The 144,179-nt window shown below is 41.7% G+C and overlaps 2 protein-coding genes across 2 annotated transcripts in view; both read right to left on the bottom strand.

Moving 5' to 3' along the window:
- The window catches only part of pdcd4b (programmed cell death 4b), a 386,498-nt gene extending 360,517 nt beyond the window's left edge, over positions 1-25,981 (bottom strand). Inside the window, exon 1 of the mRNA XM_078565178.1 lies at positions 25,974-25,981. The gene's annotated coding sequence lies outside the window, so the exon portion shown is untranslated. The remainder of the gene's footprint in view (positions 1-25,973) is intronic.
- A 28,100-nt stretch (positions 25,982-54,081) lies between these two features.
- smc3 (structural maintenance of chromosomes 3) lies at positions 54,082-139,903 on the bottom strand. Its single transcript, XM_078565172.1, has 29 exons — positions 139,719-139,903; positions 129,281-129,356; positions 126,002-126,040; positions 124,855-124,922; positions 121,098-121,169; positions 116,424-116,503; positions 115,233-115,311; positions 112,107-112,224; positions 108,706-108,881; positions 106,009-106,089; positions 105,305-105,469; positions 103,642-103,763; positions 94,574-94,787; positions 89,791-89,894; positions 89,304-89,403; positions 88,323-88,483; positions 87,671-87,812; positions 87,058-87,208; positions 77,893-78,045; positions 75,459-75,610; positions 73,740-73,898; positions 72,955-73,062; positions 71,950-72,058; positions 68,263-68,510; positions 64,935-65,147; positions 62,535-62,705; positions 61,660-61,837; positions 59,495-59,601; positions 54,082-54,655 (listed from the first exon to the last, which is right to left on the bottom strand). Exons 1-29 carry the CDS (start codon positions 139,731-139,733, stop codon positions 54,584-54,586), a joined length of 3,633 nt encoding a protein of 1,210 aa, XP_078421298.1. The 5' UTR covers positions 139,734-139,903; the 3' UTR covers positions 54,082-54,583.
- Between the last annotated feature and the right edge of the window lie 4,276 nt (positions 139,904-144,179).

The following is a 144,179-nucleotide window of genomic DNA, read 5'->3' as shown; positions in this document are numbered from 1 at the left end:
AGCAAAAACAGGAAGGCAGATTATTATCTGAATGGCTATAAATTGAGAGAGGGGAATGTGCAACGAGACCTGGGTGTCCTTGTACACCAGTCACTGAAGGTAAGCATGCAGGTGCAGCAGGCGGTAAAGAAGGCAAATGGTATGTTGGCCTTCATAGCCAGAGGGTTCGAGTACAGTAACAGGGATGTCTTGCTGCAATTGTACAGAGCCTTGGTGAGACCACACCAGGAATATTGTGTACAGTTTTGGCCTCCTTATCTGAGGAAGGATGTCCTTGCTATAGAGGGAGTGCAGCGAAGGTTTACCCGACTGATTCCTGGGATGGCAGGACTGACATATGAGGAGAGATTGAGTTGGTTAGGATTATATTCACTGGAGTTCAGAAGAATGAGGGGGGATCTCATAGAAACCTATAAAATTCTAACATGACTAGACAGGGTAGATGCAGGAAGGATGTTGCTGGTGGTGGGGGAGTCCAGAACCAGGGGTCACAGTCTGAGGACACGGGGTAGACCATTTAGGGCTGAGCTGAGGAGAAATTTCTTCACCCAGAGAGTGGTGAATCTGTGGAATTCACTACCACAGAAAGTAGTTGAGACCAAAACATTGTATGTTTTCAAGAAAGCTGCCTCAGGGAGCTGAAGAATTTAAAAGCAATCAGTAAAGATTTTAAAATCCAGAAAAATATGTCCACACATCAGAATCGATCACCTGAACAAAAGATGATGAAAATTCTGTCCAAACATTTTAATTTTTTAAATTGAATAAGGGAAACCTAATCCCGCCCCTGGATGAGGTTTCGTCAAAAATGCAAAGTCCGCCTGGCAGATTCGCCCGTCCGCCAACTGTAAGGTTGGACGGACCACGAAAAATCGGGGACAATTGGAACTTTAATGGGCTTAATTTCCCTCTTAGTTGTCGGCGGGCCCACTTCCAACTTCCGCGCACACCCACCGACCAAAATATCGCGCAAGCGTGGGCTAATGTAGGGACGCTCGAGTCATCACGCGCTATTTTACACTCAGGTGTGTCGGTCACACACCCACATGCCAAACTAAAAATCCCGCCCAATGTTTCCAATGCTTTCTGAATGCAGCTCTGTGAAGCACCTTAAGATAGAAGTACGCTATATAAATGCAATTTGTTATTGTTTAATGTATTTGAACAAAAACGAACGAGAATCAAAAACTTTGCAAGTAATGGTTACCACAATGGCCAATTATAAGCTGCAACTTTCTAATATTATTTGTGCAAAGTTGGCAGCTCTGCTTAAATCACTGTTTTGCATCATGATGTACATCCAGGTATTTGAAAATAAAAATGGTGACATTCTCACTGGACATTTCATTGGCACATAATGCACAGTTTGTTCACAATGACAATCTTTGTAAAATCACAATAGTCTTTGGCACAGGAAGATTGGGGTGAGCAGGGATTTGGGTCAGTGGGTACTGGCGCTCAGTGAGAATAGGAATTGGGCAATGGGCGCAGCTTATAAGGGTGCCGATCTGTTTTTTACATCCTCTAAACATTTGTAGCTTTAGAAAGGAAGTTTTGTATATACAGGACATCGCAAAGCCCTTTACAGCCAATGGGGTATTTTTGAAGTGCACTGTTGTAATGTAGGAAACGTGGCAGCCAATTTGCACATAGCATGCTCCCCCAACTACAACCAGGTGATGGCCAGATAACCTGATTTCATCATGTTGGTTGAGGAATAAATAGTGGGCAATACGCTGGGGTGAACCCCCTTACTCTTCATCAAAATAATGCAATGGAACCTTTTACACCCACCTTAGGGGGTTTAACAACTGGTCCGAAACATACAAACATATGAATTAGGAGCAGGAGTGGGCCACTCAGCCCCTTGAGCCCTGCTCCCCCGTTCAATAAGATCATGGCTGATCTGATTGTGGCCTCGACTCCACTTTCCTGCCTACCCCCTGATAACCTTTCACCCCCTTGTTAGTCAAGAAGCTATCTACCCCTGCCTTAAAAATATTCATTGACTCTGCCTCCATTGCTCTCAAGGGAAGAGAGACCCAAAGATACATGACACTCTGAGAGAAAGAAGTTCTTCTCATCTCCATCTTAAATGGGAGACCCCGAATGTTTGAACTGTGTCCCCTCTCATGCTAGTCTCTCCCACAAGGGGAAACGTCCTTTCAGCATTGACCCTGTCAAGTCCCCTCAGGATCTTATATGTTTCGATAAGATCACCTCTCAACCTTCTGAGCTCCAATGGATACAGACCCAGACTGTTCAACCTTCCCTCATAAAATAACCTCCCCGTCCCCGGTATCCCAGCACCACTGGCAGTTCAGCACTCCCTCAGTGCTGCACTGGAATGTCAGTCTCGATTTTATGCTCAAGTCTTTGGAGTGGAATCCATAACTTTCTGATCCATGGGCTGCCCAGTGAGTCACAGATTGAATGAAAATGTCCGAGGTTTTATTTCATTCCTGTAGAACCTGAAGACCCGTGTAAATATGTGAAAGGTGGCAAGCAAACTGTTGATTATGTTGCAGATAATTTTCGCAGAATAAGTGCCAAAGTAGCTATTTTTAGAGAAACCAAAAAATCAAGCTAGAACTCACTGCTCAAGTCAAAAGTAATAGGTTCACATAACATTCCTTGGTCCCATTTTAACTAACCTGTTCATTTCAGCTAACTATTCTTAATCGAAGTTAATGCCTATCTATCTATCCCATGGGTTTGTATCTAATGCAGTGACCTTTTATAATGGGAGGCTGTTATTACACTCTGTTCGAACAGCACGTTTCTTAAAGGAATGCTAGCTGAAAATATAAGGAATCAGTGTAGCAAAACCAGAAGCCTTTCACAACAACTGTCAGGACAGTTTGCCAATTAACATAGTGATAATTGATATTTAGATCCTACTGGTCATTTGTCAAAATATTTTGGGCTGATGGGAACACACAGCTGGAATTAATTATTGTTACCAGACTCCGCATAATCCCATTAAAGCTGACCCAGTCTAGACTGGGGAGTGTTAAAACTTGCTTGTTTGATGTCACATTGCAGATTAAATGTTACAATTTTGAAGCATTTAGTTTAAAGTAATTTGAGTTACCCAAAGAGTGATGGGTGCTTTATTATAAGAGTGAAGGCATCATCCACACGTAAAATTCCATTTTTAACATACACGGACTACCCAGTAAAACTGCATGTTGTACTATAAAGTGACATAATGGGATAAAGTTTCTGTTAATTTGCACTAGTATTATCAGAGCAAAATAGGGGTAATAGGCTAAACCAATGCAAAAGATCAGGAAATTTTAAATGCAAGTTATGTCTAACATCAATGAGTTAACGTAATCTTTAACGCTGCTTTGAAGATCATTTCTCCCAAAGCTGGTGGAGTGCTGCATTGTTGAATGTCTTTTCAGATGAGTCACGAAACCAAGACCCCATTTTCCCTCTCGGGAAAAGTAAAAGATCCCATGGTGTTATTTTAAAGAAGAGCGGGGAATTGTCTCCAGTGTCTTACCAATACTCATCCCTCAATCAACAGTGAACTATTTCTATGGAAGGGTTCGATTTCAGGAAAGCTAGAGTCTAGAGCCAGATGTCAACGACCAATCTGATCAGAGAGCAATTTTAACGTAAGCTTGGTGAGGACAAAAGTAACCAAGACACCAGATCAAAATAATGCGTGTCTGTTTGAGGAGGTTTTTGAAATTGAGCTCGCTTTATTAGGTGTGTAAGCACTAGTAGGCATGTTTCAAAAAGTTTTGCATGTTAAAAAACATTTAATCTTCTAAGAAACTAGCCAGTGAACAAAACTAGCAAATGGTTCAATGTAGGTTTTTTGAAGTCACTTTCAGCAATTTAAAATCAGATTGAGAACTAGACACTTATTTTTATGATAAACCCATTTTCAGCCATTTTAATAAAACTGCCCCAGGTTACTGCTCTTAAATATATCAATGAATATATTTTAATGGAAAGAAAACAATAAACTGTTATGTTCTCTTACACTCTGCAATTGCTGGTTCATGGGAGGTTTCATGTTTGTGATTATGCAAAATAAGTTTGGGTGGAAATTTAAAGCATAACTTCACTTCAGAAACACAGCAATTTCAAGTGCAATTTGTACCCAGATGAGACCATAAGACGTAGGAGCAGAAGTAGTCCATTTGGCCCATCGAGTCTGCTCCGCCATTCAATGAGATCATGGCTGATCTGATTATCCTCAACTCCACTTTCCTGCCTTTTCCCCATAACCCTTGATTCCCTTACTGATTAAACATCTGTCTATCTCAGCCTTGAGTGTACTTATCAACCCAGCCTCTACAGCCCTCTGCGGTAAAGAATTCCACAGATTAACAACCCTCTGAGAGAAGAAATTCCTCCTCATCTCTGTCTTAAATGGGTGACCTCTTACTCTGAGATTGTGCTTCCCAGTTGTGCTCAAAGAGGAAACTGTACCCCAACTTTTTTGCAATTTGGCCTATTAAGCTCTCCAACTCATGTTCTTTTCTGCAGAGTCTGTGTGTATTCAGCTAACATCCCCCTGAGTAAAGCACTCCACATGCTCTGGCCGCTCTTCACTGACAAAAACAAAAAGCTAAAAGCTACTGCGGATGCTGGAATCCAAAACAAAAACAGAATTACCTCCACCGATGCTGCCAGACCTGCTGAGTTTTTCCAGGTAATTCTGTTTTTGTTTCTTCACTGACAAGCCTGTTTCTCAGCATGTGCTGCATAAAGTAAAATGGACACCAATGCATGCAGTATAAACCAAAAAGTATAATGCCCCCAGTTCTTGCAGAAGAAATGACAGCCAATTGGAACCAACTTTGATCAAGGATACACCAGCACCATGGGAAAGATTTGTCCCTGATTTTGAACACAGCAAAAAATTTCGTTTGAGGCAAAAAAATCCCCGGCGGCCACAACCTGGCACAAGTGCAGGGATGTATCCGCCAGGAATATCCCACAGTTGACCCTGGTGTTTTTCCCCGTCTCAGGGGAGGTTTCCTCATTGACATTCCAACAATGGTCACTCAGACACCTGCCTTCACCGTGGGTTGGAAAATTAGATCATTGCTGCAAGTTGCAGGGGGTTATACCTGATTAACCACACCCCTGGAAAGAAAACTAGTAGCTCAAGGGATAGTTTTCTAGTCTTGCAAACTCAAAGAAGATGTAATTTTGGAATATCACTCCTACATCACTAACTAGTTACTCTAAATAAATAGTATAAATGAGGCTACAGACTGCCACTAATTACAGTAAACCATTGGGAGAAAGGGAGGGGAAGGAAATCCTTATTATAATGTAACCTAATATTAATTAGTTTATTTACTTCAGGATTAATGTCATCATATCCAAATTAATGAGATGCTAACGTGATGTCCGTAAGAGCTGCTATTTATCTAATTCATGTGTTTAGCGTAAAAGCAGTGAAGCCAGAATGCAGAGAGCCCGTAAACTTCAGGGTCAGAACTTGCCCTTGGCAAATACTAAGATAGTAAGGGCAGTGAATGACTAGAATAGGCACATGGTCGCAGATGTCATAAATCAGGAACAAAATGACTGATATGCCCACAGAAATACTCAACAATGGTTGTAAAACGCTCCAGTCGTGGTGGCCTGCCAACAGGGGAATAACTATTGCTTGAAATAAAGTGCAAGGTCATGTTTAAAATGATAAGGATAAATCTGAGGCTAGTTGTTGTATTTGGGAGGTCAGTGCTTCACCTAAATTAAAGTCTTAATAAGAACAAGGTTATTAGCTGTAGTTCCGAGCAATCATTTCTCAGATTCAAGGTTCAGATATCTTTAGTAGCCAGTTCAATTCCTGAGACTATCAGTTCACTTTTAGTCTATCTTCTCAATCTTTTTTAGATCTCTTGCACCTGAACATTCTGCTCTTGAACATTTACATCCAACCCCTAACCACCCTGGCCTCATCAGCAAACCTTGACGGTTTTGCCTTTATTCTCATTTCATTGATATAAACTGTGAATAGCAAAGGTGCCCACACTTATCTTTGGGGCACCCCATGACATACCACTCCACCACAACTCTGTGTATGACCTCCCTCCATCTCCTTCGATGGAACAAGTTGTCAATCCACGACTCTCATTCCATAACTGATTGTCTACACAGCGCTGTATCGACTAATCCTAATCCTCGCCCTGTAAGTGTCTTATGATATGCTTCTTCACAAAGGCCTCAAACCGTTTACACATAAAAAAGGTCAAGGCTTATTTCTTTAAATATAGCTTATTGGTTGTCTCCTTTACAATCTTTGGTGCAATTCCTAATTCGATTGATTTGCAAATGGTCCTCACCAATGTGATTAATTTGGTCAGCCATTTCCTGAGGCACCCTTGGGTGCATGGGGTCCTATCCTCTTTCATTGCTTTCAATGTTTCCGACACTTCCCTATCAGTAATTACTGGCACCTTAAAATTTCCTCCTCATTTCCCAGAAAAGTAGACTTACTTACAAGCAGTGACTTATATGATCACTAATGCTCTACGAAATCTGGAAAAATAGCTTCACCTGCTATCCCCATTCATAACCAAATGTGACTAGCTAAAATCTGAATTCATCCAAACTGATTATTTCAGATTTATTGGCCAGAATTTAATGCCCATCCCAGGGGTGAGTTTGGAGAGGCAAGCTTCTCCAGCAAGACCTGGACAATATCCAGACTTAGGCTGACAAGTGGCAAGTAACAGTCACACTGCACAAGTGTCAGGAAATGACCAACTCCAACAAGAGAGAATCCAACCATTGCCCCTTGATGTTCAATGGCATTACCATTGCTGAACCCCCACTATCAACATCATGGGGGTTACCATTGACCAAAAACTGAACTGGACTAACCATATAAATACTGTGGCTACAAGAGCAGGTCAGAGGCTAGGAATCCTGTGGTGAATAACACACCTCCTGACTCCCCAAAGTCCGTCCACCATCTACAAGGCACAAGTCAGGAGTGTGATGGAATACTCCCCACTTGCCTGGATGTGCACAGCTCCAACAACACTCAAGAAGCTTGACACCATCCAGGACAAAGTAACCCACTTGATTGGCACCACATCCACAAACATTCACTCCCTCCACCACTGATGCACAGTAGCAGCAGTGTGTACCATCTACAAGATGCATTGCAGGAACTCACCAAGGCTTTTTCGACGCCACCTTCCAAACCCACGGCCACTACCATCTACAAGGACAAGGGCAGCAGATAGATGGGAATGCCACTCCCTGGAAGTTCCCCTCCAGGTCACTCATCATCCAGACTTGGAAATATATCGCCGTTTTTTCACTGTCACTGGGTCAAAATCCTGGAACTCCCTTCCTAACAGCACTGTGGGTGTACCTACACCACATGGACTGCAACAGTTCAAGAAGGCAGCTCACCACCACCTTCTCAGGGGCAACTAGGGATGGGCAACAAATGCTGGCCCAGCCAGCGAAGCCCACATCCTGTGAATGAATTAAAAAAGGTGGTGGTGGGGGGTGTGGAGGGCATTTAATCTGGCGGGAGGCTGGCACATGGGAACCCCACCGCCTTCCCGCCTTCTGCCATGATTATGTCCAGGGTGGAAAGCCTTCCCTCCTGCTGTCAATTAAGACCCTTAAGTGGGCAATTAATGCTCCACTGGCACTGTCTGCAATTTACAGTGGTTAGCCTCTGATTGGCCGGCAGCTCTTGAGGGGGGGTTGCAGAATTTCCACTCCTGGGGTCCTTGATCCCGAGGTGGTCCGCTACTCTCCACTTGAGTGCCTGTTCGGCATTTAATTTGGTGGGACTTCCATGTGATGTGGAACTCTCGCCAGCTCCCCATACCCTGTATTAAATACTGCTCAGTATTTATCTGTCAAGGGTCCACTCTGCAAAATTCAGGTTCTAAGCTGCATGAAGAAGCTAGCCCATCAAGGAAAAAGAAAAATATAAGAACAAGGACATAAATAAATTGCACCGAAGTCCAATTTCGACAGGTTTTATAACTGTTGGCTGATTCCTTCTAATGTATTGCTTCTTCTTCCCCTTTGATATATTTTTTATTGTTTAATGAGATGTGGGCGGTGCTGCCAAGGCCAGCATTTGTTGCCCATCCCTAATTGCCCTTGAACTGAGCTGCTTGCTAGGCCAATCAGAGGGCAGTTAAGAGTCAACCACGTTTTGTGGGTCTGGAGTCACATGTAGGCCAGACCAGGTAAGGATGGCAGATTTCCTTCTCTAAAAGGCATTAGTGAACCAGATGGGTTTTTACAACAATCGATGATTGTTGTCACGGTCGCCATCACTGAGACTAGCTTTGTATTCCAAATTCAATTTTTAACTTTTTTACTTTAATATATTCAAAGTAACATTGTAAATCCCGAAATTTTAAAGATCTTCATTCACTTACTAATTTATTAAAATAGAAAAGAATTGCTAGCAACAAACATTCAGTGCAGTTTTTAATTGTAAAAATAGATGACCAAGATTTCTTATCCATCTGATTACACATATAAAACATTCTTGTGTGCCCTCTCCAGCTCTGTAACCACCTCCTGCTCTACAATCTTCTGAGTTGTCTGCATTCCTCTAGTTCTGGTCTCTTGCACATCCCTCAATTTCCTTCAGCCCTTGATTGGCCGGTGTGTCTTCAGTCATTTAGGCCCCTACGCTCTGAAATTCCCTCCCTAGAACTCTCCACATCTCTACTTATTTTTTGCTCCTCCAGAACACTCTCTAAAACCTGTCTCATTGGCCAATAAAAACATTAAGAAATAAAAACTGGAGTAGGCCATTCAACCCCTCGAGCCTGCTCACCATTCAATAAGATCATGGCTGATCTGACTGTGGCCTTAATTTCACTTTCCTGCCTGCTCCCCCCCATAACCCTTTATAGATCCAAAATCTGTCTAACTCAGTCTTGAATATATCCAGTGACCCAACCTCCACTGCTCTCTGGGGAAGAGAATTCCAAACACTAACGCTCATCTGAGAGAAGAAATCCCTCCTCATCTCCGTCTTAAATGGGAAACACCTTATTTCAAAACAGTGCTTTTGGCAACAGTCTTTTCTAACCTCTCCTTATGCGGTTCAGTGTCAAATTTTGTCTAGTAATGCTCCTGTGAAGTGCCTTTAGAATGTTTTACTACAGTAAATGCAAGTTGTTGTTGCATTCTTTAAAAAAAACATTTACAGAATCCAGAATCATACTTCTTCCACACCTAGGGTACAGAAGAAATCAGTCCTCTTAAGTCTTTAAAGTTTGAACCAGAATTTCTTAGGAAAACCATTAAGGGCAAAGACCTTTCTCCCGTAATTGAGGTTTCTCTTGTCCAGCCACAATATTGTGGAGTACGATGGGACTTTCAAATTCATTACCATAAAACTTGTGACTCTTTTCCATTGCACATAAAATATTGACACAGGAAACCGTGTATTATTTATTCAACTAAACTAAAACCACAGGCATTCTTTTGTTGGTGGCAGAGGTAATATCCCCATTTTCATAACTACAGCTTGGAATAATCCATGACCATCATATTGTAAATGTTGCCGTCACTCCAACAGTTACTACTTTATCAGCCGGGATTTAATTTATCCAGCGATCGCCTATTTTCCAGAACTGTCAATAGATTTGACTGGATTTGGGTGTAGGATAATGGAATCTCAATGAAGGAAATACTTCATAAGGGCAGTGTGTCCCTGATTAATCAATAGGAAGGACGCCCCCTATGGGCTACACCAATAAGCAAGGGATGGTTTATAAATACTTTACTATAAAAACATATCTCCAGCCATTCGAAATATTTCATGAGGGAATGGTGTAAATTTGTAACAGGATTCAAACCTCCTGCACATGACCGTCAATATAATGCATTTTGAAGTTCTTCTAGATTAGTGATCAGCTGCCTAGGTTTTATCTGTCAATGGGACAAACTGCAAATGCAAACTTTACATTCATCTCTTATGTCACAAAGAGGAATGCCATTTGTCATGATAGGTCAGAGGAAATGCTGCTCTGTAAGAACATTATACCACGTATATACTGCCTATAATTCTATAATTCTGCTTTTAAAGTGGACCCAAGTGTTTTCTGGCCTGTCCCGGTATGTGCTACAGGCTTTTATTGCTGTAAATCGACACATCAGGAGATTAGTTCAAGGTGCTGTTAGGTTTTAGAGAAGGTCAACAAAACAATATTGTATGATAATTTGTCTACAACTATTCCCTGACCTACAGTGAAAAGTTGTGTAAGGTGCTGTCCCATAGATGTGATTCAAACTGGCTGCAGTGCCAATAGACACAGCAAAAGTTTAGATCTATAAAGTTTTGCATTTTGTTTCTGACTGTTACACTCCAGACATCCCAGATGTAAAATAATCTTTGAATGGCGAAGAGAAAGAAAGCTCCAAAGAAGAGCTATACAGACTTGAAACATTGAGATTTTCCAATCCTGCAGGACTGGGAATTCCCGCCCAAAGTCTTTTAGCTGGTCTGGGGGGAGGGGCAGAGGGGCGAGGGGGGAGGGGGAAGGGGAGGGGGTGGGAGGGTGGTAGGGAGGGGGGAGGGTGGGGGGGAGGAGGGGTGACGAGGGGGGAGGGGGAAGAGGAGGAGGGAGGAGGAGAGAGCAAGGGGGGTGGGGAGGAGGGGGAATGTGGGGAGGGAAGTGAGGGGGAGGGGGAGGAGGAGGAGGGGTGATGAGGGGGGCAGAGAGGGTACAGGAGGAGGGAGGAGGCGAGTGAAGGGGGGATGTAGGGTGGGGGGATGTAGGGTGGGGGGAGGAGGTGGAGGACAGGGGTGGGGGGCAAGATGAGGGGGAGGAGGGGGAGGGGACATTGGTTGCGTAAGGTGTCTCCTTGAACTTTAGTGGTGAGGTGGAGTGGGGGTTGGGGTGGCGGTGATGACATTAGTTGGGGTGTGGGGTGATGACATTGGCGGGGGCTGTTTGGGTGGGTTAGGGTGGGATGGTGACAGTGGCAAGGGGGGTGACTTAAAAGGCACCCAGGCATCCACAACGTCAGATCAAAGGCAGAGAGGTGTCGGCAAGGTCAGCCACCGGCCCAGCTCCGAAATTTAGTGCCGCCTCCTTGCACGTCCTCCCGGACCATGTCGAGTTGGGCAGGAATGTGCTGTACCTGCCCGATGGGAGGAGGAGGCCAAGCAGGGATACCAGCGCCACATGGGCACAGGTGGCCGATGCCGTCAGTGCCCAGGGGGTGCACAAGAGGTCGGCCACATGGTGCCAGGAGAGGATGAACGACCTTATTTGCTCCGCCAGGGTAAGTCTCATCAGGTGGTCGCATAAGCCATAAAGATTCCAATATGTCAGGGTCCAAGGTCCACTGGCACTGGCATCTCCTGCCTCACATCCACGCTGCACTGGATTTCCCACTGTGCCCCCCCCCCCACCCCACCCTCACCCTTCAGCAGACATGGGACACTGCATGGAGGGGGTGGGTAGGGGGGTGGGAAGCAGTTGAACCGGCTTAGGCACAGAGGGAACCAGCAACCTCCACAGGTCACATGCCTGTCTGAGCCTTCCCTTTGCATGTGGATTTGTTCAGCGCTCTGGAGGGAGCTGGTCCACAATCCTTCCATCCAATTCACACCAGTGATGATGTGCCACAAAAGTGGGATATTTTACGAGGGGAGGTTTGATAAATGACCCAATTTCCACCGCTCCGATCCTTCCACATGCTCGAACGTGTTCTGTTCTTTGTTCAGGAGAGGCTCCATCACAATCGCGGAGAACGTGGGGAGACGGGAGGGGAGGTGACCATTTTCCAGGTCTCTGATGGAATTCGAGGAGAGGGCATCTGAGCTCACAGGAGTGGAGCAGGACAGAGCCAGCGGTGATGGGGAGATCAGCCTCGGGTGTCCACCTGGTAAGGATTCATCCATTCAATGCAAACCTGAGGTAAGTGGCCAGCCCACTATTTCACCAACTGAGGTGAAAAGGCAGGAAGGAAGGGGGAGGGGTAATTCCTTTGGGGGGTGCCTAGTGCTCATCAGGGGAAACCCCCAAGATGTTATCCCCCGCCCCCCAACTTTATGCCCACCTTTCTCCCCGGTTTCTAAAACTCCCCATTCCTCCCTCCTCTCCCGTCCCCTCCTCCCTAAGGTCCCCAACCCTCCCCACCCAAAAAGCCCGACTTACCTTAGTCTGCCATCCATGACACTTCTTCCTGGGGTCTTCTGTAGCCCCAGCATTAGTCAGTACTTGCTTTTGGTTCTGCTGGGACTACTCACCTGCTGGCCAATCAGATTGGCTGGCAGCCCTCAAGGGCGGGACTTCCTTTCCTTGTGGGGCCAAAGTCCCACACTCAACTCATTAAGGTCGCTCCCGGTGTAATATCGTGTAATAGAGCAGCAGCACATTGTGATCCCAGTATAAACTTGCAGCTATATTAAGTGCAAATAAATATATAGTTTTTATTTATTCTTCAAATCCAAGCACCAGCCAAAACTTGCAATGAGTCCTATAATTTGCATTAGGAATCAAAATAAAAGGAAAGAAAGACAAGTGGGATGCACAAACCCATTGCTCCCTCTGTCAGTGACTATTATGGACATAAATCTCAGCCAGAGGTTATATTCTGTGAGGAGAGAAATGTGACAAAATGGTAAAGTGGGGAGATCCAAAAAAGAGAGATGGAAAAACAGCAATTTTTATGGGGGCGTATGTAAAAAAGTCAGAACTGTACTTTGCACATGACCAAGAACTTATAAAGAGTAATTTGTTCCTTTGCCAAAATCTGAAGTTTAGTCCCTGCTTGTCTCAAATGTTAATGATCCCGGCATCTGTAGTTTTTTCAGCAAAACAACAGGTGTTTGTGCTTCGGCAGTGAATAGAGTGATTAAATCTTTTTACCATTCTTTGGCTGGGTTTTTGTGCTATTTCCTGGAAAGTAATTACCTCTTCCAGCTACAGTTTTCTGTCAGCGCTTCAGGGCGAAGTTTTAAGCTTAGAAGTTTCCAACTTGCTTCGAAACAAAGAGTAAAATGTTTATCTGACTCCAAACCTTTTGATTTTATTGAACGATATGGAACTATTTTATTTAATCTAAATTCGCCATGAAATCCCATAAAGCCCAACTCTGTCCAAGGCTTTCTGGGGATACATCTTAGCACCTCTCCCATTTCTATGGAGGACACAGGGAAAAGCTTATCTAACGGAGCGCAGCTGAGGAAACTGAGTGCAAACTTGGAGTTTGGTGAGAGGGGGAGTTCAGTGAAGCGGGGGGAGGGGAAGGAAGTGTTTCTTTTTCTATTTTTCTCACCCTGTAGGAATTGGTTCTTGCTCTACTACAGGGGACAGAGCTGTTTGGTGAGAATCTGGTAAGTGGCTAAGGTCTATTCTACTCCTAAGGTTTAAAATAGTTTACAAATTGGTTGTAAAGCTAACAAAATATATAAGAAAGCAACGTAAATAAGTAAATAATATAATTAAGTAATTATTTAAAACACATTAAGGATGGCAGGACAGGTGACGTGTCAAGGCTGCAGCATGTGGGAGCTCCTGGATAACACTGTGATCCAGGGCAAACACGTCTACAGTAAGTGTTTGTGGCTTGAGGAACTTCAGCTCAGAGTCATTGAGCTGGAGGCTGAGCTGCAGACACTGCGACACATCAGGGAGGGGAAAAGTTACCTGGATGCTTTATACCAGGAGGCAGTCACTTAGGATAGGATCTTCTAATTTGGTCAGTGGTCAGGGACAGGAGGGTGTGACTGTAAGTGAGGCAGGTAAGGGGACCCAGAGTGCAGGAGTGCAGGAGTGTCAGCATCTGCAATTGTCCAACAGCTTTGAGGTTCTCTTAGTTTATTTGGATGAGAGTGGGGGCTGCAGAGTGGATAAGCAAACTGACCATGACACCATGGTACAGGCAGCCATTCTAGTGAAGGGAACAAAAATGAATGTAGTGTAGTAGGGGACAGTATAGTGAGGGGGATTGACACTGTTCTCTGCAGCAAAGAGTGAGAGTCCAGGTGGCTGTGTTGCCTGCCCAGCACCAGGGTTCAGGACATCTGCTCAAGGCTGCAGAGGAACTTGCAATGGGAAGAGGAGGATCTGGTTTTCATGGTCCATATAGGTACCAATGACATAAATAGAACTAGGGAAGAGGTTCTGCATAGAGAGAATGAGGAGCTCGGTACTAAATTGAAATTAATCCGTGGATTATTACCTGAGCTGCGTGCAAATTGGCTTAGGGTACATAAAAATTAGAGAGATGAACATGTGACTCAAAGATTGGTGTGGGAGAAGTGGGATCTGGTTCGTGGGGCACTGGTACCAGTGCTGGGGAAAGTGGGAGCTGTTACCATTAGGACAGTCTACACCTGAACCATGCGGGGACCAGTGTTCTTGTGAACCACATAACTAGGGAAGTAGGGAGGATTTTAAACTGAATAGTGGGGGCAAGGGATCAAATGTGGGAAAGATGTGATATATCAAAGAGTAAGAGACAAAGTAAGGGAGAAAAATGGTAATATGGGAAATGAGGGTCAGAGAATGACAGGAAGGGACAGAGAAAAAAAACCTAAGAATGCACCAAGAATCAAGACTAGATGTCACAAAGATAACAAAAAGATAAAACTAAAGGCTCTGTATCTGAATGCATGTAACATTCATAACAAAGTAATCAAATTGATAGCCCGTATTGAAGTAAATAAATATGATCTGATAGCCATTACAGAGACATGGCTGCAGGAAGACAAGGATTGGGTCCTGAATATTGAGGGGTCTATGACATTAAAGAAGAATAGGAAGCTAGGTAAAGGTGGAGGGGTAGCACTGTTAATCAAGGATGGCATTTGTGCAACAGTTAGAGATGACCTCGGTTCAGGAGATCAGGATGTAGAATCAGTTTGGGTGGAGCTGAGGAATAGCAGGGGAATGAAGTCACCAGTGGGAGTGGTCTACAAGCCCCCTGGTAGTAACCACAATGTAGGACAACGTATACAAGAAGAAATATTGGGTGCTGTGATAAAGAGACGACAATAATTATGGGTGAATTTAATCTACATATAAACTGGAAAAATCAGATTGGCAGTAGTAGCCTGGATGAGGAGTTCATAGAATGCTTCAAAATAGTTCCTTAGAGCAGCACATTCTGGAACCAACCAGAGAGCAGGTTTTATTAGACTTGGTATTATGTAATGTGACAGGATTGATTAATGACCTCAGGGTAAAGGCACCCTTAGGTAGCAGTGACCACAATATGATTGAATTTTATATCCAGTATGAAAGGGAGAAAAGTGTGTCTAAGACTAGTATTTTAAACTTAAATAAGGGCAACTGTGTGGGCATGAAAGCTGAGCTAGCTGAAGTTAACCGGGATACTAAGCTAGGAGGTAAATCAATAGAGAAACAGACATGTAAGGGGATTTTTCAGAATAAGTATATTCCTACTATTAAAAAAATTCTAAATAGAGGGCCCACCATCTGTGGTTAACTAAAGACATTAATGAAAGCATCAAACTTAAGGAAAAAAACATATCACTGCGCAAAGATGAGTGCTATGTCAGATGATTGGTCAGAATATAAAGAAAAGCAGATCATGACTAAAAGATTAATCAGGAGAAAGAAATTACAGTATGAGAGGAAGCTAGCTAGAAATGGAAAAACGGATAACAAGAGTTTCTACAGGTATTTAAACAGGAAAAGATGAGGTAAAGTGAGTGTTGATGCTCTAGGGAGTGAGAATGGGGAGTTAAGAGTAGATAATAAGGAATTGGTGGATGAAATGAACAAATATTTTGCTTCTGTTTTCACTATGGAAGATACAAAAAATATTCCAGTAATAGCTGTAAATCAGGAGATGGAAGGGAGCGAGGAACTTGGTGAAATTACAATCACTAGGGAAGCAGTACTGAGCAAACTGACGGAGCTGTGGGCTGACAAGTCTCCAGTCCTGGTGGACTTCATCCTCGGGTTTTAAAAGAGGTGGCTAATGAGGTAGTAAGTGCGTTTGTGCTGATTTTCCAAAATTCCATCAGACTGGAAAGTAGCAAATTTAATCCCTCTATTCAAGAAGGGAAGGAGGCAGAAAACAGGAAACTATAGAACAGTTAGCTTGACGCCTGTCATGGGGAAGGTGTTAGAGTCAATCATTAAAGAGGTTATAGCTGGACACTTAGAAAAACACAAGGTAATCTGGAAGAGTCAGCATGGTTTTATGAAAGGGAAATCATGTTTAACCAATTTATTGGAGTTCTTTGAAGGAATAACATGCGCTGTGGATAAAGGGGAACCTGTAGACGTGTTGTACTTAAATTTCCAGAAGGCATTTGATAAGGTGCCACATCAAAGGTTATTGCAGAAAATAAAAGCTCATGGTGCAGGGGGTAACATATTAGCCTAGACAGAGGATTGGCTGCCTGGCAGAAAACGGAGAGTATGCATAAATGAATCTTTGTCTGGTTCGCAGGATGTGAGTAGTGGGGGTCTGCGCTGGGGCCTCAAATTTATAATTTACATCATTGACTTAGATGAGGGGAGCGAAGGCATGGTGGGAAAGTATGTTGTGAAGAAGACACAAGGAATTCGCAGATGGATATAGATAAGTTGAGTGAGTGGGTAAAAATCTGGCAGATGGAGTATAATGTGGGAAAATGTGAAGTTGTTCACTTTGGCAGGAAGAATAAAAAAAGCGGAGTATTACTTAGACGGAGAGCTACTGCAGAATTTACAGGTGCAGAGGGATCTAGGTGTTCTCATGCATGAGTCACAAAAAGTTAGTATGCAGGTGCAGCATGTAATCAAGAGTGTTAATGGAATTCCTTTACTCCGAAAGGAATTGAATATAAAAGTAAGGATGTTATGCTTCAGTTATACAGGGCATTGGTGAGGTCACATCTCAAATACTGTGTGCAGTTTTGGTCTCCTTATTTAAGGAAGGATGTAAATGCGTTGAAGGCAGTTCAGAGGTGGTTTACCAGATTGTTACCTGGAATGAGTGGGTTGTCATATGAGGATAAGATGGACAGACTGGGCTTGTTTCCAATGGAGTTTAGAAGAGTGAGCGGTGATTTGATTGAAGTATGTATGATCCTGAGCGATCTTGATTAGACATGGAAAGGATGTTTCCTCTTGTTGATCAGTCCAGAACTAAGGGGCACTGTTTTAAAATTAGGGGTCGCCCTTATAAGACAGATATGAGGGGAATTTTTTTCTCTCAGAGGGTTGTGCGACTTTGAAACTCTCTGCCTCAGAAGGCGATGGAGACAGGGTCACTGAATATTTTTAAGGCAGAGGTAGGTAGATTCTTGTTAGGCAAGGGAATCAAAGGCTATCGGGATTAGATGGGAATGTAGAACTCGAAACACTAACAAATCAGCCATGATCTTATTGAATGGCAGAGCAGGCTCGAGGGGCCAAATGGCCTCCTCCTGCTCCTATTTCATATGCTCATATGTTCATATTCATTAGGGAGGTCTTCTTTCACCTATCCTCCCACTCTGCTCTTCACTACAACATGTTTTTGTCTTTTTCTATTTGATCAATGCTCCTCCAGAAATTTCTTCCTAAACTCCAAATATGTCTCTTTCTTGCCTCCTGTGTTCTGGCTGTATTTAAATCAAGACTCACCATGACACTTCACCCTTCCTCAGTTTTTACTGTTTAACCTCAAACATGCCCTTTTGTTTCGATTTAAAGTATTGTAACTGCATTATATTTGTATTGGGCTCTGGCACCACTTCTGGTTATAGTTTTTTTGCATCTACCCTTACTGTCCTAAGTTTAATATTTCTTTCTTAACAGCTTCAACCAATGAAAACTACTCTGTGTTCCTTATTTCTTATATACTGGACCTTGTTTGTCTTTTTTAGCTAACTTGGGGTGAAACTTTCTGTGCCCTCTGGCATCGGGCATGTCTGGCAGCATGAGCGGGCAATATGGCTAGAGGGCCAAAAACCAGTTTCACAGTGTCATGAAACAAGTTTGCAATCGTCTGCTCTGCCTGTCAATGGCTGTGTTTCCCACCAGTGCACACAGGAACCTCATTGTAACACGCCTGCATATCATTATAAAGCCCATCCCGCCGGAATCAACCCCCACACTGGACCATTCGAGCACACTGGCGTGATTTCACACTGATATGTTCCACAACAGCATCCATAAGGCCTGCATTTGGCAGGCTGCACTTCCAGAGGAGCTTGGAGGTGAGTGCACAATAACATTGCACAGCGCCTGCAAGGGTCGCCTATTGGACTTCAAGGTTGAGGCACGTTGTTGGGGTGGGAGGGAAGGGCTGCCCTGTGGCTGAGGTGAGTTGAGCCGGGGGAGGGGGGGGGGGGAAATACGGTGGGGTAGGGGGGAAGGGCTGCCCTGCAGTTGAGGTGAGTTGATCGGGGGTGGGAGGAGGGGAAGGGCTGCCCTGCGGCTGAGGCGAGTTGGGGGGATGTGCAAGGGCTGTGCTGCAGTTGATGTTGGTGCACAAGAACATGCGGGGTGGGGGGAGAGGGAAGTGGCCCTGACATTGGGGAAGGTCCTCCGCAGCTGAGACAGTTCAGATGATTGGAGTGGGGCCTCCAGCTTATCTGCCCACTCAGCAACACAGAGGCATGAAAGTGCCACCAAGTGCTCCAGAGCTTTTCACCCCTCGGGCACAGACTGTAAACTAATGAGTGTTTTAGTGAACTGCAGAACAGTTGGATGACTGGGCACATTGTACAATCTCCTCGCTAAATCTGGCCATGGAGCAGTCACCGGCGGAGGCCCCTTGCAATGTCATCGTTCCAGTTTGGACCAGTCTCTCCCATGGTTCAAGCTAACAGTGCAGCCTTGCAGTGTGGGTTAGGAGAATGCCTGTGCCTGAGCTGAGAGCACAGCCTGCAGTCCAGTGGGCAAAGCTGCTGCCAATCGGTCAGGGGGTGTGGGATGGAGGAGAGTTGGGTTTCGGGCAGCCATGCAATGCACTAAACTCTGGCCTTTAAGAGACCTTCAGACTAAACCAAGAGAGGTTTTTAGTACACCCATGCTAACGCATGTGTCTCTCTTTCATCCTGCAGGAGGAGTATATCAGGAGCATGGAGCCTGGTGAACTAGCTGTATGCCTTGTGGCGTACAGAGAGCAGAGACGAAGGAGATGAGAGCAATGGAGGCACCACACCATCAAGAGGAAGGGGTGGCTGGGGCCTACACACCGCTGAAGAGCCACTGAGAGCCATCGCTGGTCGGCATCTGGCCAAACCCAGGGTCTATAGACACCGCCTTTCATTCCTGCAGATGAGCGAGAACTAGTGTCACCAAAGACTGCGTGTGTCTAGGGAACTGGTCGGTCAGATCTGCCAGCTACTGCAGGATTTGGTGCCACAGGAACATGGAGGGCATTCATTGCCAGTGGCTGTGAAATTGACTGCAGCGCTCAGTTGTTATGCTAGTGGCTCCTCTCAGGGCTCCACAGATGGCCTTTGTTTTTTATTAATTCATGGGATGTGGGCTTCGCTGGCTGGGCCAGCATTTATTGCCCATCCCTAGCTGCCCTTGAGAAGGTGGTGGTCAGCTGCCTTCCTGAACCGCTGCAGTCCATGTGGTGTAGGTACACCCACAGTGCTGTTAGGGATGGAGTTCCAGGATTTTGACCCAGCGACAGTGAAGTAAAGGCCGATATATTTCCAAGTCAGGATGGTGAGTGACTTGGAGGGGAACTTCCAGGTGGTGGTGTTCCCATCTATCTGCTGCCCTTGTCCTTCTAGATGGTAATGGTTGTGGGTTTGGAAGGTGCTGTCGAAGGAGCCTTGGTGAATTCCTGCAGTGCATCTTGTAGATGATACACACTGCTGCTACTGAGCGTCGGTGGTGGAGGGAGTGAATGTTTATGGATGTGGTGCCAATCAAGTGGGCTGCTTTGTCCTGGACGGTGTCCAGCTTCTTGAGTGTTATGGGAGCTACACTCATCCAAGCAAGTGGGGAGTATTGCATCATACTCCTGACTTGTGCCTTGTAGATGGTGGACAGGCTTTGGGGAGTCAGGAGGTGGGTTACTAGTTGCACGATTCCTAGCCTCTGACCTGCTCTTGTAGCCACAGTATTTATATGGCTAGTCCAGTTCAGTTTATGGTCACTGGTAACCCCCATGCTGTTAATACTGGGGGATTCAGTGATGGTAATGCCATTAAACATCAAGGATCGATGGTGGATTCTCTATAGAATCCAAGGTATAGAACCAAGGTATAGAACCATGGTTAGGCCACACTTGGAATATTGCGTGCAATTCTGGTCACCACATTACCAGAAGGATATGGAGGCGTTGGAGAGGGTGCAGAGGAGGTTTACCAGGATGCTGCCTGGCCTGGAGGTTATTAGCTATGAGGAGAGGTTGGAGAAACTCGGATTGTTCTCACTAGAGTGACGGAGATTGAGGGGCGACTTGATAGAAGTTTACAAAATTATGAGTGGCATGGACAGAGTAGATAGTCAGAAGCTTTTTCCCAGGGTGGAAGAGTCAATTACTAGGGGACATAGATTTAAGGTGAGAGGAGAAAACTATAAAGGAGATGTGCGGGGCAAGTTTTTTACGCAGAGGGTAGTGAGTGTCTGGAATTCGCTGCCAGAGGAGATGGTGGAAGCAGGTACAATAGTGGTGTTTAAGAGGCAGCTTGACAAATACATGAATAGGATGAGAATAGAGGGATACGGACCCCGGAAGTGCAAAATGTTTTAGTTGACGGGCAATATGATCAGCGCAGGCTTGGAGGGCCGAAGGGCCTGGTCCTGTGCTGTACTTTTCTTTGTTCTTTGTTCTCTCCTGTTGGAGATGGTCATTGCCTGACACTTGTGTGGTGTGAATGTTACTTGCCACTTGTCAGTCCAAGCCTGGATATTGTCCAGGTCTTGCTGCATTTGGACATGGACTGCTTCAGTATCTGAGGAGTCACGAATGGTGCTGAACATTGTGCAATTATCAGCGAACATCCCCACTTCTGACCTTATGATGGAAGGAAGGTCATTGATGAAGCAGCTGAAGATGGTTGGGCTGAGGACACTACCCTGAGGAACTCCTGCGGTGATGTCCTGGAGCTGAGCTGACTGACCTCCAACATCTTCCTTTGTGCTAGGTATGACTCCAACCAGCGGAGGGTTTTCCCCCGATTCCCATTGACTTCAGTTTTGCTAGGGCTCCTTGATGCCACACTCCGTCAAATGCTGCCTTGATGTCAAGGGCAGTCACTCTCACCTCGCCTCAGGAATTCAGCTCTTTTGTCCATGTTTGAACCAAGGCTGTAATAAGGTCCGGAACTGAGTGGCCCTGGCAGAATCCAAACTAGGCGCCAGTGAGTGGGCAAATGCCGCTTGATAGCACTGTTGATGACCCCTTCCATTACTTTGCTGATGATCACAAGTAGACTGATGGGGCGGTAAATGGCCGGGTTGGATTTGTCCTACTTATTGTGTACAGGACATACCTGGGCAATTTTCCACATACTGGGTAGATGCCAGTGTTGTAGCTGTACTGGAACAGCTTTGTTAGGGGTGTGGCAAGTTCTGGAGCACAAGTCTTCAGAACTATTGTCGGAATATTATCAGAGCCTACAGCCTTTGCAGTATCCAGTGCCTTCAGCTGTTTCTTGATATCACGTGGAGTGAATGGAATTGGCTGAAGACTGGCATCTGTGATGCTGGGGACCTCCGGAGGAGGCCGAGATGGATCACCAATCGGCACTTCTGGCTGAAGATTGTAGCAAATGCTTTGTCCCGGACGGTGTCCAGCTTCTTGAGTGTTATGGGAGCTACACTCATCCAAGCAAGTGGGGAGTATTCCATCACACTCCTGACTTGTGCCTTGTAGATAGTGGACAGGCCAAAGCCAAAGGCAGTCAGGAGGGGAGAAGCCTTATCTTTTGCACTGATGCGCTGGGCTCCCCAATCGTTGAGGATGGGGATATTTGTGGAGCCTCCTGCTCCAGTGAGTTGTTTAATTGTCCACCACCATTCATGACTGGATGTGGCAAGACTGCAGAGCTTAGGTCTGATCCGTTGGTTGTGGGATCGCTTAGCTCTGTCTATCACTTGCTGCTTATGCTATTTGGCATGCAAGTAGTCCTGTTTTATAGCTTTACCAGGTTGACACCTCATTAGGTAAGCCTGGTGCTGCTCCTGGCATGCCCTCCTGTACTCTTCACTGAACCAGGGTTGATCCCCTGGCTTGATAGTAATGGTAGAGTGGGGATATGCTGGGACATGTGTATTCGAGTACAATTCTACTGCTACTGATGGCCTACAGCGCCTCATGGATTCCCAGTCTTGATTTGCTAAATCTGTTCGAAATCTATCCCATTTAGCGCGGTGGTAGTGCCACACAACACAATGGAGGGTATCCTCAATCTGAAGGTAGGACTTCATCTCCACAATGACTGTGTGCCGGTTACTCCTACCGATACTGTCATGGACAAATGTATCTGCGGCAAGCAGGTTGGTGAGGATGAGGTGAGTATGTTTTCCCCTCTTGTTGGTTCCCTCACCACCTGCCACAGGCCCAGTCTAGCAGCTACGTCCTTTAGGACTTGGCCAGCTCAGTCAGTAATGGCGCTACCGAGCCACTCTTGGTGATGGACATTGAAGTCCCCCACCCAGAGTACATTCTGCGCTCTTGTCACCCTCAGTGCTTCCTCCAAGTGGTATTCAACATGGAGGAGCACTGATTCATCAGCTGAGGGAGGGCACTACGTGGTAATCAGCAGGAGGTTTCTTACCCCTGTTTGACCTGATGCCATGTGACTTCATGGGGTCTGGAGTCGATGTTGAGGACTCCCAGGGCAACTCCCTCCTGACTGTATATCACTGTGCTGCCACCTCTGCTGGGTCTGTCCGGGGATGGTGATGGTGGTGTCTGGGATATTATCTGTAAGGTATGATTCTGTGAGTGTGACTATGTCAGGCTATCGCTTGACTAGTCTGAGGCAGCTCTCCCAATTTTGGCACAACAAAAACAGAAAAACCTGGAAAAACTCAGCAGGTCTGGCAACATCGGCGGATAAGAGCAAAGTTGACATTTCGAGTCCTCATGACCCTTCAACAGAACTAAGTAGAAATAGGAAAGGGGTGAAATATAAGCTGGTTTAAGGGGGGGTGTTGTTGGGACAAGCAGCCAGTGATAGGAGGAGATAACCAAAATATGTCACAGACAAAAGAACAAAGAGGTGTTGAAGGTGGTGATATTATCTAAAAGAATGTGCTAATTAAGAGTGGAGAGCAGGACAAGCAAGGTAGCTCTAGTGGGGGTGGGGTGAAATAAACGATGGATGGAATACATTTAAAAATAATGGAAATAGGTGGGAAAAGAAAAATCTATATAAATTATTGGAAAAAACAAAAGGGAGGGGGAAGAAACGGAAAGGGGGTGGGGATGGAGGAGGGAGTTCAGGATCTAAAGTTGTTGAACTCAATATTCAGTCCGGAAGGCTGTAAAGTGCCTAGTCGGAAGATGAGGTGCTGTTCCTCCAGTTTGTGTTGGGCTTCACTGGAACAATGCAGCAAGCCAAGGACAGACATGTGGGCAAGAGAGCAGGGTGGAGTGTTAAAATGGCAAGTGACAGGGAGGTCTGGGTAATGCTTGTGGACAGACCGAAGGTGGAGGGTGCGGGTGAGCGCTGTGACATGTCCTCTAGAGGTTTCTTCGGGCTTGCTCAGAGGCTCTGGGCCATGGACTCCATTGGTTGTTTCCCAGATGTGCCTGCGAAAGCAAGGGGATATAATTAGTGCATGGCAGTGGCCTGTAAAACAGGATACGTCACTCACAGCATGGTTGTCCAGTGGATGTTGCACTGCTGGACCCTCACTAGGTAGAACACCACCGACCTCACCATCAGCACAGGACCCGTCCAGATCCTTGCCGGCCAGCTGGATGGCTCCATTTTCAAAGTCTGTGAGAGCCTTGATGTCGGGCATTCCTCCACCAGTCTGTGACCTCTCCCTCGTGTTGTGTGCCTGCTTGTTCTGCATGAATACAGATGGAGAGAGTGTAAGCAGGATGCCTGCCAAGCCAGATGATAAGGATGCCTGGCATATGTGGGTGGTGAGTGGTCCTATGGACCAGATGAAGACAATGAAGGTGTGTGTGAGTGAGTGAATGGTGATGTCCCTTGAACCAACAGTGAGTGAGGGCCCTGTGGATGTGTGATGGGTTTGTGAGTGTGTGAGTTGAGAGTGATGAGAAGAGTGACTCACCCTGGTGGAATGGAGGAGACCATTCATCCTTTTTTGACACTGGGCGGCTGCTCTTTTGCAGGGTGTTGGCGCTGACCACCTCTGCCACTGTCTCCCAAGCTGGATTGTTGATGTTGCTGCCCATCCTGCAGCCAGAGCGGGGGTAGAGGGCAGCAGGGCGAGCCTCCACCAAAAGGCACTCGAGGGATGCGTCATTGAACCTGGGGGCTACAGTCTTTTTGTCTTTCGGGGCCATGTCATGTTTGCAGCAGTCGTGGGCTGGAAGCGCTGAGAGGTGTGCACGCGGCTTTAAATATGGCACCTGGCGTGATGAAGCAGCGAGGTGATGGCGTGGTGGGTGAATGAGAGTCCGCCCAGCCATCAAAATGGCGTGTTTCCCGGGAATGCATAATTAATGAGGCAGGATCGGGATGATACGGTGTGAAAAGCTGCCTGGTAAAAAGTTATTTTTCCTGCCTGAAACTGCACTTAGTGCAAATCTGGGATGATTCCGCCCTTGGTGTTTAGCTTCCCATTAACTGTGTCTTGCAAAAGGCCCTTGCCAAGTTGCACTGACTTCCTGTTCCCCCAAAGCTCCAACGTTTAAAAGCCTTGCCTTTTAGTTTTAAATCTTCCCTTGGTTACGCCTCAGCCTAACTCTGCCTCAGGTTCTATTTCGCCTCCTGCACCACCCAGTCCTCCAAAGCTGCCTTTTGTGCATTTCCCTCTCCTTTTGACCAATCATCACTATTCCAAAACTTGGAATAATTTAACTCTCTCCATGAAGGAACAGTCCAACTTCTGTTATATTGTTCCTTCAAAAATCTGGTACTACAGAACCAGTTCCTGAACGAGTACCTTTTTTTTAAGCACGTTTCTTTCTGGGGGTGGTGGTCATTTCAAATTTGGGTGATGGTATAAAACAGGCCAAATCGAATTAGCCACCCACTGAAGTCAATGGAAGGGTAGATCTTCTGACATTGGCCAAAAGTCAAAATTTCCCACAATGTGATTCCAGCTTCGTGATGTCACCTTTTCAAGGTTTTTATTTAGAGACAAAGTTTCTCTGAAAAAATGGAATGAGTTTTTTTTTTATTCGTTGAGTTTTTTTTTATTCGTTGATGGGCTGTGGGCATCACTGGCCAGGCCAGCATTTATTACCCATCCCTAGTTGCCCTAGTGCAGAGGGCATTTAAGAGTTAACTACATTGCTGTGGGTCTGGAGTCACAAGTAGGCCAGACTGGGTAAGGACAGCAGATTTCCTTCCCTAAAGGACACTAGGGAAACCGGTGGGTTTTCACAACAATTAGCAATAGTTTCATGGTCATCATCAGACTTTTAATTCCAGATTTTTATTGAATTCAGATTCCACCATCTGCCATGGCGGGATTTGAATCCCAGTCCTCAGGGCATTACCCTGGGTCCCTGGATTATGAGTCCAGTGACAATACCACAACACCATCACAGTGGCATAATTTCCTCTATGTTTGTTGGGCACTTTGGAGGTCACACATGCTCAACGGCTGAGATTTTGATCTTGCTGCCCTCTATCTTTAGATCCTTAAATGTACCATCAGATCTCTAATGCCTGGCTACCCCCTGCTGCGTCATTGGTGGCTATTTGATCAGACACTGTGCTCATGTCTTCCGGAATGCCCAGCCTAGCTCCCCTCAATTCACCAACTGCTTCCCAAAGGAAACCCTTCTTTTTTGGCCACGTCTCCAGATCCATCTCCCTATCCTGCTCAGCACCTCCTCATTCTCAAGTGCTTTGAGATGTCTCCCTGCACCTGAGAGACAGAATTTAATCCAGGGGACAGGGGACCACCCACTGGCTGGAGAGCTGGCGGGGGACAAGGGTTGCCTCCTTTGGAGAAGGACTGTCGTATAAAGTGCCAGCCAGACGCTTAAGCAATCTTCCCCAGATCAGGGACCCCGGAGGGAGAAATTCCGACCCCAAAGAGCTGCCTGCCAATCAGGGGCCAGCAGTTCCTCATAGCCATCGGCACTATCGAGGAGCGATGGTGGGTGCCAGCAATGCGCCCAGCAGAGGCCCAGGGTTAGCAACGGACCCCAGGCCAAAGGTGAGGGAGGGTGGAATGGGACTTGTGGGGAGAAGGTTTCTGGCTAGAGGTGGCAGGGGGGGTTTGAAGACAGGGCAGGGTTTTTAGTGGGCCCCTCCCCCACGATCAGGTACTGACAATGAGTTCACCCCCATTGGGTTCCCCTCTTGGCATATGCCGCACATGCCAATGGTTGAACTGTCTACGAGCCATCCTGCTCCAGACATAATCGGGCAGAGGCAGGAAGGAAAGGGGGCACCCACCTCTAGCCCAATTAAATGCCCCCCCCTCCAAAGTCACCCCAGGGGAGGGCATTAAATCCTGCCTGACGGGTGCAAGTCATTGCTGTTGTCTGGCTTAGTGTCTTGAGTAGCAGTGACATCACCAACAAATGCCATCAATACATATTTCTCATTAAGTTTCAGGTTGACACTTCCATTACATTCCACTTTACACATATCCACAGTATTGTCTAATCCATCAATAGCTTCAATCTGGACATATGATATATAGATGGTTATTGATAGTTGAATCAATACCAAATGAATGACATAAAATGTGTATCTTGGATAAACCGTATTGGTCAAAGATAACTTAGAATTTGTTCCATTTGATTTCAGTTGTGAGAAACTTAAGGACATAATTAACTTGGCAAAATATTTTGCAGTAGCAAACTGAGTCATCGCTTCCTCAGAAGTTGAAAATCTGAAGTGTTCCTGTAATGAGGGAGGTACAAATACAAGAAGGACCTGAATACCTGGGGGTGGTTTCCATGACAACAGTGGAGATGATGGGTGATTTGATAGAGGTGCTTAAAATTAAGAAGGAACAGGATAGGGAGTTTGGAAAAGACTGTTTTCAGCGATTGAAGAATCTTAAATAAGGAACATTGATAAAAGATTAAATATAAGAAATTTGGGACAGAGAAAAAGGAGATTTTTTTAAAACACAGACATGTTTGAGGCTACACAATGCATTAGCAGAGTTTGTGATTAAAACAGAAATCAGGTTTTCATTTAACTGTAGGTTATGTAGATGGTTAAAGGGCTGTGTGAACACGATGGGCTCTTGGGATTAGGACTACAGATCATGTGAAGGATAAACTCAACAGCATGTGTTATAATTTTCTTTTCATTTCCAAACAGATTCACAATTCTTCATAAATGTAATATAAAAGCAAAATACTGCAGATGCTGGAAATCTGAAACAAAAACGGAAAATGCTAGAAAAACTCAGCAGGTCTGGCAGCATCTGTGGAGAGAGAAACACAGTTAACGTTTCGAGTCCGTATGACTCTTCTTCAGAGCGGAGCCTTCTTCAGACCCTTCTTCACACTCAATTCTTCAAGCTTTTTGTCAATAATTACTGATGCATTTGTTATATTTTGGGCTTTATTCCAACACATTCTGACTCATGTTCGCAGCAAAAATGTTAGGTTCCATAAGCGGAACTAGGGAGTTTTCCTGAAAGGCATGACCTTTGCCCAATGGTCTGATTCCACCATGTTCTTGGGTAAGTGCCAATTAAGTACACAGAGTGGGTTCCCAGTGGTATCTCTGCTCTCCACAGAGGAAATCACCACAGAGGAAATCACATGGTGCTTCTGGCATTTTCATAGCACCTTTCATGACCTCAGGATGTCCCCAAACACTTTGCAGCTTCATACATTTGGCATCTAGTCACTGTTGTCACGTAGGAAAGGCAGCACTCTTTCTTCAGCACCCAAAATGGGCAGAGTGAACATTAAAGGGTGTTAAAGCCCTGGGTTGTGGTTCTAATTGAGCTCAGCCGCAGAAATAATGAATAATTAGAGGCTTTATGTTAGAGACAGGGCCAGACTGCCTGTCATTCAACACAAAAAATCCTTCCGCCTGTCTCCACTCCCTTCCTATTCATCTTTAACAACAAGAACTTGTATTTATACGTCTTCATTAAGGTAGTACAGGTACAGTCTCAAAACTGGCTCTCCAAAAACCTGAACTGTCCAAAAACTGGGCAATTTAATAATGCGCCATGCATCAATTTTAATTGAGTAAAATAAAAACTTACCTGGACAATTCGGCTAGGTGCTACATTGGTGCCGTGTGGCACCAGACTAGCTATCAGCTTTGCCGCTTCACGCACTGGCCTATTCCCGTGCTCTGGGCAACCCTTGACCCCATTCAACCCAACTTGCCCCAGATCCAAAATCCGGCAAGATCCAAAATCTGGCATGGGGCCAGTCCCAATTTTCAGACTCAGTGCTTGTAAAACATCCTAAGATGCTTTACAGGAGTTTGATCAGGCAAGGTTTGACAGCAAGACATAAAGAGATATTAGGACAAGTGACCAAAAACTTGGTCAGAGAGATAGGTTTTATGGGGTGACTTTAAAAAGGAGAGAGAGGTAGAGAGGCAGAGGCGTTTAAGTAGGGAATTCTAGAATTTAGGGTGTAGTCATCTGAAGGCACAGCCGTCAATGGTGGACTAATTAAAATGGGGGAATGCAGAGTTTTCAGAGAGTGGAGGTTTATGATAATGAAGGGCAAAGCTCTCCATCAGCGATGCAGAAGGAAAAAAGAAGAATCATACAGGATCCAAGTTCCACATTCATCTAAGTCTGAAAATAATTAAAGCAGAAGTGTGACCGTAAGTGTTGTCAATCAATCATGTCGAAAGACAAAAATCATACAGCCTGGTTTGACAAGTAATGGTTCACACATCACCCAGCGACACATCATAATTAATGTTTCTACCAAATATAATCAGCTGAACACCTAGGATAAACTTTTCGCATCCTGGTTCATCCACAGGTCAAAAGGCTTACCTGTTCTTACAGACCGCTGAGATTTGGGCTCTATCTTAAGGGCTTTTATCTTGGCTCTAGTTATTTGTACCCTGTGCATTTAAATTCACATATTAAACAAAACGTTCCTTGTTTGAGGGAAGACAGAGCTCTGCTTCCATAACAGAGTTCATCTGTTTTTAAAAGACCTCTAATTAAGTTCTCCATTCCATCAAGTCCCATCCTATTTTCCCCCACAGTGGACCTTGCAGCATGAGCATTTTATAGTTATAACTTATTCTGACCTCAGTGTTGCCTGGCAAAAACTTTGAAATACAGTAGATCCTCGAATTCCTCCAGGCGTGTTCCATACCCTATATCACTTGATTCTTTATTCTGAGAACCCCACCTACCAAACCGATTTAAAAGTGGCTGTAACCCTTTTGCCATTTCACTGATAAATCTGCATCTGGGTATCCCATCGCTTCTATTTTAGCATCTGCACCTATGGTCTAAGCAGTAATCTTGTTCGGATACAACATTTAATTATGGTCCTGTATCCAGTTTAAATTGTACTCATTCGTTTGAGTCACAGCTTTTCCTCCAACAACAAAAGTGAAATACTGCGGATGCTGGAAATCTAAAATAAAATATCACGTCTGCATAAACCCTCCTCAAACCATTTTCTTCCGTGCTATTATTTGTTTTTGTATGCTTTGGGACTCGCAACAGTTTGCATTTGTTATGATATTTAAGATGGAGGCACCCAGAGCAGGTGGGGAGCATCAACACACTGAGCAGTGAGACCTGAGAAGGAGACTCAAGTTGTTGGCATGAGGCAATGGTAATAGTTATTACAAGGCAGAGAGCAAAGGGAATGATTAGGGCCCAGTGTGCAAATATTTTGTTGCATGCACTGCTAATGACCTGCCTTAACCAGATGGTTCAAGCCATGGAGTGTCTGGGAGAATGTATTCATCAAGCCTGGTTGGTGCATTTTGCCATGTGAGGGATAGTTGTTACAGGGACATTTATGGATAAGTTTATTCAATTGCTTCCATGTGATCCATTATTTTAAACCTATGTATGATGTTATAAATTTATTTTTAGAAAGATATAATGGAGCAGGTAAGAAATTCTCCTAACAGTCACACGACACCAGAAATGCTTTTGGTGAACCTAATTGTTTTAAGCGCAAAAAAGGAACTGCACATTTAAAGGGCTGATAGAAATGGGAGCAGGATTTACCTGTGGGATCTAGTTGACATTGTACTGCAACCCTTCATTGCTATATTCCTTTAATACTTTTAATTGTACAGATACATGTGGATTTTTCAATAGATTCTATTGAACTTATTCATCTAAAACTATTGACTAAGTAGCAATGAGAGGATTTAATCTGTGAATCTAATGCTTCTGGTTACTGAGAGTTTTGATGATAACCTGCAGTCAATTCTACAAAAAAATTGTTTAAAAAACTCCCTTCGCTAGTATGAGAAAACGGGATATGTGGTAATAAATTTCCATTTTGTTCTAGTACTGTGACTTATTGGCATTCAACAGCAGGAGTTAATAATTCAGCCAGTTGAGAGACACACCAGCCTTCAACCAGAACTGTCACTAACATCTATGCAATGCTATAACTCAGCATTTCAAATTAATTTATTGATCATCAAGCAGAAAACCTCATTGTCCATTAGCATCTAAGCACAGGCACAATCTGCATTTGTATTTGGTGAAGTTCCTTGTATCCTCACAAAATATGATTATTGTCATATTACATCGGCCAGCAAATTTATTTTTGAATATTGGACTTGGAGTGAAGGCAACTGATGGGGGTGGGGGAGGGAGAGAGCCAGTAATGTGGTTTCTTACAAATTTGCGATTGGTTTAAAATAATTGGAGTGCTGCCAAACAAGTGATAGGTGATTTACGATGCTAAGAGTTATGAATTTATGAAAATTATATCTGGAGATGTTTCTCCAAGGTTCATGGTATGGTAACTCGTGTTAAGATGTGTGGCGACCCACCGTACGCAATACATATTTCGCCGCTTAACATTGTACAATCATTTTATCTACCATTGATAGTTTAACAATCCTTTTGACCAAGCTAGCAGCAGAGTCATAATGGGGAGAAGATTCACAATGAGGGTCGGTAGTCTCCAGACACTGAGTCGCATGCATACATTGAATCATTCCAACGGGACATGCCACTTTCAGCCAGCATAGGGCAGACTCTGGATGCGACACAGTATCTAAATAGCGTACTGCGTTTAAAGTTACAGCTAACACCTGTTGGAACACAAATTATCAAAAGGTCAATCAAATTGTTGTATAAGCACATATTGGCCTTCAAATTAAGCAGATGGGCCCTAAACCTGACACATTTCATTTGGTCTATTACCACTTATATAAATAGTGATACCTACTGGAAGATAAATTCACAGCCCTGATATTTTATTGCATTATATGGAGTGAACTGTGTCAAACAAAAGTGTAGCCTTTAATCTATCTCCACACTCCACTCCACGCTAATTATTTTATCTTAGTCACATTGGCCTGAACAAAGAGAGCATCAACACAGTATGGTACAGCAGATGCTTTAAAAATGCATCTGAAACATTGCAGGTGTAATGGACAAATTATTACTATTGGACTCAGACCGTGTTGGACTTCCAATCCAGTCTTAGGAAAGATTCGGACTCTAGAGACAAGTTAACTTTCAAGATTTATTTAATATAAACTGTACTTGATTACAAGGAAGCAAATGTGTTTACGTTATAGGTAAGTGTCAGAAAATCTTTTATTCCTTACCTATTATACTCACACAGAGGATATCCATTGGGTATCCAGAGGATCACCAATCCAGGGAGCTTATGATCAAAAGTAAGCACACAAAGATACATTGCATTCTATATTTATATTTTCATTGGATATGATGTAACTTTAGCATCATGTATTCCCCATCTATCGGAAACAATCCCCAGTTCTTATCCGAAAGTTTGTCTCCTGTTTATCTTAAATAACTCTGACTTGTCTGTTCCATTGTAGTAACACTACCTCCACCATACTTGAATGTTTTGATTTATACACTACTGAAGTCATGTGACGTAAGATTTTATTCTCTAACACCAGTTCCATTGGAGTACAGTTCATTACATCTACATTAGCTGCATTCGATTCTGCTTATCTTGCTCGAGCTTCTTGTTTTGGAGATGTCTCAGACATGAAGGTCAATCTCAATCTCCTTGACAACATAGAGGCTTGGTTGTGCACTCTTTCTCTTTCTATAAGTGCTCAATTTACCCGTCAGCTTCTGTACCTATGTCAGGCTGGTAACTTACTATAATACACACTGTCCTGCACATATCACCAGGAGAATGGCTGCAATTAATGCAGTCAACTGATCACACTGACTTAATGACTGGATTTCTACTGATGTTAATCCAGTTTCCTCACATCATCAGGTCCCATAAATCCACCTGGCCAATTTCTGTGATGATATCAACATTAATTCTTTAAAATTGGGTCATCTATCCCAGTGACCTGTGGGTTAAAGGTACCTCTCATTATTGCACTAAACCTTATAGACCACCACAAAGATCCCAGAGGCCGGAATTTTCCAGCCGCTCCCCCATGGCAGCATTTACTGGTCCCGCCGAAGTCAATGGGCTTTTAAATGACCAATCGCATCTGTCGCAGCAGCACTGGGGCCAGACAATCCCAGTCGATATCTTGGTCTGTGCTGAGCTATTGAACAGCAATTAAGGTGTTTTAATTGGCTTCAGTATCTTTAGGCTAGAGAAGGGAATAACATCTGCAACGGTTTCAGTCACTATTGTTGACTAAATTGTTTAAACTGATGCTTAATCATGGCTGAGTCACCAAGTTTTCCAACTGAACATTAAGAGCACTGAATACATCTTTTTCAGCACCCATTAACATTTCATACTCTTATCTCAATGCCATTCCCTTCCTTGGTCACTTAGTAAGATTGAAAAAAACAGTTTGCATCCTCTGTGTCCTGATTAATCTTTAAACGAGTTTCAAGTCCCATAGCCTACTCATCACAAGAATTTCACCTCCTCAAACTCACCAATCTCTATTCAAACACTAGAACCCATGCAATCTCATGGCATCAGGACAAACATGGGCAAGGAAACCTCCTGCTGATTTCCACCTACCACCATCCCTCAGCTGATGAATCAGTACCCCTCCATGTTGAAGTACTGTGTGTAGGAAGGGCACAGAATGTATTTTGGGCAGGGGATTTCAATGTCCATCACCAAGAACAGCTTATTGGTACCAACACTAACTGAGCTGACTGAGATCTGAAGAACACATATGCCAGGCTGGACGAGGGAAACAAGAAGAGGGAAAAACCTACTTGACCTCGTCCTCACCAATCTACCTGTCGCAGATGCAACCATCCATGACAGTATCGGTACACGTGACTGCTGCACTGTCCTTGTGGAGACAAAGTCCCATCTTTACTGTGAGGGCACCCTCCATCTTGTTGTATGGCACTATCATCACGTTAAATGAATTGGTTTGCATCTTCTGTGTCCTGATTGACCTTGGAGTGAATTAAACATCCCATAGCTTCATCCCAAGTACCACAGAATTTCATCTCCTCAACATCACCCATTTCTGCTACTAAGTCTTGACCCAATGTTTCAGAATAGATCTAGCAGCTCAAAACTGGGCATCAGTGCGGTGGAGCTGGTCATCAGTAACAACAGGATTGTATTCCATCACAACCTATAACCTCATCGTCCAGCACATCCCTCGCTCTACCATCTTTGTACAACCAGGCAATCAAATTGGTCCTCATCTGGAGTAGATGACTTCCGTGACCTCCTGGATGCTCCGATGAGCAGCATACTGGGATACATTGGCAATGTCTAACGCCCTAGCCACTTAAAATTTAAGGTGATGGTGATCTTGTCAGACGCTGACAGGGGCCTCCTCACTCCAGTGTGATGCAACCGGTTGGGTTGCAGAAGGTTCACAATTCAGTGGCCACCTTTGTGTTGAATCTTAGTCACCTCAGGCATTGTCCCTGGGTCAGGTGTAGGTCGGAGAAGTGTTCCTGGAAAACCCTTGTTCAGAGAGCGTTCTGTGGGGATATTTCCTCTTCAAAGAGCTTCCCCTCTCTGCAGCCTCTCCTCCATCTCATGGTTAGGTTGCAGATTAAGGCACTGCAACCACAGCTCCCATACTCTGGGCAGCGATTCCTGTTTCTTCCCTGATTTTCAGCACCAGCTTCCAAAAAACAGCTGTAAAAACACAGAACAGAATTTCCACAAACTCAGCCCAAGCAGAAGGAAGTCAATAGCATCTCATCTGCAAGTTGGTGCCTGTACCTTTAAGTAACATTGGTGCTGAGCCCCTCTTGCATGTTCTTTGAAGAATGACAAGTGAATGACAAGTGTTACATGAGCACAAAGATGAAGAGAGTCATGAATTCGGGTCATGAATCCCACTCTCCTCCCCATTAAGGCCAATTAGCACTGTTGAAAAGCTCATTAACAGCTTGTTAGGGGTTGAAGTTCAATTTTTTAAAGGGTCAGACACCTTACCCACACCTTCAGAAACAGATCATCTGAAGGGAGATGGGTAGACAATGAGGACCCAGTCATGTTGCCCCAGGGAATCACCTGGTCTCCATAAGAGGGTCAGCAGAGCAAAAGGGGATTTGACATTTGGTAAGGGGGGTGTCCTTGGTGTTACAAAGGTGGCAGAAAGAGTGGGCAATCAGCACCCAAGCACTGAACTGGGTCAGCATGCTCCTGGCTTCGCAGGGGTAGAAGAGAAAGGGGCAAGGCTGCCTGGAATAATTGGACAGCCATCTGCTCAGAAGGAAGGCTCCAGTTGGCAAAGGGGGCACAACTGTTAGATTTTGGGCTAAGTGGAGTTGAGGGACAACGCCCTTTGCAAGTAGGGATAAACCCCGGAAATCAGGAGGTTAGTGGAGAGGAAAGAAGTGCAGGGAGGCAATGAAGGGCAAACTAACAACACCGGATTGACCATTGAAGATGGGGCTACCTGGAGATGATGGAAACCAGTGCAGACTGCTGCTCTCCAGGAAGATGGTCACAGACATCTATTCCTTCATTGTGGAAGGTCTTGCACCTTGGAGCACTGGTCTCCATGCCCTGCCTGTGGCTGTCAAAGTCACTTGAATTTCTTCACTCTGGCTTCTTCCAAGGATCAGCTTAGTGGCATCTCAAAAACATGACTGCATCTCATTGGTCACTGATTCCATCTTTTCCAGAGCTGGACACACATTCATTTAACACAGACACAGTCTCACTAGGGCAGAGGACACTGACATTCATCCCCATCGCTGGATTTCCCCAGGTGTAGGGCATCATCGATTACACCCATGTGGCCATCAAGGCACTCAGAGCCGGCCAGTGAGATCCATCAGGAGGAAGGACTTTCACTCCCTCAATGTCCAACTGGTCTATGGCCACAACAAAAGCTTCCTCTATTTGTGTGCCTGCATTTCAGGCAGCTGCCATGACTCCTTCATTCTCCACCAGTCCAAGCTGCCTCAGGTCTTCAATTCATCACCCAAAGTATGTGGATGGATCCTAGGTGATGGATCCCTTGAAGAAATGGCTACTGACCCATCTAAAGGAGCCCCAGTGAGAGGCACTGAGGCAATGCAACCAGTGCCATCTGTTCAGCAGGACAACCATCGAGCAGCCCATTGGGCTTCTAAAGATATGCTTCTGGTGCCTGGGGCTGGTAGGGTGTTACCCTGCAATATTCTCCTACAAGGCTCTAGGTTATTGTGGTGGTTTGCTGCACTCTCACATAACAGGGCTGTCCAGAGAGACGCCGAGGCCCAGGAATGATAGAGCTTATCAGGGGAGGAGGAGGAGGAAGAGGAAATGGAAGGAGATGGCGTTGGATAGAGAGATGCCCCTGCTGCAGGGCGACAGGACCACCTCTTGCCACCCTCCAGGAAGTGGACCTTCCTCCTCTCCCTCATGGCCTCCAGCATTAGATCCAGTTGGGCAGCGATGAAGTGAGGGGCTGCCCTGCCCCAGGTGCCAGATCCCAAGCTCCCTTCTGGCATCTCACTTCCCTCTGTGCAATGTAAGGGCTTTGACACAAACTACAGGACAAGTCCAGCAGCCTCAATGATGACTGTCATGGGGTGTCTAAATGAGTTCCACACTTCATCTAACCCACTTACGTTTCCACCCCACTGGCTCAGTGAACAGGAAGCCCATCTCCATACCCATTAAGGGGTTCCTCCCTGTGAAAATCTGAACTTTAATTAGTTTCCCATCAAACGCTGGTTTCTGACCCAAAAACAGACCCAACTCATTTCCCATTCCCTGGCAAAAATTCAGCCCTTTAAGGTCAGCACCAGTTCAGAGACTTCTGGTGCACACAAGGGACACATACACAAGCTCCCCTCATGGATCATGCAGCACAATCCACAGGAAGGGCCTCTGGCTTCTGTGGTGACAACTTCAGCAGTGCTATGGGCCCAAATTTTATGCCCTGATGCTTTATTAAAAGAGGGAATAAAAAGAGAATACTGGTCCCAAAAAACCCTTTTCTCACAATTTATCAGGAGAAAAAAACAAAATTGGATATTAAAAGTATTCAGAATTGTTTTTATAACTAATTTAAAACAGGTTTTTACAGGAGAGTGGATTAATATTTCTGCCCTCAGTGCTGCAGTATATTCAAGCACTATTACACACTGTCAGGAAGAGGCTGGAAAGGGGCTTGAACCTCCAACTTCAGCTGTGGGGAGATGGAGGCCAGACACCTCCTCAAAAGAAGAGAAAGCCAGAGAGAGAGAGAGAGAGAGAGAGAAAGTTGCTCTCAATCTCTGCTCAGAAGAGACAATGGACTGCTGTTTCTGGCTTTGTTTCACCTTTCAGTATTTTACAGTTTTTTTTTTGACAAAACCTCAAGGAAGTTGTCCATCCTCTTTTTGTCATTGTACAAATTATCCATCTAGGATTGAGCAATCTGTCAACCCATTCACCCTGTACCTCATCACGCGGTGTCTATTAATAATCCAGAGTAATTGTACAATTCAAATGCCGTCAACAGGCAACCAAGACACACCAGCGCCCTCTGCAGTTAATGCCTGTAGACAATAAAAACATTCACTCCTGTTTTTCATAAATACTGGGAGGTTTTGTTTTGCTAATAACTAAATCCTGATAAAAATGTAATTAGTTATTCAGGAAAGTAACTGTTGATTTTCTGTTACTAAACACAGGTAAAAGCAATGTTTCATTAGACAGAGAATATGCTCTGTCAATAGTGTCACGAGGCTATGCCCCTTTATTTTTGAAAATGTAACTTATCAACTTTCAACTGACTGGAAATGTTGCCACCTGAACTGAAACAGAGCAAACTGTTTAAAATTGCAAGGCCACATTCCAAGGTGAAGGTGAGAAACAAACAAATCACCCTCAGGGGAGTGTGAAAAGAGAGGCGTTTCAGATAATCCAGGCACTCATCGAAACATGTAACTAATGTTATGACTCAACAGTTGGTAAAGGCTGTTACTTAAAATTCCAGAGGGAAAGTTTAAACAACTGTCATAACCTATATTTTCAATTGGTATGTTTTGAGTTGCAGCTCTAAACTCAGGAATAAGGCCACCAGTTCTCAAGAGGTTTTTATATCAAATTAAATGAGACATTTATTAATTTACAACAAGGTATTAAACACATACACATGGCTACAAATTACTACTATCGTAACTTTTTAACAAATTCACAAACTAATCTCCACTAAGACAACAGCAACCCATAGACTTAACCAGACACCTTACAAATTCAAAATGAGGTTCCTTTCAATTTGGTTCCTTTGCAGACAGTTGTAGGCTTACAGCTACTTTGATGTTACATGCCTCTGCTCTGCACTTACAAACTCCCCTCAGGTTATACCCAGCACTTCTCTTTGAATATAAGTTTTCATTGTATCACCAGGCTCTTTGAACTTCACCTCTTCTAACAATAAAACACCTTTCTTAGTACCAATTTTATTAGTAATATAAACGTATTGCTTGGTGTATCCTAGTTGGGTGCAAGATTTCACTCCCCTTCTTGAACCCTCTATTCAACAAAATGCAAATGTACTCTACTGTTTACATCTCAAAACTACTATATCTGAAAGCACCCAGATTAGCTAGTTTTAACCCAATTAAAACACACACAGACACACCCACAGGCTAAACCTTTATTTTAAAAAAAACTTCCAATAACATTATATACATTAATAGCTTCATGACACTGTTTAAGGAAAAGACATTAGAAATGAAATGTACTGGATATTGAAACAATGGCTGCCACAGACAGACACACCCAAAACCTCTTGGAAATGAGGGATGTATTTCAAGGCAAGGCTGCCCAGCCACAAGAGAGAGATTGCAAGTGACACAGGTGATGTCAAGAATGCCTTCAGCAGACTAAAGGCAGCTCTCCCCCTCTCTCCCTTTTGGGATAAGTGTGTTCAAGAAGCCAACTCTACCAGAAACCTACCAGTGAGCCGAGATCTCACAGTAATTGCAATATCTTCAACATCTGCCACACCCAAGAAACCAGCTAATCCAAATTGGCTGCAGCATTTAAAATCTACGCCTGAAGGACAATCAGAGGACAACCACCCATATATTCTTTTACCTTTTTTTATTGGACTCAAACTCGCTTTATTTCTGATACATGCATGTGTATGTGTGTTGTGTGTATGTGCGCACGTGAGTCCTCATGTGTGTGTGTGTGTATATGTCCGTGTGTGTGTCTGTACATGTGTGTGCGTGTGTGTCTGTGTGTGCATGTGTGTCTGCATGTGTGTGCGTGTGTGTCTGTATGTGTGTATGTGTGAGAGAGAACTCAAATGACTGCATGAGGGCCAAATGCTTGATATTGCGCTTTTATTATTTTTTCCCTCAGGTTTTGTGGTTAAATTTGCTCTTTCCTTGACTCAAGAAAACCTTGTTTGATTGGCTCCTTACTGTTCACAGCTTAAATAGTTAAATACATTCTGATTTGGAAAAGGCATATCCCTGTAAAAAAAGAAACTTAACCTTTGTTGTGACCAGCCAAGGATTGAATAGAGGGGAGATGGTTCACTCCTTCTCACCCGGTCACAACAATGAATTACAACACAGCAACTGAGCTGAGGGATTTGCATAATGTAAGCAATCATGAAAGGTAACTCAACTGGTTGTTTTTGACCCTCAGATGTTAAGATTAGATTACAGTCTTAAATTAATTTACAAGCCTCTAGAAATGCTTGTGTTTTTTAGATTACAGTGTAGTGTGGCTATCCTCAACAAATAACTGTGAAAGCAGATACTTTAAGTTATGGTGCCATTATAAAAAGGAACATGAATTATATAATGCTTTAATGTATCTCACACAACATCCCAAAGTGCTTTATAATGAATAACGTTTTATGCTTTTTCACTTTTAAATAAACAGAACATAAGAAACAGGAGCAGGATTAGACCATATGACCCATCGAGCCTGCCCCACCATTCAGAATGATCATGGCTGATCTTGGGCCCAGCACTGATCCTTGCAGCATCCACTGTATTCACTGCCTGCCAACTTGAAGAAGCCCCAGTTATGCCGACTTTATGCTTTCTATCTGTTAACCAATCCTCTATCCATGCTAATATATTGCCCATTGCCCAACTCTCAAGTTCTGCCTAACCTAAGGGGTGAGACCACCTCCTGGAACAAAGTGTCCAGGTAAATCTCCTCCTCCCTGATGCCTCAAAATGTCCACAACTCAGGCTCCAGCTCAGCAACTTTAAGCTGCACAAGCTGCAGATACTTCCTGCAGATACCTCCTGCAGATACCTCCCGCAGATACCTCCCGCAGATACCTCCTGCAGATATGGTTGTCCGGGATTGCAGTGCCTTCCACAGATTCTCACATGCTTCAGTCACAGCACACCACCAGTCCTGGCATTTCTGTCCAACCTTATTTATTTAATTAGTCAATTAGTTAATAATTTACGCAGCTAAAGTAATAGAAAGTTGCGCTCACTTAGTTTGGAGACAAAGGAAGAAAATTCATCAACTACTAGAGGATGAAAGAAAAATTGAAACAGGAGCACCTCTTTCCCCTCCGGCATTCCCAAGTGAACCAAATTCCCAACAACACACTGGCCGGGATTTTCTGTGCCAGCCGGTGTGTTCGTTGGTGTGAACAGACAATATGGCGCCATCGGTTTCACAGCGGCATGAAACCAGTTTGCGATCGTCCGCTCAGCTAGCCAATGGCGAGCTGCATTTCCCGCCATCAGACGTCGGGAACCTCATTGTAATACATCAGCAAATCATAATAAGGCCAGACCCCCGGACTCATCCCCCACCCCGCCACCCGACTGGATCGTCTGCCCACATCAGCAGGAAAACACGCCAACATGTTTCACAATAGCACATAAGCGACGTTCACCCGGTGAGCTGCACTTTGCTTGGGGCTTCAAGGTTTGTTTGCCTACCTTTCTTCGGTCAGGACTCTCAGTCATCAGCGCCAGGCTTCACAGACAGCACCACATCACCAGGGGGGCTCTGGAGTAGATCTCTACCTACCAGATCAGCCATATGTGGGTGGTTTTTCAATGGCTGCAGGACACATGTTGATCTGTGCAAGTGGCCTCAAGGTGGTGAGGGCTGAGGAGGCAGCCTCCAGAGGAGAAGGGGCCAGATAGACATGTGAGGCTGTGTGTGAGAGAATGGGTGGTGATGTCCCTTGAGCTGACAGTGAGCAAGATGCCAGTGAACGTCTGATGGGTTTGAGTGTGAGAGTTTAGAGTGATGAGATGGTTGCCATACCTTGGCGGCCTGGGTGGGTTCATTCATCCTCTGTCTGCATTGGATGGCCAATCTCTTATGTGCAGCATTGGCACTGATCACCACTGCCACCACCTGCCATGCTGGATTGGTGATGCCGCTGCCCAACCTGCGGCCTGAGCGGGGGTAGAGGGCATCATGGCAGGCCTCCAATGTGCCCAAATGGCATTCAAGCAAAGTGTCAATAAACCTGGGGGCTGCAGTCTTTTTCCCTCTCGTGGACATCTTCCCTGCAGTAGTTGTGGGCTGGAAGCCCTGAGATATGTGGGTGCAGCTGGACTTTAAATATAGCGCCCGATGTGATGAAGCAGCGAGGTGTTGGCATGGCGGGTGAATGAGAGCCTGCCCACCATAGGAACAGCGTGTTTCCCAGGAATGCATAAGTAATATGGCAGGTTTTAGGACGATACGGTGTGAAAGCCCATCATCGCAGCCGGCAGGCTGTTTCACCCGCCCACTATCACACTTAGTGCAAATCTGGGACGATTCTGCCCACTGTGTCTATGTCTCACTCTGTTGTAGTCTCTTCTCCGTGCATCCCCTCACACTGTCCAAAACAGTAAAATACCTTACTAAAATACACAACATCACAGATAATCAACTCTGGATTAACTCTGAGCCATTCACCAATTGACAAGTTAACCAGCTGTGAGATACACAATCAGTTCAGGGAAGAATATTGGCGAAGGCACAAAAACAACTCTTTGCACTTCTTTGAATAAGTCCCATGGAATCTTTAAATTCACTTTAACAGGCAGACATAAAGCCTCCGTTTCTTCTTCTTAGGCTGTCCCTCGGGGTCGAGGATGATTTGCTTCCACACTAAAAATGAGTTCTCAGGTGACTGAAGAGTCCAATGCGAGAGCCTCTGTTTAATGTCTCATCCAAAGGATTGCACCTTCAACACTGGAGTACTCCCTCTAGTCAATTAAATAGCAAGCTACAGCTCACAACGCTAAAGTTTATGATGGGAAAGTTATAATAAAAGAACGTGCAGAGAAACATAGAACCTTCCTGTCTTTGTAGAATATCAATGATTCTTATACTTGGCTTTGTATAGTATATTGCTCCATTGGATTAACATGTTCAACACTTAAGGACTTTCATTTTGTGTCCCAATACATTCTTATTGCTGAATAGCTCAGGGCTTTTCCATTAGCTGTTTCACCCTCCCCAGCTCTCAAACATGTCAGCACAACCTTGCACCTACACAACACGCATATGGCAACTACACTTTGGTATACACTGGTTTCAAAACAGACTACTGAGTGTTCACTCCCTGTTTCAACTAAGTTTTTCTGAGAGTGTGAGTGGAGTAAAGCTTCTTATTCTAAAATCAATTAGCCTGAAGTGGGTTTCTATTAGAATTAGCGGAAATAAAATAGAAAAGAAAGCAGCAGAAAGAGAGAAAGACGTGTGCCTGACTAGCACCCAGATTCTGTTTTAAGAATTACCAGTATTGTGGGTGGGCTCCCTGAATTTAAAAGGAAACTAAAATTCTTCTTTGGGATAACTGGTTTCATTGTAAATGGGTGCGAGCTTGCATCCACTTACAATCTGTGTGCATTATAGAACTTCAAATTCCCAAAATGCGTTTGCTGAATTCGAGTGCTGTATATGAGCTTTGGGCAGGTGGACCTGATGCGTGGAAGATCGTTCTGGTTGCTCGGTGTAGCAACATTGTAAATGCATTTAAAAACAACGACTATGTAATTGTGCAGCATATAGTGACCAGAAAAAGCTATCCTCATGAAGGGAGCAAAATACCATTCCCTCCCTCCCTCCCTCCCCTTGGGAAAGATGTGGAGCTTCTTCAGCCTCATCCAAACATATAGGCACATGTACAATAGCCTGATCCTTCAGGTAGAGGCTATATTTGTGAACTTTTCCATGGGTTCCATTTTTTAAAATGCTAGATGCTCAAACAAACACTCCAAATAGATGAATTAAAACATAAATTTTCATTAAAATACCAGTTTCAAAACTGGACTTCTGCCTTTTCAGTTGAATGCATTGGTGGTTAAGGCTAAGCTCTTACCAGCAAACAGGATCATCCATTGCCAGATCACAAGAAGTGTTCCTGCTTATAAGAAGAAAGTCTAATAAATAATCTAATTTGATTTTGTGACATGGGTTTAAAGCAGTAAGTAGCTTGGGCATGGTTTCCAAAAGCAAATTAGCACCCTATAAAATCAACGGCAACTACCCTGCACCGGAACCTGCATCGATCCTCACCACTGCTATTTAAAACCATGGAGAAATGATGGCATCATCTTTTTTAGCAGACTGATGAATCAATCTGTGAATCATTTCCCAATTACACGCAAGGAACATGATGCATTTCCAACTTATTAAACATCATTTGAAGTCCATAAACTTGTCTTGTGCCGAACTGCAAAGATACACGTGGCAGCTGCAGGCTGGATCGTGGAATGAGGTCTGTCATTTCCACCACTTAGCAGTCCCCCGATTCCACATTTCAAAGCATTTGAATATGCTGATGGAATAGCGGAATTGCCAACGCTGGTAATTCATTAAGTCCTGTATCTGGGCCTAAAAATCCCCACCCAGAAGGCCTGAGGTGAAGACAAAATTGGACAGGCCTGATCAGGCCTCTTTAGTATTATTTGGGCGAGCTAACAATGTTGGCGCTACCAGAGGGGGCTTGGTCATTACAAAAAGGATATATTTTTCTGCAAATTGCAGGAGGAGGCGGCCATCAGAAATACCATGAAGCCGGGGTGAGGGGGTGGGGGAGCAGAACTCCTGCTCCTCAGGAATGATTTTTCAAATGTATGAGAAACTTACCTGTTACTGAAGAATCCCAAGCTGGGCAAGCCAGCTCTTGCTCCACTCATCTCCACCCAATTTCCCAGAAAAGGAGCTTAAAACCGGGGTTAGGTCCCTCATTTGCATATGGAAGGGGCCTAACGGCCACGAGGGGCACCCTGAGAAATGGCCTGATCTAATATCAAGTCGGACATCTTTCGGGCATTCTTTGAGCTTGGGACATGGTCCCCGAAATTGTCCCTCACTGAGCCCTAGTATTCATTCATTTCAGCTGCAGCAGAGCTGGGTACAAAGAGATAACACTAAACCTTGACAAATCATCTGTTAGGCTGCAGTTAGGAGATTGTGTCTAACCTTGGGAACTCTAGGAAGAATATCAAAACCATAGAGAAGGTACAGATAATGAAGTAAGGTACTACCAGCCTTAAGAGGCTTTAACTATGATGGAAGACTAGAATTTTTTTATTCATTAGTGGTTTCTGAATACTGTAATATCTTCAGTCTCAGTTGAAATCATAGCTCTACAACAACAAACGCTTGAGGTTTCAATTTTGTGATATTTAAATTTCATTTAAAGTGTTTTCAAATTGTTAATTGTGCTTATATTATGCACAACGAAAGTTATGAGAACACCAATTAGGAGTTTTTCTCCTAAAATATGTGACTGCCTTTGTGAAATGTCTGAACAACTGGATTGTATACTTGGCCATAGTTGTAGCAACTTGTTTGCTTGTTATGAAACTGTCAGGTGAAACCATCATTTCAACCAGTAACGAAGTGGTCCAGTTTATTGATGCTCGAACTATGGAGGAACGCATGTTTGACTTCATTGAATCCCACAGCAGAGGAGGCCATTTGGTCCTTCGTGCTTGTACCAGCTCTTTGAAAGGGCTATCGAGTTTGTCCCTGCTCTCTTCCCGCAGCCATGTAATTTTTCTCCTTAAGTATTTATCCATCTCCCTTTAAAAACTATTACATCTGCTTCCAGCGCACCCATTCAGGCAGTGTATTCCAGGTTGTAATTCGCTGCATGAAAAAAAATCATTTCACTTCTGGCTTTTTCCAATTACACTTGAGGTAATTTTGTTATCTCAGTCAAATGATCACCAGAAGCAGAGGTTAAACACCGTTACACAAGCAGGGAGGGTGAGTCCGAGGGTGGAATCTGGTGAACTTAGTGCCTGCCGGACACAATGGGACCATTTTCTGCTCAGAATCCCGATGACCTAATTTGTGCACCTTGTTGTTGTTCTTTCCCAGGGCAACGTAATTATCATTGCGCCTTCAGGTTCCCCGGCCAATCAGGACAAGGTTGGATGACGTGCCTTGCAAAGCAATGACGCTTCTCGATTGAACAGATCCCCTCCCTTGCAGGACTCACATCGACAGTGGTGATTGCAGCATTCAGGTTACCAGTGGGAAGGAACAAAGACCAACAGAATGGATGGAAGACTTGGGAAGGTTGCTTACCCCACCCCCGGTTCTCAGGCTTACCCCTGGAGGCGGTGATTGATGCAGTAAAGGTATGAAGACAAGTCCTCTTCCCTGAGGATGACTTGAGGAAATTGGCTGGAGTCACAGAGGCTGCCCGCAGCAAAAGTTTGGAGTTGAGGACCTGAATCCAGTGCTGATAAAAGGTTTAATGACCTCATTCGGTCGCCAAGATGAAACTCTGAATTCTCACCTACCCAGCATTGGCCTGCACAGCACTCTGACTGAAACACCTGGAGGTTAGAGGGTGGCACCAATACAGGCCGTTGTTGATGGAGATGCAAGTCCTGATCACAGCATTAGGAATCACACTGCCACTCGGCACATAAATGTCACAGATGTTGAATCAGTGTCACTAATAGATTAAATTTTATGATCTTGATATGCGAACATGGAACCCAATTTCATCCACATTCAGCACTAAGTCATGTCTATCCTCTTTCCTAGGTGCATTGACGATGCCAACAAAGAGGATGAGGGAGGAGCCTGAGGAATCCTCAAAGGAGGGACAGCACTCAGAGTATACACCATTACACAACTCCTGTGCGCCCTCCACCCGTGCAGCTACACCCACTTTAATGGGTCCACAATCAGGGATAGATAGTATGGTACACGATGAGGAACACATCAGGAGCAGATGCTAGAGACAGGGACAGCAGTGGAGAGTTCCTGTTGGAGAAGGACACTTCAAACTCTACTCGGCTGGACAGATACCGAACCTCAGGGGTCTTAACTAAAAGTGTTCTTATGGACTAGCAATGGGAAATGTGTGCGCTTCTGTCAGAGGTAGTGTGCACTTTTGCATAGAAAATGGAGGAATCCATTTCTATCAAGGGTGCCTTTATGTCTTAGGCATTTTTAATGACAACCAGCTCCACTGAAAGTGGTCAACCTCATGTAGGACCAGATGTGGCAGACCACCAACTGTACTGGCTCACACCATGAGCTGCACATGAGCTACCAGTTTACACAACATCAATCAAAGCTGCACCTTGGTAGATTAATGCCACACTGACACACAGCCAAGTGCTCTCTCGTCTTGGCCCCAAGAGGGAAGATGGAGAAAGAGCTGATAACAGTGGGGACTGTTCTCAAGGCACCCACTTCTCAGTCCTTTCCCTCCCCACTCTCCCCCACCCCACTCCAATGGGGCCACTCACGCTACCTCTTGCACCAATGACTGAATATGACCCTGCATTGGCGCAGGTGGGGCAGTCTTTGGGGGCCCTCATAATCTCCAAAACTCAAAAGGCGTCCCTCAGTGGGTATCTCATGCTTCAGAGCAGGGGAACGAGCAGCCTGCCTCTAGCTCTGCTTAAGCCATGGGGGTAGCACTGCATGGAAGTAATAGAAAGTGTATAAATCAAGGATCTTGATTACATAAAGGGTTCACTTGAGAAGTTATAACATTGTGATTGTTCCATTGATGCTCATTTGAATAAAATAATTAATTTATGCAAACTACTCATTGTCATGCTCTCTACTTTGTTGGGAGCCCCATTGACCCTTTCCAGTGAATGCAATGAGCATCTCAATGGGGGAGGAAAGGCTATGTATGTGGTGGTTGGCTATCGAGAGGAGGTTTTGTGGTGATGGGCAGGGTTTGCACATGAGTCTTGATGGAAGCTTGCAGTACTGCAAACACACTTCTCAAGTAAAACGTGTCTGGATGAGGCTGCAGCCGGCTTCTGTCTACTGGACTCTATCTGCAGGCACAGCACATAAGGATGCCCCTCCTCTTCTGAGGATGCTAGGAGATCTCCACCTTCCTCTAGCTCCAGCTTCAGTCCTGTGCAGTGTTATGCTGTTCAGGGCAGAGCAGACCACTACAATCCTGGAGACCCTTGTAGGGGCTCATTGGAAGGGTGCCACCAGATCTGTCAAGATAGGGGAACCTTATTTTCAGAAAGCCTTTGGCCGGTTCTATTGTCACCCTGGTGGTGACATGGCTCCAGTCTAGGGTTCCTCACTGGGGTCATCATCCATGTGTTTGAGGACTCTGGGTCTATACTCGATGGAGTTTAGAAGGATGATGGGGGATCTGATTGAAACTTACAGAATACTGAAAGGCCTGGATAGAGTGGACGTGGGGAAGATGTTTCCATTAGTAGGAGAGACTAGGACCCGAGGGCACAGCCTCAGAGTAAAGGGAAGACCTTTTAGAAGAGAGATGAGGCGAAACTTCTTTAGCCAGAGAGTGGTGTATCTATGGTAAGGGGACCAAAGGTTACGGGGAGAAGGCGGGAGAATGGGGTTGAGAAACTTATCAGCCATGATTGAATGGTGGAGCAGACTCGATGGGCCGAATGGCCTAATTTCTGCTCCTATGTCTTATGGTCTTGACTGGGTATCTCTTGTCCTCTAGGAGCCAACCGCCAGGGCATCTGGTGGTGAGAACATCTGAGGAATTTGAGACTGCTGAAAGATGGAAGTGTCATGGCAGCTCCCTTGATATCTGACACAAACTTGCATTACCCCCTTGCAGTGATCACGGACCAGCTGAATGTGAAGAGAGGGGAAGCCCTTCTGGTTAACAAATACGCATGGTTGTTCAGAAGGCATTTTGATTGCCACAGGAGTACAGTCTATCACCCCAGGAGCCTGTGGAAGTCCTGCAAGGGACAGCTCCCTAGGAGTAACTAGCCTCATCCAAGCCAAAGTGAATATAATTGAAAGCCTACGCAAACCAGTCATCAGTGACCTGAGTGTTGTAGTGTGGGTTGCAGATTGTTAAATCCTACAGATGTCACCAGCAGATCCCTGGACGGGTGCAGACACAAAGTAATTGAGGCCTGTGGGTCACTGATAGCCATGGCCAACTTGCTTCTCTTGGGCTGCTTTCCAAAGGCTGCAGATGTCTGCAACTGCCTGTCACAAGAGCCTGAGCCTTGAAGTGCTATTGTTCAGAGACACCAAGGAAGCTGACCCTTGGCCTATAGCCTTGTGCTGAGGGTATCACCTCCTTCAAGGTGCTGCTGTACATCCATCCCTTTTGTTCTTTGTGGCTATAGAGAAGGCAGCAGCTGCTGCATCTGGAGTTTCTGCCCCTGACACCATGGCTGCTGAACTGGGCCAGCCAACTGCAGAATATGTAGCCACCATGTTACAGTCTCACAAACAATAAAGTGAGATTACCCTCAGTGCAATCCAAGGCACTTGATCATGGTTACACAAAGCTGTTATTCCTAACAAAGTCAATGAATTTAGGCAGAAAGAATTGTTCATGAGTGCTAACCTTTCACTTGGCTGACCACAGATTTGCTGGCTTCAGCCTTTATACTGTTGCTATCAGGTCAGTGGGTTCCTGCTCTGCACTCACCTTTTGCAACCCAGCAAAGTGCAGACACAGTGTGGAACCCATGCACTGACTGGGAAAGAAGGAATCAAGGGTTATGGATGCCTTTTTAATTGGTTCGATTGCTTCCCCACCAGACCCAAGGGGGTTCCTCTCTGGACTCAGAACCCGCTCCAGGGAAAGCCGGAAGAGGATGGAATGACATTGGGATCCAAACTCGTATTGATTTCAGGGGATTTAACTCTCCACATGCACCAAAACCAACCTCCACTTGGCTGAGGAAATTCCAGCCAGAGTGTGGGTCACCCTGAACTTTTCTGATAGACACTGGTTAAACTTAGCTGTTCATGTCCCAACTTCTCAATCAGTTATAAAGTGGGGTATGGGCATCTTTAGAGTGGATGAAAAATTAATTAAAAGTGGTCAAAATATTTTTTTTAATATCCCTACTGAGCCTGGCACTTTAACAATGATTATGCTGCAATCCCATTGAATCTTTGTATAAATTGTCATATGACTTCAATTCCCATTCAGAAGAGTTTAACTAAATGGAGAAATTTGTGAAGTGTATACTGAACATATAGCAGAAGGATTGGTTATTCAGTGCTTCGCATCTGTTCTGCTAGTCATTGAGGTCATGGCTGACCTGAACTTTAACTTAATTCACCCACTTTGGTTCCATATCCTTTTATCCTTGTCCAGCAAAAAACTTGCCAATCTCAGAATTAAAATTATAGATCAACTACTGCTTTTTGTGGGTCATTCCACACTTCTACTGCCCTTTGCATGAAGAAATGCTTTTAAACTTCGCTATGACACAAACAAAATTTAAGAATGAAATGATTTTCTTCAAAAACAGCCCAAATGTGATGAGTGAAAAGACACTATTAATATGGACAATCGAGCAATCCTTTAGCCGCCAGGTTAAACATATTGCTGTGCAAAGCACCAGGTCCCACAGATGAAGAAGGACCTGAGGTTTAGCTAAGCTAGCTTTCTCCTGCCAGGCCACCAGCTGATGTCCAAAGTTGGCCTCACACTTTCCATCAGCAGTCACTGGATAGCAATCAAGAGCAACTATGCTGCCTCATCTTGCTCGAATCTTGAGGCAGCACTGCTGCTCTCGATTACTATCCAGTGACAGCTGCTGGAAAGTGCACACGAATCTTGGCTGAGAATTGAGCCTGCATCCTTCACTATCATAAATGATAGCTCAAGTACATCACATTTCTACGGTCAACATCGATGAATCTACAAGATGGGTGAGATTGGAAAAATAAATAAGCAACACAGAGTATAAAATTATGGACATTATGGTAAACCTTAATCACTGATTAGGCCTCATCAAGGGCAGTGTGTTCAATTCTGGGTACCACATCTTAAGAAGGTTGTCAAGACCTTGGAGACAGGGCAGAGGTTGATCAGAATGGTACCAGGGATGAGGGACTTCAGTTATGTGAAGAAGTTGCAATTATTTTCCTTAGAGCAAAGACAATTAAGGGGAGATATAATAGGTGATCATTCCAGAGGGTTTTAACAGGGAAAAACTATTTCCATAAACAGGATAGTTGATAACCAAGACATAGATTTAATATCATTGACAAAAATCCTAGGTGGGGGGAAAGTGAGATTTTTTTTTAAAAACACAGCAAGTTGTTACTGCCTCAAAATGTGGTGGCAGCAGATTCAACGGTAGCTTCCAAGAGGGAATTGCAGATATACTTGAAAGTGAGAAAGTTGCAGGGCTATGGAGAAAGAGCAGGAGTGAGAAACTAATTGAATAGCCCTTTCAAAGTGCTGGGTCAAATGGCCTCATTCTCTGCTATACAACAAGTGAGAACATGATTTCAAACCTAAAAACCCCTGATGGCAATCCAAATTTAATTTGTACACCAACAGCAGGCATGCCCATATGGCATGAAAAAATGTTGGCAATTTTTCAGCAGTTCCAGACAACAACTTTCCAGACATGGTAGATCACATGCATTAAATTTGCTTTTTAAACAGTAGAGTACACAAACACTTGGCACAATTAGTAAATAAAAATCTGGTTCGTACAATTCCTTTTTTTTTTGCTGCTACTTTTTACGAACCCGAATTACAGGGGGGTACATGCACATTAAAAACTTGGATTTAGGAACCTACCCTGACCAAGGCGGCAAATAAGCTAACACCACTTGCATTTCCCAGCAACTTAACTGAAACAGAAAACACAAGAATCATGTAAGTCCATTCATGGAAACTTAGTATAATCAAAGGAAGAGTGAAGATGTGTTTGCTCAGGGAGGGGGAGAAAAATAGATGACTATTTATAAGGAAACTGAAAAACAGGGTTTTTGTAATAGTGATTGTATGGGGTGGAAGCCTTTCTGCTGCGAATTCTTCTTGCTGATTGCAGAGCTGGACACATTCTGACACTTAAACATTTGAAAGATTCTCGAAATAAAAATGTTCTCCTCTTTTTGGGCTTAAATATGATCCAACTTAAAAATAAAGAACTCGGGTGGCACATTTCATCTTTTTTAAGATGAGAAAGCTCACCCGTCCCATTAAACTCACGCTCCTATAGACACCTCAGCTCTTTTTCATGGGGCGTGGGTGTCGCTGGCTAGGCCAGCATTTTTATTGCCCATTCCCAATTGTCCTCAAAAGGTTCTAGGGTTTTAATCTCAGTAAAGTGACAGATTCATCAGTTGTCTGTATAGGCTTCTGAATCATCCACCGTTGCTAAAGAATTTTCCAGGGTCACTTTATGCCTCCACCATCTGCAACCATTTTCTTTGTTACACTGTTTACTGCATAAGGCAGGCAAACCACTTTCACAGCATACCTGCTACAAGAGGTGGGAATTGTATGAAGCTCAGGAAGAAGTACATTTGACGTTAGTTTTGCACAAGTCTTAATCTACTGTGTCAGGCTGTAACGAGATCATTTTTTTCCAATATTACTGTGGGATACTGTGAAGCAGGTTTATGGGGGCTGTGTGCAGGTTACGTGTGTGTGCGTGAGAGACCAATTTAATTAAACTGAAGAGTCAGACTGAAAGGTTTAAATCAAAGGGGTTAGGTGTAAAAGCAGGCATTTTGAAGTGGAGATGGACGAGCTAAGATGGGATCGCTGTAGATACAGCGTCAATAGGAATTTGCATCAGGAGATAGATAAGGAGTTGAATTTTTAGTTGTTAAATTTCAAAGACATGGCAGGAAGTTTAACAACTAGCAAAGATCATAAACAAATAAAGCAAAGTTAAGTTTATTTTTCCCAGAAGTAGTGGCCATAAGGACATGAAAGGTTTTAGGTTCTGGGAAAAGTAATATTCAAGAGACAGTGAAGAACAATGAGTTTAAAAGATAAAAGGGGAGAAAATATATTTAAGGAAAGATTGAAAGCTATATGAGGTGTGTGCCATGTGAGATCTTGAAGGGTGGGCTGTGCGGAGGCAGACCTGTGGAAAAGCAGCCTCTAGCCACCCCAGAGAAGTGCTTGCTTGTTCCAGAAAGCAAGATTTTGTTACAAGCCTTGGATTTCCAATTTAAAGTGAGAGGGAGAGAGAAGATTGTGAAATACCTCCCTTATAGCAACAGTGGGTGCCTTACTGTAATATTACTGGATGTTTTGTAGATTAAGAATCCATTGGGACTGTTGCCTGAAAGGGGTGTTTTTTTGAGTCTAGCTAAGTCGAAATATTTTGGGAAATGTTATAAGGCTAAATGTAACTGTAATCTTGTGTGTTTTCTTTTATTAATGTTTTAATATTTAAAATCTCCAAAAGTGGTAGTGGAATCTTTACTTCTGACTTCAGGTGACCATACCTTCTCGTAATAAAATACAAATTGCAAATCATTGTGATAGCCTGACCAAGTTTCCCTTTGGGGTTTGGTCAGGCCAGCAAATACCACCTGCCATATCATAACAAGGCTAAGATCAGCAAAAACATTGCTAGCAAGATATGCAACCTGAATTTGATGGATTCTCTTGATGTCAGCTACATTCAGCTACTGCTGGATTTTAGAGTGTCTACAACTCACGCAGCTGGCCTTTTTATACATCGAATGGACAATTTGTGTCTAACATATTCCCTATAATATTTTTTGCCCTGGTTCATATGACCTGTCTACTTTACGCTGAGATAACCCAATCTGGGTGAGGAAAAATGGGGGTATTGAAAAGAGACACTTACCTCCTGTACATGGTGGACATGGACAAGTACATTTAGTCCAATTTATCCACGTTGAGTGAAGACGACAAAGACAAATAAAGGAATATAGAATAATCTAGGGCTTCTACCAGTGTGGGTGTAGGATCATTTCAAGTTTAGGAGGTATTTTTACCTTGAAGGGCTTTTTCATTCTCCAAATATGATTGGAGTCCAACCTAGTTTGATAGGTTCTGTGAAGGAAAGTGGCTGAACATACATAAGGTTGCAATAGATAGCGTGGACTGTTCTAATTCAATGAAGGCTAAAACAGGCTCTAGCAGCTTGGCAGTCCATTTTATCCCTTGCCTGATTGAACGGGATGTACTATTTGCAGCCTATCTGCAACTGTCTGCTTTATTTCCCCATCAAAGTTGAAAGTGTCACCCATGGTTCCTACACCAAGTGCTGTTTTTGACTCTAAGGTCTGCACCAAAGGTTAAATTGAAGCCAACTACTTCACAATAAACTTAACTCAAGCAAATCAAATCCCACTGGGATAGATTGTAATTTGTGGAGAACACATCATTCAAAGAATGATAAGTCAAGATAGTCTATCTTTCATTTCATATCCTTAATATACCAAAGTAGTGCATGATTTAGGAAGGGGAGGCCCTGCATAAAAGACTGACAAACTGCCAAGATTAATGTTTCAGTGATATTGTGGTAAAAGTAATGGTAAGGATATCAGCATTCACCATTTTTAGTGTAAATCAGATAGCAACTTCCAGCGACCACATGTGAACGAAGGAATCAGGAAGTTGTTGTGCGAGTTGCCCTGCTCCTCATAGTTGCGCTATAATTATGAGAGACTCGGCACAGTAAGCACATGGAAGGGTGTGAAGTTGGGTGCCTGAGATTCACACTAAATTCACTGGAAAAAGTTAACGGCTCATCCATTCCAGTGTATATATATTTTTCACAGGATAAGAAGTCTTAATTACTGTCAAACCTTTCTAGGACTGAAAATTAGCTTTTACCAACTGTGGAATCTTAATCCAGAAGCTTTTAATTGTAGCTGGAGTTTTTTGAAATAAACATTCCTTTCCTATTTTTCCTTCTGTACTCTGAATCCCATATTTATTTTCCATTCTATTTTGCTTTCTGTGCCTGATGTCACCGAATTAAATATTCAAACTGTTACGTCCTAGTGCATATTCTGCATGCCTCATTAATGATTCTTCAATGTGATTTAGTTAAGGAGTTACAGTTTCTTGCCCTGTTCATACAGGTCCCAGACACCCCCACAGAGGGTGACACACAAAACTCCATAGAAGTCTGTGCGCAACAACAAGTATAATGAAGAGTTGGTGCTGTTTGCTCGTCATTCACTGTAAAATCTGGCCCATTATTGTGTGTTTCAGTTAAGCCTAAACATTCGTACACATGTGAAAAGTGCTCCATATGCTGCCTCACAGATGCTAGGAACAGAACTGCAGTACAATAGGGCCACTCAATCCAAACAAAAACTTAAAAGCACTTAAAATATTGCTCTAACATTTTATTGCAACTCTTTAAAACAATGAAACGTAACAGAGAGGAAATAATAAAATTACATTAAGAAAAGCTATTTATTGCAATGGCAATTACAAAGAGCATAAAAACAGCAACTAGGAACTTTACAAAACCACGAGCATGGTTCAGCGGTGTGTGTGAAAGATATCTGAAGCCGATTTTTTCTTAAAAAACACATAGCAAAGATATAACAGAAGCACAATTTACTGGGAGGAATATGTCTGCATTGGTCACTTCCTAAATGCCATGGATTCTGTAACCAAAATTATCTCAGCTTAACCTCAGAGGCAGGATTAAGAATAGCTCCAAAGTTGACCATATGAAATGCAGTCACCATCTAGAGTTTAGTATGATGAATATGTGCACTATTTGCATAATTCACATCTGCAGATAAAAAGTGTACAACTTAAGGTCAATCAACTGGAAGCCAAGTTCTCGCATTTAAATCAACTGGAAACCAAGTTCTCGCATTTTTATCCATGTGTAGTATCATCTTCCACAAAATCTTTAGCTTGTTCAGCTGTGATCACATCAATGTGACTGACCTGTTAAAAAAAAAGCATCAGCTTTACTCAAAGCAACTACAAAAAGTACAAGGTGTACATAAATCTGAACAGAGCGTTTGTACTATTAGCATTGTAACCGAAAGAAAACATTAAAAAAGGCAGACAAAATAATACCATGAAGGAAGTTCTACACAGACAGGCAAGTAAACCAAAAGAAATGTGCAATCCTTTAAATATTGTAGCAGTAAAGTTAATGTGCTGTAATGTGTTTTGTGGCTTTTCTGCTATTTTATGTACGTACCAAATATCTTCAAAACAAGATTTTTGATAATGCACAAATTTAATAATGGAAGGAGAGTACTTTATCATTCACATTAGGCACTAACAGACAACTCCTGAGGTGGTACCTTATTAATTCCAAATCTGACAAGTTACTTAGCAGTATAATTGATATATAAATTTAATTATCTTTAACTAATTAATGTTACAAATCAGGGAAAGATGAGAATGAATCATTCACATCTAGTGAAAACCCAGTTGATTGAGGCGATCTATTATTTCTTAAAAGCAGGCTACATGGATGTTCAGAGATTTCATTTTACAGAACCAACCCAATCATAAGATGTCAGGGCAGAATTAGGTCATTTGGCCCATCGAGTCTGCTCCGTCATTCAATGAGATCATGGCTGATTTGATAATCCTCAATTCCACTCTCCTGCCTTTTCCCCACAGCCCTCGATTCCCTTACTGATTAAAAATCTGTCTATCTCAGCTTTGAATATACTTAATGACCCAGCCTCTGCAGTAAAGAATTCCACAGACTGACTACCCTCACAGAAGAAATTCCTCCTCATCTCTACCTTAAATGGGCAGCCTCTTATTCTGAGATTATGCCTTCTGGTCCTAGGCTCTCCCATGAGGGGAAACAACCTTTCAACATCTACCCTGTCAAGCCCCCTAAGAATCTTATATGTTCCAATAAGGTCACCTCTCATTCTTCTAAACTCTAATGAGTACAGGTCTAACCTACTCAACCTCTCATTAAAAAGAACCCTCCATACCCGGGATCAACCTAGTGAACCTTCTCTGGACTGTCTCCAATGCCAGTATATCTTTCCTTAGATAAGGGGACCAAAACTGTCCACAGTATTCTAGGTGTGGCCTAACTAGTGCCTTGTATAGTTTTAGAAAGACTTCCCTATTTTTATACTCCATTCCCTTTGAAATAAAGGCCAACATTCCATTTGCCTTCCCTATTACCTGCTGAACTTGTATGTTAGCTTTTTGGGATTCATGCACGAGGACCCCCAAATCCCTCTGTGCTGCAGCCTTCTGCAGTCTTTCTCCATTTAAATAATATTCAGCTCCTCTATTCTTCCTGCCAAAATGCATAACCTTACATTTTCCCACATTATATTCCATCTGCCAAGTTTTTTGCCCACTCACTTAACCTGTCTATATCCCTCTGTAGACTCTGTGTCATCCTCACCACTTGCCTTCCCACCTATTTTGTCATCTGCAAACCTGGTGATAGTACATTCACTTCCCTCAACTAAGTCATTAATATATACTGTAAATAATTGTGGCCCCAGCACTGATCGCTGTGGCACTCCACTAGTTACAAGTTGCCATCCTGAAAATGCACCCCCTTCTTCCCAATTCTGTCTTCTATTAGCTAGCCGATCCTCTATCCATGTTAATATACTACCCCCAACACTGTGGGCTCTTATTAAGTAGCCTTTTGTGCAGTACCTTATCGAACGCCTTTTGGAAATCCAAATATATTACACCTACTGGTTCCCCTTTATCTATCCTGCTTGTTACCTCCTCAAAGAATTCTAATAAATTTGTCAGGCATGATTTCCCCTTCATGAAGCCATGCTGACTCTGCTTGATTACATTATGTATTTTTAAATGCTCTGCTATTACATCCTTTATAATAGACTCTAACATTTTCCCAATGACAGATGTAAAGCTAACTGGCCTATAGTGGCCTGTTTTTGTCTCCCTACCTTTCTGAATAAGGGTGTTACATTGAAAATTTTCCAACCCTCTGAGGCTTTTCCAGAATAAGGATTCTTAGAAGATTACTACCAGTGCATTCACTATCTCTGTAGCTACTTCCTTTAATATCCTAGGATGCAACCCATCAGGTCCAGGGGGCTTATTGGCCTTCAGCCCTATTAGTTTTCCTAGTAATTTTTCTCTAGTGATAGCTTTTGTATTTTCCCTCCCCCACTTTTGCCCCTTGATTATTTAGTATTTTTGGAATGCTATTAGTGTCTTCAGCTGTGAAGACTGATGCAAAGTATTTATTCAACTCCTCTGCCATTTCCTGGTTCCCCATTATTATTTCCCCAGCCTTATTCTCTGAGGGGCCAATGTTCACTTTGGCCTCTGTCTTCCTTTTTATATATTTAGAGAAGGTCTTACTGTCCATTTTTATATTACTTGCTAGTTTACCATCAAAGTTTATTTTCCCGCTCTATTTTTTTTTGGTCATTTCTTTTTGGTTTTTAAAACTTTCCCAATCCTCTGGCTTACCACTAATCTTTGCCACATTGTATGTTTTTTCTTTCAAATACAATCCTTAACTTCCTTGGTTAGTCACGGTTGGTTTATCCCCTTCCTAGAATCCTCCTTCCTCACTGGGATATATCTTTGTTGTGAGTCATGAACTATTTTCTTAAACGTCTGCCATTGTTCATCATCCGTCTTTTCTGCTAAACCCCTTTCCCAGTTAATTCCAGCCAACCCTGCCCTCATTCCTTTGTAATCACCCTTATTTAAGTTTAGCACAGTTGTTTCCGACGCAAGTTTCTCACTCTCAAACTGAATGCTAAATTCTACCATTTTATGGTCATTGTTTCATGGGGATCTTTTACTCCAAGATCATTTATTTAACCTCATTACACATTACCAGATCCAAAATAAGCCTGATCCCTGGTTGTATCCACAACATATTTTTCTAGGAAACTGTCCCAAATACACTCTCTGAATTCTTACTCGTGGCAACCTCTGCCAATTTGATTTTCCCATTCTACATAAAGATTAAAGTCACCCTTGATTAATGTACTGCCTTTTTTACATGCCTTCATTATCTCCTGAGTTATTCTCTGACCTACAGTATAGCTACTGTTAGGGTGCATATAGACTTCTCCCACCAGTGTCTTCTTCCTCTTGTTATTTCAGTAACAGCTCATTTTATGGAGATAACAAAATATGGCAAAGCAATTTTAATATTGACAATGTAGTCCTTTCATGGTCCAGTGCTTGATAGAGTCAGCTTAGCCATTTGTTACTGGGTCTCCAGTTCTAGAACATGTCAGTAACAGCATGGGTTGTACTGTGGCAAAAAGGGAAGCTTGCTACCCTAATGAAATACTAACATTCAATAGATTACGTTCCACAACAACCTCTAGCATCCAGCTGGATCATGAACTGACACTGGTGCAGCAGCTACAAAAGAATGCAGTGGGATAATGAGGGTTTGATACGGAGACAGAAAAGATGAGAACAAAGTTAACTCTGAATCACCATTTCAAGGCTGCTGCTCAATACAATAAATATTATTGTGGTTTTGAGCTGGTCAGGATAATCTTGTTTTAAAAAATGGGATAACAGTGTTTCATCACAATTCTCTGTTATCCTAAAAAGGGGAAGAAATTCTCCACCAACACACAATTTCAAACAAACAACAACACCAAGCTGCTAAAAGAGTAACTGGGTAATTTATTAAAATATTCCTTAATACAAAATCTCCTAAACTAAAAGAATATTTAATCCACTTAAAAACCGACTGGCATAAATTCAACAACCAGCACCATTTTTTATATTTCGGAAGACAAAATCAAATTCCAAATGCATTCTTATCCAAAATAAGCAGTAAATCAATTATGCAATGTATTCACCTTTCCATGCTACAATTAAATAATTTTCTTACAGGAATAAATGCAACATCCATATTGCAAAGAATAAAGATGATTTCTTTTTGCTGCAGGTACGAAAATAATTAACATAAAGGTTCTCTGTGTATGCAAATCTGGTAAACATGAAATTATGAACATTCAAATCAGAATGGCAGCGAGAGTGGTTGGCGGGATGGTGAAAGAGCACAGGTACGTGCAGCCTATGATATGTGATCCTACCCTAGCCCACGTGCTGAGCCTCTTTTCTTAAGAAGGCAATTCTTACACTGAATTAGGTGCAGGAGAAGGAATGTTAAAAGTGTTTCCTGGGGTGTAGTGCTTTAAGTTCCAACTCATTGTATTAGTCAGTAGCAGGATTGAGGTATGCAATTACTATTTACCATAAACTCCTGTTTAAAACTATCCTACTATTCAGCTGAGACCAAAGATTGCTGCTCCAGACAAAAAAAGGCAATGCATAGGAGTTGGACCGGCCTTTCTCAGGGAGCGGAACAAAGTTCCAGTCCATCTCCTTGACTAAAATATATACTCAGTGTGGAGGGACCATTAGAGACAAGGGTTTCTTATTCTTAAATTTAGCTGCTCAATATCATGGCTAGCATCCAATTCATATGGGGACTGGCAGACAAAAATCTATTGCAAAACTATGCTAATGTGAGCAAACTTTAGCTAATTATTAGCATGTAAATTGTCTGGATTAACTTGTCCTTGGAAGCCTTTCTCCTTTCAAGGAAGTAGCTGACTTCTTAGGGCCTCTTCCCACGCCCCTCAAAGGCACAATTTTGTTCCTGTCACTTTCTGGTGCACCTTATTAGTATGATCCAAAAGTACAAAAGTATTCCCACTTTAAAAGATTTTTTTTAAAAAAATTGACCAAACAGCTTTCTCAATAATCCAGAACGTAAAAATGAATAGATTATGCCATCCAATTCACATGGTGTGAAATTACCTTATTCCTGAACTTCACTCCATAAAACTTGTCTGCTGATTCAAGCAATTCTGGCCTGAATGTGGTGGTAATGAACTGGGCATGTGCAGAGAGTTCAGAAATCATATCTATCGGGTAAAACATGAAAAAAAATTACAAGTGAGGAAAAGATGAGCATGATTACACTTTATAAAAGCATCAAGTAACGAGTAAGACTACTACACATTATAAAATAAACTAACCCTTCATAGAGTGGACCTGACACAGTGTATCAGGGGTACCTCTTTCCAGCTGGGCTGAAGTATTTATTAACTCCAACACCTGGGCACAGTCACTGGGAGGCCATAATAGCAGTATGACTGCCAGATCGAGCAGATCAAACCAGATCGAGTCGATCAAATTTGAGGTAACAAGTTTGCAAGGTTTGGCTGTTAAGTGCCTGAAAAGCAAAGGAACCCATCTGTCTACTTTATCTAGCTTTCAATGTGACATGTGAAGCCACAAATGTACATCCAGGATCAGGGTCTTCACTAGTGGACCCGTAACAACCAAAAATCATCCACTGAATTGATAGAGGACTCCATCAAGTTATTTAAGTAGCACTTCTTTTGCCCAAATTCTCTCTCAAGCCACCCAACCTCCCCCACCAAATGCATTGGTTCCTGCTATGGAATCTTAGTTCCAGTAGTGGCGACACCCCTGACAGTTGAATACTTACTAAGTGGTCATTTTCTTGTGCAAACATGAAGCAAATACTGGCAGCCTAATCAACAAAAAACCAGTTCCACCTGCCCCCCCCCCGCCCAAACAGTATAAATTTCATCACATTTCCACTTCTTTTCAGCTCTAAAGAAGGGTTATACCGACTTGAAACATTAACTGTTTCTCTCTCCATAGATGCTGCTAGACCTGCTGAGTTTTTCTAGCATTTTCTGTTTTTGTTTCAGATTTCCAGCATTCACAGTATTTTGTTTTTATCAGAAATTAGGATGTTTGCTGCCTATAATTTTCTGTTCGTTTAAATGGTCAGATATACCATGGACAGTACACCTGTGTCTCACCCCCAATGGTCAAAGTTCATCATTAGGGTCAGGAAATTGTGAAACTGCCCATTATGGACCAGCTATAACAGTGTGTTTTGTTTCACCTGCCTCAGGGTTTTAAGTGCCTCAAAATCAAAATTAAAATGAAACCAACAGTTTCCCTCAAACATGAATCTTATCTCTGCATGGTTACTAACAAACTAATTTTTATTATGCTTTTCCTATCCAAAAAGTAATTAGATTTTCTTTTTTCAGAGTTGAAATCCAGGGCAGTTCGGACACTGTAACAACTCATTTCACTACTGTCATTAAAACCGCAATAACTTGCATTCATACTACACTCCAACACACAATATGAAATCATACTTCTGGCCTGATAAAAATTTGAACTGTAAAACACACTTTAGGCATTTAGAGTAGTTGGTTCAAGTTTTACCTGATCAGGTCATAAAATACACAGATCAAACCATTGGCATAACTGCTCAGTGCCAGAAAAAGATCAGCACCACAAAACAAGTAAACTCTTCAGCAACCCAGGTAAAAGGTTTCACGAAAAGTTATCAGCAAAAGTACAGGAGGAAAATTTTATTTCTCTCTCACAACACCCTTTCTGATCCAAAGCAACATTTACTGTAAGGCAAACATGACCTTGAGCATACAACAACATAGCGAATCTGAAAAATAGACTTTTCTATAGTTTGTACCTATGCCGCTTCATAGCCACAACAACTGAAGCAAGGCGACCTTATCTATGGTAATGTTTCCTTCCTCATTACTAGCTCAACCAACAATTTTAATGTAAGAATAACAGATTTTTGTTAAACAAAGATGGAGCAAAGACATGTGGGATAGAGTTACTAGACAGTCAGGATGACACTGAATGGCTCAAGGGACTGAATATTCTATAAAGTGACATCTTGCAACCTGTAAGCCATTTCTTTCAGTAGCCTCACCAAAACCTATCTGAGCACTGAGCAACATTAATGGGCAGCTCCACAACAGTCCAACTTAAAAACTCTCAGTTAGGTGTTAAATATTTCTTTCATTCCAGCTGCTGGATCAATAGACATACACATACTCAAAATACACACAAAGCATTCTTACTCTCAAAATCACAAAATATTTCTCTTTGGAAATGTTTACCTGAAACAGCTTTTCTGTGCTGAGCATCCAGTGCCTGGTCAATTTCATCAAAGAGGTAAAAGGGAGCTGGGTCACATTTCTGAATTGCAAAGATTAAAGCGAGTGCCACAAGGGATTTCTGACCCCCAGAAAGCTGTTGCATTTCTCTCATTTCTCCTTGTTTCCCTGTAAAAGACACCTGACAACAAGGGAAAGAGAGTTAAGGTACAGAACAGCAAACACTAGTAAAAGGATTGAAAAATCTGTCAAGCATACAGATACACAAGGAATTTACAAATAGTATATTTTGGGCAGCCTAATCTTACACTCTGGTAAGTTCAAATAATAAGCAAATCAGGGGGTGCACTGATTTAAATGTTAAACTTAAAGGTCTCATCACCAAAACAAAGCACTGTGTTGAAGGAGCTAACAACTTTTGAGACAACCCCAGAGGCCATCCTGATTAGGTAGGATCTAGAAAGATTAACCAGGTATCAGATGCTCAGAAATTGAACAAATGAGTGATATCTTGTAAATAATGAGAAATTATGCAAGTTTCCAGAGGATGATATGTTCTTATAAAGTCATGAATCTAATTTATGACAATCAGGTTGCGGATTTTTATCCCCCCAATCACAAGTGAACCTCAAATTAGCCTAACCTTTGATTTACAGCAAACTGATTATCAGATTTCTGGCATAGTTTTATGAATATCCCCAATATGGTTCATTTCTAATTTGTAAAACTGAATCACCACAGTGAAGAGAAACAATTTACAGAGGGACCTAACCACAATAAATTACTTAATTCTGAAAACTGAAAATTTCACTAAAAATAAACAACTGCAAGCATAGAAAAGGATTAAACTGCAGAATGCAATCAAGCCCATTACTTACCCGAATTCCAACTCCTGTGAATTGGTCAACAGATGGAACGCTGCTCTGAGATGCGCTACCTTCACCCTCATCCTGTGACTGGCTTCCTTCCACATCGCCTTTCTTCATAACCAGTGATGCTTTACCACCTGGCACTAACTTTGTGAATACCTCACTGAAATTCTTAGACACCTGGTCAGAGCAACATCATGATTCAGCACCCAAGAATATTTTATTGGGGAGAAAAGGTGTGATGCAAATCATACATTCTTCTTTTTCAAACTTATAGACACACAAAGTAAATGCATTAAGAACTGAAGTATACAGCATCATTAAGTTTCTCCTAGAGACTAGTGCACTGGAAAAAACTTGGGAGATACTAGATTAACTAATTTACTAAGTACAATTGAATTTGGCAAAACGTTGCAGCCTTAAAATCTAAAAGATGTGCAGCATTAACAAGAGATTACTGTATAGAATATCTTCAGTTGGAACTAAAAACAGCGTAACAGAGCGATAGAAACAGTTTGATTAATGCAATTGCACGTTCTACCATGGGATAAACATTAGGTGGGAGAGCTGGGAAAGTAAGAGCTTTCAGAAGTATCTACACCACATGGACTACAGTACTTCAAAATTGTTTTTAGACAAAAATAAGTGTCCGACTGACTATAAATGTTGGAAATTTACATGATCTAAATCATTCAATACATTGATAATTAATTTTGTCATTCAGCCATATTGAAAGTTTGCAGCTTTTTTAAATTTAATGGGGCATTCAAGCTTACAACCACAGACTAGTTTATAAAGATTTTGATCATCTTCAGAGCAAGTGAAAAGCACTCAAAATAATTAATATAACTATATAACTATAAATAATTAATATAATTATATAATTAATAAAATAAAATATAAATAAAAAAAAACACATATTCCAGTCCCCCACCCCCCATAGAGTGTGGAATCATTCAGGTAGATTCTTTAGGCATCAGGTATTTACTGGTGCCTTGCCTAAGTAGTATTATGCATGACTGAGTTTTGACAAGTAGCGCGAGTAGGTTATTCAAGCATGAGCAAATACAGCTGAGTCCAAGCTCGGCTCACCTCTTTTATTCATTCTCACTATGTGGGCATCACTGCCAAAGGACTGTTTTGGCTGTTTATCCTTAGCTGCCTTCGAAGGTGGAGGTGGGCTTTTTTTTGTGATTATTTATAGCAGTCTGGTACAACTGAGTGGCTTGCCAGACCATTCAGAACGCAGTTAAAGAGTCAACCACCTTGGTGTGGGTCTAGAGTTACATATAGGTCAGACTGGGTAAAGAACCAGTAGTGACATCAGTGAACCAGTTGTATTTTTACACCAACCCAACAGCTTCACAATCATTTTTACAAGTAGCAGCTTCTTCTCTCCAGGTTTTTAAAACTGAAATCAAATTCTCAAACTGCCATGGTTGGAATTGAACCTACTTTCCCTGGATTATTAGTGTAGGCCTCTGCATTTCAAGTCCAGTAACATTATCAATACACTCCAATACCACATATCCAGTGGATTACATTGAACAGTACTAGAAGGAATTTTAGCCAATTTTCCCCTTCCTAACCCAGGTCACCACAGCCAATTTACAGCACATCCACTGCTTCAGCCGAGATCAGCAAATGCCGCAGAGACAGAAAATCATGCCAGGGGTCTCAATGGCTAAGCCACTCACTGGACAAACTCACTGAGGCACTGGGAAGCTTGTTAGTTTTAAAAATAATTATATTTACAGGGCTACCCTGGAGTTTTATACTCATCCTTTTCATTCTGGAAACAATGGAGCAAATGCAAAGTTTAAGAGTTCAGGATTCAGCTTTTTCCCCACCCATTGATTTTAGAGTCAATTTGTTTAAAATTATCCTTCTTTGACTTCATTTATTTTCTATTTTTATTTGATGAAGAGAAACACGTGTTTCTACCTCTCAGAGTATCCCTTAGATCAGAGATTAGATCTGAAAACTTGTGATTTTAGCCAGAGTGAGCTGCAGAATTCTCCTCAAACCCTCGATGCACGCTCTTCATGCAAAGAACATTTCCACCATTGGGAACACCACATTGAAATGAAAAAATGAAAACTATCAGCAAGATTAGCAACTACTGTCATCATGAGTTATTTTCCCATAATTCTAAACTTTGCAGGGCATTAAAAAAATCTCCATACTTTTAAGTGGTCAGAAGTTGTGGCTGAGTTTTTACCCACTTCTACAAACCAGATAATTTTACACCAGAACCGATGAAAGGTCAGTCGACCAGTAGCATTAACCGTTTCTCTCCACAGATGCTGCCCGACCTGCTTATAGTTTTCTCAGCAATTTTTGTTTTTAATTCAGGATCCCAGCATCCCCAGTATTTAGCTTTCAAGTTAATTTTACACTTGATTTTACCTGTTTGAAGGTAAGCTGTATGGCTTCATACTTTCTCAACTCCAATACGTTCATAAGTTCCATGATGGATTTGTGGCCACGGTCGAGCTCCTCCTGGCGCTTCATAAGCTTCTCCTTCTGCTCGGAGAAATTCACAAACTGGTCCAAGGCTTTCTTGTTGACGTGGCTGTACTTTTTCAACTCCTGATTACACTGTTCCAACTTCCGGAACAGCTGTAAATGATAGGAAGCAAACAGAAAACATAAAGAAATTGTAGAAATATGTTTAGAAAAGGCAAAACAGCAAAAGTGATTTGATTGGTTCAAGATCAACTATGGATTACAAACTGTTGTCAAACTGAAAGCCTGCAATCTCAGTCACATTCACATGATAGACTGCTCTAAAGGTATATACAGGCACAAGAAGTTCTACATTACTATTTTTAACTGAAAGAAAATTAGAATGGATTTAGCTGTTTTCAAAAATCTTCCAGAATTCCAGATAAACCTGCTGTACTGCAGCTTTAGACAGTATGAACCATTCAACAGAATGAGTTCAGTTAAGTATTACCTGATCACTAATTCTGAAAGAAATTCTATCGAGATCCTTCCTGCCAAATTTTTGAGAACCAAAATGCAGAAAGGAGAATTATGAGTACACCATTCAAAGGTTACAAGGTTAGGCAAAGCAAAATCTAAGCAGTGTGTTGCCTGGAGAAATATTTTAACGGAATTATGACTAGGAATATTTGATAATTAGATAAGGTGCATGTAGAATGGACACTAACTGAAAATTATAAGTGATATAGTGCATACATGCATGTCAGCGCATATGCAAAACTTAGTTACCTTTAGGTTTGAGAAGTAGGGTTATCTTAGTTAAATTGCAATATTATTACACATAAAATTATTGCAGGTCACACATGTGCAATACACTGTAGATGCCTCAGCTGAACACATTTCATGTCATCTGAATAAAGTCAAGATTCTTCCAAACAGTTTTTAACTTAAGCGGCTATAAAACGGAAGTGCATTGTAGTCATTGGGTTTTTTGAAAGTGTTGCTTAAAGAAAAGCACACTTTAAAAAACAAGGTCTGAATTTCTTTTAAAATAAATCATTAAGATTTATACACCCCCTCCCCAAAAAAATTATGGAACGCCCACCGGATTCTTCTGAATTACAAGGATCACCAGAAAATAGAATTTGCAATATTTCAACTTATGAACAATAGCATCAATTGCCATCAGTATGATCACATTGTTTTGACCAATCTATATGACTACATAGCTGTTCTGAATTTTATCTTTATAGTAGCACTGAATTTTTGCTACTTTTAATAACATCACAACAGGCTAACATGCCTTCAAGCGATTCCTTTAGCCTATGTCATCTCAATTTATCAGCTTCAATGTTTAATTAATGCAGTGGACGGTTAATAAATCTTCATGGTGGATCCCCAAAAAAGCTAACATTTGCAAAAGAGAAAAAAAAATGAAATACAAGAACCTGGTGTAAAACCTTATATTCCTTAGATTCACATCCTCTCCTTCCTCTACTGGTTGATTACTTTGAATATTTTTGTTCAAGCATGCAGTGCTGATGGCATCATCAGGAAAACTAGCCAAGCAAATGTACAAGGGAACTAAATTAGCCTCAGCCAAGATGCAGTCATTTCTTCAGCAATAAGGTCATTTCAATTAGACATTAACTCAACTCCCTCACTGCCTGGCTCAGCAACGTCTCCAAACTTGCTCCTCTCAATGAAGTCATCAGCCCACACTACAAAAATAAATTAAGATAGTGCAGAAATAAAAGATTTAATCTACATACGTCACCTTGCTTCAAAGCTATACACTGCTAAGTACTCTGGGATGTTTCTGAGAGACACAATACGTCACTTCGCATATGCAAGTCTTCTAGTCAGGTTAAACTACAAGTCCCTGTAACCATTTTTTTTCACATTGAAAAAATGTAGAAAGGTGGCTTGAAATTGCCAGTTGCTTTTTTCAATCAGCGCAAATGTAGTTTTTAGTGCATGAGAAGCATTTATTATTGCAGTTAGAAAATGGCCAGGGGCATATCATAACAACACAAGTACAGCTGCATTATGGTATGATTTGCTATCAAGCCCAGGGAAGCTAGAACTGACAGGATTGCTGGCCAGTGGCAACACGCCATGACCCACCTGTTCTTCTCACATCAGCATGGACACAGAGCACCCCATCACCTATATTAGAATTGATGTTTGCCAAAAAAAAAAGAGGGAGGGGGTGGGGGGGGAGAGAGAGACAACAGAACAAAATCCTGCCCTAAACCATAGGCTCTCAACCCCCAACCATGCCCACCAACACCACCACAGCACCCTCCCAAGAATGTCAGGGCCAGCGAAATTCCCTCTTTGATCCAGAACAGCACAATTGACGTATGATATTTCATGTTGCAATATTCTACTAGAAAGTTCAGAGAATGATAAAAACAAATCATACTCAAACCCTAACGAAAAGCCACTATTAAGGAACTGCAGATTTACAAATAGAACAGTTCTGGTCTCCATTTCATAAAAAGGATATAGACACACTGTAGAAAGTGCAATAAAGATTTACACGGATGATACCTGAACGGAGAGATAATGCCAATCAGGAAAAACTGAACAGTCTGGGGTTCTTTTCTCTAGAAGAGAAGACTGACAGAGATCTTTAAGAATATTAAAGGGTAGACATAGAGAAGATGTCCCCACTTATAGGAGAGTAATAAATGTAAGATAGTCACTAGTGAAGGGAATAGGCAGTTTAGAAGAACTTCTTTACCCAAAGCATGGCTAGGATGTAGGACTTGCCATCTTGGGAAATAGTTGAGAGGAATAGCATAGATCATCTGTGTTGTAAATAAGAAACTATGAAACACAAACTATCCATGGGCTCACTCAACCTCTACAGGGTGCTCACTACTTTCTACTTAGCTTCAAGAAGATGAAGGCTCTCTTACTTCAAAGTTCCAATTTATAAAATTTGGTGAATCGGTTACCTCAGATTCCTATAAAGTTACATTCTGTCACTGCCATAACTTTTAGGCAAAATCCATTCTCTGACTCTAACCATTCAGCAACCCAAAGGCCTTCCATTACATAAAATTAACAGTACAGCAGGTGATGTTGAATAAACCAGAGCTCACCCACGTCTAGAATACTTCATAAACTTATCTAAACTTATTTTCAAAGATAAGAAATTAGGGATCTACTTTTATCAAATTCAACAACTTCCCTAGTTCCACAACAATACGAGATAAAAAATACTCAAGCAAGCTGTGACTTTGAGTATCTTTAAACAAAAGGAACAATTATCCATTACCTGTTTGAGACTCAATGTTTGGTATTTTTCAAAGGCCTCTTGTGGCAATGAGCCCAATTCTCTGATTTTCTTCATGCATTCCTCTTTCTTCTTAAGCAGCATACCCTGCCGATTTGTCATCTTCTCTAGCTCCTTGGTGTCATGGTTGATGGCTTCCATGTGATCTTTCTCCATGGTTTTCCAGCGGTCCATGCTTTTCTGCCGATCTTTGGTTTCTGCTTCTATTTTGTCTATCAAACTGTCCAGTTCTGTAATACACATGTTATTTTAGTACAGAAGATATTTTGGGAGATAGAAAAGAAGGAAAGACAACCGGACATAGCTTATCTAAAGGTGAATTCTTGAAACATCCAATCATCCTAATGCCATGTCTGCGTGAATATTAATGAATGAAATTTCCAACATCCAGTAAATTATCTTATATTTAGGCAACAAGATATCATAAACTGTACCTGATTACTAACAGCAGCTGCTACAGTCAGCTAGCTGTGCTCTCAAGTTCATTCAACTGCACTAAAAAAATTTGATCTGTGGTTTGTGTCGTTAGATGATCTCAGACAGCTGACACAAACAAAAGAGCTGTAATTCCTCTATGCCACCCGAAATACAATTCCGACATAACATCATTAGAAATAGGAGCAAAAGTAGGCCATATGACCTTCAAGCCTCCTCCATCGACAAAATAAGATCATGGTTGATCTTCAAGCTCAACTCCACTTTACTTTCTGATCCCCATATCCCTCAATTCCCTAAGAGTCCAAGAATCTATCGATCTCAGTCTTGAGGACCTAGTGGTAATATAGTACAGAATCCCAAAGGTTCACATCCCTCTGAGTGAAGAAATTTAACTCAGTGCTAAATGACCCCTTATATGCGGACATATGTCTCCACAGTTTTATATTCTGCATACAGGGAGAAAGCCTCCCTGTCAATTCCTCTCAGAATCTTATATGTTTCAATGAGATCATTTCTCATTCTTCTTAATGCCAGAGAATATAGATCTATTTTACTCAATCTCTCCTCATAAGACAACACTCATCCTAGGAATCATAGTGAACCCTTGTTGCACCCCCTATAAGGCAAGTATGGCTTCCTTAGGTACAGAGACCAAAGCTGCACAGTACTCCAGGTGTGGGCTCACCAAAGTCCCGTACAATGGTAGCAAAACCTCCTAGCTCCTGAATCCAATCCCCTTGCAATAAAGACCAACATACCACAAAGACACCCAAATCTCTCAAACACCAGCATTTAACAGTTTCTCACCATTTAAAAAAAAAACATTTTATTATTCTTCCTATCAAAGTGAATAACCTCACATTTTCACATATTACAATCCACCTACCACCTTTTTATCCAATCACCTAACCTATCTATATCCCTCTGAATACTCTACGTGTTATCCTCATAGCTTACTTTCCTACCTAACTTTGTATTGTCAACAAGTTTTGACACATTACACACAGTCACTTCATCTAAATCATTAATATACAGCAAATTGTTGATGCCCCAGCACTGATCCTTGCAGCACCCCTTTAGTAACAGCCTGCCAGCCTGAAAATGACCCATCAATTTTTACTCAATTTTCTGTCCTTTAACAAATCCTTTATCTATGCCAACACATTACCACCAAGCTCATGAGCCCTTATCTCATGCAACACCTTCTGTGTGGCACCTCATCAAATGCCTTTTGGAAATCTAAATATACTACTTTAACTGATTCCCCTTTACCTACCCAGCTTTTCATACCCTCAAAAAACACAACAGATTTATCAAATAAAATTTCCCTTTCATAAAACCAAGCTACCTAATCATATTCTGATTTCAGTGCCCTGTTACCTCTTCCTTAATAATGGTTTGCAGTATTTTCCCTACTGGCTGATGTCTGGCCAACTGCCCTGCGGTTTCCACTTTTTGCTCTCCCTCCTTTCTTGAATAGCAGTGTTATATTTGCAAGATCCAATCCAATGGAACTGTTCCAGAATCTCGGGAATTTTGGAAGGTCACAAGCAATGCATCCACTATTTGAGAACTCTAGGATGTAGGCCATTAGGTCCGGGGGATTTGTCAGCTTTTAGCCCCGTTAATTTCTCCAGTATCTTTACTAATAGCCATTACTTTTAAATTCCTCACTCTAAGGGCTGCACCATTTCAGTGTTGGTGCTCACTATTTCAGGTATATTTTTGTGCCTTCAACAGTAAAAGGCAAACTCAAAAATAGTTGTTTAACACCCTGCTCCTGATATTTATATAATTGACCACAGCTAGAAGTCAGGTGAGAGGGCTTCAACTGGTTTTGATGCCCTAATGGGCAAATCATCACCACTCACTGGGATCAACACAAAGAATGATTGCTTGGGTGAGATAGCCAAGGATGGTCAGCACTCTTGCACCTCAGCATAAGCCAGCATCTTCAGAGACTGAGAAAAATTAGGAGGAGGAAAACTTCACCAATTCAGCTGCTGCAGTTAGACGAAGGATCATTTTAAAGACTTGTAAAACAAAAAAAAAAAATACAACCATGGTCAGAATCTGCAGTTTTTTGTGGAAAAAAGGAACCTTCTTTGGACTGGTCTTTGAGTGAACAGTAAGAATTCAGTAATTTTTAGCTGAGCTGACCACTTATGACTTGGGATTCTCACTTTCGCTGCTTTACCAAACTTTCAGAAAATCTTAATATAGCAAAATGTTTCCTGTTCCAAGCAAAGTTATGAAGGGGCTGATTATTATATCCAGTGTTTATATATAGATCACATTTTTTACTAAGCCAAACAGTGCTCCATTAGAGACAAATAATTTTCCAATTATAAGCAAATTGTACAAATCCCTATTTGTATGCAACATAACTAATCCACAACTTAAAGTTTAGAAGCAATTTTACAGTCAGCAAACACACTGACCATGATACCGTACAGACTGATGGATCATAACTCAATTAAAAGATGCATCCCATTCACTTTATTCATACTTGTGCATTTAATCAAAATGTGTACAGAAGACACATTATGAAGTAACAACGATCAGTTCTTTGAATTATTATTAAAAGCAATTCTTCACAAAAATAGTAGTAAATATCTGGAACTCCCGCAGTTGAAGCTAGATCAACTGAAAATGTCAAAACTCCTTAAGAGATCCCCTTGATGTCCCAGCCAATACTTATCTCTCAACCAACACCACGAAAACAGATTATCCGGCCACGATCACATTGCAGTCTGTGGGACCTTGCTGTGATCAGATTGGCTGCCACATTTCCTGTATTACTCTTCAAAAGTGCTTCATTAATTAGAAAACACTTTGGGATGTCCTGAGATTATAAAAGGTGCTATGTGAATGCAAGTTGTTTCTTTCCTTAAAATTCATCCTTTTGACCAAGCTTTTGCCCATCCCTCTCTCTTTTTGGTTCTGTGCCATTTTTTTCCTTTACTAAAAGCATTATATAAATGTAACCATTAATTACTAATTCCACCTACCCTCATTCTCACAAAATCTGCTATGTTTATCTCAGAATTTTTGCATTTCAGTTGAATCCCTAAGATCTAATCTACTGCCCGATTCAACCCCATTTTTGAGAAGGCAAATTAAGGATGATTCCTCAATTAAAGCAATCAGATTCTGCTAGGCACGAAGGCTGCAATTTAAGCATTATATTAAAACAAATCAAAAAACATAGGAAATTAAAATAGCTCTAACCTTCTGCACGTGCTGTGGTCTCCCTCACACGCTTATTAATGTTCTCGAGTTCAGAAGTTGTAGCATTTAGAACGGTGTTGCCCTCAGTTTCTCTCAGGTCATTTAACTCCTAAGTAAAGGAAGCACACGAACAAATTCATTAAAGTGCAATACTCTTTCTGTTTGATTTACATTGGAAAGAAACATGGCAAATTCTAAAAAGATACAGCTGCTCATAGTACAAGGCAGCAAACCAAAACCAGGATCAAGCAATCCCAGTAAGGTGTTATAAAACTTTTATGTCACAGGGTAAAACTATTTACTCACCTCTAAAATTAAACAGTCAATCTAAGCTGCTACAGTGAAAATTTCTGATCCTCTTAAACGTGATTGCTAATTAGTGGTGAATTATGGGACATTGCATCACCCATTTGGAAATATCATTTCACTTAGAACTCTTCGAACCATTAGTGAGATGAGAATTTTGTCACATTAATCTAAACTGGATACAAACTAATGTACTCCACCTAAAACAACCACCCTCTAATTCACTGTGTCACCAATTCATCACATCAGTTTGATATACATTACTTTCATTATGCTCAGCGTTTTGAGCTTTATTCTGTATCAGTCATACCTAAACCTCAGCCAGATTAACATGCAGTGACATGTCATGGTACTAGCATATACTCTATGGCTTAATTCAAAAGCCAAAGGCTTGTATCATAGGCTGTGGATTACATCTGGTCAGGCAGTCAAAGAATCATTATTTTAGATCCAAATGTCAAATGGATTTAAATTGAAACACTGGCATTTGACATGCTGAAGTTAAGAGATCAGATCAACTAATTGGTGCACGGTACTTAGATTTGTCAAACTGATTAAAACTTACAAGAACCTTATTAGGTCCCTGGTCTAATCCTTTTCCAAACAATGTAAATTAACTGCATTATGTCATTTCAGAATTTGTTACTGTACAAATGTCTAGCATACATTGTAACCAATTAACCAAAACAGTTGTTTTACCTGCTCAACCTGGTCCAAGCGCTTTCTTAAATTTTCACTGAGATAAGTCTCCAGTCTGGTCATTATACCTTCCAACTTAATTCGTTCATTTAATAGCTGCCGGTTATCCTAAAGGAAAAAACAAATTTAAGAGGCATCATTCTGGCCTAGAGCAGTTGTATGAATAATGTTGACTCCAAATCCTTTATTTTCAGCATCCATTAACAGAGCTCTTTCAAGCTATCATCCACAGTTATAAGATGAATAAAACCATTAAGACAGGATTTTGTTTTTTTACTTATTCTTGCATGCATTGGCTGACATTCATCCACATTAAAATCTCTTATTTCAGTCCATCTACGCAATTCATTAAGGCACAGTATAATTGGAACTTTTTTTAAACCCTCAAAGGGTTTCCAGATTTGAAAAGGATCACCTATTACTTCTAAATCAAGCTGACCATTCAAAACCATGTTGACCATCCCCTGTGATACCAGTACTGTTTGAATGCTCATTTATGGCATTTCGTAGAATGGCCTCAGGCATTTTGCCCACTATGGGTGATAGCTTCTCTGTAAACAAGCCAATTCACTTAAGTAATGATTCCTTAAAAGTTATTATGCTGACATGGATGAACTCAATGAGCAATTACCTCACTCCGATAGTACAATCGCTCACCCTTTGAAAACATCGGAACATTTCCCTCAACTTCAATTTAAAGCAAAATTAAAATTAAAGTTGAAATTTGCAGGCAGTCTGACGATATTGGGATAAAAGGTGACTTTTCACATTTCCAACCGCCATACCTGTTGGAGCTGTCGGATCTCATCATTGAGCGCATCAACTCTTTTTTGATCATCCAGGCTAAGCTGCGAGAGCAGGTCTGTACCAAGCTCAGCTTTTAGGGATTCCCGTGTTGACTCCATAGCGTGCAAACTGGCCTCCAAACTTTGCAAACTCCGTTGCTTTATAAATAAAACAAAAAATTGACATTACACAGATCATTACTTGTCATACCTATATCCCTTTTTGGTGCTGAATAACAGTTACAATTTTCAACAGAAGAAACATGCGTATTACGTTCAGGAGCAAAAGCAGTTACTGAAAATGATGGCCAATACTGCCAAGAATTATTTTATTTAAATTAAATGTGCATTTTGCCTCATTCAAACCCACTATTTTGCCCACCACAAACTGAATTAAACACTTCCTGTTTCACCATGTTCTTACAAGCTAAAAAATTGAAAACACTAGACTGGAATGCTTTTGCAGAAATCCTATTTAATATCTCACAATTTGGAAGTTCTCCACAATAGTTTCACTAAATTGACGCATTCTCTACTGAAAAAAATCATATTACTACCACTGAGCCACAACCATCTACCAGATGCATTGCAACCATTCAACAAGGCCCCTCACAGTACCTTCCAAATCTGAAACATTCATCACCTAGGACAAGGCTGCAAGTTCATGGAAACACCACTGCCTGCAAGCTCCCCTCCAAGTCAGGCACCATGCTGACTTGCAAATATATCACGGTGCCTTCATTGTAGCTGGAACAAAATCCTGGAATTCCCCCTGCTAACAGCACTATAGGTGTACCTACACTACATGGACTGATGCAGTTCAAGGGGCTGGATCACCATCACTTTCTCAAGGGCAATTAGGGATGGGCAATAAATGATAGCTTTACCAGCGGCACCCGCATTCCATGAATGAAGTAAAAAAAAATGTTTAAACTTATAAAACTGAACACAAATCTCTTAGTAACTATTTTTTCCTCTTATAGTTTGCTTTCAGATGCCTGGAAGATAAATGAAAAGCTGTTCTAATTTTAACGTTTGTATAAAGTTTTAATTAAAGTGTTAATCAAGCTGGTGTTCATGTAGGAAGAATAGGTTTGCTCTGTTTTGAGGATTATTCAGCATAATTATGCATTAGAACTAATTTTAAAATTCGTTGATAAGTGAAAATCTTCTAATCACATCAGTAATATCACTGTTTTAGCTAGTTGGCTTTTCCTTGAAGGGTTTTGACCTCCATTCAATCTCTGTCAGTTGGAAAAAGAACCACAAGCAACTCTCAAACTTCAAATCCAATGCAGCATGGCCTTGAGCAGATAGCACATTATGGGACAAAACAAACTTACATTTGAATAAATGTAGTTCAGCTATCAATAAGTTTAACGTAAATTACACTTTTAACATGAAATAATGTTATTTGTAACTAGTAATTAAAATGTTATGATTCCTAAAACTTTTCGTGCAGAACTTATGCTAGCCGCATCAGCTCCCAACGCATGTAATCAACCATAAGCTGAGAGTAAACTTACTGGAATTTTCTCAGGCTAATAGCCGAGACCCGATAAACACGGGGCTTACCAGCTGACAGCATTACTGAATCCCAGTAAATTTAGTTTCTGGCTACAGCCAGCCGCAAGACATCGTGAGGAGATCTTAGCCCAATTTAAAAGCAATGTTGACCCAGATCTTATCAGTATTTCAAAGTATTCACTGAACTGTTACCTTAGGCATGAAGGTTTTCTCAGACTGCTGCCTCTTCTCTTTCAACATCTTCATCTCCGACAGAATGCTATCTCGTGATGCCTTAAACTTCCTCTGTTGTGTTTCAATCTGCTGCATTTGGTTCATCAATTGGTCAATCTCATTATTAATCTGTATACTGTGCTAAGGAACAGAACCTTTACAAGCATCAAAAGAATAGACAAATAAAATGACTTTTATTATAAAAATAATGTAAACATATTTTGATCTATGAAATAAATTTCTTGGTCTTAGATAAGATTCTTAATACATATGAACCAGAAAGAATTGGTCACTTTTTACTAATTTAGCTGGCACTATTTCCATAGTGACAACACACAGCCATTTAAAAACATTCCTGAAGACTTAGTATTAAAAGTTATGAAGGAACAATTGAACTTTTAAAATATTATGTGCAAAGTATAAGAAAATAGTTAACTTAATTGTCTCGGTCATATTTTTTGGTCTTTTTCCCCTTTCATGTCCTTAGACTTTTACCTCCTGTGTTATCTCAGCATTTGTCAGTGCAGAGGGGAGGCCAAAGCATCACATTTTCTGTTGATCAGTAGTTATCAATAGCACCAAGAGCCAGGTGGGCAGAGAGAAGCAACATTGGGACTCAAATGGAAAGGTAGAAGCAGAGCATCAGATCTTTTTTGCTAAGGACAGGAGCCTGTGAAGGAACAGTTTGGTATGACAGACATCAACTTCTGCCTCAAGAGGACCTAAATCATTATCCTCCACATCAGTATCCACAGTATTTTGCTTACATCCTCCATCTTGCTTTTTGAGAAAAGCATTTAAGTCCCAAAATAACTAATTCCAATGATACATGGTTATCTGACCAAGGATGCACTAATGGATAATACTTTTTAAAAGAGTATTGGCAACCTAAACTAAGGGAACAGTTTGAAAATTAGTGGTCTCCCATTTAAGTCTGAGATGAGAATTTTTTTCTCACAGAGGGTCATTGGTCTGTGGAATTCTCTTCTCCAGACAGTAGCGGGGACAGTTGCTGAATATGTTCAAGGCCGAGTTAGACAGATTTTTGATCGACATGGGAGTGAAGGGTTATGTGGGCAGACAGGAATGCGGAGTTGAGGCCACAATCAGATCAGCCCATGATCTTGTTGAATAGCATTGCAGGCTCAAGGGGCAAAATAGCCTACTCTTGCTCCTAATTCTTGTGTTCTTGTAATGCAACTTAGAGCAACCTGCTATTATTATTTAATGCATATTATAATTCTATATAAGTAGCCTTGGTATAAATTAAAATAATCAATTATATTTACATGCTTGATTTAAAGAAACATTTTCTGTGAACCGTATATCTCATTAGCTCAAACATCCACAAAGTCAATTACTGTTATTTTCAGAAACCACATTGTGCTTTGAAGAGTATTGTGTCGTATCTGCATTCTGTTTGTCCTAAGTTGAAGACATTAATTTAGGATGAATCATGCGTATCTGAAGTCTTGTATACAGCTGTGTACTCATTATCATCAGCAGAAAAGTAAAGGCCATAATAACTTATCACACTGACTCACTGCTATTAGGTAGTCCAGTTTTGATGAACTGATTAAAAAAAAATAATTTTTTTCCACACAGCTTATTTCCAAGAACACCAGCAGTGAAATGTCACTGAAAGTCAGGGTGAATAACGTTTTCTTTTTGTTTTCCTTCCCACCCTCTCTCTGCCCAAAAGACTACCCTGTAATGAAGAATCAGTGAGGGCTTGTACAGATCATCAGTTACAGAATAATGCTGTGCTCATTTCTCAATCAACAACATTTTTTTACCCCACTTTGTACATCTAGTTACAACACAAATATTTAAAAATACAATTAAAGAAACTCTTTCAAAAATCATCCTCTATGCAAAACAAATTCATTTTACAGCATCAATTACTTGTGCCTTTTAGAATAAGCAAATCACTTAATCTGAATGTTTAGGCACCTTAGAAACATTGGGTTGCAACATATATACGTAGAGTGCAAAAACTGAAAATGAAGTTTTTCAGAACTAAATCTACATAAGCAATAACTCTACATGTATGGTCAGTTAGTAACAAAAATAGATTTGACCTTCATTTATGCATTGACATCAGAAATTTGTATACAGAGCCTCAGAATGACAGAGCACAGGAGGCGGCCATTTGGCCCGTTGGGCCTCGGCCAGCTCTTTAGTACAGCTGTCCAGCTACTTCCCTGTTCCTTCCTCGCAGTCTTGCAAATATTTTGCCTTCAATTACTTATCTAATTTCCTTTTGAAAGTTACTATTGAATCAAGTTCCACCACAATTAAAAGCAAAGCACTCTGTAAAATAGCACAGAACATGTCCAGATAAGTCTTTTCTATCGCTAGCACGTTCTTTAGACTTTAAAAAATAATCAAATATAGAATGTTTGAAGGATATTCTCAATGTTTCTGCGGAGATTTTCATTCAGCTTTGCTTCCAGTTCAGTCAACTCTTCCTCTGCTTTTCGTGCATCCTTCTGAAGCTCAAGTCTTGATTTTCGAGTGTCATAATAGCCACCAGTTAACGCACCGCGATGACTAACCTGGTCACCTACGAAGAATTGAACAACATTTGTTTCCACAGAGAAACATCAATGGTAAGCCACAATTCTTACAGAGTAATAGTATGTACTTTAGGGCAGGATCTGCAACAGTTTTTAAAAACTTTGAAAGTCTGCCAGGTCTCACTTCTCAGACTATTGGTGGAAAAGGGTATGCCGTTTATGTGTCCCCACCATCCATCCGCCCCAGGCCCACTGAAGGCTCCCCTCTGGGTTTCACCGATTCCCCGCACAACTGTCCTATGCGCTATGGTCCCAATCCCCTTGCCAGGGCCTCCCAGCCTGACTACGCTGAAACCCCCACCCCCAACAACTTACCTTCCCATCCGACTCCAGCAAAGACCGTTGGGGTCTGGATGCAGTCCCAGCAGTAGCCACCGTTCCCGATGGCAAAGAGCTGCCAGCCCTTTGATTGGCAGCTCTTGGAGACATGACTGCACCCCCCCAGATGTGGGTGGATGTCTCACCCTGAACCAACTGATGCCCTGCCAAGCGTTAAATGGATGCTGGGAAACCTACTGGAGCAACTTTGCCACCAACATTTTTGCTAGGGGTGGGAACCCCAATGGAAAAGCCTGCCCTGTGACTCAGGCCAATGAAATAAAGCAATAGGCCTCAGATAGGCAGAATACAGCTGAATCTTAATGAGAGCACTAAATCGAGCTACAAAAAAGGTGTTTTACCAAAATCTGTACAAAGGATTTATACTGAAGTGAGTTGACTTGATAATTCCGTAGGGAAGAAGTGCAATCGCCACTGTAAGCCAAATATAAATTATATTGTATGGATCTTCAAATCTACTGTAAAATACATTTCTTTAAGAGTTGGTTACTGCTGTGTTGGATGTGGTGCATGGTTCTGCAAGAGTTGGGTTTACATGATTTATGATTGACCCTCAATGCCAGCCAATATAACGGGAAATAAATGAGCAGGAAAATAAAGAAGCGGTTGGACCTGAAAACATCATGATTCTGAAATAACAACCTTTGGTTGGCTGGCTTATAAGGAATTATTTTTTGAATACATGCTCCCTGCACACAGCCGCCTTGCTGGGAGCACAGGTCAGAAAATTGCAGAAGCACACCTCAATTTTTAACCCTGTAGTATCAAGTAAGGCATCATTAGCTTAAAGTGTGCAGTTATTTGCAAGATAATATTTGTACAGTGCTCAAAAGAACAAAATATAGTGTAAGAAATAGGACTGGAGGTGTGAAAAAAAGGCTAATAAATTAGCTGAACTGCCAAGCTAACAGGATACAAGTGATTGTTCAGGATAACTCAGGGCTTCACTTTACTGCCAGCCTGTTTGGTAGAAAAGGAGCAGCATAGTCAATGTTGATACAGAAAAGATTGAAGTCAACAAGGATTCCAATTTCACAAGAGAAGAAGCAATCAATTTTACTAACTTGACAAAGTATTCAAAAGTAATAGTGACAGATCAATTTAGAAAGAAGAGGTATTTTCAACCAAAGATGATCAGTCAAAAGATGTGAAGGAGCCAAGGTGAGCAACAGCATAAACCAACACATATATCATCTTTGGGTCAGAAACAGCAGTAGAAATTACAAGATGAAAAATACAAAGAGGCAGAGTCAACTAAAATTTGGATTTCAATACAAAAAATTTGAGAGCAGGATTACTAGAATATGAGAGAACTGAGATTTGAGGTGCCACCATGAATGTTGCCATACGCTATAGTTTCAGATGTTGCTACTGCCGTTGTCAACTCATCAGCAAATTGTATATATCAACGCTTTCACATTATATATGATGTTGATGGAGATAAGAAAAAGACTAGGAGGCCACCACTGTTGAAACATCAAATGGGGTACCTCAGACTACACAATATGGCAGCAAGTATAGCAAGCAATGGTATCCAAGCTATATCCCCACTCCACAGATACCCATCCAGTCACAAAGTCTACAACACAGCTATGCCAGGATTTTTATTTGCTGAAAAGGCAACTTTCCAAAATGCTACAAATGAACTCAGACACATTAATCTTTTAGGTGGTCATGCTGTCTATGAGGAGGTAGCATTAATTCAAAACTGGATGATTCAAGAATATCTACAGTCAATTTGCACAAAACATTTTCTCTTTCTCTCTCGTAGGCAAGAGATGCAATGTCATATGCACAATTCACAGAACCAAGTCATTTGGCAGACATTGCCATTAGAATGCTTACCATAAATAAAATTGCAATGTGAACTGTAATGACAGGATACACAACTACTACATCAAGAAAGGATTCAAAGCCTCTGGCTCTTTTAACTATTACAAGACGGTCCATTTTACCAGCTGTTAGTGTCAACAACAATTAGTGGGGTTTCTGCTGTTAAATTAATGAGTTAACAAAGTTACTTTAAATCACAGAAAGTCAATTATAGTTGAAAAATAAAAGAGGAAACCAAAAAAAAACATTTAAAATAAAACTTAAACTGCATCAGGAGTGCAAGCTCAAAATTCTGAGTCGGGACACAGGATCATCCTGTAATTTCAGTTGAACACGTTCGATAAATGGCAAGTGAATTTGGGGGAGGATGACAACTTTACACCATTTTATTCTTTTAATTATGTCAAGATAAAAAAAAAGACTATTGCACTTTAAAAATGATAAACAGATCATCTGAAAACATCAATTTGATGTGGAAGAAAATTATGTTATCAGAGCCAAGGAGAAAATACATATAAAAGCCCATCATCTCAGCTGTGGGATGAGTCAGCCTGCTTCTTCCTCCCACTGATCAGCTAAGCTCTTACTTCAGGAACAGGAGCAAGCAAAACTCTACATTTATAACTATGGCCAAGGGAATTGCACACCCAGGTATTCCCATAAGAATGGTGTCATCATACTTTATTTTGTACAATAATTGAAACTGCAAAAATCCAGTGTGTATACGCCACGCACAAAAGAATATTGATCTCACTCCAGCTTTCCAAGCCTACGCTTTTACACACCACTGAGTCAGAACTGACCCATGCACCACCAGAGCTGTCAATGCATGTAATCATCTAATAGAAACAGCACTATTCGTTTCAAAGCTGACTAACCTCACCAGAGAATGCAAAAGCATTCTCAAAGAATTATTTCAGTATTTACATCCAAAACCAAGTGAAATAAGTATTAAAATCACTAAAATATCATGAACCAACGTTTACAGAATTCATGCCTTTAACTCAACATTGTCATTTTTAAAGTGGATTCTTGAGCTTAAATCCTAGCACTGAATTAGCTGAATAAATTAATTTGAAAAATAAATGTGTCATACCTTACAAGTATAAAGTTTGTGATTATTTCAATTAATAGACATCATTCCTATTAATATTCTGTACTTTGCATTGCTCAATCCAATGCAAAATTACATTTAAACCTTGAAAGGTCAAAATGGCAAGGCATGAAACAAACATGTACAAGAGTGAGAGATGCTGATTCTGTTAAAAGAAAGTTTTAAAAGACGAAACATCGAAATATCACAAGGAGGCCAGTTAGTCTTGTGCACAGATTATTCCATTGTACAGGTTAAATAAACTACTCTCCTATAGTGCCGCTCAGTGAGCCAGAGGAGTCTGTCTCTCTCTCAACTGTCCAATGTCTTTGTGCAGTTGATTCTCCTTCACATTACCTAGGCTGACAATCCAGCACAATTCTGAGTAAATGTTACATTGTCAGAGGTCCTGCCTTTCTAATGAGATTTTAAAACCAAGGCTATGGCTGCCTTTTCAAGTGCACAATTCAAAGGGACCCCACAACTGGTCATTCACAGATTCACAGAATTATAACAGCAAAGGAGGTGGCCATTCGACTCGTGTCTGCATCAGCTCTCCGAATGGTTCATCTCTAGTTTTTGGGACATTGCATACAAATTGACTTCAGCATTTCCCACTTAACAGTATTGGCACTTCAAAAAGCATTCTGGAACATCTCAAGAGTGTGAGCTCTTTATCACCTGCACCACTCCTCTCCCACCTCTGTTTCATCTTCTGGTTTTCTTTCTCTCTTTCTCTGATCGTGTGTTTCTACTGCACTTCATTTGCTTTGTCTGTTTCTCTTTTTCTATCTTTGTTATCATACTTCCTAATTATTTTCCCATTTGGGTCATGGATGGAAGTTGTTGGTGGATGGAGGATTCTGCCAGCACTCGAGTTTGATGAAATGTGGCAGATTATTCTAAAGGAGAAATCCAGGTGTGGATGTGGTGGTGCACTCAGCCAAGCCTTTGGCAGTGCTGTGGAGCATTGTGGCAGCCACTTCTTGATAATTGGATTTTAATAGTAAGTATGCTTTCACACCTTAAATACCAGCACCCAAGCACAGCGCAAATCGTTGACAGACAAATCATGACATTTGAAGTAACAATGACACAAACAGGAAGCCTACAAACTGTCCTTTTAAGGTTAAAAAGTGAACAATGCATGAAATCATATAGGGGTCAATTAAGATGCTATGGACATTGTTGTTCCAAATTTTGTGAAGTTGAAGAACTGCTTTATAATTTTACTTGAAGTGTTCAAATCAGGCAGATAAGGAACCTGCACTAGGGGTATCATGTATTCTAATATTATTGGGCGATCTAATGTGGCGTTGCACACAAACTGAGGAAATATGGTCTCTCATGCCAGTGTGTTGCTGTTTCTCTCATTGACCTTCCGCTTATACTTGCCAGCTCTTTTTCCTTCTTTGTCTTGGTCTCTTATTTAATGTGGGAGGTATTGGGTAATGTGACTGCAAACTGCATTTGTGATCTCAGGGAAAATCTACTGCCACTTCTTGTAAGTCCTAACCTAACCACCTCAACCACAAGTTAAATGGAATAGGAAGTGAACTACAAGCAAATTTAAGATAGAATTTCAATAATAAAGAAGGTTTTCAGTTTACTAACTCTTCTGCAAATCAATGTAGTAGTCGGAAACAAAAACAGTTTCTATTTTTCATTTTTTCAATTGTCATAAACAAAATACTGACAAAGGAGTAGTCGAGAGATCACTGCAGTTATGAAGATCCTGAACTTGGAATCCAGCATAGATAACTTTCCCTTTGCCTTGGAAAATATTGCCAAAATTTTTATTTATGAACCAAGCTAAAGCAACTGTCAGTCTAGGAAATAAGACTCCAAAGAGTCTGACCAACGCTCTGTGTACTTCAGGTGGAAAGGAGATTGGATGCGGTGAAAATACGGCTACTGATTTTCTACAAGCCCATTTCATGCTACTGGCATAGAACAATTTCACCTAGTGTCTTTTCAAATGAATCACTACAACATGACAATTATACATCATATGCTATGGAGCATCACTTTCATTAAAATTGAAAAGACTATTACACCTGATTTTTTACCTAATTTTCACCCTGTCCGAGAAAATCATCAAGAACCTGCCAACAGTTCTAAAATTCAAACTCATAAGTACTATTGTGGCATGGGCTGTTTAAAACGGTTTCTTTCTCAAAAGCTGTACTGGATTCCTGACATAATCGGTAATTGCGCATTCTAGGTTATTAGTTCATCATGAACAGTTAACGTAGCTGGCAGTTAAGTGGAAACAATTGAAACGTTAACTTCATTTTGTACAAACTTTACACATCCATGGCGGCCTCAGTTACTGGGAGTTCTATTAATCTGAATAGTATTCAACTCTTATGTGACAATTGGGGGAGCTGTTCCACAGACAAGTTACCACTACCACTACCACCTCCACCCCCCCCCACCCCCCACCCCCCCCCACCGCCGATGATTCAGTACTTTTCCATGTTGAATACCCTTGGAGGAAGCACTGAGGGTGACAAGGGTGCAAAATGTATTCTGGGTGGAAGGCTTCAATGTCCATCACCAAAAGTAGCTAAGTAACGCCACTACTGACCAAACTGGCCGAGTCCTAAAGAACGCAGCTGCTAGACTGGGTCTGCAGCAGACGATGAGGGAACCAACAAGAGGGGAACAACATACTTGACCTCATCCTCACCAACCTGCCTGTCACAGATGCATCTGCCCAAGACAGTATAGGTAGGAGTGACCACCGCACAGTCCTTACGGAAACCAAGTCCCGTCTTCACATTAAGGATTCCTTCCATCATGTTGTGTGGCACTATCACCGCGTTAAATGGGATAGATTTCCAACAGATTTAGCAAATCAAGACTGGGCATCCATGAGGGACTGTGGGCCATCAGCAGCAGCATTGTTCTCGACCGTAATCTGTAACCTCACGGCCTGGCATATCCCCCACTCTATCACTGCCACCAAGCCAGGGGAATCAACCCTGGTTCAATGAAGAATGCAGGAGGGCATGCCAGGAGCATCACCAGGCATACCTATAAATGAGGTGTCAAGCTGGTGAAGCTACAACTCAAGATTATTTGTATACCAAACAGTGCAAGCAGCATGCGATAGACAGAGCTAAGTGATCCCACAACCAACGAGTCAGAACCAGGCTCTGCAGTTCTGCCACATCCAGTCATGAATGGTGGTGGACAATTGAACAACTCAATGAGGAGGAGGCTCCACAAATATCCCCATCCTCAATAATGGGGTAGCCCAGCACATCATTGCAAAAGATAAGGCATTTGCTTCAATCTTCAGCCAGAAGTGCTGAGTGGATAATCTATCTCAGCCTCCTCCGGAGGTCCCCAGCATCACAGATGCCAGTCTTCAGTCAATTCGATTCACTCCTCATGACATCAAGAAATGGCCGAAGGCACTGGATACTGCAAAGGCTATGGGCCCTGACAGTATTCCGGCAATAGTGCTGAAGACCTGTGTCCAGAACTTGCCACACCCCTAGCCAAGCTGTTCCAGTACAGCTACAATACTGGCATCTAGCCAGCCATGTGGAAAATTGCTCAGGTACATCCTGGACACAAAAAGCAGGACAAATCCAACCTGGCCAATTACCGCCCCATCAGTCTACTCTCGATCATCAGTGAAGTGGTGGAAGGATTCATCAACAGTGGTATCAAGCAGTACTTTCTTAGTAATAACCTGCTCACTAACGCTCAGTTTGGATTCCGCCAGGGCCACTCAGCTCCTGATCTCATTGCAACCTTGGTTCAAACATGGACAAAAAGGCCGAACTCCAGAGTGAGGTGAGAGTGACTGCCCTTGACATCAAGGCTGCATTTGTCTGAATATGGCATCAAGGAGCCCTAGCAAAACTGGAGTCAATGGGAATCAGGGGAAAAAGCCTCTGCTGGTTGGAGGCATACCTAGCACAGAGGAAGATGGTTGCGGTTTTCGACGGTCAGTCATCTCAGTTCCAGGACATCACTGCAAGAGTTCCTCAGGGTAGTGTCCTAGGCCCAAACATCTTTAGCTGCTTCATCAATGACCTTCCTACCATCTTAAGGTTAGAAGTGGGGATGTTTGGTGACGATTGCAATGTTCAGCACCATTCGTGACTCCTCAGATACAGCAAGACCTGGACAATATCCAGGCTTGGGCTGACAAGGAGCAAGTAACATTCATGCCACACAAGTGCTAGGCAATGACCATCCCCAACAACAGAGAATCTATCCATCGCCCCTTAATGTTAAATGGCATTACCATCACCAAATCGCCCATTATCAATATCCTGTGGGGGGGGTTACCATTCACCAAAAACTGAACTGCACTAGCCATATAAATACTGTGGCTACAACAGCAGGTCAGAAGCTAGGAATCCTGAGGTGAGTAACTCACTTCCTGACTCCCCAAAGCCTGTCCACCATCTACAAGACACAAGTCAGCACTGTGATGGAATACTCTCCACTTGCCTGATGAGTGCAGCTCCAACAACTCTCAAGAAGCTTGACACCATCCAGGACAAAGCAGTCCGCATGATTGGCACCTCCTCCACAAACATTCACTGCATCCACCACCAATGCACAGTGGCAGCAGCGTGTACATCTACAAGATGCACTGCAGCAACTCACCAAGGATTCTTAGACAGTACCTCCAAATCCACAACCATTACCATCTAGTAGGACAAGGACAGTTGCATGGGAGCACCACCACCTGGGAGTTCCCTTCCAAGCCACACACTATCCTGACTTTGAAATATATCGCTGCTGCCTCATTGTTGCTGGGTCAAAATCCTGGAATTCCTTCCCTAACAGCACTGTGGGTGTACCTACACCACATGAACTGCAGCAGTTCAAGAAGGCAGCACACCACCACCTTCTCAAAAGCAATTAGGGAAGGGCAATAAATGCTGGTCTAGCCAGCGACACCCACATCTCATGAATTGACTTTTAAAAATCACTGAACAGTGCGTCAGATTCTTGTTTTATATTCTTAATTTGTTAGAAGGCATGGCTGTCAAATGATGATCATATAATTAATAACACAGATTCTAATATTTAAATCATAATATCGTAAAGATCTTCTGCAGTGCTGGTATGGTAAACTACTTGTAGTCTTGTTGTTTCCACATTTTATTGCCTAATCACTTTCACAAATACAGCCAGTCTTTTTTGACCTGAAGTTACATCAAAGACATGTTCAGTTTAACATCAATCTATTAACAAACATCATAGTAACAATACCCCAGTTACACAAAGTTGTTAGCAATGACAAAACATCACACAGCTGAAGGCAACTTATTCCCTTCAAGAAGGGTTGTATCAATTCTGGTTAGATGGGCCACTTAGACGTATAACTCATAACCTGAAAATGCAGAATTTAGTACTTCAACCAATTAAGCCTCAGGTGTCTACAGTCAATTGTATTTTCCCCTTAGACATCATGATTATTCATTTCACCCTATACTACAGGAAGCTGTTTCAATCTCATGACGGTACAATTTTAAGAATTCTGGTTCGAAGTTGGATTCTTCTGTGCAATAACCACTAGAAGTTGCACAAATTAAGTTACAAATAAGAATAGGTGAGGTGAAAATCATTAAAAACCACATTTACCATTTCTTTACATAGCAAACATTTGAGAGCACTATGTGAACATACAGAAATAAGCATTGAAAAATATCCTGCACAAAAAAAACAGATCCCATATTTGGAGTTAATTTTCACTTACCTTCCAAAGTTATGCAATCCATATTAAATGCTCTGGCTAGCTGAGTGGATACCTCCATACTACGACATATTAGTGTTTTTCCAAACACATGTTTATAAGCTTTATCAAATCTCTGTATGTATCTGAGTTTACTTATCATGGGAATAGCATCCTGCAAAATGAAAATTAAAGTTTAGAAATGCTGTTAAAGAAAATACATGATGAAATATAGAAAAAAAATACTCAAAGCTGCTTTACCAAATATAAAGGTCACATTAATCAAATAAATATTTTGGAACACAACTCATAATAAATGGATGGTCCAAGAGAAAATTTTGGATGACTTAGTAATTAAATGTGTGCAGTTCCTGCTCAACATTAGATGTAGTTAAATATGTATTTTGGGAATATTTCAAACAGGTCAACCACGATCTTATTGAATTGTGGAGCAGTATCAAGGCCAAATGGTCTATTCCTTCTCCTATTTCTTTTGTTCATAGTAGAGATTTAAGTTCAAAATTGAATACTGCAACAACAGCTAGATTTTAAAATATTTGCTTACAGGTACTTCTTTGTTGGGAACAGAGGGTTAGAAAAGCAAAGAGAGTAGAGCAGAAAAAAAAAGTTTACGAACATTGGTTTCAGGATAAGCTGTGTCTCGCACATCCAGTTTGTTGAGTGGAAGGAAAGTGACCTCGCCAGGAAAGTTTTGTTTATTAAATTCCATCAAAATCTTTGTACTAACTTCATCAGATTCCACAATGTGATAAAACAGTCTAAAAACATAAAACAAATTATGAGTCATCTCCCTCAACAATGTAGTGTTGCAAGCCATTTTCTAGAAGTACTCTAGCAAAGTTAAAGCAAGATGCAGAAACGCTTGATGGAAGCAATACTTAAGAGTACACATAGGAATATAGTACAGTACTTTCAGAGTTTTAGCACCCGCCAGGTAAGGGTCTTTTCTTCCAGTGCTATATATTCCTACCTTCCTAAAATTGTTACACCGCAGGATCCATCAAGCGCTTTTACTTGGTGTCGTTGACCATCACGAGGGATATAACAGCATTGCAACTGTTTATACTAAAACAGCGCTCGTATCATTGTAAATACGAGTCAACTCAGGAGTGGATGATGAAGTTACAATACCATTTCAAAGCCAAAGAATCATTAAACTATTACATGCTTCTATGCATCGGCTCATACTGCTTTACATCTTTCTAAAAGTTCCAATTCTCCAATAAAAACAAAAACAATTTAATCCTTATTGCACAAAAGCTGCTCACCGGTTTCCAGCAGTGACTTCCACACAGGTGTAAAAAGCTGGATCACATTCAAAGTTATTCATTACAATTCCATGATATCCATTTATGACATGTGTGTTGATGCCCTTACGACCAAAATGCTCCAAGACTTTGTTAATACTATCGATACCATTCAAAATGGCCTGCAGACGGAAAAAACAGACCGCTTTTTGTGAATCAAATAGCAGAGCAGACATTAGGAAATATAATAGTGCAGCCCTAGTTTAATACTTAAACGACTTAACTGAACTTTTGAAAATTATCCTGGAGGAAATGCTACAAGAAAGTAGGGCTTTCACCTACATGCTGTGTTCTCCCACTCAGCCATGCAATCAAAGGCAGGCACCAAGGGGAGACATTGCTCTTAGTGAGGTACAAAAGGAGGAAAAAAAAAATCAGGAGAGAGTAATGCTAAGATGTTGTTGCATTCCTTTCAAAAGAAGTAACAACCTGGGAACAGGTTGCCTGACTAACCTACCAAATGGGCAAACAATGTGTAACCTCGGGTGAGTGGAAGACAAGAGGGGCTTGGAAATGTAATGCAGAATTTCTTCCAATTTTCACATATCCATTCTTGAAACTTATGCAAAATTAAGCAGACAACTACACCTTTGAATAATCTGAGCCACAAAATAAGTAAAAGGGTGCACACTCATAACTGCAAAAACCAGTGAATGCTCTATAGTGCACTGCTCACATGTCATGAAGTCTGTGGCTCAGGCACTGTTGTCTTAAGTTACCACTCGTACCTCGTGAGGCAAATGGACATAATAAAAAATAATTTGCAGGACTGTGCAAATGCAATTCACCACAGGCTTTCCATAAGCTAAAAAAAAAGAGACACTATCCAAAATAAGATTATAAGTTACAAATTACGATCCTACATTCTGCTCCTCTGGCAACATGCTGCCTTTTTTCATCCCTGCATAATTTGTTTCACTTCAGAGGAGTAACGAGACTTGCCTTTCCTGTCGCACCTCGAAGAAGCTGTTGTTTCTTTTCCAACTCTTCTCGTTTTGCTGCCAACGCTTGCTGCTCAGCATTTTCTTCCCGCCACAGGTAACTAAGGAATAAAAAGTATAGGTTTAAAAAAAAGATTGCTTAGTTACAGCACTATTTCATCTGATATGAAACAAATCTTGCATAGAAGTTCATCCTCATTCTGTGCTTGGCAGTAGGATCATAGTATGCTATGTTCCATTGTCAATATGTTTTAAGTTTTGCCAAATACTGAAATCACAATTTGTTTGTTAAGTTGTATTTACAGTCAGGACACACTGAAGAAGATCGTTCAGTATTAATTGGTCTATGATAACATACAATGTTAAATTATGAACATTAAAAATAAACTTTATTTTGGGGATCACAAATAATATGACATTTTCATAGTTCAAATAACATTCAGGTTTATGAACATTACAATTCATTATAATTGTCTTTTTGAACCTACTTCCTTTCACTTTGCAGCTCATCCTTCCTGTTTTTCACTTCATAGTATTTCTTGTCAAGATCCTCCACTCGTGCTTTTACTTCAGCCAGATCCTGATCAAGTTTCTAATGAAAATGAAGAAATAAGTTCAGTGTAATCATGGGAATTTACAAAACAATGTTTTTGACTCCATTATTTCCCAACTACAATAATGATGTGCACAAGGCTGCTTAACATTACACGTCCAAGCTGTGGTGGAACTTTCCTGCAATGTGAATTATATTTATACTCACTGAGGGAGAAACTGGACCCAGTAGTGCCCAATGTTTGAGCGCGATAAGTGCCTGTTGAGCTCCAAAATGCCACCCATGAGGCACTAATGGGCAAATCATGCTGGAACAGTATATTGGTGATGGCGTTAGCATTCGCATAGTAAATGTCCATTGGAAGTGTGCAGATCAGGCAGATCATGATGTCAATCAGCGCATAATGCTGATTTAATGCCAATGCTGCTAATTTGGAGCTCAATGCTCCAGCTAATATTCTCTCTACCTCGTACAGGTGAATACCTTTTCAGGAGCAGGGAGGACACACTATTTAAAGGGATCATCAACTATTTACAGGTAAGTTGCTGCCTGATTTCTTCTGGCTGTTGCTACTATTTTACAAATGTTTGGTGCTTTCTATTGTTGCTTCAAATTGAAAAAGTTGGCAGGGAATGGTGCGGAAGGTTCTGAAGGTTTATTTGCTGACTTCAAGGCTTCTGCATAAACAAGTAACTCCAAGACTTTGGTGCAGCAGTAGGCATTCCCCTTGAAGCACAGCATGACTGAGAGAATGAACAGAAGGCATGCAGAGCAAAACAAGCTGCTGGAAGAGAGTATAAAGGGAAGGGCCATCAGCAGGAAGCCAAATCCACGCAAGGGGTGCGAGGAGCAATTCTCCTACCTGAACCCCAACCACCATCTTCAACATTGACTATCTCCACCACCGACACACAGTGGGGAGAGTACAATCATGTGTACAATCTACAAGATGCACTGCAGCAACTCACCAAGGCTCCTTCAACAGCATTTTCCAAACCTGTGACCTTTACCAGCTAGAGGGACAAGGACAGCAGATGCATGGGGAACACCACCACCTGCAAGTTCCCCAAGCTACACACTATCCTGATTTGGAACTATATTGCTGTACCTTCAAAATCCTGGAACTCCTTCCTAACAGCACTGTGGGTGTACATACACCACATGGACTGCAGCAGTTCAACAAGGCAGCTCACCACCACCTTCTCAAGGGCAATTAGGCCAAACCAATGATGCCCACATCCCATGAAAGAATTTTTTTAAAAACCCAGCGAGGAAGAATGTGTAAGACATCTGTGCTTCCTGACATGGCAAAGTCCATATCAGGATTCATGGTGGTCTGCTGCATCCACACAACCTTATCCCGATCAGGGGCCACGCCTTCTACCATCTATATGGCGTGCAGTTCAACAGAAGGAACATGTGGAGCAGGGTGAGGAGGGGAGGAGAGCAACATCGACAGCCCCTTTCTGGCTAGGCTGTACATGAAAACCACATCTAAGTACCATACCAGTATCAACGTACCCAATTCCCTCTAACCTAACCTTGCCTTCCCCCTGTCACTTTGTCCATTTGGCCACAATGCAAAAATAAAAGCCACAAGATCAAAATTCCAGACTAAATTTATCAATAAAATCTTGTTTCATATCAATAAATGCAAAAATATTTATAAATACAAAAGTAAATTAGTTGCCCTTGTACATTGCCTTGGTGCCATTTTTCCAAGAGCCTTTGCTTGCTTGAAGTGCTTCTACATGGTGCTACCTTAGTCGATGCAGCAGGCTGATGGAAGACTCCCGACTTTCTGTGAAGGTGACTGCAGGTGGCTTTGGAGAATGAACTTGAACAGCTGTAGGCCTAGCAAGCCCATCCACAGACTGCTCTATTTCTACTTGGCAGCAGCAGTCTGGGCCGGTTGGCTGACAGGCAACGGCAAGGGTGAGTGGACAGACAAATGCTGCCTTCCAGAGAGGATAGCCAGGCTGGATCCAAATTCTGGAACTTTCTTCCTAAAAGCACGTGGACGACGGGTTCAAGGATGTGGCTCACTGCCACCTTTTCGAAAACAATTAGCGATGGGTAATAAATGCTGGCCTTGCCAGTGATGCCCAAAATCCCAAGGAAAACAAAAAGGTCCGCTGGTGCCCGGTGTCTCATTACATGCAGACTCACATCTAATCTATCCTCTAAAATAACACAATGTCAGTATCTGAGCTGCTGGTTGCAGGTGAAAAATCAAGTCTCTGTCTTCATCATCACTCCCTCCTTGGTGCTCCTCTACTGCCTGACAGGGTTACAAATCTTGGGTACCTGAAAGAAAAAAGGCACAATGGTGGGCTTGTTTTGTGCCAAAAAGGGGAAAGTAAGGAGTACAGGCTTACACCATTTGTAGCTTGTAAACCAGTTGCAGGGGAAGTGAGACGTGAGGAAGAGGATTATTTATGAGGATACCGTCATCATCAAAAGTTTCAGCCCTACAGCTAGCCATGGCCTCAGAAATGGACATCCCAATACTAGGCAACACTATCCCCTCCGTGTGCGGGTTAGGACATGCGGGCGAGTACCTATCCCTCGTCCAGCTAGCTCCCGCTCCCTCCAGTTGTGTGCCACCTTGTCCTGTAAGAGAGGGAGTGTGTCAGTGAGTGGTGTACAATCTACTTGCTTAGTGTGACAATCATGGTTGAGCAGCTGGCAGTGTGCCTGCCTTCTCATGTTGTGTGTGTGTGGCTTGCTGGAGTGCTGTGTGCATGCACGAGATAGAGCATATGAATTTTAGGAATGAAGCCAAATTAATTGAGATTATTGTATATAAAGAGGCTACTCGTGCAGCTGGAAGGATATGGAATTTGAAGATGCATTCACTGATCTTGATCACTTGTGTATGGTCATGGAACCTCTTGCAGCACTGAATTCAGGTCCTGGGGGTTTTGCTCCTGTTGTGCCTTTTGACCGTGTCTCTGGAGGGGCTCCTTCTCCCCTCCCTGCAAGTACAAGACAGATGATCTCCTTTCCACCTCCACCACCAAGATCTCCAGTGCAGCATCTGAAAACCTTGGAGCTTGCTCTCTCCCTGTTTTGCCACTCTTCACTCTTTCCCAGGTCAGATTCTCTTCAACTACAACTCCCAGTACCTGCTCCAGTCACAACATCCCTTCCGTTTAAGGAGTGCAGGTGAGCTTTTTAACTGGTGCTAGCCACTCACCATACTGGCCCCCTGCTCAGGTGTCCAGCCAATGAACAAAATGGTTAGCCCTGGCTGAACACAGAGATCATGGTAATGTGCAGGTGGTACAGTCAACAGGCAGAGGTTAATCATACACTGAGATTCACATGCCCATTTTTGGGAGTTAGCCAATTTAGCCCCCACGATATCTGCCCAATGGTACACTACTCTCTGTCTGAAAGGGGTCAGGCTCTCAGTTGACTGCTGGACATTTAGATGCCTCTAACATGAGAGGGCAGGCAGTGGGTGGGGAGGAAATATTATGTCAATTCCAGCCATCAAACTGAAGCCACAATAATGCTGCGAATTCTGTGTTTTTAATCAACTTGGCTATGAGTATAAGTGCTGTGCAAAATTCTCAATGGAATGGTAAGGAAATACAGTGATGCTGAATTGTAACTAATGCTCAATGGCAGAGTGTGAAAGACTTCAAATCCAGAGCGCGAAGAGATTAAGCCTCTATCGGGAGCATCTCCAGCAGGTACCTTCCAGCAGAGAAAAAAATATAGATGGACAAACACCTGTCAATGGAGACATCTTGGCAATAGACTTATAAGAGTAATTTTCAAATTTCTTAATGCTAGCAAGGATTCTTGCCTGTAAGGTATGCATATCAGAATTCTGGGTGCCAAATGAGCAGCATGGTTTCCCAGTCATTTAAATCATCAGAAAGCTGTGACAGCTTTTGCCAGAATAAAATATGCACTTCCATTGCTAAGGCCAATTATGTGAAGTCAGAAGTTACCGACATGCTTTTGCTATAGATGTCAAAATAAGCAAAGATTTAAAAGTACACAATTATGAAAGACAAACTTATCCAAAAATAAAACAGAATAAAATAAAAAACATTGAATCTAGTCATAAATATGAAAATCATAGAAAGCTGAATCATTGGAATGAGAATATTTAGTACTGTGCGAGCAGAAAGGACATATCCAATCCAAGTAGAAATCAGGTGACAATTATTCTACGTTTCTGCTACTGTGCAACATCAGAATGACTGCAAAAAGAACACCTGACCAGTCACATCAGTTCATGATCACTGATTTTTTTTTACCCGTTATGTGAAATGTTAACACTTAAAGAGTGGCATAATTTATAGAAGTACGCTTAGTCACTTGTTAAAAAAAATTACATAATTTCCAGAACATAGTTCTAAAGTTCAGAGATCTTTGTGCACCAATTCCAGTGTTCGGAAAGTTTAAATTATTTGAAGTGTAAACATCCAAACATTTCACTCATCACAATCAAGAGTGAAGAACCTGATAATTAACAAATTAACTTATTGACTTTATAACAAAGCAATAGGCTTGCATTTATATAGTTCCTTATTTAATTTATATAATTCCCATTAACATTTTAAGAGAAAAAATAATTTGGACAAAAATTTCGTTTTGATTAAAATTCTCACCAAGTGACAAGTAACACACTGCACCATGTAATACACAAATGGTAAATAAACATCTCAAATGATTCATTGGTGGTACTAATTACTTACAGTGTACTGCTCCAAATTTCTCTCTTTATTGGCTTCTGTATCCTCCAGGTCTTTGGTAATTGCAGCAATTTGTCGTTTTTTATCATTGATAGCTTGATCGAGTGATTTCAGCTCTTTCTTGATCCATTTATCTCTTTCTTCTTTTGACGTAAACTGACTGCCTCGACCCTGCTTAGCATACAAATCTGTCCTTTCCTGGGTGGCCTGTGCCAACCTAAGCAGAGCAAAAGAGGCTGAGTGTAAACCAAAAGATTATGAGAACTACAACATTTCCCTTTCAGCTATTAAGTACACTAAAGTAACAACCGTGTTTCTGAAGCCTCCATTTTGTAAAAAGATTTTTCAATAAACTGCCATTAAAACAAAGACCAATTCCCAGTAGGCCTGTACAAGCCAGACGGGTTGCACCTGAACAGAGCTGGGACTGAGTTCCTTGCGGAGCATTTTGCTATTGCTGTTGGGAGGGCTTTAAACTAACTCGGCAGGGGTGTGGGAACCAAGAGAAAATATTAGAGAGGAATACCAGCGTGCTCAAACTACTGGGAGGGACAGATGCCACTAGTATATAGAATAGTAAGTTAATAGGTGACGTCAGGGTGAGGGAGAAAGTAACAAAATCTAAATCAGGGTTACTATGCATGTACGTGAATGCACGGAGTATAGTAAATAAGACTGGGGAGTTACAGGCACGGATTGTCATGCAGAAATACGTTGTTGTGGCAATAACAGAGACCTGACTCAAGGAAGGGCAGAACTGGGTGTTAAATATTCCCAGGTACAAGGTATTCAGAAAAGATAGGAAAGGAGGTATGGTGGCAGTATTGGTTAAGGAAAGCATTGCAGTGCTGGAGAAAGAGGATATCCCAGAGGGTTCAAGGGGAGAATCAATTTGGCTAGAGTTAAGGAACAAAAGGGTGCAATTACATTGCTCAGTGTAGTTTGCAGACCACTAACTAGTGAGAAGGAGGTAGAAGAACAAATCTGCAGGGAAACTGCAGAGAAATGCAAGCGTTATAGAGTAGTTATAATGGGTGACTTTAATTACCCGAATGTAGACTGGGACAGTGGAAGTGTAAAGGGCGGAGAGGGGCAAAAGTTCCTAGACTGTGTTCAGGAAAATTTTCAACAGTAGTACGTGTCCAATCCAACAAGAAAAGACACACTATTGGGCCTGGTTCTTGGAAACGAGGTGGGCCAAGTAGATCAAGTGTCAGTGGGGGAACATTTGGAGGCAGTGATCATTGTATGTTTTAGGATAATGATAGAACAGGACGATAGGCAATCCAGAGTAAGAATAATTAACTGGACGAGAGCCGACTTCAATGAGGCAAGAACAGAGCTGGGCCAGATAGACTGAAACGAAAGATTGGCAGGAAAAACTGTAGCTGAACAATGGGCTACCTTCAAAAAAGAATTGGTTCGGGCACAGTCAAGGTATATTCCATTGAAAAGGAAAGGTAGGGCAAAAAAATCCAGAGCTCTATGGATGAAAAAGGAGACAGAAACCAAGATAAAGAAGAAAAAGTGTGCTTATGACAGGTGTCAGGTAGAAAATACAATTGAGAACCAAGAGGAATACAGAAGGTTCAGAGGGGAGGTAAAAAAGCAAAACAGAGAAGCAAAGAGCTATAGACATAGAAATAGTAAAAGGGTGGTAAAAGGTGGAGTAGGGCTGATTAGGGACCTAAAAGGGAACTTACACATGGACAAAAGGGGCCAAGGCTGAGTTTTTAAAGGAACGCTTTGCATCGTCTTTACCAAGGTAAGGTAGATGCTACCCAGACCATGATGACAGACGAGGAAACTCTGTCACAAGAAAGATTGAAAACTGATAAGAAGGAAGTGTTGAATAGACTGTCAGTACTTAAAGTTGACAAGACACTGGAACCAAACGAGATGCATCCAAGAGTATTGAAGGAAATGAGAGTGGAAATTGCAGGGGCACTGGCCATAATTTTTCAGTCTTCCCTAGATTCAGGGGAGGTGTTAGAGGACATTACGCTCTTGTTCAAAAAAGATTGTAAGGATAAACCCAGCAATTACAGACCAGTCAGTTTAACTTCAGTGGTGGGCAAAATTCTAGAAACAATTATTCGGGATAGAACGAGTAGTCACATGAAAAAACATGGGTTGATAAGGAAGAGCCAGCATGGATTTCCAAAGGGGAAATCATGTTTAACTAACTTGCTGGAGTTTTGTGAAGAGGTAACAGAAAAGGTCGATGAAGGTAATACTGTTGGTGTGGTGTACATGGGCTTTCAAAAGGTATTTGATACAGTGCCACACAACAGACTTGAGTAAAGTAATTGCTCGTGGAATAAAAGGGACAGTAGCAATGTGGATACAAAGTTGGCTGAAAAACAGGAAGCAGTGAATATCACAGAATCACACAGTGCTGAAGAGGTCCTTCAACCCATCGAGTCTGCACCGACACGTGAGAAACACCTGACCTACCTACCTAATCCTATTTACCAGCACTTGGCCCATAGCGTTGAATATTATCACATGCCAAGTGCTCATCCAGGTTTTTTTTTTAAAAAGGGTGTGAGGCAACCCGCCTCCACCACCCTCCCAGACAGCGCATTCCAGACCATCACCACCCTCTGGGTAAAAATGTTTTTCCTCACATCCCCCCTAAACCTCCTGCCCTTCACCTTGTAACTGACCCTTCAACTAAGGTGAACAGCTGCTCCCTATCCACCTGTCCATGCCCCCCATAATCTTGTATATCTCTATTAGGTTGTCCCTCAGTCTTCTCTGCCCCAACAAAATAACGGTCAATGGATATTTTTTGGGCTGGAGGGAGTTTGTAGTGGAGTTCCCCAGGTGTCAGTATTGGGACCGTTGTTTTTCCTGATATATATTAATGATCTAGACCTTGGTGTGCAGGGGACAATTTCAAATTTTGCGGATGATACAAAGCTTGGGAGTGTTGTAAACTGGGAGGAAGGCAGCGTAAAACTTCAAAAGGACATAGACAAGTTGGTGGAGTGGGCAGGTAGGTGGCAGATGAAGTTCAATGCAGAGAAGTGTGAGGTGATGCATTTTGGTGGGAAGAACATTGACAAAATATAAAATAAGGGGTGAAATCTTGAAGGGGGTGCAGGAGTAGAAAGACCTAGGTGCATATGTGCATAGATCATTGAAGGTGGTAGGGCAGGTGGAGAGAGCAGTTAATAAAGTATACAGTATCCTGGGCTTTATTAATAGGGGCAAAGAGTACAAGAGCAAGGAGACTATGCTGAATTTATATAAGACACTCGTTAGACCTCAGCTGGAATATTATGTACAGTTCTGGGCGTCACATTATAGGAAGGATGTGAACACATTGCAGAGAATGCAGAAGAGGTTTACAAGAATGGTTCCAGGAATGAGAAACTTCAGCGATGAGGATAGATCAGAGAGGTTGGGACTGTTCTCCTTGGAGAGGAGGCAGCTAAGAGGATATTTGATAGAGATGTTCAAAATCATAGGGGGCTGGACAGGGTAGATAGGGAGAAGCTGTTCCCACTCATAAAAGGATCAAGAACGAGATAGCACAAATTTAAAGTGATTTGCAAAAGAAGCAACTGTGACGTGAGAAAAAACTTTTCACACGAGTTGTTTGGGTCTGGAATGCACTGCCTGAATGTGTGGCGAAGGCAGGTTCAATCGAGGCATTCCAGAGGGCATTAGATGATTATTTGAATAAAAGCAATGTGCAGGGGTACAGGAAAAAGGCACTAAGTCATAATGCTCATATGGAGAGCCAGTGCAGAGATGGGCCAAATGGCCTCCTTCTGCATTAAAATTCTGTGATCCCTTAGATGTATTTTTATTACATTCCATTTGAAGTGTTGGCAGTCTTGGATTGCTCAATTTATACTGTGCAAACACTTCAAAAGCAAGTTGTTTTGCATCTGTCAGTTCTGCATTCTGAAGTCTCCACCTTTAAATTACAGGGTGGATTTCAGAGCAATGGCAACAGCACAAAATTAAATGCTCATGTTGAATCGAGTAGTGCAAGATCTCTTCAATTGCAGAGGTCTCAGTGGCCAAATTACACATTTCACCTGCAGCACATAAAACACATTTTTTTTATTCTTTCATGGGATGTGGGCATCACTGGCATTTATTGTCCACCTCTAATGGTTTGCTAGGCCATTTCAGGGAGCAGCTAAGCAATTAAGTTATTACTGTGGGTCTGGAGTCACATGTAGGCCAAAGCATGTACGGACAACACATTTCCTTCCCTGAAGGACATTAGTGAACCAGATGGGTTTTCACAGCAATCAATGATAGTTTCACGGTTACCATTACTGAGACTAGGGGCAGAATTTTGCCCTTGATGGGCGTGCGGGCCCCACTGGCTTGGCGGCGGGCGGGCAGCCAATCGCCACTGCCGAAACGGGCCCCACCACCATTTTAAGTGGGCGGGCCTTAATTGGCAGACCGCCCGACAGGAAGCGCATAGCGCTTCATGTGCGTTGGGGAGGGATTCCCCAGCTGTCAGAGTGCGTTCATTCGAGCATGCGCACGAAAGAGCGCACATCTCCCTGAGACTAAGTGCTGCCTCAGGGAGAGCGCTGACAGTGTTTGAAACTTTAAAAATAGAAAAATTTAAAAATTAACATGTCCCCCTCATGTGACAATGTCACACGAGATGGGACATGTTAATAAATATCACAAAAACTTTATTAAACTTTTTAAAAACAGACATGAAACCTCATCCCGCCGGTGGATGAGGTTTCATGTTTTTTCAGAAGCCCGCTGGACCTCCTGACCTGCCCGCCTGCCTTAAGGTTGGACGGGCAGGGCCTTTAATTGGTTTAACTACCCTGTCAATGGCCTCAATTGGCCATTGACAGGTCGGTGGGCAGGCAGCTGTTCACGCTGTCCGCCTGCCTTCGAATATTTAAATGGGGCGGGATGATGCCAGGGGTTCCTCCCGCGTCATTTTCGCGTCGGCGAACGGGCCCCGCCCCCATCTCGCCGACGGAAAAATTCTGCCCTAGCTTTCAATTCCAGGTTAAATTCCATGCACAGCTGCCACAGTGCGATTTGAACCCATGTCTGCAGAGCATTAGTCTGGGCCTCTGGATTACTAGTGCAGTGACATAACCACTAAACCACCCCTAGCTCCACAACCTTCCAAGAACTCTGCGTTCCTCAAACTACAGCCTTGTCAAGGAACAATTTGTCACAGAAGAAAAACACACAAAAGAATAATATTTAAACTAGTTATTTCCTTAACTTGATGATAAACTAGGTGCATTTACCTTCATCTATAAAGTTCTGTCTAACTGCATTAATGTAGAAATACAAAGTTAACTAAACAAATGGGGCTAGCGTCTGTAGGGAAACATTTGGATAAGGGTGGTCATCATATCACAAGGTTAGACTAGTCATGCAGAAGAGCACGGAACAATCTAAAGCTGAATGTCTGAATTGGAAAAGAGATAATTTTATTGGGATGAGAAGGAATTGAGCCAGGGCAAAATGGAACCAAAGACAGATAGGAAATACTGTAATGGAATGATGGGTGACTTTAAAGGGGGAGATACTTCAGGTACAGGCTGGGTGCATTCCAAGAAGTGAAAAGAACCAAAGCTAGGGCTCCTTGGGGTGACGAGAGAGATAGAGATTATGATGGGACAAAAAATGAAGAGATGTATGACGTATGCCAGGTGAATTCTTCAAGCCAGAACCAAATCAAGTACAATAGATTGAGAGGGGAAGTGAAGAGGAAAATAAGACAGGCAAAGAGAGAGTGAGAATCGAATGGCAGTCAACATAAAAGGGAGCTCAAAAAATGTTCTACCAGCATGTAAACAGGTAGCAAGAGGTGGAGTGGGTCCTCTTAGGGGCAAAGGAAGTGATATCCGCTTAGAGGTGCAGGGCAAGGCTTGAACATGGAATGGGCATTTTCGGAGTTTACTAAGGAAGAGAAAGCTGACAAAATATCAGTAGAAGCGGTGATGGTAGAGGTAATAGATGGGGTGAAAATTTGAGAGGCAGGAGGTACTGGAAAGGCTGGTGGCTAAACTGCCTAATCCAGATAGCTTGCATTTCAGGGTGCTAAAAGAAGTGGGAGTAGATAGCAGAGCTTGCCATAAACTTCCAATCTTCCCTAGATACAAGGAAGGTGCCAGAGGTTTGGAGTGGCAAATGTGACACCCTTATTCAAGGAAGTTACAAGGACAGTCCTAGTAACTACAAGCCAGTCAGTTTAGTGGTAAGTCAAGTTTTAGAAATAACAATCAGTGGAAAAAAAAATCAACAGGCACATGGAGAGGTTTGAGTTAATTTAGGATAGCCAATGTGGGTTTGTAAAAGGCAGATCGTGTTTGACTAATCAAAAATTTTTGATGAGCAGAAAAGGTTGATGAAGGGAATACAATGGATGTTGTCTACATAGATTTGAAGAAAGCATTTGACAAAGTATCACATAAAAACGTGATCTATAAAAATACCTGGAAAAACTCAGCAGGTCTGGCAGCATCTGCGGAGAGGAACACAGTTAACGTTTCGAGTCCGTATGACTCTTCAACAGAGCTAAGGAAAAATAGAAGAGAGGTGAAATTTAAGCTGGTTTAAGCGGGGGGTGGGACAAGTAGAGCTGGATAGAGGGCCAGTGATAGGTGGAGATTTCCAAAAGATGTCATAGACAAAAGGACAAAGGAGATGTTGACGGTGGTGATATTAGCTGAGAAATGTGCTAATAGGTGACATTAAGGGTAGAAAGCAGGACGAGCAAGGTACAGATAGCCCTAGTGGGGGTGGGGTGGGGTGAAGGAATCAAAAAAGGCTAAAAGTTAGAGATAAAACAATGGATGGAAATACATTTAAAAATAATGGAAATAGGTGGGGGAAAAAAAATCTATATAAATTATTAGAATAAAGGGGGATCGGAAAGGAGGTGGGAATGGAGGAGAGGGTTCATGATCTAAAGTTGTTGAACTCAATATTCAGTCCGGAAGGCTGTAAAGTGCCTAGTTGGAAGGTGGGGTGCTGTTCCTCCAGTTTGCGTTGAGCTTCACTGGAACATTGCAGCAGGCCAAGGACGGACATGTGGGCATGAGAGCAGGGTGGGGTGTTGAAGTGGCAAGCGACAGGGAGGTCTGGGTCACCACATTCCTGGAAGGATGTGAGGGTCCTTCAGGGTGCAGAGGAAATTTACCAAAATGGTTCCAGGGATGGGCAATTTTAGTTACAAGGTTAGGTTGGAAAAGCTTGGGCTGTTCTCCTTGGAAGCAAGGAGATTGAAGGGAGATTTGATAGAGGTATATAAGATTGACAGGTGCAAATAGGGTAGAAAAGGAAAAACTATCCCCATTAGCTAATGGTACAAGGTAAAGGGGACACAGATTGAAGGTTTTAGACAACAGATGCAGGGTGGATGTGAGGAAGCACTTTTTTCTTTAAACACAGCGAGCGGTAATGAGCTGGAACTCTGTCCACAAAGGTTGCAAGCAGAGATGATCCATGATTTCAAAAGGAAATTGGATGGGCACTTGAAGGAAATAAACTTACAGGGCTACAGGAAGACAGTAGGGAATGAGACTGACTGGAGAGCCTGCACAGACTTGATGGGCCAAACAGAGTTGTTTATGGAACAAAAGGAGGCTATGGCTCTAGGTGCAGAAGTGGTTGAAGTCCCAAAGCTGTGTGGAGAGATATTTAAGCCTGAAATCATGTCCTTTAATATTTCTATCTGCCAGGTTACTACCTTGATAGTTGTGGCAACAAACAATTAGCTCAGTTTCTTCTCACAGTGGGAACTTACCCATATTATTATTTCATTAGCCAGACAACCATGACCTGATCAGTTTTTGATTATAGGCATTGAGAAACTGTTACTATTGAAACAAGCTACATACCATCCTTACTTAGGAGAACAATCGCCATTCCTTTATCGCTGCTGGATCAAAATCCTGCAACTCCCTACCTAACAACATTGACACTGTGTCTAAACCACATGGACTGCAATAGTCCAAGGCAGCTCAACACCACCTTCACAAAGACAATAAGAAAGGCAATAAATGCTGGCCTTGAAAGCAACACCCACACCCCATGAATGAATAATAATAAATTTTGAACTAGTCTTTCTACAGGCTGTAATCTCTATTTGTCTTGAAAGCAAGGTTTAATACAAAATAAATCCTTCACAACAAACAGGCAGCTCTGTTTTAAACTCATAGTACAATGGCCTAGCTACACCTATAAGACAAACAAAACAGAATTCAGAAAACATTCCACATTAGTCATAAAATGAACGTGGAAGGGAGAGAGATAAAATGAACCAAAGGTGAGGAAGAGAGATCAAGTGAAAAGACATAGAAATCATAAAAAATAGCAAACTGGACTTAAAACAAGAGGTAAAACCCAACAAACAGAAAATTCAGGATTTAAATAAAAGAGTTTACAAAGATTGCTGATTGATTCCCCATCCAGGGCCCAAGCAACCATGACTCCTGGTGTGTAAATTTCAAGAAACTCTAATTTTGGGAATTTGTTCTGGAACCGTGTTACTGAGTCAGTTCAGGGGTCAAATTGCTAAATGAAATAGTTCGCCAGTATATGGAGTTCATGAAGAATCTTAAAGCAAATTAATCACTATAAATTATTTGTATACCACTGGTACTTAGAAATACCACAAATTTATATTTATTATATAAACAAATGGTCCATTAAACGATTAGAGCCATTTGGTAATAGACACGGCTTGCTTCTGAACATGTCAATACGTGTTGTAAACACCCAAGTCACTCCTGCTTGCTATGCAGTGACCCCTGCTGGAAGGTACAGTGTTCAAGAACAGGAACAGGTTTAAGCTGTGGAGTCTCCCACAGTCAAATAAACTGTCTACATCCACTGTCTCGACCTGCACTTCAAAATTGCAACATCCAGAGACAGCATAGGACTGCTGGCACCCATTTAACTATATTCCAGCATGATTCTGTACGTTCACAGAAATGACTGAGGAGAAAATAGGCACTAAAATGTAATAGCTGAAACATTCCCTTGTACAGGAACAAGTTGTCTCATTTTTATCTTGTAGTTGTTCCAAACCATTTTTTTTTACTGACCTTGCTATCCCATTTTCTTCTTTTTCTTTGACAGCACTGAATTTTGGTTCTGTTTCTGCAAGTTCTTTTTGCTTCTCTTCTATCTTTTCTAATAGCTTCTGCCTTTCCTTCAAAAGACGTTTCTACAGAAGGAAAAAGTGGAAAAGCATTAAGTAGAAACATGGTTTTGCTTCAATATTACAATCCATACCTCTTCTAGGTAAAATCAAAAGGTAGTTCTAGGACAAATACCATCACAGGTAATTTGCTTCATAATTTGGGAAAAGTGCTATTTACACAGTTAGATATACAGAATAAAACCAGCTGGGGAATCTGCAAATCCAGCTAAAGCATGGTTGCCCAGTGTCAGGCGATTCCAGTAAAGCACTCAGGCTAGTGCATTTCCTTGGATCTGTGAGAATGCACTGGGACACTCCAGGTCATGATGTCACTAGTGTGGCCTGCTAAGGGAAGTGACCTGGCTTAAGAGTCTCCATGCATGCAAGACAAATAGATAATTTTACAAAAACCTCAAAATACATTTGCATGACACTATTATATTACTCTACAATTATAAGGTTGTGCAATGAACAAAAAGACCCTGAGTCTTTATTTCCTTTAATATACGGCTTTGTATTTTTAATGCCTTCCAGTTTAAGGAGGTCTAAGGTGTCGCTCTTAAAAAAAAGATACATCATAGTGAACCCTACTGGAAGTATACTGTATGTGTGCCAGTGAAGTTAATTTCATTGATTTAATTTGTTAAAAATTAATGGATAATTAAAATTTTCCATGTATCAACACTTTAAATCCATGATCAAGTCATGAATGAGTCAGCTGGTATGAGCATATTATAACAGCGGTCATACTTTATCTGGCTGCTCAGATCTTGCCTGCAGATGACTGCTAGTCTTTTGATAAGGCAATAGACAAATAGCATTTTTGGTCTTAGCTGAGTGATCAACACATGCATCAACTATAACATAGTACAGTACAATTCTAAACAAACCACAGCTTGTTCAACATGATGTCACTACATAATTGAACAAGACACTGAAAAGGAAACAATTTGATGCGTCAGAACATTCAACTGAACCTCTTCAGCTGCTGATATTTAATTACTATACTTGCATTTATACAGCATCTCCTATCAAAGCTCTTCATACATTAATTACCTTTAAAGTGTAATGGTTTACGTAGACAAATTGTTTTGTGCAATACATAAGAGCAGAAAAGACAAATGGGAGACCAACTAGTATAAAGAGACAGTAGATTTCCACAAACAAGCATAAATATTCTAATAAATGAAGTTCCAGTAGATAAGACTGTCCTTTGCTTTATGCTTTTCAACTTTCAAATACACTCACAGTGAGTGGATTAGAAAGTACTTTGAATAGTGTAAAAAGCCATTAGGGAGACTGCTCCTGTATTGCTGGAATTTCACCGAGACTAACCAGCCCTTTTATACAATCAGGAAACACATTTTTCAATCCAACAGCCCCATACTTCAAAATCTAAAGTGGAGCAGACAAAATAGTGGAAGAAAGGAGCTGGATTTTTGCAGGCAGGATAGTCTGAATTTGAGGGCCAGATGCAGATCACAAGCCATCATTTGGAAACTCCTATTCTATTTTCTCTCCCCACTCATTCAGAATCTCAAGTCTGATAATTCCCATTTCCTTACTCTTTGTTCACTGTTTCCAGCCATTTCATCCTGTAGATCCTTTGCTTTTAACTCGAGTTTAGTCCTCTGTTTAATCTGCTCTTGCCGTTCAGCACTTAGCTGCTCTTTCTCTTCCTTCATGGATAAGATTTTTGCTTTCAGTTCACGTGCCAGTCGTTCTATATCCTTGTTTTTGAGAAACAGGAAACAGATATTTGAATTAGTTTCAAATACAAAATGATAAGACAAGCAATGCCACATTCTACTTAACAAATTTGATGGCACATCCAATTACAACTACAAAAAGTGATGAGATTGAAAACTCAAAATTTTCTAATCCTACAAAATCAGACAACGGAGCAACAATTCAATCTTTTTGTATTATAGTTTACTGTACAAGTATAAACTAGCACAAGCTGCTGTCTGATAGGCTTTTTATTCTCAAAATACCCTACATTAACTGCTAAATCTAAATGTAAATAAATACAAAAAGATTGTTTATTGTTTTGTGTAATTAACGAGAAGCACGGAAATACGAGCTATTCAAAAATGCATTGTAATGAAGGTAAATTACAGCTCAAAAATAACGTTCATACATACCAGTTCAAAAATATAAAAATGCCTCATCTTCACAGAGCATCAATTTCAATGCATCTGCTAATAATTAATCTTGGAGCATGCATTGTAATTAAAACCCAGCAACTGATTTATGAGAAAAATATTACCTCCATTTTATCCCTGGCTTCCTGCTGCGCATCACGTAGTTGCCTCGACTTCTCTCCACTGGTCTCCCGTTTTGCAGAAAGCTGCCAACAGAAAGTCACATTCTAATGAATCAAGTGGGAACTTTACAGGAATGAATGATCAATGGAATCAAGTAGTGAAATATCACCTCATTGAACAAATTCTTACTTAATCCTAACCCAGTCACTTACATCAAGAAATTCAATGCTCATAATACAATGTAAAATAATTTAAAAGCAAAAAAAGCTCTGAAGAAGGATCATACGGACTCGAAACGTTAACTACGTTTCTCTCTCCATAGATGCTGTCAGACCTGCTGAGTCTTTCCAGCATTTTCTGTTTTTATGTAAAATAATTTACCCAGGCCATGTGAGAGCAGATAATTCAGGCACTAGAGGGTTTAAAATTAATAAAGAGGTATCGGATAGGCTATCAGTGCCAGATTTTTTTTTTAAATTCTTTGATGGGATGTGGGTATCACTGGCAAGGCCAGCATTTGTTGCCCATCCCTATGTGCCCAAGAACCAAGAGGCTTGCTAGGCCATTTCAGAGGGCAGTTAACAGTCAACCACATTGCTGTGGATCTGGAGTCCCATGTCAGCCAGACCAGGTAAAGATGGCAGATTTCCTTCCCTAAAAGACATTAGTGAACCAGATGGGTTTTTACAACAATCGGCAATGCTTTTGTCAATATAGAATTTTAATTCCAGATATTTCACTGAATTCAAATTCCACCATCTGCCTAAATGGGATTCAAACTCAGGTCCCCAGGGCATTACACTTGGTCTCTGGATTACACGTCCAGTGACAATACTATGCCACTGCCTCCCCCGAGGATACTGAGGGAAGTGAAAGTGGAAATTGTAGAGGCACTGGCCATAATTTTTCAGTGTTCCTTAGATTCAGGAGTGGTGCTGAAGGACTGGAGAATTGCAAATGTTGCAACTTTATTCAAAAAGGGTGGCAAGTTAAGCCCAGCAACTACAGGCCAGTCAGTTTAGCTTTGGTGGTGGGGAAACTTCTAGAAATAATCATTAGGAACAAAATTAACAGTCACATGACAAATGTTGGCTAATTAAGGAAAATCAGCACAGATTTCTTCAGGGAAAATAGTGTCTAACTAACTTGCTTGAGTTTTTAAAGAGGTGACAGCGAGGGTGATGTAGTACAGAATGGACTTCCAGAAGGCATTTGATACAGTGCCACACATAAGACTTGCGAGCAAAGTTATAGCTCCTGGATTAAAAGGGAAAATAGCAACGTGAATGCGAAATTGGCTGAGTGACAGGAAACGGCAAGAAGCGGTTAATGTATGTTTCTCAGACTGGAGAAAGATTTGCAGTGCAGTTCCCCAGGGACCCTTGCTTTTCCTGATATATATTAATGACCTAGACCTTGGTGTGCAGGGCACAATTTCAAAATTTGTAGGGGATACAAAACACAAGGCACATTGTGAACTGTGAGGAGGATAATGCAGAACCTCAAAAGGTAAAGACAAGTTGGTGGAATGGATGGATAGGTGACAAATGAAGTTCAATACAGAAACATGTGAAGTGATTCATTTTGGTAGGAAGAACATGGAGAGACAATATAAAATAAAGGGTACAACTCTAAAGTGGGTGCAGGTGCAGAGGGACCTGGGATAGGTGCATAAGTCATTGAAGATGTCAGTACAGGTTGAGAGAGTAGTTAATAAAGCATAGTGTCCTAGGCTTTATTAATAGGGGCATAGAGTACAAGAGCAAGGAGGTTATGTTGAACTTGTTTAGAACACTAGTTCAGTCTCAGCTAGAGTACTGCATCCAGTTCTGGTGCCACACTATAGGAAAGATGTGAAGGCATTGGAGAGAATGTATAAAAAGATTCACGAGAATTGTTCCAGGTTTTAGGAACTTCAGTTATGAAAATAGATTGGGGGAGTTGAGACTGTTTTCCTTGGAGAAAAGACGGCTGAGAGGAGATTTGATAGAGGTATTCAAAATCATGAGGGGCCTGGACAGAGTAGATAGGGAGAAACTGTTCCCAATCATGAATGGATCGAGAACGAGAGGGCATAGATGTAAAGTAATTTGCAAAAGGAGCAAAATCATATGAGCAAAAAACATTTTCACACAGAAAATGGTTAAGGTCTGGAATGCACTGCCTCAGCGTGTTATAGAGGTAGGTTCAACTGAGGTATTGAAAAGAGAGAATTATACTGTTACTTGAAAAGGAACAATATGGAAGGTTTTGGGGAGAAGGTGGGAGAGTGGCACTAAGTAAATTGCTCATTTGGAGAGCCGCCGCAGACACAATGGGCCAAATGTCCTCCTTCTGCGCTGTAAAAATTCTGCGAATTTATGCCCAAATACAGATCTCTCTTCTAATCACAGTAGTGACATTAGAAATTGATAAAGAAGCCAAAAGCTTCCTCTACTCAACTGAGTTTTCCCTGGTCAAGAATATACGCCAGGGAAGCTGAAACATCATTAAGTCTCTGGAAAAAATAAAAGTATGGGAAAAGCATAACTAGAGGCCCCACAAGATTCCTAAAAGAGGTTGTTTACTTCAAGCAAAGAATTCTGTAATGTAACTTATGTGCTCAGCACAAATGCAAATCATTAAACAATAAAATTTTCCAGAACAATTTAGTCTAACTTTGAAAGCGCAGCCATACAAAACTCCCTCTTCTCTCTCACCTCATCAAGTTTAGCACGAGTCTCATTCAGCTCCTGATTGTAGATAGTATACTCAAGTGCTCTTCTCATCTTATCCCATTTCTGATACTGCGCTAACTCTTCCTTCTCATCTTCCAGCGTATGCAGACGCTCCTCAATATATTTCAACAATTCATTAATCTTTTCTCTCTTCCCCTCTGCAAAATAAACAGAAAATGGTGTTAGACAAACAAGATGTTTATAAGCATGGGATCTAAAATTCATGCTCCATGTGAAGATAATCGATACAGGTACAGTACCTCAAATCTGGCACCCTGCCGGATTTCAGGTTGGGCAGCTCGGGTCACGTCAAGTCGGGTGGGGTTAAGGGTCACTTAGGAGCCCAGGATAGAGCAACGTGCAAGCGGCGATGCCGGTACCGGAGTGGAGCCACACCAGGCCAATGCAAGTCCTAGATGAATTGTCCAGGTACATTTTTTTTAAATTTTATCCAATTAAAATCAATGGATGGAATATTATAATAATGTCTGGTTTTCAGACACCACTGGTTTTCAGGTAGCTGGATTTGAGGTATTCTACCTTTATTAGGGAATGGAAAATCTTTGCCTTTTAGGTTGCATGTCAGCATTAGCCACTGCTGCATCAGGTATGAATGCTGCCAAATGCAGAATAAAGCTTGTTCTGCGCTGCTGCTACAATATTGTTTAACCTCCAATTCAACAGAGCAAACATCAAAAAGAGAGTATACCAAATCAAAAGCATGTGTACTGTGAACCCAAGACCAATGAGAACTAGACTGAGACTTTCAAAACACATTTCACACTGAACCCCTAAAGCCAAAATGACAGAGCAATGGCTTGCATCACCCATATCTCAGCTGCATTGAAACTTAAGTCCCAAAGATCGAAGTATAATCTATTGCATTACCCAGTACTCCTCACCTCCTTAAACCAAACACCAATTTCTTTTGTGAAAATGTAGCATTTCCAATATGTGGCATTTTTTTCTTTTTAATCTGGCAATTATCCAATCTAGGCTTTGCTTTATTAATGTCAAACCTAACAAACACAACTTACTCAGGATGTTTTGAGATCATTTGGAAGACAGCAGGGAAGATCCTTGACCAATTCTACCATCAATAATATCTATTGGGCTGTTGTTTATAGTATGCAGAAACTTGGAATATTGCTGAAAAGAGAGACATGCTGCCAAAGCTTTTCGTCTTACACTCATCAGAACAAAGGTAAGAATATTAAATTTCAAACGATCACAACAATTTATACTACAAACCTTTTCTGAATTACCTAGGAGCTGCTTGGGGAGGTTAAAGTTCCCCATTGCTTATGATCATTTAAAATTTGGCATTCTTGCATTTGTCCTGACGAATTAAAGGCAAAAAGCTTTGGCAACATGCCTCTCTTTTCAGCAATATTCTAGTTCTGTCTCACTAATCGGCAGGTCAAAGGATATTATTGATTGTAGAATCAACTTGACAACCAATCAACATCGTTTTCCCCGGTATTATCAATTGTTGTGATGGTTTGAAATTTGGCATTCTTGCATCCATCCTGATATCTTTCAATAATTTCTGACTGTCAAGTAATGTTCAGAAGATCAAAGCAGACCTATTATGCAAATATCTCCCAAATATTTTTATATATACGTCCATGGATTGTGGGCATCAGTGGCTAGACCAGCATTTATTGCTTATCCCTTTTTGCCCTTGAGAAGGTGGTTGAACCACTGCAGTCCATGTGTTGTAGAAACACCCACATTGCAGTTAGGGAGGGAGTTCCAGGATTTTAACCCAGCGACAGTGAAGGAATGGCGATATAGTTCCAAGTCAGAGTGGTGTGCGACTTGGAGGGGAACTTGCAGATGGTGGTGTTCCTATGTATTCTGCTGCCCTTGGCCTTTGAAGTATTGAGGTCGCGGGTTTGGAAGGTGCTGTCGAAGCAGCTTTGGCGAGTTGCTGCAGTGCTTACAAACATACAAAATATGAGCAGAATTAGCCATTCGGGCCCTTAAGCCTGCTCCACTATTCATTAAGATCATGGCTGATCTGTCTGTGTTTCGAATTGCACATTCCTATCTACCCCTGATAACCTTCGATTCCCTTGCCTAACAAGGATCTACCTCCACCTTAAAAATATTCAATGACCCCGCCTCTGCCGCCTTCTGAGGTAGAGTGTGCCAAAGTCACATAACCCTCAGAGAAAAAATTTCTCCTCAACTCTGTGCATCTTGTAGATGGTACACACTGCTGATACTGTGCACCAGTGGTGGAGTGAATGCTGAGGGTGGTGGACAGGGTGCCAATCAAGCGGGCCGCTTTGTTCTGGATGGTGTCAAGTTTCTTGTGCTGTTGGAGCTGCACTCATCCAGGCAAATGGAGAGTATTCCTGAGTCCTGAGCTATGCCTTGTAGATGGTGGACAGGCTTTGGGGAGTCACGAGGTGAGTTACTCTCCGCCGAATTCTCAGCCTTTGACCTGTTCTTGTAGCCACTGCATTTATATAGCTTGGCCAGTTCAATTTCAGGTCAATGGTAACCCCTAGGATGTTGATTGTGAGGGATTCAGCAATGGTATGCTCTTGAACGTCAAGGGAGATGGTTAGATTCCCTCGTTGGAGAGGGTCATTGCCTGGCGCTTGTGTGGCACAAATGTTACTTGCCACTTCCCGCCCAAGCCTGATTGTTGTCCAGGTCGTGCTGCATATGGGCACGGAATGCTTCAGTATCTGAAGTGTCACAAACAGTGCCAAATATTGTGCAATCATCAGCGAACATCCCCACTTCTGACCTTACGATGGAGTGGATACCATTGATGAAACAGCTGAAGATGGTTGGGCCTAGGGCACTACCCTGAGGAACTCCTGCAGCAACGTCCGGGGAAAGAGAAGATTGACCTCCAAGATCCTCAACCATCTTCACTGTCACTACAACCAACGTAGAATTTTCTCCCTCATTCCTATTGACTTCAGTTTTGCTAGGACTCCTTGATGTCACACACAATCAAATGTTGCCTTGATGTCAAGGGCAGTCACTCTCCCCTCACCTTTGGAGTTCAGTCCTTCTCTCCATGTTGGACTAAAGCTGTACTGAGGTCAGGATCCAAGTGGCCTTGGTTCTTGTGTTCTACTTTTCCTTTTCAAATCCCAGCTGGCAATTTACAGAAAAAAACAAAAGTGCAACTAATTGGAATATCCTTTAAAGAGTCAGCATGGGGACAACGGACCAAATGACCTCCTTCTTTGTTGTCTGCTTCCTTAGCATTAAGAATAAAGATCAGCCCAGGCTAACATCAAAACACAGCAAAAGAACTCTGCTGACAGGCAAACAAAGCACCCCAGAACCTAATCTACATTTTATTTGGAACTTCTGTTATAAAATGAGGCAAAAAACAGACTCAGCATTCTTACCAGTTTCCTTCATAAGATTAATACTCTCCTCTTTACGTTCATCATATACTCTGGTACCAGCAACTTCTCGCAGAAGTTTCAGTCGCTGAGAATCTGGAGCTGTGGCCATCTGATTAATCTAATCCAAACACAATTCAAAAAGCTAATAAGCTATTTAGAGGGGTACACTAATTCAAAGAAATTCCAAAAACACGCACTTGCATCGTCATTAATTATATATAATCACACCCCCTTGAATAAATATTTATTGAAGTCACATTGTTTAGAAGTCGTCCAAAGAAACCTCCAGAGTCCATTCTGAAATGAATATTTGAAAAACAGTTATAAACTGATTTCTCTGACTGCAAGAATTTTAGGAGCTTACATAACTGGGTCCTACTTTACAGAAGATTAATGCAGAACACAGTGTGGCAATTTATCCTACCCAGTAAACTATAGCTTCTAGGTGACATAGCAGGACACTGACAAACAGGCTTACCAGGTGATGGTGTTTAATCTCAAACTGGAGAAATTCAAAGATTGGGGGCGGGTGCAGCAGATCAAGAAAGATGCAAAATGGACAATTGACATGGAAGGGATATGTGGAAATATTATTTATCTAAGCCTGTATTTCAAATTAATAAAAGCTTTGCCAAGTGCTTTAAGATAATATTCCTTCAAACATGATCATATCATGCGATTGATAAGTATATAGTCTCTAAAGCTAAATTAAATAACCTATAAATAGACATTTTCATTATATTATGTTTTTAGTTTTTAATTAGGATTTGCAAATACGCACATTGCATTTTCCACAAGAAAATACCGAAATAATACACTTGGAAATTAAGTGATGCAGTTTTTAGCCCTAAAGGGAGTGATTCATACTGGATTAATCATAGTGAACGAGACAAAGTAAATATGATTCATACAGTGACAATGTCAGCACAAGTAGCACCTTACCAAGGCAAATGGAATAAATAATTGATGTGCAATGTACAGCTAAAGCAGGGACAGATAACTATCCTAGAATTACAGACAAACAAAATTAATTTCTTCCCCAACCCCACCCACAGTTTACTACATTAGCAATGTGCAAAAATGTTTTACATAACACTTCTCTCAAAATAGTTAATACTACATCTGTTGGTGTATATTCATGGGTTATGAAGGGTATGAGCAGATGGTGGAGCAACAAACACAGAATCTCACTGAGCTACTGAACAACTAGAGTAGAGCTTTGCGACCCACAGACTGCACCTAGCCTGAAGGACTATTTAAAATAGATAACTGCAAGATAAAGTATAGAGTGTTTTTCTAAAAAGCTGTCATGGCTAGAAACCAATATTTATGTTTTAACCACCAAGACTGTTAATTTTCACTTTCATTTCCAAATGGTTACTTTCTACTTTTGGTAGTTAGCGACAACATTGTTCAAACGCTCTATCCCCTAATTTCAATTTTCTCTTCACATTCCACACAAAAATATTTCCTGCATACACAAAACAGAACAAATTTTGTAAATCAGCAAAATCCTATATAGGAAATATACATGTATATTTATTTGCAACCAGGGATGCTGCAAGGGAAACACATGGGTTTTCAGTGATGTGGTATGGCATTTGGTGGCAGACAGTCAAGGGGGACTGACAGTCATCTGATCTTTCTCTTGAATCAATGAACTCTGCACTGCAAGACAATGTCTTATTATCATAAGCTGTTACTATTTAATACATTGCAATCACAATATAATAACGTTTAAGATAAATTCATGTGAGGTCTATACACCATGAACTGTTGGGCTGAATGGCCTGTTGTGCTGTAAATACTATGTAATATTGGGAGTATTCTACTGTACTATACTTTTTATGGTACAAAAAAAAAGCAAACCAATTGTAACATGTAACAAGCACTTTCGATATCCCTTCTAAAATCAATTATTTTAGCTTTCAAAGTCTGATTTACAGTGCTTCCTAAACACCGGGAAATGCATCTAAATCCAAAATTTCCCACAACCAGGCGGTACACCCCAAGGGCACAGCCAGGGTTAAACCTTGCAATTTGCATACTTTCATCCCCAGTCACAATTCTTTTTAATCATCCACCATTGTAAATTTATATTCACAGCATAACTACTTGTTTTCACATCATGGGAAAGGCTTCATCCATCACAAACAGAATCCCAATTGGGAAACGTCATTAAGATACTGGTGAAAATCCCATACAATAAAACAAATTTTAACTTTTTCTGTCACTATAAAACAGTGGTCTTGGTCGGAGGCCTAAATTCAGACTAATCATTACATTTGATTATTTTCTAGGTTGGCATTCATCAGCTGATAGACGCAGCAACTATACTTTATGTTTTTACTGGAAATTATATGGAACAATCCAGCAAATTAAATGATAAAAGTTTAAGCACTGGAATTATTCAAAATACCACAATGGGAGAGTTAATGCACCAAGCAGTGACTCTCAAACACTGATGCAAGTCAAACTATGAGGCATAAAATCTGCCTTTGTGTGATGTAGTGCCCATGAAAAATATTCTGTGAAACGCAGGTACCTAGGTTTGAGAACCACTGCATTAGAAGGATGAGTTTCAATGAGCGCTATGGCCTTAATTCGGCAATTAGCTCACTAATTCACTCCACTAGCACTTACTTTTTACAGCCCCAATACAAGAATTACTGACAGCACAGGCACAAGAGGTTGAATGGCCTCTATCCAGCCTGTAACCATTCTATGATTCTACTGCGAGTTGTTATAACCTTCTGCTGCCTGAATCATAGCTGACACATGGATTTTCTCAATTTTGTCTATTTTTGTTACTTATGTTCATCCTCACATTAACGAGAGCAAGCCACACAATACTCACAGATGACTCAAACAGTTCACAATGGAGTCAAGGTGTGTAAGCGAGTTGAGTCATCAAAACAAGCTAGAAAACTTTGTTTAGTTGCTGCTGCGCTGCAGTAACAGAACATTAAAAATGAACACCCTCAAATCTCTTTCAACTTCATCGCTGCTATCCAAATGGCAATTTGAATTAAGAACAGACTTTCAAACATGTTTCAGTGTAGAACTGGAAATCCAGTAGAAGTTTTTATTTCAGGAAATACCACTTGCATTTCTGGATTCACTTACCTTTCCTTGCTTGACAATGTAGTAAGGATTGCTTCTGGAAAACCCAGCGCTTTCCAAAAGATTCATGACATCATTTTTCCTATTGAACAAAAACAGGATTGAAGTATGATATAAATTATTTAAGAATACACAGAAGGTACGCAATATTCCCCTTTGCCACTCAAAGGCTTTGACTGCAATTCTCAGTTTGCACTTAACACAGGCACAAGATAGATTTTTATTTAACAATTTAATAAATCCTTGCACTTATAAGGATATTTGGCTCTCATTTCAACAGCTTTCAATTTTTTTTTTAAAATGAATTTTCTGGGCCTCCAGCGCATGCTACACTTCAGTTCTTAGATAAGAGGGGGAAGAAGGTTTCTTGTACTGGAGGGGAAGAAAGCAGGCAACACAGTACTGAACAAAACACTCATAATGGTCTCCAGTGACTTTCCTCTTAATATTTCCTCCTTGTAAAAATATAATCTATCAGTTAGCACTTCTGTCACCAGCTACAGATTTTATAGAAAGCAAACTGTATTGTTACATCAATATAAAATAATATTCCTCAGGTGTAACTTGTTAGAGTATAATTGATTATATAAGGAACCTACTTGTAATAACTTGTACAATTAATGTACAATTAGCAACCCCCAACATCCAAAGCCTTGATGTTGCAAGGTTACCAGTCTACCACATATGGATTTATATCCAAATTCCCACTAAATGTGGGCAAGATTGGCAAGGTCAGCATTTATTGCCCATTTCTAGTTTCCCTGAAAGGGAAGTGATGGGTTGCCTTCTTGAACTACTGAAAGCAGTGGCTTGCTAGGTCACTTTAGAGAACAGTTTAGAATCAACCATGGTGGTGTGGAACTGCAGTTACATATAGGACAGACCAGATAACAGTAGATTTTCTTCCCTAAAGGACATAATCAACTAGTCGATTTTCCTCTAACAATCCAACAGCTTCACGATCACTTTAACTGATACCTGTTTACTTCAAACTGAAGTCAAATTATAATCTACCATGGTGGGATATGAACTCAGATTCTCTGGATTTATTCCAAACCTCTGAATTAGACAATCCTGTAGCATATCCATTACACTACCATACTCTATCTATTGTATACACAACAGGACAATTTTGTGAAAAGTTGTAAAAACTAATAAAGCACTGAAGAGTAAAAATAAAACAAAGAAACCTACGTCACCATTTTCTTGTCTAAAAAATACTGATCCTTCTTTGCTCCAATGACACGGCGAAGAGAAACCTCCTCTTTGTCAATCTACAGAATGAAAGGAATCATATAACATAACAGCTATAAACCATGTTATTCAACACATTTTGTACCATCCTAAATAAATAAAGTAGATAAAATACAACTCAACTGGGCCAATGATTAGAATTTTCTCTTTTTATTCATGCATGGGATGTTAGCACACCATTGCAAGATAGGTATTTGATGTCCATTCCTAACGGCCCTTGAAGGTGATGGTGAGCTGCCTTTTTAAACTACTGCAGTTGGGCGTTGTTAGGACGAGTTTCAGATTTTTGACCTAGCCACAGTGAAGGAATGGCAATACAGTTCCAAGGTAACATGAGGCTTGGAGAGGAACTTGCAGGTGCTCATATTCCAATGCGTCTGCTGCTTTTTTCCTCCTAGGTGGTAGAGATCGTGGGTTTAGAAGGTGCTGTCGAAGGATTGCACTACATCTTGTAGAAATGCTACCACTGTACGCCTGTCGTGGAGGAAGTGAATATTTAAGGTCATGGAAGGGATGTCGATCAAGTGGGCGGCTTTGTCCTGAATGGTGTCGAGCTTCTTGAGTGTTGTTGGAACTGCACTCTTATAGGCAAGTGGAGAGTAATCCATCACATTCCTGACTTGTGCCTTGTGGACAGGCTTTGAGGAGTCAGGTAGTGAGTTACTTGTCGCAGAATTCCCTGCCTCTGACTTGCCCTTGTAGCCAAGGTGTTTACATGGCTGGTCCAGTTAAGTTTCTGGTCAATGGAAACCCCGCAGAATATTGATGGTGGGGTATTTAGTGATGGTAATGTCTCTGAAAGTTGAGAGATGGGTCTGATCTCTTTTTTTGGAGATGGTCCAAATGATGCTCTCCTGCACTCCTCATTGGCCTGACAATTATGTGGCACTAATGTTACCTGTCATTTATCAGTCCATGCCTGGATATTGTCCAGATCTTGCTGCATGTGGGCACAGCCTACTTCAGTATCTGAGGATCACAAATGGCACTGAACAATGTGCAATCAGCAGCAAACACCCCCACTTCTGACCTTATGATAGAGGGAAGATCATTGGTGAGGCAGCTGAAGACGGTTAGAATGAGGACACTACCCTGAGGAAATGTCTCAGCGATGTTGTGGGGTTCAGATGACTGACTTCCAACAACCACAACGCCATGTATTTGGCTATGACTCCAAACAGGAGAATTTTCCCAGATTCCAACTGACTTCAATTTTGCCAGAGCTCCTTGATGCGACACTGAGTGAATAACTCCCTTGGTGTCAAGGGCAGTTACTCTCACCGCACCCCTCAAATTCAACTCTTTTGTCCACATTTGGACCAAGGCTATAATCAGGTCTGGAGCTGAGTGGCCTTGGTGGAACCCAAGTTAAGCTGGTTATTGCTGAGTGAGTGCCACTACACTACCGACACCTTCCATCCCTTGGCTGGTGATTGAGAAAAGACTTATGGGGAGATAATTGTCCAGACTGGATATATCCTGCTTTTTGTGGGCAGGATATATCTGGGCAATTTTCCATATTGTCGGATAGAAGCCAGTGTTATAGCTGGACTGGAACAGCTTGACTTGGGGAGCTGCTATTTCTAGAGCACAAGTCTTAAATACTGCAGCCAAGATGCTGTAAGAATCAATAGCCTTTGTTGTATCCAATGCCTTCAGCTGTTTCTTGATATCACATGCAGTGAATTGAATTGACTGAAGACTGGCAGCTATGATGCGAATCCTCAGGAGGAGGCGGAGATGGATGATCGACTCAACATTTCTAGCAGAAGATGGCTGCAATTATTTTAGCCTTGTCTTTCGAACTGACGTACTGGGCTCCCCCTCATTGAGAAACAGTATGTTTGTGAAGCCTACTCCTCCCTCCGTTTAGTTGTTTAATTGTCCACTACCATTCATGACTGGGTGTGGCAGGACTGCAGTGCTTTGATCTGCTCCATTAGTTTTGAGGTCACTTCTGCTCTGTCTATTGCATGCTGAACAGTAAAAGCAGCATGCAAGTAAGTCCTGTGTTCTAGCTCCACCAGGTTACATTTTTAGGGTGGTACCTGAGGTTGCTCCTGGCATGCTCTCCTGTACCTCCTCATTGAACCAGGGTTTATGGCAATGGCAGAGCAAACGATATGCCAGACCACGAGGTTACAGATTGCAATTAAATATAATTCTGCTGTTACTGATGGCCCACAGTGCCTCATGGATGCGGTTTTCAGTTACTAGATCTGTTTTGAATCTATCCCATTTAGTGCAATGGTAGTACAACACAATACTGTGAAAAGTACCTTCAGTGTGAAGATAGACTTGGTCTCAATGATGTGCGGAGGTTGCTCCTAACAATACCGTCATGGTAGATTGGCGAGGGCAAGGTCATGTAGGTTTGTCCCTCTTGTTGGTTCTGGCCAGTCTGTCAGAAATGTCCTTCAGGACTGCCAGTAGTGGTGCTACTGAGTTACTCTTGGTGATATATACTGAAATCCCCTGCCAGAATAATTTTGTGCCCTTGCTACGCTCATTATTTCCTCCAAGTGATGTTCAACATGGAGGAGTCAGCTAAGGGAGGGCTTGAGGCGGTAGTCAGCAGAAGGTTTCCTTGCCTATGTTTGACTTGATGCCATGAGATTTCATGGGTGCAGAGTCACGTTAAGCATTCTTAGGGTCACTCCGTCCCAACTTTATGGGCAGAATTTTCTGCCTGTCGGGCGGGCGGGCCTGACCCAATCTCTGGTGGGCGGGGAACCGATCCCCGCCAACGAAGCAGGCCGCACCGCCATTTTACGTGGGTGGGCCAATTAAGGCCCGCCCAGCATGACGTCCGGCGGGAGGCGCTATGTGCTCCCTGTGCGGGCGGGGGGGATTCCCTAAAAGCAAGAGTGCGCTCTTTCACACATGCGTACAAAAGAGTGCACATCTCCCTGAGGCTAAGTGCAGCCTCTGGGAATTCGCTTCCATTTTGAAAAATATTAAAAATGGAAAAAAAAAAATTCCCTAATTTGTCCCCTTCATGTGACAATGTCACATGAGATGGGACATGTTCATAATTTACAGAAAAACGTTATTAAAATTTTTAAAACCCTGCATGAAACCTCATCCCGCCGCTGGATGAGGTTTCATGTTTTCTCTATTTGCCGCCGGGGCTCCTGGCCGACCCACCAACCTTAAGGTTGGACGGGCAGGTCTTTTAATTGTTTAAATGATCCTGTCAATGGCCTCAATTGGCCATTGACTGGTCGGCGGGCGCACAGCTGATTTTGCTGCACCCCCGCCTTCCTGAAAATTTAAATGGGGCGGGATGATGTCGGGGGTTCCACCCAACATCATCAGGCATCATTTTACGCGTTGGCGAGTGGGCCCCGCCCCCTGCTCGCCGACGGCAAAATTCTGCCCTATATCACTGTGCCACTGCCTCTGGTGGGACTGTCCAGGGATGATGATGGACGAGCCTGCTATAAACTGGTGCATATGACTATGTCAGGCTGTTGTTTGACTGGTCTATGGAACAGTTCTCTCAATTTTGAACAAGTTCCCAGATGTTAGCGAAAAGGACTTTAGTGGGTCAAATGGGAAAGGTGTGCCTTTGTCTTTTCCAGTGTCTAGGTTAATGCCAGATGGTCCATCTAGTTTTAGTGCTATTCAACTTTTCTGGCTTGCTAGGCCATTTCAGAGGACAGTTAAGAGTCACCCATTCTGCTGTGTGTCTGGAGTCTCACGAAGGCCAAACCAAGTAAGGACAGCAAATTTCCTTTCCTTAAGGATACCAGATGGGTTTTTACAACAATCTGATAGTTTCATTGTCACCATTACTGACACTAACTTTCTATTCTAGATCTATTAATTAACTGAATTTAAATTCCACCAGTTACTATGGTGGAATTTGAACATTTGATTCTGAAGCATTAGTCTGGACCTCTGGATTATACTCCAGGAACATTACCACTTTGCTACTGCTCCTATCTTGTTATAAGACAAATGAGAATCAGTGGCTATTTGTTTTCTAGACTTCCTGCATTTAAGTAGTCAAATTCATGACATGCATATATAATCCTGATAAAACAGAAGTTATACTTAACTCCAAATTTAATTCCATCCAGTGTCATTTCACTAAACTAATGACTGAAAAGAGCTGGTATACCAATTTAGATAAATATTGTTCAGTCCACCTATGCTAGGTCCATTGTATATACATTTACACATTATATATATTATATTAAAATATTCATACATGTTAAATTATAGCATTCATATCAACAAAGCAAAATATTTTGTAGTTCACTTATTAATTAAGCTCCTCCACCTCACTCAAAGATATAAGTTTGGGTGTATTTGGACTGGATGTCACATCATCGCACTCTCCATGCGAGCATTACTGAAAGGTAAATCTTTCCATGTGCACTACTGCAGGATGGTGAAGAGAAAGAAAGAAGCAAACATTGTCCCACCCTGGATTACTGCATTTTAATCATGTACACTTGTCAATCACAGTGCACTAACAGTGATCATAAACTAGTGAACTCCAGTTTTCAGACTATGGCTCCCTCCTGATAGAAAGAAGGTTACATCATCAGGTAATTTACGCCACAAAATATATATTTTTTTCAACTCACTGAATGTTATACTTACAGGCAATCTATTGTCTGAATTGTCAAATATTATTTCAACAAATGCAGAAATAACACGAGGTCCGGTTCCTTCCTACAAACAGCAACCAAAATTTAAAGTTAATATTTGCAAGTTAAAGTTAAATGTTGTAATTTTGAAACAGTTCAGTCCACAAGGTCAAACCTCAGAAATGGTTCAATGTTACACACAGCTTATATTTATATAGTGCTTCTAACAAAATAAATCATCCCAATGTGCTTCACAGGGCCACTATAAAACGAAATATTACACTGAGCCATAAAAGGAGACATTAGAGTAGATAACCAAAAGCTTGGTCAAAGAAATAGGTTTTAAAGAGCATCTAAAGGCAGAAAGCAAGGTAGAGAGGTTTAGGGAGAAAACTGCAGCGCTCAGGGTCCAGGCAGTAAAGCCACGAATGATGGAGCAACTAAAATCAGGAATAATCAAGGGCCAGATTTAGAGGAGGACAGGTATCCCAGAGGGTTGTGGGGCTGAGATTACAAAGATCGGAAGGGGTAAGGCCACAGAGGAATTTGAAAACAAGGATGAGAATTGTAAAATTGAAACTTTGTTCATCTGGGAGCAAATGTAGGTCAGCAAGCATAGAAGTGACAGGTGAATAGGATTTGGTGCAAGTTAGGACTTGGACAACAGGATTTGGATGGTTACAGAGGGTATGATGTGGGAGTCCAGCCAGGAGTGTGCTGAGCAAGTCAAGTCTGGAGGTAACAAAAACATGAATGACAGTTTCAGCAGATGAGCTGAGGCAGGGACAGGGCTGGGTGATGTTACAGAGTTGGAAACAAGCAGTTTTAGCAATGGCGCTAAAGAGGTTGGAAGCTCATCCTTGGGTTAAATATTATAACAAGGTTGCAAACAATCTAGTGCAGCCTCAGACAATTGCCAGGGAGAGGGATGGAGTCAGTGTATCCTATACAGCCTTCAATATGCCCATATTTACTTATAAAAACTGATGAACTACTGAGGGACTACTAGTTTAACAACAGAAAATGGCCCTATATACAGCTGATTCTGCAACTACTTTAGATTAGTATGTGACCAGCTGACCATCTTGCATTAGAATTAAATTACAGTTGGATGGAAAAGGAGTAACAGAATATGCAAATACTCTAGATAATGTTACGGCAAGAACAGCCGGATAATTCACCTAATCTCAATCAACAGTAATTTTTACTGTCAGATGATATTGTAATTAGTTCATGCTTTTCTGCCTTCATATTTATGAAATATACTGAGGTTAATTCAGCATCCAAAATTTTAACCTGGTTATAATGAAATAAGCTGCTGAATATTACCTTTGATTTTTGTGCGTTCAGCACTGCTGATGCTGCTGATGGAGTTACTTTTCACTTTGAAGTCTCACACATTTCCACTGGAAATCCCCTCTTATCCAATCTATTTATAAAATCAAAATTCCCACAAGCCTACACATTTAACTATTGCTGCAGTCCAGAAAGGTTAAATGACAAGGGTGTGGAATTTCTACACCAGAATCAATACAAGGATTGTAAGCTATTTACACTTACTATTGCGAAAGTGTGTCACAAAATTCCCGATCAGTAGGTCAACCTCCTTCCCATTTAGTTTCTGCTCAACACACTTTCACAATAGCAACAGTAATTTCCAATCAGTACACTTCCGAACAGTCAGTGTTAGAGAAATACACCGACTAGGGACAGTGGAATGTAGGGAAAATTCTCTTCCTTTGCCTTGATGGAACCACCACTGGTTGCTCCTTCCCACCTGACTACCTTCATGGGGGTGGTGTTTGAGACCCAGATCCCCAAATGATTTCCTTCAACATGGAAGGTGGCAATTAGCCCTGGGGAGAAACAGTAAAGGCCAGAATTCTCCAATGGTGTGCATCGTTTTGGTCTCCTTAGATGAAAAAGGATATAGTTGCTTTAGAAGCAGTTCACAGCAGGTTCACTCAACTCATTCCTGGGAGGAAGGGCTTATCTTATGAAGAAAGGCTGAACAGGTTGGGTCTATACCCATTGAAATTTAGTGGAATGAGGGGTAATTTTATTGAAACATTTAAGGTCCTGAGGGGAAATGATAGGGTGTTTCCTCGCATCAGAGAGACTAGAACTGGGGGGCACAGTTTAAGAATAAGAGGGCGCCCTTTGAGGATGGAGATGAGAATTTATTTTCTTTCAGAGGGCCATTCATCTGTGGAATTCTCTTGCCCAGAAAGCAGTGGAGGCTGGGTCACTGAATTTATTCAAAGCTGAGTTAGGTAGATTTTTGATAGACAAGGGAGTCGGAGATTATGAGGGGCGCAGACAGGAAAGTGCAGTTAAGTCCACAATTTGGTCAGCGATGATCCGATTGAGCAGTGGAGCAGACTCCTATGTTCCTATGGCTTTGTAGCATTCCTTTGCCCAATTCAGGCCTAGCAATTAGAGGCTAAATGCCTAGTTTATTGGCTGAGGCCGCCTTCAGGTCACTTCTGTTCCTTTAAGGCACCCCATCACTTCTTCTGGAGTGGCAGAAAAATCCCCACTGCTACACTGTTGGGACTTTACACTCTTGCACTGTGGGCTCTCTTTTAGTGGCAGGAACGCCACTGTACCTCACAAAATGGCCCCCTGACCAAGGGAAATAGCTCAAAGCTGCAGGTAATTTGGAAAGGCAGGATAAAATCTTGTCTTGATGCAACTTCAACATAAAGAGGAGAAACCCAGCTCAGAAATCAAATGGCTACCTTCATTCTCAGATAGGGAAAGTGCACAGTAGCCATCAGGGGAAACAACGGTAAATAAAGTGAACTTAAGTGATGGAATGTCATAGTCAGTACCATTTCAAAAAAACAATAAAATATCATAACCATTAATTTTTCTTGTTTTAAAATGTTTTTGCTTTATAGAAAAGTACATATTACATTAGGACCTAGCTGAAAGAAATTCCCACAAAAACTGAAGACAGTGACCTACAAACAACGCACCCATGCATTCTCTCAGCAAGCAAATGAAAACCCTGACAAGCTAAAGATAGCAGGAAAAATGTTAAAGACAATTTGCTTACATAATTTGTATGCAAAGAAGCAACATTATTTGAATTAAAAGAAAGGCATCATATAATTTAGAACCATGGAAAAGTTACAGCACAGAAAGAGGCCATTCAGCCCATCGTGTCTGCACCAGCCGAGAGAAAAAATTTTTTTTAAAAGCTTCTAACCTTCTGAATGTTTTTTTTTGGTTCCAAAAAGTTTTGTTACCATGTAGTACAAGGTATTTTTAATTAAATTAGCAACTGAACTCACATCTCAAATTTATTTTTTAAATTTGCTTTTCAAGGTTTTGTGGATTTTGCAATAAGTCTCTTAAGATGTTGGTCAGATTGATAAAATTGGACCTATTTTAGAAACAGCTACTCAGCTTCCTGTGCTTTCTTAAGGCTGCCCCTTGCTGCAGTAGCAAATGTCACAAGATATTCTGCTTTCTGCAAGTGTTAAACAATATAGCTTCAATATATGTTCCGCCCATAGGTTTCCCAACTTTAAAGTTTTATAAATTAGACAGTTCAACAAATCCGCTATACTCTTGTGTGATTGGTGCCTTCGGTTCACTGTGCACCACAAAGTGCTCCATGACAATTCACAATTTCCAAAAAGTATCAAACATTGAAAAGAGCAATTTCCTCAAGTTGGTACAACTCAAGTTGTGTAACACAAGATATTGCATTAGATTGATAAACGTAATCCCAGATCAACTATTTTTATACTAGTACTTACATGCAGAAGAGCAAGTCTCTGCTCAGGGCGAAGGTGGCTGAACTCATCACTAAGCACAAACTGAATTGCTGCAAGTATGAAGAGAGATGGCGAAGAGAGAAAAAGTTAGAACAAATAATATATTTCTATTCAAAGGAGGACAACAACTGAGATAGATTGGTTACTACAGCACAATACATCTTCAATGAGTTTCAGACTGGCATCAAATATGTCAGTAAATGTCAGGGTGTCACAACATCTTTCTGCACTAGAAGAGCTTCAAGATTGAACAGTACAATTAAAAATAAAATTTTGAAAAAGTCCTCTTCTGCAGCAATTTGCTTGATTCAAGAGAACACTAAAAGTATGTGCTTCTAACAGTGTGATTTCATCATTGCAGTGTAAAATTGACTCAAATGCTACACATTTTGCTGTGAAAAAATTATCGAAACTGGGAAGTTTGATCAAAGGATAGAAATATGAAGATTCTTCAATTCTGAAGAATGGTGCACTCAGCAGATAATTTTCAGAAAATATTAGCACTAGCAAAATCTGCCATCTGTATGCTCTTCCATATTATTTATAATATCTCCCTTGTAACATTTAGCATTTGAAAAACTTTAAAAGCCTGAGAGGCAGAAAGCATCCCATTTATCACTTATTTTATATTATTTCGATACACTTTTCGTCCTCTCCAGGAATCTCACCAGCTGAGAAAATGGACATGTTTCTTGCTTGCTTACCACCAACAACATTCATACAAGTGAATGAGAAAAAGCAACCAGGGAAACCACCCTTCTGATTTTCTCTCACCCCCAACTCTGCTTCCAATTGAGAATTTCCATAGCAACATGCTAAGATCTAGAAAGTTACATATTCAATTATGGCCATAAGTAAATACCCTATCAATCCATAGTCAGTTCTTGGGAGGTCCATCATTGCCGTATTAGCAAACTTCTCCCCACAAAAGTTACTGTCACTAATACAAGACTTGAGTTTAGGTACAGTATTTTGCACAAATGTTTAATCCATATTACTATCCCACTCGATAAATTTGAGAATTAGTACTTTAAGAGTTTACGATGTGTCAGCCTACTTGATATCTTGAACATCTGAATAGTTTCTAAATAAAAAATCTATCCCAAAAATAAGAAATGTCAGATCTTACCATAGAAAAAGTTACTTTTCCCAGAGCCATTTCGACCAACTGAAGAGAAAGAAATATAATTACAGATGTTATTTAAAGTACTATACCTTTCCACTATTTTAACAACTGTACAAAGCTATCATTCCAATAGCATCAGAACAGGAAAAGCTTTGAACAAAAATATATATGAAAAACAAAATAATAAATTCCAGAGCAAAAAAAGGATTTGGAATAATGCATCTCCTGAATTGCCTCCAGTTTACATAGAGAGTAGGGAAGTTCTGCCAATCTCAATCAGTCCTCCATCAAAGCAATTTTTTAAGTGCTGAAACACTACAACATTCATGCTGGATTCCTAAATAATATATTTTGGTCTGTTAAGTGTTCTGAATGAATTATTCATAATTATCAACTGTTTAATTTAAATCATCAAACATGGTAAATCCAGATATGTAAAAACATTTAAAGAAATGTGTAGTTCCCAGCCTGCTTCAGAGTTATTTAATTAATTTCAATAGTTTAAACTGATTATGAATCACAACAAATTTTATTTATTTTAGGGCCCCCCAGATATCAAATGAGAAGAGGTCTTGTGGCGCAGTGGGTAGCATCCCTGTCTCTAAGCCAGAAGCTCCAGGTTCGAGTTCCACTCCAGGACTTGATGGCCAAGGAAGGTGCTTGCATAACGTGGCCAAACTGGTTGACTATCAACCTGTAAATCCTTCCAATACGCCTATGGCGGCGGTAAGAGCTGGAGAGTCTCCTGGTTAGCCACGCTCAATGTGGAGTGGTGCCCCACAAGCTATAGCCTCTGACAGCACGCTGGTGACCTGTTCCAGGGAAACCAAGCTACGGAGACAAACAGAAGTACATGCTCTGTCAGCCTCACGTGTCACTTGACCTAGGAAGCTTCTAAGTCCAAGTCTAAGATACCATCTGGTTTCCTTAATTGTATGCATCAAGAAATTCTTCCTTTTAATGTTAGATTTTTCTCATAACGAATTTTTTTTTTTAAATGTTTCCTACTCTGAATACTCCCTTGTTCATCTCTTGCTTCAGCTCTCGTCTCACAATTTTCTCAGTTCGCTTGCTACTTTTCATTGCCATGCGCTCACGTGCTCACTTGCTCTGACTTGTCACCAGACACGCTTTTTTTGAATTGTAAGCGTTAACAGAGAATTGAGTTCTACCGATCCAATGCAGGAAAGTTCTCAAACTCAAAGATAACTGCTGCTCTGAGTCAGAGTTTTCTTTAACAATGAGCTTCTAATATAGGCAGGCACACTGAGAAATGCAATGATACATTGTACCGAATTAATGAGATCACCTTGTATCCGGAAACCAAGATTTGTGCATTAATTGCATAGAGCATTGTTATGTTGCCCTTTCACACCCGAGTCACGGTGAATCCTGTTCAAAACTCATCTCTTTGACATGAGGGCCTTAGTGACCCCTCTTGTGAGGGTCCTAGAAGGTGTAAATTTAGGTAGTCTCAAATGATGACAGAACCACTGCAGGCAACTGCCCGAAATTCAAGGCAGAATCAACTCTCAGCTCACTCTGAAAAGCAGTGAGGATTTAATGCGCAAAATGGAAATACATTTAGAAACATAGGAAGTAGGAGCAGGAGTATACCATTCGGCCCTTCGAGCTTGCTCCGCCATTCAATATGATCATGGCTGATCCTCTATCTCAAAGCTGTACTCCCACTCTCCCCAAACTCCTTGACGCCTTTAGAGTCCAGAAATTTATTTCCTTCTTAAATATATTCAATGGCTTGTACTCCACTGCTTTTTGTGATAGAGAATTGCATAGGTTCACCACCCTCTAAGTGAAGAAGTTTCTCCTCAGCTCAGTCCTAAATGGTCTAACCTGTGACCCCTGTGAAACTGTGACCCCTGGTTCTAGTCACCACAGCCAGAGGAGACATCATCCCTGCATCGAGTCTGTCCAGCCCTGTCAGAACTTTATACGTTTCAATGAGATTTAGACTGGTACATGGTCAAGGTTAAAACACATGATTGAGCAGAAGAGAGGGCGTTTTGTTCTTTATTTGAGCAGAGTACATATTATTTGGAAGTACTAAACACTGATACTGTGCCAAAAGCCAAAGTCCATTCCCAAAGCCGACAGGCCTGATGATGACAAATATTCATTAAAAGCGGTAGGTGATTATCCAGTGTGAACTGCTGAGGAGCAAAAGTACCTCCATTTTTAATGGGCAATTCCAAAATCTCCAGCAGGCGACACAAGTAGGAGAATCAGAACTAAAATGATGTAGCCTTATGTCTTAACTAGATACCCTCCAAAAGCACTGGAAGCACAAGTTTACAGAATCAACCTTTCAACTTTCACCATCAGGTACATTTAAATATAGAATACGGGATAACAAAGTAGAGCATCTTTACTAAGTGCCAATAGTGCACCTTAACTACAACATCTCATAAAAACAAATTTTAAACAATAACCATATATCTTTATTCAGTAAAAATTTTATTCCCTATCTTTTAAATTAGTCTTATATTTTCCCAATCATTACCACTTTTAAACATTTACCTTTGTGACATTCAAAGAGTTCAAGCAATCAGTGATTTGAGAACAGTGTTCAAAGGCAAGTCCTCATCACTCCAGCTTTAATTCTACACCTGGTCCTTCACCAAAAAACATAATTCCTTCCCGATACAATTTTTTCCTTTTGAGAGAATTGTCAAAAAGTGCAGCTACTCTGCAACAGCCACGTCCCCACCACTAGAAATTAACTGAATAATCAGTTAATTATATTGTTAGTATTGGCATTGAGGGAACAGTTGTTTTCTTTCAAATATTATTACTTGATCTTTAATGAATACTAAAATATCAGAACAGGCATACAAGTCCTTGTACAATACTTTATTTCGGTACTGCACAAGTTTCAGTCTAGATTACACATCCAAGTGCTGGGGTGGGATGCAATTCAGCAGTGAGAATGCTACCAATGGAGTTAGATTGACCGTACTCTTGTTAATAGCTCTAAGAGACTCACAATGTCCAATCAGGATTTTATCTAAGCATTTTTTAAAAAGCTTAAAATCAGAACTTAATAAGAGTTAGAATTTCAATTGTGTGATTCAGAGTAAACTAACATTCACAATTAATTTCAAATATCATCCATAAACTAGTTCAGCTTACATTGATGTTTACTATAAAGGTACATTAATCAAGCAAGAAAGTGATATTAATGCAGTTAATTAGAAAATTTATCACAAGTAAATAAGCATTCTGGACAAATCTTTTTTTGAACTAGCATTGATAGAAACTTACCTATAACATTATGTTTGGAGCTGAAAGGATCAACAATTGTTTGATCCCTGTAGCTGCGGAAACCCTGGATAATCACCTGGAAGAAAAATAGTACAATTAACTTTAGTTTGCAGTGTTAGTAAACTAAAGTCCACACTTGGGAAACGCAAGTCCTAAAGTCCATAGCTATGATCAATGGAGAGAACTATTTCACATCAAAATCCTACCATAATCCTCATTTTACAATAGAAAGGGATTAGAAGACTAAAAATACTATCCAGGTCAAAAATGGGAGGGAGGCTAATAAAAAAATTGCATGGGTTGATTAAGATAGCACTATATTTTGTGCATATCTTGAATCTAATTACTTTTAAATTTTGAAGAGGTTATGGAGTGAAGTCCCATTCCAGGTTTTGAGCAGAAATGTCAAAGCTGACTCGGTCCAGTGCAGTACTGAGTGCTGCACTATCGAACATGCGATCTTTCAGATGAGATGTTAAATCAAGGCCCCACATGCCCTCATGGAAAAAATCCCATGGCACTATTTCGAAGAGCAGCATGGGTTTATCCCTATGTGTGCTGGATAATATTAATCTCTTAATTAACATCACGAGAAAAGATTATTTGGTTATCACATTGCTATTCGTGGCAGCACGCTGTGCACAAACTGGCTTCCGTGTTTCCTATATTACAACAGTGCCTACACTTCGAAAGTACTCCACTGATTGTCAAGTGCTTTGGAAAGCCCTTTAAAAATGGTCGTTAAAGATGCTATATAAATGCAAGTCTGTCTTTCTTTAAGAAGATTTTTCCAAATCAGGCTACAGGTACTATTAGACAAGACTAGATTTGCAAATCAAAACTAGCTATTTCTTAGTTCTCATATATTTTTTTAATTTATTCGTTCATGGGGTGTGGGCGTCACTCGCTAGGCCAGCATTTATTGCCCATCCCTAATTGCCCTTGTAATTAACCACTATAATCTTGTTAATACAAGAGAAATAATTACAGCTTCACATTAACACATTTTCAAGGGGATCACTGACTCAATAACAATGCTCAAATAGATTGTCAGTTGAAATTCTCTGTAGACCCAAACTTGTACTTATATGGTAGAAATGAGCCTGAACTGATCCATGGCGCTGATGCACCTGCAGCTTGTGGGTAAGCAACACCATGGCAAATGTTGCAAGGAGAAGTACCTCCTCACCTAACCATTTAACTAGGCTACCAGCATGCTAACAGCTTGCCAAGAGAGCTTAGCGTATGGTACACTTGGCAGCAAAACAGAAAATCTGACAAGAATGCATCTCTTCAATGATCACAGCTTGCTGCTAAAAGGGAGAAGGTGCAAGTGTGGCAAAAAAAAAATGCACTAATAGTTCACAATGAAGACATCTTCGCAACAGTGATTTTTTGTGATGATGCAAGTGCTAAGATGCTAAGAGGTGCACCAAAGGGTGACCCATTTGGAGAGGAAAACCACCCTCCAGTAAAAGCATTGAGAAAGGCTATCAATCAAGTTGTTGAAGTCACCCCGTTCCTGCATACTTGGCTCCAAATAAGGAAGAAATTTACTGGTATCACGAGCAAAGCAAAGACAAGTGTGCTTCTAACATTATTTTCTACAAATTACTCTCTTTCACACAATCCCAAGTGTCAAAGCTGTGCTGCACACTTTTCTTGAAGATGGCTGTATGGGATAGCAAACAGATGCTAAGGTACCGAGTCAAACCGTTTGGGGTTCTCAATAAGGTCAGCAGCCACAAATCCAAATAGTCCTGCACTGCCAAGAAAGACCCAGCTCCTTCAAATAACTCAGGCACCGTAAACTGCTGCACAATAAAGGTGTCATGCCAAAATCCTGGATTGTGGCCTCCATGGTGAAAAATGATGATTGTGGTCAAATACCACATGAACAGTCATGGTTTGATATAATGAGCCACAACTGATAAATATGTTAATACCTTGCATTCGAGAGAACCCTGCTACACAGTGAAAGCTGTTTTGAATAGCACACATCCTAAAGCACTTTACAGCTAGTGAAGTACTTTTGAGGTGTAATCACTGTTGTTATGTAACAGCAAAGTGATCCACCCACAGTGGTTGACAAGGCCCTCAACCGTGTCCGGCCCATCTCCCGCGCATCCACCCTCACACCTTCCTCTCCCTCCCAGAACCATGATAGGGTCCCCCTTGTCCTCACTTATCACCCCACCAACCTCCGCATTCAAAGGATCATCCTCCGCCATTTCCGCCAACTCCAGCATGATGCCACCACCAAACACATCTTCCCTTCACCCTCCCCGGCGGCATTCCGCAGGGATCATTCCCTCCGGGACACCCTGGTCCACTCCTCCATCACCCCCTACACCTCAACCCCCTCCCACGGCACCTTCCCATGCAACCGCAGAAGGTGCAACAACTGCCCCTTTACTTCCCCTCTCCTCACCATCCAAGGGCCCGAACAAGTGAAGCAGCATTTCACTTGCACTTCCCTCAATTTAGTTTACTTCATTCGTTGCTCCCAATGCGGTTTCCTCTACATTAGGGAGACCAAACGCAGACTGGGTGACTGCTTTGCGGAACACCTTCGGTCTATCCGCAAGCATTACCCAGACCTCCCTGTCGCTTGCCATTTCAACACTCCACCCTGCTCTCATGCCCACATGTCCATCCTTGGCCTGCTGCATTGTTCCAGTGAAGCTCAACGCAAACTGGAGGAACAGCACCTCATCTTCCGACTAGGCACTTTACAACCTTCCAGACTGAATATTGAGTTCAACAATTTTAGATCATGAACTCTCTCCTCCATCCCCACCCCCTTTCCAATTCCCCCCTTTTTTTTCCAATAATTTATTAGGATTTTTCTTTTCCCACCAAGTTCCATTATTTTTAAATGTATTTCCATCGATTGTTTTTTCTCTACCGTTTAGCCTATTTCGATCCCTTCCCTTCACCCAACCTCATCCCCACTAGGGCTATCTGTACCTTGCTTGTCCTGCTTTCTACCCTTGATCAGCACATTCCTTAGATAATATCACCACCTTTAACACCTCTTTGTCCTTTTGTCTATCTCCACCTATCACCTGCCCTCTACCCAGCTCTACCCCCGCCCCCTTAAACCAGTTTATATTTCACCTCTTTTCTATTTTTACTTAGTTCTGTTGAAGAGTCATACGGACTCGAAATGTTAACTGTGTTCCTCTCCGCAGATGCTGCCAGACCTGCTGACTTTTTCCAAGTATTTTTATTTTTGTTTTGGATTTCCAGCATCCGCAGTTTTTTGCTTTTAACCAGATTATCTGTCATTGAGGGATAAATGTCGGCCTCAGTTTAATGTCTCCTCTAAAAGACAGCACCTCTAGCAGTACAACAATCCCTCAGTGCTATAATGGGTGTTAGCCTAGATTTTTGTTCTCCAAGTCCTGGGAATTGAACCCACAACCTTTTAACTCAAGGGGCAAGAGTGCTACCTACCGAACCACAGCTGACATGAGTGTTACCCCATGCAAACATTACATTTGTCACACACCTGACAGAAGTGCGCACTACATATGGAAGATGGCCCCTGAATGAAGTGGTTTCAATGATCCACTATCATGAAAGCGTAATGCTATGATAATCTTCAGTTTTAAAGGAGCAGCCATATGCAGCGATGCTACATGTATATCGTTGTGCAGCAAATAATACAATTTTAAAGCAGCCTGTCTTAAAAAGCTAAGGCATCGATGAAAGGTACCCTTTGGCATGTCCTGGTAGATGTAGGAGGGCCTTTAACACAGGTCATTTATAGTGACAGATGTGGGCAAGATTGCAGCTGCGTTTGTTATCCTCTCAAGCTTTTTAACTTATTTGGAACCCCCTAACATAGGGGTGTCCAAGAGGCAGCATACAAGTCACATGCAGCCCCAAACACCTTTGATCCAGTCCACAAAACTCCTGTTTCCTATGCATCATGCTTAAGCCTAGCTTCAGCAATTTTGGACTCAAACTCTTCAAAGTTCCTAAGCCTTGAGCACTGGAAAATGCTGCATCCTAATTGGAGGATATTGACCACCCAAGGGATTTTAGAGATGATGCTTCCAAGATTTTAGGTTTCAGAGGAAGGGAGAATAACATGAGATGCCAAAATCCATTATGAACATTATCAGCCTGCTGATGGAAAGGAGAGGATTGCAAATCAACACTCTTGAGGCATTAAAATCTTTGCTTTTGAAGTACTTTCCTTTCTTTCAGTAAACAGTTGTTCAATTATTTCCATGAGCAGACCTGGCCTGCCACAAACAGGAGCTATGATTCTTAAGCTTTGCCCTTACAGATTACCCATAGCCATTAATTGTAATAACCATACAGTAAACTTTATATGAACCAATGTTGCAACATATCCAATCTCTTCTAAATTACAAAAATAGTAAAACGCAAGCCTAAAGCTGGAAGATCTAAACTAAGCACAATGAAGCATTGGAAATTAGGCCACAATGTAGAAACATGACATAGCATTGAAAATTAGAAAAGTTTGTATTTTCAAGATCAACTGAATAATGGCACAAATTCTGCAACAAAAATATATCTTGCTCAAATTAAGCAATGAGGTCAAAATATTCTACCTTAAATAAGGCTACAAAGGCATATGTGATAAGCATCTGCTACTCCAAAGGGGTTTTTGAAATGTTGATAGACAAATTATCTAAAATTATGTAGCTATTGATAAGCATTTTTAAATTAATATCAATTTGGAGACTACATGCTATCAAACTGTAAAAGGCAAAGTTTAATCACTACATATATAATTCCTTAATAGTTGCCCTGTTTCTACCTACAGCGGTACAGAGAATAATGTAATCTATGTAATCACAAATCTATTGCAAATCCCACTGATCCACATTGTGTCAGAATGTTTTTTTTATTCATTCATGGAATGTGGCTAGGGCAGCATTTATTTCCCATCCTTAATCACCCTTGTTCAGAGGGCATTTGAGAGTCAACCACATTGCTGTGGGTCTGGAGTCACCTGTAGGCTAGACCAGGTAAGGACAACAGATTTCATTCTCTTAAGGACATTAATGAACCAGATGGGTTTTTACAACGATCGGCAATGGTTTCATGGTCATCGTTAGACTTTTAATTCCAGATTTTTACTGAATTCAAATTCGATTGACAGATTCAAAAGTTTGAGGGGCTAACATCTGCTGTGGCAGAATTCGAACCGGGGTCCCCAGAGCACTGCCCGGGTCTCTGGATTACTAGTGCAGCAACAATACCACCACGCCTTAGCCTAGGGCATTTAAAACACAAAAAGATATTTTCATACACAAAGAACATAAACAGCATCTATACATAATCATCTACATACTACAGCATCATATAAAATTTACGGGATAGAATGAGGCCATTCCGCCTAAATGACTGGTGCCAGTGTTTATGCTCCATAGCAGCCTCCCACAATACTTCATTTAACCCCCATCAACATGTACTTCTTAAGAAGATCACTAAGGTTTCAGTAAACTGCAAGTGTAGGTGTATGAAATTTTCATAATGTGCCTATTAGAACAGTGAAAAGCATACAGCAGCAAAATTACAGGTTTTGTCTGGGGAAGAGTACTTTGAGCTCCAACACTCGATGAAAGTACTACTGAGTGCACATCTGTTGCTAATAGAAGCTGAGGTGATAAATTGAGAGCATCATACAATATTAAAGTATAGTGACTCGAGTGTGATTTTCCATAATTTACTGGAATCAGAAAGCACTTCTTTATACTGAAGTTTTGTCTCTAAAAAGCTGTTTAGGCTAGGACAACTGAAAAATTCAAAACTGAGATTGACAGATTTTTGTTTCTAAAGTGTATGAAGGGTTATGGAACCAAGGTAGCTAGGTGGGAGTCAAACTATAGATCAGCCGCAATCTAACTAAATGCTGAAACAAGCCTGTGGGAATGAATGACCTAAGCCTATGTTTCTTGTAAACCTGGTGACACTACTGTAGTGCGCACACAAAAATCACATCAGATACATTGTCTAGAAAGCTTCAATAGTCTAATTCAGTCTAAATGTCTACATAACTTAAATGTAGAGCTACATTTAATATTGGAAGCAATGTTTTGCTTTCTGGTTTGTTTCAAGCATACTGAAATATCTTTGGTAAATGTCCACTTCAATTATTTTTATTTTAAGCGATAACCACATCTATACAAAATACTGGTCAAATGGACCAACACACAAATCAAGGAGCTCAGACAATTTTAGCACAGCTAAAAGCTCAAAGCAATTTGCTGTTGGGTCCTGACGCTCAATTTCTGTTTTGTAATCTATTCCTGCAGCCAGTATTTTATTTTGCATTGTTTTCAAATACTGCTTACTCTCACGTACTATTGAAGTGAGGATAGTATAGAACTGCAATGTATAGATGCTACTAAATGAACCAGCTAGAAGTATTTTCAGCAGTTGGCCAAAAATCTGGGCATTCAAACTGTACTGTTGATCTTGTGTTTGTCTACAGCAGCAAACAGCATCAACCTTCCTGTGTGCAATCCAAAAATAAACAGAGGCATCCAAAACCAATGCTTAATGTCAGAGATGGCAGGATCCCACTGCTGATATGATGCTATATAACTAGCTCTCAAATATTGCATTCAAAAAAGATGGACAAGGGATGTCCATCTTATGCCAGAGGATACAGTAGCAAATTTCACTGAACTCAAAAGTGAAATTTCTTCCATGAAGCATTCAGGCAGATAATAGTAAGGTCTGGTGCATAACAAGCTCTTAGCCTTGCAGGTACTGCCAAGTATAGGCTAAACCTTTTTCACGTGGGAAGGGAGTTGGTTTAAAGGGCATTTACTCCAGCACACTCTTCATTTTTGTCCAACAGCAGTACTGAGGTTTTTAAGCTCAAAGACTGCCTGCGCATAGATAGACCTCATTCAAAGTAGAAAATATATTATAAGTGTGACCAGGAAAAAGTGCTAGGGTTACATGTTAGAATAACAAAAATCAAGAGAAAGAAATTTTTTAAAGATGACCCGATTCTCCACCTGAAAACACTTTGAAGAAACTACACTACCACAGTATATGGTCAATATTTTCAGGTACAATCTTCACCAATTCACCTTGCATAATTTTGCCTAAAATATTACAAATAAAAAAAAACCCTGTGTACATTAAGTGCCAGTAGTATATGGTTCCTTTTTATTGCTTATAAGTCTTAGAATGCACGATTGTATAGTAGAAACAATGTAGGAGTGTGTATATATTCTAAACAACCAAAAAGAATCCTTAACAAAAACTACTGCTTTTATGCTGGGGCTGAGCTAAAGCCATCCTCCAACTAAACATTGGAAAGACTGAAACCATTGTTGCAGTGACTGAAGACAAACCGTTTCCTAGCCACCAGGTCCATCCCTCTCCTCAGCAACTGTCTAAAGCTGAGCCAGACTGCTTGCAACCTTAGTGTCATGACTAAACCCAAGATCAGCTTCCAACCACATGTGTGCCAGCAAAAGCCAGCTATTTCCACCTCCACAGCACTGCCCAACTCCATCCCAGGCCCAGTTCATCTGCTGCTGAAACACTCATCCATCCTTTTGTGACCTCTAGACTTGGATATTCTTGACGGCCTCTCTCATTCAATCCTCTGTAAACTTCAGGACATTCAAAACACTATTGCCCATGTCTTAACTCACACCAAATCCCATTCACCCACCACCCCTGTGCTCACTGACCTACACTAGCTGCTCATTAAGCAACATCTCAATATTAAAATTCTCATTCTTGTTTTTAAATTCCTTCACGGCCTCTCCTTGTGGGAAAGTGGCGAGGTCAATTGAAGGCAACAGATTTTTGAGAAAATTTTGTTAGAAAAAGTAAGTTTACAATTTTTTCAAAAAAACTCACCCCTCCTCATTTTCTACAGCTGAACAAGCCCCAGAGGACTGGAAACAGCTAATGTGGTACCATTATTCAAGAAGGGTGGTAGGGAACCACAGATCAGTGAGTCTAACATCAGGGTAGGGAAACTTCTGGAAAAAATTCCGAGGGACAGAATTAATCTCCACTTGGAGAGGCAGGGATTAATCAAGGATAGTAAGCATGGCTTTGTCAGGGGGAGATCAGGTCTAACAAATTTTATTGAATTTTTAGAGGAGGTGACTGGATGTGTAGATGACAGTAGTGCATTTGATGTAGTCTATATGGGCTGCAGTAAGGCTTTTGACAAGGTCTCACATGGGAGACTGGTCAAGAAGGTAAGAGCCCATGGCAATTTGGCAAATTGGATTCAAAATTGGCTTAGTGGCAGGAGACAGAGGGTGATGGTCGAAGGTTGTTTTTGGGACTGGAAGCCAGTGGCATACTGCAGGGTTCGGTGCTGGGCCCTTGCTGTTTGTAGTGTACATTAATGATCTAGACATGAACATAGGAGGTATGATCAGGAAGTTCGCAGATGACACAAAAATTGGTGGTGTGATAAATTACAAGGAGGAAAGCTTTAGACTACAGGACGATATAGACGGGCTGGTGAGATGGGCAGAGCAGTGGCAAATGGAATTTAATCCTAAAAAGTGTGAGATGATGCCTTTTGGGAGGACTAACAAGGCAAGAGAGTACATGATGAATGGTAGGACCCTAAGAAGTACAGAGGATCAGAGGGACCTTGGTGTGCATGTCCATGGATCCTTGAAGGCAGCAGGACAGATAGATAAGGTGGTTAAGACGACTTATGGGATATTTGCCTCTATTAGTCGAGGCACTGAATACGAGAGCAGGGAGGTTATGATGGAGCTGTATAAAGCATTAGTTAGGCCACATCTGGTGTCCTGTGTGCAGATATGGTCGCCACAGCATAGGAAGGATGTGTTTGCACTGGAGTGGGTGCAGAGGAGATTCACCAGAATGTTGCCTGGATTGGAACCTTTCAGCTATGAAGAGAGATTAGATAAGCTGGGGTTGTTTTCCTTAGACCAGAGAAGGCTAAGGAGGGACCTGATTGAGGTGTACAAAATTATGAGCATAAATAGGGTAGATAGGAAGAAACTTTTCCCCTGAGCGGAGGTCAATAACCAGGGGACATGGATTTAAGGTCAGGGGCAGGAAGTTTAGAGGGGATTTGAGGAAAACCTTTTTCACCGAGGGTGGGGGTATCTCAAACTCACTGCCTGAAAGGGTGGTAGAGGCACAAACCCTCAACATTTATGAAGTATTTGGATGAGCGTTTGAAATGACATGGCATACAAAGCTACAGGCCAAGTGCTGGAAAATGGGATTATAGTAGATAGGGGCTTGATGACTGGCGTGGGCATGATGGGCCGAAGGGCCTCTTTCCGTGCTGTAAAACTCTAGGTCAAGATTTTACGGCCCCCCCACCCCCCAGGTTGCAGCAAGCCATTTAAATCTCCATTCAGTTCAGCGGGACTGTAATATCCCGCCAGGCGGGGGGGGGGGGGGGCTGTAAAATCCAGGCCCATGACCCTATTGCTCTGGCACCCCTGTTCCACTGACTCCAGCCTGTTGTGCCAACCTAACCCCCTTGCCCTACCATTGTCAACCATGCCATCAACCTGAAACAAAAACAGAATTACCTGGACTCAGCAGGTCCGGCAGCATCGGTGGAGAAGAACAAAATTGACGTTTCGAGTCCTCATGACCCTTCAACAGAACTAAGTAAAATTAGGAGAGGGGTGAAATATAAGCTGGTTATATTTCACCCCTCTCCTAATTTTACTTAGTTCTGTTGAAGGGTCATGAGGACTCGAAACGTCAACTCTTTTCTTCTCCGCCGATGCTGCCAGACCTGCTGAGTTTTTCCAGGTAATTCTGTTTTTGTTTTGGATTTCCAGCATCCGCAGTTTTTTGGTTTTATGCCATCAGCCTGCTTCCTTAGCTCATGCGTTATGAAACTCCCTTCCCACCCAGACTCCATCCTTGTGTCCACTTTCCCCCTAACACGTTTTCACACTTTAAAGTGAATGAAAGTTTCCCTCTTTACACTGATTATTATGGGTAACCTAACAGGTCAGGTTCACACATCAACAACCCGGAGCCCCCCCCACCCCCTCTGAAGAGTGTTCACCAGGACAGCGGCAGCTCCCCATATCCCGCCTGCTCTTTTGAAACCTGACTTCCCTTGTGCTTGTGGCAATTCCCCAACTATCAGCCTGAAACGTCACCGAATGAGTGGGCTTCCCACTTCTATGAATAAATGTAATGAGGGAGTTAAAATAGATCCACCGGGGGGGGGGGGGGGGGGGATTGGCCTATCGAAGCCGGGGCCTGTCACTCAGGCTTCCCGCATGCAGAGTAACCGGGTCGCGCTGGACTAAAGCTGAATTGAAAGCCGCCGGGTGTTCATTCCACCGCCTGCAGCCTGGGTGACCGGCCGCTGCCGTTCCCGCTCCCGGAGCCGCCGCTCTCCAGGTGAGCGCTGCCCCGCGGGGACCGGGAAGCCGGAGCCCGGGCCTTTTACCTGTTTAATGTACATTTCTCCGCTTCGCCTTCACACCCCCCCCCCCCTCAGCGGGAGCGGCACCAACTTTCGGCAAACAGCAGCGGCGGCGCCGACCCTCCGACTGTCGGTCTTTATGATCAACAACAAACTCCCGTCGCCGGAAACTCGGGGGGGGGAAAACAACCAAAATAAACCCCAAAAGCGGCAAAACTCCGAGAAAATGGCGGCTCCCCCCCCCGTCCTGTACTAACTCAGAGTCTGGGGGGGGGGACATAAATATAACAAGGGAAATATGTGGGATTGTAGCCTCCTGTTGAAACAAAAATTCGTCATTATTAAATAATTCATTTATTGTAGTCTTTATTTTTTGGTGCGTTCGTTTACATTTAAAATAGGAGAAAGTTTTAATCTCCTACATAGTCTCTTCTCCCCCCCCATCTTTGATATTATTGGTATGATCCCAGTGAGGTCAAAGGTTCGGCGCCAAAAGGAAGTCCTGCGCCTGGATCTGAGCTTGGTATTAAAGGGGCATGTCATATGTCCCTTTAAACATTGTCAGCCTTTATGTCGGAGGGCATTTATTTTAGAGTGAGTGTTAGGGATAATGTGAATCTCATGCATCTTGGTTGTTGTTGCATGTGTTTCATTGGTTCAAGGTCTTGAGGATTTATTTTTGCCCAAATCTAACTGCAAACATCCAAAATCTTTCTAAAAACAGAAAATGCTGGAAAAACTCAACAGGTCTAACAGCATCTGTGGAGAGAGAAACAAAGTTAATGTTTGGAGCCCAAGCAGCAAGGGAGAGTGTCCTGAGGATGAAGCGGCTACTGCCTCAATATTAACATCAATGAAATTGGGAGCCCAATTTAAAATCCACTTCTGCTGTACCAGTTTCCCACTGGCCCAATGGTTGAGAAACCCAGCAATGAAAGGGAGGTGGCGCTACAGAGCAAGGCTTTTTTCAGCGCATCCTGTGGATCAGGAGGAGGCGTGCTCCCCTCGCCTTTAAGGAAGTTTTTGGCCTCCACCTGCCAATTGCAGCGACTGTCTTCTCCTCCCACCCCCAATCGCTGAACACCTCTACCAACACCCACCACCCCACCCAATCTTGGCCTCTTTCTCCCCTTCCACGTTTGCCAACTGCCTCTTTGCACACCCCCAGCCCCAATCGCAGACCTTCCCCTCTCCTGATTGCTCGAGACTGCTTTTGAAGGTCACTGACTGTGGCCTCCTGCCACTGGTTTTTCCTCCCAGGCCAGGCTTTCAATTTGGCTAATTGCCAGGTGGAAAACAGAACAAAAATGTTATTATGAGGTCCTTAATTATTATGAGATTCTTCAGCAGTCTCCCAGACAACCGCCCCGTAAATATTAGAGCCTAGACGTTTTTCCATGGGCAAGTAAGGAAGAAAAATTAGTTGGATAATTTGTGCCATGCACGCACTTTCTAGCTATAAAGCAGCAATGGTTGAAGTTTTAGGACGGCAACAATGCATCCTTTCAGCCACATGAGAGCACATGATAGAGGTTGACCTCATTTGCAGGAAGAAAAATAGCAATTTACAAAAAGAACACTGGCAAGAACTTAATCATCAAACATTTAAGTAGGTGTGGCTGGTCATTGTGGCTCAGGAATACCTCGATAACTGACCAAAAATTATGAAGAATGCATGTCTGGTAAATTTACATTTTAGGAAAAGGCTGAAGTGCTGTAAAACTTTATGTAGATTTAAGTTTGGTGGAAAAATTGTTCATTCAACTATGCAATGTACATGATGTACAACCACTTATATTGTAACATAAAAATAAGGTAATTGATTGTAGTAAGCATACAAGCATAGAGTTTAATAATACATTTGTACAAAGAAAATTATTTCAGGGATATGGGGAAAAGGGGGGGGGGGGAGTGGAACAAACTGAATTGCTCTTTGAAAGAGCTGGCACAGGATCAATGGGCTGAATGGTTTCCTTCTGTACAATTCAATGATTCTATAATAGTTAGGTCACAGTTAGAGCTGCTACAAACACAATGGGCAACTGGCGTCCTTCTGTGCAGAATGCCTCAATGTCACGTTTAAGTTCCCAGTAATAGGTTGGTATTTGATAGATCAAGAAGCACGTGCTCCATAGTACTATTGATGACTAAATATGTTTTTTTCCTCCATATTGAAAATAAAGTACAGTACGGCAATGCAGGATTGGAATTTTGGGAAGCTGTGACATTGACATAGTGTCCCGTGGAACTCAGAAATGAATTGCTAAATGCCAAAAGAGAACAACAACCATGTGATGTAAAGATAACACTAAGTTAAATTGCTAATGGCAGGAGGAAATAATCAACATTTAAAAGTACCTCAATATGTGTCCGAATTGTTTGTCATAATTACTCATCCTACGCAGTGACTGCAGTAGCATTGAGATCACATTTAGAAAATTTCAACAATTTCAGCTGACTGATTACCTCCAATTTTACTCTTCATGATAATTCTAGGACACCATCAAATTATAGGAAAAGAAAGACTTGCATTTATATAGCACCATGACCTCTGGACATCCCAAAGCAACTTAGAGCTTATGAAGTATCCTCGAAGTGTGGTCACTTCAAAGTTAACTGGACCAGCCACATAAATACTACACTTACAAGAGACGAGGCTGAGTACTCTGTGGCAAGTGACTCACCTCCTGACTCCACAAGCCTTTTGACCATTTAAAAGGTAAAGCCAAGAGTGTGATGGAATGCTGTCCGCTTGCCTGGATGAGTGCAACTCCACTCAAGAAGCTCAACAACATCCAGGACAAAGCAATCTGCTTGATAGGCACCCCATTCACTACCTTAAACATTCAATCCAGCCACTACTGGTAGCAGTGTGTGCCATCTACAAGATACATTGCAGCAATTCACCAAGGGTCCTTCAACAGCACCTTCCAAAACCGCAGCCTCAACCACCTAAAAGAACAAGGGCAGCAGGCGCATGGGAACACCACCACATCCAAGTTCTCCTCCAAATCACACATTGTCCTGACTTGGAAATATATCACCATTTCTTCACTGCTGGATCAAAATCCTAGAATTCCCTCCCTTCACCACACGGACTACAGTTCAAGAAGGTGGCTCACAACAACCTTCTCAAGGGCAATTTGGGATGGGCAATAAATGCTGGCCTTGCCAGCAGTACTCACATCTCATGAATGAATACATGAAGAAAAGAATGTGGGTAAATGCAACAGCCAATTTTGCATAAGGCCCACAATAGCGATGAGATAAATGATCAGGTAATCGGGTTTTGCAATCTTGATCAAGGAATAAACGTTGGCCTGCTCACCAGTGAGAACACCCCTGCTCTAGTGTCATGGTATCTTTTATGTCCACCTGAGGGAGCAAACAGGACCTTTTAAATATCTCATCTTAAAGATGACACCTCCGACAATGCTGCACTGAAGTGTCAGTCTAAGCCTCTGGGATGGTGCTTGAAGCCACAACCTTCTGACTCCAGTGAGAGGGCTACCACTGAACTACAGCTACAGAATAGGAGAGGAGACCGGATAAATCAAGATTTAATGATTAGATGTGATCAAGTTTGGGTTTTAAAAGCCTGTAAATTGTGAGAAGGAGGGAAAGACTGGGAAAGTTAAGGAGAATCAATAAACAGTGCAATGAGCTTTATCAGGCACCATGAGAATAAAATGAGATAAAATGCTTGTGCAGTAGTTTTGGATTTTAAATAGGACAAGAGCATAAAGTTCAAAGTTATGATGACAACAGTAGTATAAACTAGAGAAAGACAAGAAATATTGAGATAGAAGATCACCCATCTGACAAAAAGGCTTTACTAGGAAGTGTATAAAGGAAATGTATAAAATTAACTTTCTGTGACTGCACCTCCCTTCCTATTGGGAAAGTGTCTAAACTCCTCTCAACACTTCCGTAGCTGCATAACTAACTTTAAATCCAGAATTCTTGAGTACATAAACCACTTACTCAGCAATATGTTATTTGAAGTTCAAATGATTTAAACAGTTCAAAGTAAGGGAGGTGGCCAAACAGCTTGGTCAGATGGATGGGTTTTCAGAGGGGTTTTAAAGAATGGGAAAGAGCTGGAAAGGCGGGGTTATTTTGGGGATGCATAGTGCTTGATCAGTTGGAGCCACAAATACCATGGCGGGCAAAGGGATTAGGGATACCAGAATCAATGGAATTAGATCGCCCCCTTAATCTTTTATATCGATGGAATACAAGCCTAGACTTTGCAGCTTCACCTCACAATTTAACTCTTTAACCCAGAGCATATGCTTTGCCATGGATGCTCCCTTGCAATGTGATCGTGGTTTGCAAGCCACATCAATATAAGAATATAAGAACATAAGAAATAGGAGCTGGAGTACACCATTTGGCCTTTGAGCCTGCTCCACTGTGCAACAAGATTGTGGCTGATCTTCCACCTCAATTCCACCTTCCTACACTATCGCCATGTTCCTTAAT

The sequence above is a fragment of the Cetorhinus maximus genome, chromosome 20 (genome assembly GCF_964194155.1).
Source record: "Cetorhinus maximus chromosome 20, sCetMax3.hap1.1, whole genome shotgun sequence".
Classification (NCBI taxonomy): domain Eukaryota; kingdom Metazoa; phylum Chordata; class Chondrichthyes; order Lamniformes; family Cetorhinidae; genus Cetorhinus; species Cetorhinus maximus.
Note: the sequence above shows the minus strand (reverse complement) of the source record. Positions and strands in the feature narration are given on the sequence as shown.

What these genes read in the sequence shown, in the direction of transcription:
- smc3 (XM_078565172.1), bottom strand. An exon ending in ATTCAGACAATAGATTGCCT is followed by an intron (nt 116,504 to 121,097) that starts GTAAGTATAACA and finishes TTCATTCTGTAG; the next exon opens with ATTGACAAAGAGGAGGTTTC. An exon ending in CTGGAAACAGTGAACAAAGA is followed by an intron (nt 103,764 to 105,304) that starts GTAAGGAAATGG and finishes TTCCTTCTGTAG; the next exon opens with AAACGTCTTTTGAAGGAAAG.